General features: G+C 45.6%; 2 protein-coding genes across 6 annotated transcripts; one reads left to right on the top strand and one right to left on the bottom strand.

The window, feature by feature from the left end:
• Positions 1-28,134: 28,134 nt before the first annotated feature.
• Positions 28,135-68,340, bottom strand: CUNH6orf89 (chromosome unknown C6orf89 homolog). 5 transcript variants are annotated; one of them, XM_047101769.1, is made up of 9 exons: positions 68,239-68,283; positions 57,304-57,387; positions 52,386-52,593; positions 51,481-51,694; positions 36,121-36,275; positions 35,854-35,993; positions 34,556-34,685; positions 31,359-31,506; positions 28,135-28,314 (listed from the first exon to the last, which is right to left on the bottom strand). In XM_047101769.1, coding segments are annotated over exons 1-9 (1,176 nt in total). In that variant the 5' UTR covers positions 68,241-68,283; the 3' UTR covers positions 28,135-28,219. The 5 variants fall into 5 exon arrangements, with proteins under 5 accessions (XP_046957725.1, XP_046957726.1, XP_046957727.1 ...); XM_047101770.1 differs by having other exon boundaries at positions 31,383-31,506; positions 68,239-68,280; XM_047101771.1 differs by lacking the exon at positions 57,304-57,387 and having other exon boundaries at positions 68,239-68,340.
• Positions 68,341-70,395: 2,055 nt separating this feature from the next.
• PPIL1 (peptidylprolyl isomerase like 1) lies at positions 70,396-90,739 on the top strand. The gene is made up of 4 exons (XM_047102713.1): positions 70,396-70,681; positions 73,702-73,856; positions 89,621-89,689; positions 90,291-90,739. The coding sequence occupies exons 1-4, from the start codon at positions 70,626-70,628 to the stop codon at positions 90,509-90,511; spliced, it is 501 nt and encodes a 166-aa protein (XP_046958669.1). The 5' UTR covers positions 70,396-70,625; the 3' UTR covers positions 90,512-90,739.
• Positions 90,740-101,530: the final 10,791 nt, after the last annotated feature.

The following is a 101,530-nucleotide window of genomic DNA, read 5'->3' on the forward strand; positions in this document are numbered from 1 at the left end:
GCACACATGAAAATGGGCAAGAGTAAACTTTGTTATGTTATGCGTATTTTACCACAAACAAAACTTGGTATTTTATTTCATTTATTTATTTTTTTTTTAAACGTTTTTTATTTATTTTTTGAGACAGAGAGAGACAGAGCATGAACGGGGCAGGGGCAGAGAGAGAGGGAGACACAGAATCGGAAGCAGGCTCCAGGCTCTGAGCTGTCAGCCCAGAGCCCGACGCGGGGCTCGAACTCACAGACTGCGAGATCGTGACCTGAGCTGAAGTCGGACGCTTAACCGACTGAGCCACCCAGGCGCCCTATTTTTTAAAGTTTATTTATTTATTTTAAGAAAGAGAGTGTGAGTGCGTGTGAGGGGAAGGGGGAGAGAGAGAGAGAGAGAGAGAATCCTAAGCAGCACAGAGCCCAACATAGGGCTCAATCTCACAAACCTGTGAGATCATGATGTGACCCAAAATCAAGAGTCGAACGCTTAACTTAGGTGCCCCAAAACTTAGGAATTCTTAAACTGGTCCAAAGTAGGATGGATATTGAGTAGTGGTGGTGGTGGTGGGAGTAGTCTCAGCAGAAATAAAGGAAAATCATGTCTGGAGGGAGCTTTCACAACCCAGGCCACTTGGGTCATCCACGAGGGAAAACAAACCCCCGCTTTAGCGCACAATCAGAAATTATAAAACACACAGGGAACTGAGCTATGGTGAGCAGCAGCATACAACACAAATGGGAGGGTTTCTGTCCCTCAAATTTGAGATAATAGAACAGTCTGGAAGACTTTCAAATATCTATGTTTAAGATGATTAAGGAAATAAATAGGTTGCTGGAAAAAGGAGAAGCCAGGTTTAGGAAGTAGAGTGAAGCGTGAGAATTTGAAGAGTTGAGGAAAGTGGGTCAGTCTGTCGGGAGGAGGAGGGAGTGGAAGAGAGAAGGGTACGAATCACCAGATTCCACCACAGCCCAGCCTGAAAGGCAGCTCTCCCAGGGGGTTTAGCTGATAAAGCTGCGAGATGGTATCTTTCCTCTAGGGACAGGAGAATGTGGCAAGTCCCTGAAAGCTGCTTGGGCTTGAGATAGAAATAAGGGGACTTAGAAGAAAACTTCCCAGGGAGTAAAGTGCTGAAGACCCCGCCTGGGAGCGGCTGGGCAGAAGTGGGAAGGACACAGTTCTCAGACACTGCCTGGGTGGAAGCAGGCACCACACTCGGGCTGCCCTGTGTGACAGGGAAAAACAGCTTTGTAGTACAATGGGCAGCATTCGTTCACTCGTCATTCATTCATTCATTCACTCAACAAAGATTTGCAGCGTTTCCCCACTGGGCCAGGTGCTGAGCTGGGTGAGAAAGATAGACCCAGTCCCCACTGTCATGACGCAGGAGATGCACCAGGAAACATGGATAGTGTTGTGGGTAAGAGTGTGGGGCTTTCCAGGTCGGTGACCTTGGGCAAGCTATTTCCCTGCTTGTTAGCCTCAGTTTCCTCATCCGTAAATTGGGTTTAGAACAGAACCTACCCCATAGGATGGTTGTCAGCATTAAGTGAGTTAATACATGGGTAGGGCTTGGGATAGTGCCTCGCACATTCTAAGTGCTCATTGAGTTAGCCAATATGAATGTATCTATTATTATTATTATTTATTATTATTATTATTACAGGTGGGAGAATTAACAGGGCCTCAAGTTGTAGCAGGAAAAAAAATACAGCAGCCTAGCCTGCCTTTTCCCCTGAGCAGCTGCATGGGGAGGACACGGGGGCAGGGGCGCTGGTGTGAGTTGCGGGGGGGGGGGGGGCGAGGGGGACAGAAAAAGAGGAGCCTGATTTGCCGGAGAGGGGAGGTTGAGATGGGAACAAGGGCTGGGAGGCTGACCACGGCCAGTCTCAGTGTCTGGGGACAAGGGCGTGCCGCTCGAAAGGCCCATTCTGCAGGTGCACATTCCCAAGTGGTTCTCGGAGCCCCTGCCACGTGGGCGATCTCATTTATTCAGAGGACAGCTCTGAGGTGGGTCTCAAAATCACCGCACACAAGGAACCTTGATCAGAGAGATAATGTCCTTACAAGTGGGGGGCGGGACCAGAGCCTGGGACCTGCCGCTAGGGGGAGCTGGAGAGCGGGAGAGCAGGAGAGTCAGAGGCTGAGGGCCAGCAGCCAGGAGAGCAGAGTGGAAGACAGGAGGTGAAGTTCCAGGAAGTGGATAGGGAAGGAGAGGGGGTGGGAGAGGTGACAGAATCAGGCACGTGGAGGATTGGCTGCGGGGTACATCAGCTGTGTTTTTATCTATAAACCGTGATTGGGAGGAAATACGTATTTTCTTCATTGCTTTTAAGTTTTCATGAATATAAGAGGGAGGGAGCCAAAGCACAAGAGACTCTTAAAAACTGAGAACAAACTGAGGGTTGATGGGGGGGGTGGGAGGGAGGGGAGGGTGGGTGATGGGCATTGAGGAGGGCACCTGTTGGGATGAGCACTGGGTGGTGTATGGAACCCAATTCGACAATAAATTTCATATTTAATAAATAAATACATAAATAAATAAATAAATACCAGTTAGCTCTGTATGGCTAACTTGTGGACAGAATATCAAGCACTTTCTCAAGGGAATATTCGAAATACAAAGAATATTGTTCTAAGCGTCATTTAGACTTCTTTATGGAATTGATTGAGTTTCCACTGTTGTAAACTTGATGGAGGAAATCTTTCCCGGTAGGTGGCTAACACTTGTCCGGTATGTTTTAGAATTTTTTTTTTTTTAACGTTTATTTATTTATTTATTTTTATTATTTTTTTTTTAATGTTTATTTTTGAGACAGAGAGAGACAGAGCATGAATGGGGGAGGGTCAGAGAGAGAGGGAGACACAGAATCTGAAGCAGGCTCCAGGCTCTGAGCTGTCAGCACAGAGCCTGATGCGGGGCTCGAACCCACAAACCGTGAGATCATGACCTGAGCCGAAGTCGGACGCCCAACCGACCGAGCCACCCAGGTGCCCCAACGTTTCTTTATTGTTGAGACAGAGAGAGACAGAGCATGAACGGGGGAGGGTCACAGAGAGAGGGAGACACAGAATCCGAAACAGGCTCCAGGCTCTGAGCTGTCAGCACAGAGCCCGACACGGGGCTTGAACCCACAGACCGGGAGATCATGACCTGAGCCGAAGTCGGACGCTTAACCGACCGAGCCACCCAGGCGCCCCATTGTCTGGTATGTTTTAAAAGGAAGTCTATGTGTCTCCTGTCACCTGGGCTTATTATAGCAAAGAGAAAATAGTTGTGAGCTAACCTTTGGAAAACCTCTAGATTTCTATTTCTTTTCCAAGGAGTTTTCCGCTGTTTGTGAAAAGGAAAACTAAAGAGCCCAAGTCACTTATGTGTTTTAAATAAATAAATAAGTAAATAAAATAAATCAAAAAAATTTTTCATTAATGTAAATTTATACATATATTTATTTCTAAGTGGAAATGTATATAAATATATATTTATTATTATTTCTTTATTATTATGGGGTTATTATCCACACATATTTTAAATCAAGTTTCATTTCATAGAGCGGTGTCACTCCACCACGAAAAAGTTAAGCCAAAGAGGGGAAAAAATTCCACCTCTAGTATTTTCTTTTTATCTCTGAGCAGGTGATACTCAAAGTGTGGTCCATGGCCTGATGCCATGGCGCCAGATGTTTGTTACAGCTCATCAGCACAACACGTGCAGAAGACAAGAGTGAGCATTGAGAAGCTCCTACAGCAGTGTAGTTGTTCTATGCCTGTGGAATCTGTGATTTATTTTTTTTTTGAAGTTTATTTATTTTTGAGAACGAGACAGTGTAAGCCTGCGTGGGGGAGGGGCAGAGGGAGAGGGAGAGAGAGATTCCTAAGGGGAGCAGCGCGGAGCCCAGTGCAGGGCTTGAACACACGAACCATGAGAACATGACTCGAGCCTAAATCAAGAGTTGGACACTTAATGGACTGAGCCCCCTAGGCGCCCCTGGAATTTGTGATTTCAAAATCGGGGCTTGTGGGGCATGTGGGTGGCTCATTTGGTTAAGTGTCCAACCTTTGATCTTGGCTCAGGTCTTGATCACACGGTTGTGAGTTCAATCTCCTCTTTGGGCTCCATGTGTGAAGCCTATTTAAGAAAAAAGACAAAAACTAAACTAAAAATTGGGGCTTGTATTTTGTGTATCTTTTTTATGTCATTTTTCTTAAAAAAAATTTTATTTATTTATTTATTTATTTTGAGTCGGGGTGGAGAGAGAGGGAATCTCCAGCAAGGCTCCACAACGTCAGCGCAGAGCCCAACATGGGGCTCGATCTCACAAACCTTGAGATCATGATCTGAGCCAATATCGAGACTCAGGTGCTTCTCTGTCTGAGCCACCCTGGGGGCCCCCATTTCATTTTTCTAATTATTTTTATCTTGAAATACTCATAGACTCAAAGAGTCACAACAAGAACATAGAGTTCCATGAATCCTTTGCCTAGTTCCCCCAATGGTGACACCTTCTATAACTGTGGCACTATATCAAAGCCAGGAAGCTGATGTTAGTACAGTACAGTTAACTGAATTACAGACTTTAGTCAGATGTCACTTATCTGTGAATGTGTGTACGTGTCTGTGTGGGTAGTTCTGTGCAACTTGATCTCAGATCGTGTAGACCTCCCAACAACCAAGACAGAATTTAAAGCAACCCTCTCCTGCTACCCCTCTAAAGTCACACACTGCCACCTCTAACGCTGTCCCTGGCAACGGTCTCCATATGTCCCCATGGCTCTAGTTTTATCATTTTAAGAATTTGTAAGTGGAATCATATAGCAGGTAGCCTTTGGAGACTGACTTTTTCACTGAGCGTCAATGCCTTTGGGATCCATCCACATTGTTGCAAGTATCAATGGCTCGCTCCATCATATGGCTGAACAGTAGTCTGTGGTCTAGAAGTACATGGTTTAACTTTTCACTGGCTGAAAAACAGTTGAGTCGTTTCCATGTTTTGGTTATTATGAATAAGGCTGCTATGAGCATCGTGTACAGATTTTTGTGCGAACATGAGTTTTCGTTTCTTTGAGATAAACGCACAAGGCCGTGATCGCTGAGACTTATGGTAAGTACACATTTACTGTGACACTTGATTTCGACTCTCACAGTTGGTGAGATCAGGGCCTGCGTTGGGCTCTGTGCTGAGTGTGGAGCCTGCTTGGGATTCTCTCTCTCTCTCTCTGTCCCAACCCCACGACTCACTTTCTCTCACCTTCTCTCAAAATAAATAAATGTTAAAAAAAACTGGGGCACGTGGGTGGCTCGGTCGTTTAAGTGTCTGACTTCAGCTCAGGTCAGGATCTCGTGGTTAGTGAGTTCTTCTGTCCCCCCCCCCCCAAAAATAAATTTAAAAAAAATTAAAAAAATAAGTAAATGATTTAAAAAACCCTTTCACACTGTTCTCAAGCTGCAGTGTATGAGGGACCCAGCTCCTCACATCCTTGTCAGCATTTGTAGTTAACTCTATTTTTTATTTTAGCCACTGTTGTGAGTTGAACGTGCCCCCCCCCCCAAAAGATATGTTCAAGTCCTAACCCCCAGGAGGGGGTGAATGTGAATGTGAGCTTATCTGGAAATAAGGTCTTTGCAGATATAATCAAATTAAGGAGCAGTCATACAGGATTAGGGTGTGCCCTAAATCCAGTCACTGGTGTCCTTCCAAGAAGGCCATGCCAAGGCACAGACAACACAGGGAAGAAAGCCATGTGACAAAAGAGGCAGAGTGATACAGCTACAAGCCAGGGAACACAAGGATTGTTAGCAGCCCCAAAAGCCTGGAAAAGCAAGGAAGAATTCTTCCCTAGAGCCTTCAGAGGGAGCCCAGCCAACACTTTGATCTCAGACTTCTAGCCTCCAGAACTGTGAGGGAATACATTTCTGTTGTTTTCAGCCACCCGGTTTGTGGTGACTCGTTATGCAGCCCTAGGACACCCCTGCACCCATTCCAGCAGGTGCTGGTGAGCCCTCAGTGAGGATCTCATTTGCATTTCCTTTTTTTTTTTTAATTTTTAAAGTTTATTTATTTATTACTTGTGAGAGAGAGAGAGAGAGAGAGAGCACGAGTCGGGTAGGGGCAGAGAGCGGAAGAGAGAGAATCCCAAGCGGGCTCTGTGCTATCTGAGCAGAGCCCGACCCGAGGCTCGAAATTACAAACCGTAAGATCATGACCTGAGCTGAAACTAAGAGTCGGACTGAGCCACCCAGATGCCCCCTCATTTGCATTTCTTGGTGGATAATGATAGCGAACATGATTTTATGTGCTTCCTTGCCATCCTCTTTGGTAAAGGGTCTGTTCGTGTCCAATGCCCATTTCCAGCTTGGATTGGTTTGGGTTTTTTCACTGTTGGATTTTGAGAGTTTTTAAAAGTATCGGTCCTTTGATAGATGTGTGTTTGGCATTTGTTTTTATGGTATTTCTCCAAACTGTTGGTTCGTGGTGGACTGGAAATTTTACAAAAACAAACTGGTCCTTCACCTCGGATGGTTTGAGAAGCACAGCCTTGGTATGTTTCCCTTCTCTTTCCTTAAGGCAACAGCACACATACAGTGTTGCCTCCTGACGTTTTCCCCCAGATAATTTGCTGTAAAAAATTTCTCCAGCTTGCTCTGTATCTTTATGATTACCATTTTCAGTGTTTGCAAAATATGCTGGAGAAGGACCGTGCTGCAGCTTACCCAGTCAGGTGTCAAGGTGAGACCACTGGGGGACTCAGGGACAGCTGCAAGCGACTCACCTTTGGGCACGAGGCTTTTTCTTATTTATTTATCTTTATAAATAACTGTTTTGTTTTAATTTTTTAAATGTTCACTTATTTTTGAGAGAGAGAGAGTGACAGAGCGTGAGTTGGGGAGGGGCAGAGAGACACAGAGACAGAATCCAAAGGAGGCTCCAGGCTCCGAGCAGGCAGCACAGAGCCCGACATGGGGCTCGAACAGACGAGCCATGAGATCATGACCTGAGCTGAAGTCGGATGCTGAACTGACTTGAGCCACCCAGGCGCCTCTTTTTCTTAGATTTTGGATGTTATTTTTCAGTTCCCATTCTCACCAGCGTAGCTTGGCTTGCTCTTTTATTAGGATTCCGGGTGCTGGTTGCCACATTCCTTATCTGCATGAAAACAAAAGGTCCCTGGTGCTGAATGGAAATTCCCCTGGGAGCATGGCTTTCATAGTCCCAGCCGCCAGACGGTACAGCAAGAGCAGAACTTTACCTTCGTTTCATCCCAGTGGCTCCAAAGCAGGGGTAGCAGTCGGTGAGAAAGACACAGATCCTTTGAAAGGACAGACATGTGCCTCAAAGAGCATCAGGGAACCGTGTACTAAGGGTCAAAGCCAGCCTGCTCAAAATGCTGAAAATGGATGGTCCTGAATAAGGGGATCACAGAGAAGATGCCAGGCCTCCTTCCCTCACACCCAATCTGATTTATGCCCCTCCCCCTGCACCCCAGGCCACCCGCTCACCTGGAAACCGCCGTCCTGGTTTTTCAGACCCGTGTTTTGGGCAACTGCCAACACGCTATCTCCTTCCCTTCTCCTCCTTCTGGTCCTGAATCAAAGAGTCGCCCCTCTTCTGGTCTCCCTCATCTTGCTCCTCACTCTCTTCAGCCTGAAGCAAGGGATGTGACATCTGCAGCTTGTCACGAACCCCCGGGCAGATTCACCTGAGCCCCTCCAAGGCCCCTCTACCTAGTGCTGTTGGGAAGTGAACTGAGTCAGGAATGGCTCCATCCAAAGTCAAGTCTCTACTGCCATTATGGTGCTTTTGTGGGGGGGGCATGGGGGGCAGCTCTGGAAGCCAATTTCATCCCCCCATACTTTCCCAGCTTGTGGAATAACTTCCTGCCTTTGCCTCCCCTTACCCCCAAATCCTGGGCCCTCACACCTCCTTCCCGTCATTCTGCCACAAACTAAAAATGATACCTCTGTGTGGAAACCCTTAGCGTTCTTTCTTTCTGAAGCAGTTTCGAGGACCCTTCTCCTCAGTCTTCCCCCTAAGATGGTGGGGAGTGTGGGTGTCCCCGGGGAAGGGAGCCACCACGGGAGGGTCACCTGGCTCCTGGGAGCTGGTGGGTCTGAATTCCTGAGGGCACGGGCCTCATCACCTAGAACCCACAGTGTCTGCACCTCTAGGACTCTCTGGGAAGCCCACCTTCTTCATACGTTGAGTTACCTTTGTGATTCTGGGTCCTGCCTTCAGAAAGACAGGGCCCAGGAGGCACCTGGGTGGCTCACTTGGTTGAATGTCCGACTTTTGGTTTCAGCTCAGGTCATGATCTCGTGGCTTTTGGAATGGAGCCCACATCAGGTTCCACAATGACAGCACGGAGCCTGCTTGGGATTCTCTTTCCCTCTCTCTCTGCTACTCCCCTGCTTGCATGTGCTTTCTCTCTCTCTCTCAAAATAAATAAACAAACATAAAAAATGATAATAAATAAAAACAGACACTTGAATGACCGAATTCACTTAAAAATAATGGCAGGGGGCACCTGGGTGGCTCAGTCAGTTGGGCATCCGATGTCGGCTCAGGTCATGATCTCACAGCTTGTGGGTTCGAGCCCCGCATCAGGCTCTGTGCTGACAGCTCAGAGCCTGGAGCCTGTTTCGGATTCTGTGTCTCCCTCTCTCTCTGCCCTTCCCCCACTTGCACACGCATGCGCTCTCTCTCTCTCTCTCTCAAAAATAAACATTAAAAAAATAAGAATGGCAGTCTCAAAACTTGCCTCTACAGATAGGACTGATATGTTAAATATAGTGCCCGTCCCCGTGTGAGGACAGAAGCAGGTCGGAGCCACCCAGGCTCTAATCTTGTCATTCACTAGCTGGGAAAGTCATTTACCCCTCAAACCTCACTTCGTACGTACGTAAAATGAGATAACACGAACCTCAGAGAATTTCTGGGGAGATTCAACAAAATGAAGGCCAGGGCACCTGGGTGGCTCAGTCTGTTAAGCATCTGACTTCAGCTCAGGTCATGATCTCATGGTTTGTGAGCTCCAGCCCTGTTTTGGGTGACCCCGATTCTCTCTCTCTCTCTCTCTCTCTCTCTCTCTCTGCCTCTCACTCACTTGTACCCTCTGTCTCTCTCTCAAAAACAAATAATAAAACAAACAAACAAATAAATAAATAAAATGAAGGCCAAACACTTGGCACTTGGTAAACAGGAACTGTTTTGAATAGGTGGAAAGAGGCAGGAGTTTCCCAGGAGCTGAATGGGATCTGCTACTCTTCTGGTCTGAAGTTGCATGGCTCAGGGAATGGGGGCTGGGGGGCTCTGAGGAGAGGGCATCACCCCCAGGAGGGGACCACAGCGTATTACCCCAAAGAGGAAAGCTTAGCTGCCTAGTTGACACCGAATGTTAACCCGGCCCCAGCTTTTAGCAAGACCCACAGAGGCTTCCTCTCTGTGCCCCCCCCCCGCCACCCCCCCCCCCCCAAAAAACAAGCTCAGCCAATTCCCAAAGCTTGTGGCTGGGAGCCCTCGGCCTCAGCAGGGCTGGCGTCTGGCCCAGACCTCTCCTGGTCTGCTGGCTTCTTGGTGCAGAAAATTCCTGATGGAGCACAGCTGTCCCAGGCCTCCCCGGGACTCTAATGGGACATAAGTAGCCCTCTTTGATGCTGCTGACCTTTCTGTCCGTGTCTTCAGTCAACTAGGACCTGTCAGCTTAGGGTGACTTGGGCCCAGTTCTATGCTGAATTCCTTCTTGTGAATATGCATGCACCCTTAGCTTAAAACTTCCACTGTTCTGGATCCATAGTGCTTTGGGACACGTCCCCAGTGTCCTCCCAACTTTTGCAAGTAAAACCCTTCCTTTTCCCACTCTTCGGCTTGGTTGTGTCTCTGCGCTTGACACCCACCAAGAAGGGGACCCAACTTGGGGGACCGTATTTTGGATCCCCGGTTAGGACATAACCCTTTGGGGTCCTCCAGCTCTCAACAGGTGACAGACACGGTAGGCAGCTCACCGAGGTCATGCCGTCTGTGTTGCTGGGGAACCTGCGGGGAACGGCATAGGAGAATTTCTCTTGGCACCTAATTTGTTAGGTACCTGCAACTAGACTCACTGAATGGAGTCAGTGTCCACTCTGGACATCTTTTATTATTATTATTGTCATTATTATTGTTGTTGTTTATTTCTGAGAGAGAGACAGAGAGACAGAGCATGAGCAGGGGAGGGGCAGAGAGAGAGGGAGGCACAGAATTTGAAACAGCCTCCAGGCTGTGAGCTGCCAGCACAGAGCCCAACGCGGGGCTCCAACTCACGAACTGTGAGATCATGACCTGAGCTGAAGTCGGCCACTTAGCCGACCGAATCACCCAGGTGCCCCGAGTGTACACTTTTAAATTATCAACTGGGAGAGCTTACCTACCAGCTTTCTGGAGAAGGGAATTTTCAGTGTGCTAAGAGCAGCAAGTCTGTGTCTCCACTAACCCTTATGATAGACCTCTTGGCAGTTGGAGACAAATTCTTTGCAGAGATCCAAGGATATGGGGAACCAGACATCAATCCTGTCAGACCACCTGCTAGGGTGCCTCCTGGGTTACTGGAAGCCTTTTGGGTGTACCCAATGACAAAGAAAACTTGTGTTCTTTTGTAATACTGCTTGGCCTCTGTACCAACTAGGAGACCAGGAGAGGAAGCCAGAAAATGGCTTGTTAAATTATAATACCATACTTCAGTTAGACCTATTTTGTAAGGAGGAAGAGAGATGGGATGAGATCCGTTATGTACAAGGCGTTATGGCCCTCCACCAGAATAAGGGACTACAGAAGAAAGGTGGGTTTAAGCCTATCCAACTATCTAACCCAAAGGGTAAGACCATGCTCTTTTGGTGGGACCCCTGAAGACCGCATAGACTTCCCTTTGCCCCAAAGATCCTTTGCCCTGAAGTCCCCAGCCCTCAGCCCCATCTGCAACTCTGTCCCCTCCAGATCCTGAGTCTCTGCCAGATCCACCCTATCTCCTCTCCAGACCCATCTAAACTGCCCCCACCTTACTCAGATTAGGGAGACTAACAGCAGACTCCCTGTGTGCAGCCCCCCAAATACTATGCATGGTAACCCTTTTTTTTTTTTAAGTTTATTTATTTTTGAGAGACAGAGACAGCAGAGGAAGGATAGTGGAGGGGCAAAGAGAGAGGGAGAGAGAATCTGAAGCAGGCTCCGTGCTGATTTGGAGCTCAAACTCAGGAACCATGCGTGAGATCATGACCTGAGCTGAAACCAAGAGTCAGATGCTTAACTGACTGAGCCAACAAGGTGTCCCATCTACTGGAGGTTTATAATATGACTTCCCTAGGACCCATATCCCTAAATTGGGCCCATTCCTAGCCACTGCCTTAAACAGGTCAGGAGTCTAATCCCTGACTAAGAGGGACTTGGATTTTAAGTCCAAGCAACCCTATAACAGATGGGAATGGTCTTGGGCATACTATCTGTAGGGGCCTTTCCTGGTTTACTGAGATCCCAGAACTAGAAAAGTCAATCAAAAATATATCCATTCTTGGGGCACCTGGGTGGATCAGTCAGTTAAGTGTCTGACTCTTGGTATCTTGGTATCAGCTCAGGCCTTGATGTCAGGGTCGTGAGCTCAAGCCCCACATTGGGCTCTATGCCCAGTATGGAGCCTACTCAAAAAAAGAAAAATATATATGTATATAATGTTATATATATATATATATATATATATATATATATATATGAATATATATGAATATATATGAATATATATATGAATACATATATATATATATATATATATATTCAACAATCTTGGAAAGCAACAGTAGTGGCAATACAATATGAGGAAACTGCCCTCAATGCTCTGGCTGAGGTAGTATCAAAAAATAGGAGGGTCCTAAGTGTCCTAACGGCCAAGGCAGGGGGTCCCTGTGGTCTCCAGGAGATGAATGTGGTTTCTACATTAATACCTCTAACCAAGTTGAAGAAAGCCTAGAGGTCATAAAAATAACTATAGAAATATTAGGGAAAAAACTGGCCCTGGGGCTCAATCTTTTTTTTTTTTTTTTTTTTAATTTTTTTTTTTTCAACGTTTATTTATTTTTGGGACAGAGAGAGACAGAGCACGAACGGGGGAGGGGCAGAGAGAGAGGGAGACACAGAATCGGAAACATGCTCCAGGCTCTGAGCCATCAGCCCAGAGCCTGACGCGGGGCTCGAACTCCCGGACCGCGAGATCGTGACCTGGCTGAAGTCGGACGCTTAACCGACTGCGCCACCCAGGCGCCCCTGGGGCTCAATCTTTAACAGTCTACTTGGGGGATGGTTTTCATGGTTATGACCTTTGATGGGGCCCCTGTTAACACTTGCTCTACTCTTATTGTTTGGCCCATGCATCTTCAGACTCCTGGTAAACTTTGTCACAAATGCAGCTTGTTCTGTGACAGCAGTCCCCACCTTTAGGAAACACCTTTAAGGAGAACAAAACTTGTCTAGCTTTAAGGAGAGTTCCACTCTTCCAGCTGGGGAGACCACACACCCATTCTTGGCAGGAAGCAGCTACAGAAAAATGACCTTCAACCTATACCCCTCAAGAATGAGGAGTGATATATCGCAAGGGGGGATTTTGTAGGCAGATAGGATTAGGGGTCCCCAGAAAAAGAGACAAGACATCGCAAGAGAAGTCATTTTAGGCCCCCAGACATTTCAAAAAAAATTTTTTTAATGTTTATGAGAGAGAGAGAGAGAGAGAGAAAGCAAGCATAAGCAGGAGAGGGGCAGAGAGAGAGGGAGACACAGAATCTGAAGCAGGCTCCAGGCTCTGAGCTGTCAGCACAGAGCCCGATATGGGGCTCAAATTCATGAGCCATGAGATCATGACCGGAGCCGAAGTCTGGCTTTCAACCGGCTGAGCCACCCAGGTGCCCCGACAGTGTTTCTATAAACTTAAGAAAAGTGGTGGTAGAGAACACTGGCTGGGTTCTTCTACTCCTGCTCAGCTGTGGGCCTCAACTTCCTCCTGTATCCATGAAAAATGAGGGGGGTAGTCAAAGAATCTTCTGGATTTGGTCTAGCTCTGCCCTTGGTGATTTTGAAGATGGTTCTGCTTCTTTTTTTTTTTTTTTAAGCTTATTTATTTTGAGAGAGAGAGAGAGAACAAGCGAGCACATGAGTTGGGGAGGGGCAGAGAGAGAGGGAGACAGGAATCCTAGGCAGGTTCCACGCTGTCAGTGCACAGAGCTTGATGTGGAGCTCAAGCTCACAAACAGTGAGGTCATGACCTGAGCCAAAATCAAGAGTCGGATGCTCAACTGACTGAGCCACCCAGGAGCCCTTGAAGATGGCTCTTGAGGCTGGAGGAGTCTTGCCCACAGTGGAGGGGAGAACGTGCAGTATGTACCTGCTCTGTGCAGGGACAGAGCTGGGCACTTCACTCACATGGTCTCAGGTACCTTTATATTGACCCTCTGAAGATAAGATTAGCCACACTGAGCGATGAGGAAACCAAAACCAGGGAGGTTATTGGAACTTTCTAGTCACTGCAGTAGCAAGCCAAAACCGGGAGTCCTACTGAGGTCTCTGGCCCCTGAGTTCCCAGCCCTTCCACTCCAAGGGACAGCTTTCCGAGGGGCGAGGAAGCCCAGGGTATGTGCCTGGGTGGTTGGAAAGGAAGGGCTATTAATCTATTGGTTTTTAGATTAATGCTGTGTTTTCTTGTATATACTAGGTTTTCGTTAATTTAGTTTTCAGTACTTTCTTTTGGGGGGCGGTGGGAAATTAGTTGTTGTTTTTTTTTTTATTTTTTTTTAACGTTTATTTATTTTTGAGACAGAGAGAGACAGAGCATGAACGGGGAAGGGTCAGAGAGAGAGGGAGACACAGAATCTGAAACAGGCTCCAGGCTCCGAGCTGTCAGCACAGAGCCCAACGCGGGGCTCGAACTCACGGACCGCGAGATCAGACCTGAGCCGAAGTCGGCCGCTTAACCGACTGAGCCACCCAGGCACCCCAGTTTTTTTTTTTAAACAAGAAAATGGAATATGGTAGGTAGTTAAGAAAATATGAGTTCCTGACAGTCTCAGCTCTAGCTGGGGAGGAGAGTCCTCAGTTATGAAAGAGCAAAGATGGGGCTTTTGTAGCAAGTATTAAATAGGGTGTGTAAATCAATACTTTGTTAATACGATAAAATGTTGACATTTGTTAAATTTTAGCGGTGGGCACAGATGCTGTTGGAATGGAGAATGTATCCAGATGGTACGGAAGCAAACAACGGACCTGGCCAGAGCTGCGACATTAAGCACACAGGACATTGAAAAAAAAAATGGCATGGTAGTTACACAAATATATGCAAAACAAAAAACAAAAAAACCAGGAGAGGAACATGTGTATTTAACTGATGAAAACCAAGTCTAGAAGAAAATGTCACCCAAAGAACAGAAAAAAAAAAAAAAGCCCCAATAGCATTCTGAGCTATAGAAACATGAACACCATGCTTTCAAGAAAGTAAGCAAAGATAAACTGACAGGATGAGATAAGGGAACAAACACTTTGACAAAACTAGTGCATCAGACACTGGATATGGCTGGAGAAAAAATAAATTGATCTAGAGGGAAAGCTTGAGAGAATTATGGGAAATGAGAAAAAAAGACAAGTGTTAAACAGAGAGAACACTACAGTTATAAAAGATCAATACAATGACGGGCACCTGGGTGGCTCAGTCAGTTGTGTCTGACTCTTGATTTTGGCTCAGGTCATGATCTCATGGTTGTGGGATCAAGCCCTGTGTCAGGCTCTGTGAGACCATGCAGAGCCTGCTTAGGAGTCTCTGTCTCCTTCTCTGCCCCGTCTCTCCACTTGCTCTCACTCTCTCTCTCTCTCAAAAAAAAAAAAAAAAAAAAAAATCAAGACAATGAAACAAAGGAATAAACAGAGTCTGAAACAAAAACCCAACAAATGGGAAAGAAAAAGTATTCATAAAGAACATACAAGTTGTTAAGAGACTGGATCCGAAGAGTTCTCACCGCAAAGAGAAAAATTTTTTTTTCTTTTTACGGTATATACAGGAGATGATAGATATGAAATTAACCTACTGTGGCAAGGGTTTCACAATATCTGTAGATCAAACCATCATGCTGGACACCTTAAATTTCTACAGTGATGTATATCAATTAGCTCCCAAGAAGACTGGAAGGAAAAAAAATACACAGCATCTTCCCCCCAAAGAAGCATGGAACCGCTGCTCAAAAGAGCACACTTTGTTCCAGGGAACACTAACAGATAACAAGAAAGAATTTTTCAACCACACAGATTAAAAGGGGGCTCTTAGGCTGGTCTGTCTGGTCCCTACCAGCAGACAATGCTGCCACGTGACAACAGTGAAATGGCTCCAAAGTTCTGAATAAAGGACAGTGTGATGCAAGAATGTTTCACTCAGCCAAGTGGCATTCAAGTAGAAAAACCGCGGAAACATTCTCAAACACAGAAAGTGCAGCATTCATGAGCCATCCTTGAGGAACTTTATGATGAAATCTAGCCAATTAAGGGTTTGAAAACAATTCAGGAATGAAAAGGTGACAGTAAAAGTACACAAATTGGTGAGTCACAAATCAGCTTAAATATAAGATGAGGTCTAAGTAACTTTGAGAATTAAGTTTCCAGAGCAGAAGGCAATGCATAGATTTTGATAATGTCAGTATAGGTAAGATTAACACAAACTGAGAAGCTAAGAGATAAGGCGACAGAAAAAGCAAGCAGTTTGCTCATCTTCAGAGCCTTGAACCATGCCAGCTAAAAAGAAAGCCTTATTAAGAATAATTCTAGTTTAGGGGCACCTGGGTGGCTCAGTTGGTTAAGCAACCAACTCTTGGTTTCAGCTCAGGTCATGATCTCACAGTTTCATGAATTCGAGCCCCACGTTGGGCTCTGTGCTGGCAGCATGGAGCCTGCTTGGGATTCTCTCTCTCTGCTCCTTCCCCCCTTGCACTCTCTCAAATAAATAAAACTTTAAAAAAATGGCACAATGTCACTTAAAAAAAAAAAAGAAGAATTCTAGTTTATTTGTTTAGTGAGCTCTACACCCAATCTGGGGCTCAAACTCATAACCCTGAGATCAAGAGTTGCATGCTCAAGCAACTGAGCCATCCAGATGCCCCAGAATAATTCCAGTTCCTTTTATTTATTTATTTTTTTTTTATGTTTACTTATTTATTTTGAAAAAGAGAAAGAGCAGGGGAGGGGCAGAGAGACAGGGAGAGACAGAATCCCAAGCAGGCTCTGTGCTAACAGCATGGGGCTCAAACTCACGAACCCATGAGATCATGACCCAAGCCGATATTGAGAGCTGGATGCTTAACTGATTGAGTCACCCAGGCACCCCACAATTACAGTTTCTTAATGTTTCTTATGATCTTAACCTCAGAGTTCTTTTAGGGACTGAGTTCACACACACACACACACACACACACACACACACATACATATATACACATAAAACATATATATAGATATATAGATATAGATATGGGGTTTATTGTTGTTTGTTTTTGTTTTTGTTTTACAGGGAAGAAATGCCTATTTCAGTTTTTCTTCTGTTAGATTCACATGAAATTGCTCTCTTTTATTTTTTAAATAGCATGACTAATTCAATTTTAATAAAAGCATTTCTATCTCACCTAGCTATGCTAGAATACTGCTCACCTCATGTCATTAATTATCTCTGGGTGGAGATTTTCATAAGATCACCCACATTCTCTTCAATTCTTTATAAGAAGAATGCATCATTTTTACAAAAATAATAAAGTCTTTATTCTGGAATAAATAAGACTGGTGAAATATCTGTCTTCAACATGGTGTCTGGAGGCTTGTCAGTTTGATTTATTAGGAAAGCCTACAGGACATGTGTCATGTTGGAAGAATGTGCACAAGAAACTGGAATCCAGACTGAGCAAAAGAAAGGACATATCAAAATTCACAAATATTATCATGGGATAGGAATTATAGCTTCAAATTAACAGCAACCCAGATGCAACTTGATCTACAGATTCCACACAACCCCAATTAAAATTTCAGCAAGTTGTTTCGTGGATATCGGCAAATGATTCTAAAGGTGTTTTTTTTTTCTTTTTAAATACTTTTTAAAGTAACCTCAACACCCAACATGGGGCTTGAACCCACAACCCTGAGACCAAGAGTTGTGTGTTCCACCAACTGAGCCAGCCAGGCGCCTGAGATTCTAAAGTTTATATGGAGAGGCAAAGAACCCAGAATGGCCAACACAGTAATCGAGGAGAAGAACAAAGTCAGAGAACTGCCATCACCCGACTTCAAGACTTACTATAAAGTTGCAGGGATCAAAACAGTGTGGTATTGGCAAAAGAATAAGACAAAAGTGGGGTGTCTGGTGGCTCAGTTAAGTGTCCGACTCTTGGTTTTGACTCAGGTCATGATCTCACTGTTCGTGAATTCAAGACCCGCATGGGCTCTGTGCTCACAATGTGGAGCCTCCATGGGATTCTCTCTCTCCCTCTCTCTCTCTGCTCTTCCCGCACTGTCTCTCTGTCTCAAAATAAATAGATAAGCTTTAAAAAAATGAAAAAAAAAAGAATAAGACAAAAGATCGATAGAATACAACAGAGAGCCCAGAAAGAGACCCACATAAATACAAGCAACTGGTCATTGACAAGGGAACAAAGATAATACAGTAAAGTGAAGGTAATTTTTTCAACAAATGGTGCTATTAACATAACTGGATGTCCACATGCAGAAAGAAAGAAAGAAAGAAAGAAAGAAAGAAAGAAAGAAAGGGAAAGAAAGAAATCTAGACTCAGACTTACAGTCTTCATAAAATGCAAAACTATACAACTCCTAGAAGATAACATATGAGAAAATCTAGATGACCTAGGTTATGGTGAGGACCCTGGGTACAACACCCCAGAGGCATGATCCATGAAAGACACAATTGAGAAGCTAGATTTTATTAAAACATAAAACTTATGTAGTACGAAAGACAATGTCAAGAGAATGAGAAGACAAACCACTGAATGGGAAAAATATTTCTAAAAGATACGACTGATAAAGGACTGTTATCCAAAATATACCAAGAACTCTTAAAACTTAAGAACGAGAAAATGAACAACCTGATTACAAAATAGCCAAAGGCCCGAACAGACACCCCAGAGAAGAGGTTACACAGGTGAGAAGTAAGCATATGTCACAGAGAAATGCAAATTAAAACAACAATGAGATTTCACAACCCAACTAATAGAATGGCCAAAATCCAGGACATGGACAACACCAAAAGCTGGTGAGGGTGTGTTGTAATAGGAACTGTCATTCATTACTGGTGGGAAGGCAAAATGGTACAGTCATTTTGGAAACGTTTGGCAGTTTCTTACAAAACTAAACATTATTCTTGCCATATGATCCATCAGTCATGCTTCTTTGGGTATTTATCCAACAGAATTGAAAACTATGTTTATACAGGGGCACCTGGGTGGCTCAGTCAGTTAAACAACTGACTTCAGTTCAGGTCATGATCTCACAGTTTGTGGGTTTGAGCCCTGCATCAGGCTCTGTGCTGACAGCTCAGAGACTGGAGCCTGCTTCAGATTCTGTGTCTCCCTCTCTCTCTCTGCTTCTCCCCCATTCGTGCTGTGTGTGTGTGTCTCTCTCTCTCAAAAATAAATATTAAAAAAAAAAAAAGAAGCAGTGTCTAGGTGACTCAGTTGGTTAAGTGTCCGACTTTGGTTCAGGTCATGATCTTGTGGTTCATGAGTTTGAGCCCTGTGTCAGGCTGTGCTGACAGCTCAGAGCCTGGAGCCTGCTTCAGATTCTGTCTCCCTCTCTCTCTGCCCCTCCCCTGCTCGCACTCTGTCTCTTTCTCAAATATAAACATTTTTTTTAAAAATCAAAAAATGGGGCGCCTGGGTGGCGCAGTCGGTTAAGTATCCGACTTCAGCCAGGTCACGATCTCGCGGTCCGTGAGTTCGAGCCCCGCGTCAGGCTCTGGGCTGATGGCTCAGAGCCTGGAGCCTGTTTCCGATTCTGTGTCTCCCTCTCTCTCTGCCCCTCCCCCGTTCATGCTCTGTCTCTCTCTGTCCCAAAAATAAATAAAAAACGTTAAAAAAAAATAAATAGGGGCGCCTGGGTGGCGCAGTCGGTTAAGCATCCGACTTCAGACAGGTCACGATCTCGCGGTCCGTGAGTTCGAGCCCCGCGTCGGGCTCTGGGCTGATGGCTCGGAGCCTGGAGCCTGTTTCTGATTCTGTGTCTCCCTCTCTCTCTGCCCCTCCCGCGTTCATGCTCTGTCTCTCTCTGTCCCAAAAATAAATAAACGTTGAAAAAAAAAATTAAAAAAAAATAAAAAAAAATAAAAAATAAATAAATAAATAAAAATCAAAAAAGAAAAAAAAACTATGTCCGTGCAAAATGATGCACACAAGATGTTTATAGTAGCTTTATTCATAATTGCCAAAACTTGGAGGCAACCAAGATGTCTTTCAGTAGGTGAGTGGATAAATAGACAATGGTATACCCAGACCACAGATAAAGCACTAAAAAGAAATGAACTAGGGGTGCCTGGTTTGTTCAGTCAGTTAAGTGTCTGACTTCAGCTCAGGTAGTGATCTCGCAGTTCGTGGGTTCAAGCCCTGCATTGGGCTCTCTGCTGTCAGCACAGAGCCCAGTTCAGATCCTCTCTCCCCCTCTCTCTCTGCCCATCTCCACTTGTGCTGTCTGTTTCAAAATAAATAAACTTGGGGTGCCTGGGTGGCTCAGTCGGTTAAGCGTCCGACTTCGGCTCAGGTCATGATTTTGTGGTGAGTTTGAGCCCCGCGTCGGGCTCTGTGCTGACATCTCAGAGCCTGGAGCCTGTTTCAGATTCTGCGTCTCCCTCTCTCTCTGACCCTCCCTCGTTCATGCTCTGTCTCTGTCTCAAAAATAAATAAACGTTAAAAATTTTTTTTTGAAAAAAAAGATAAATAAAAATAAATAAACTTAAAAAAAAAGAGCTATCAAACCATGAAAAGACATGTAAGAAACTTAAATGCATATTTCTAAGTGAAAGAAATCAATTTGAAAACGTTGGGGTGCCTGGGTGGCTCAGTGGGTTGAGTCTGACGTCAGCTCAGGTCATGATCTCGCAGTTTGTGAGTGTGAGCCCCACACTGGGCTCTGTGCGGACAGCTCAGAGCCTGGAGCCTGCTTCGGATTCTGTTTCCCTCTCTCTCTGCCCCTCCCCCAGCTCGCGTGGTCTCTCTCTCAGAAATAAACAAACATTAAAAAAGAAAAGAAAAAGGCTGTCTGACATTCTGGAAAAGGCAAAACTATGGAGACAACTATCTGACATTCTGGAAAAGGCAAAACTATGGAGACAGCAAAAAGACCAGTGGTTGCCAGGAATTAGTTAGCAGGGAGGGAGGGATGAATAGGCAGAGCCTAGCGGATTTTTAGGGTGGTGAAACTATTCTGTATGATACTATAGTGGTGGAGACATGTTATTATACATTGGTCCAAACACACAGAGTGTGTAACACCAAGAGAACCCTAGTGTGACTATGGACTTCGGGGATGAGGGTGTCAATGTAGGTTTGATTCCATCAGTAGTGGGGGAGGTTGTGTTGGTGGGGTGGGGGGCGGTCAGAGGGTGTATGGGAACTCTTTCTGCTCAATTTTGTTGTGAACCTAAAAGTATTCTAAAAAAAATCAAGTTTTTTTAATAAAAATAAAAAAAAAAGAAAAGAAAAGAAAGAAAGAAGAAGAAAAACCAGCCTGGATGTTTCCAGGAATTACAGATGGTTCCATAGGGGCGAGGCACAGTAACTGAGGAGGGGAAGCAAAGGTCAGGAGTGGAATGTGCTGGAGGGGTTGGCCGGGACGTACCCTGTGGGTAATGGAGCATCACTGGGGAGTGCTGAGCAAGGGCGTATGGGGGCAGGTGCCGCAGCAAGGGCACTGTGGCAGCCCTGTGGGTGGTGAACTGAGACGGCAGAGTGTACCCAAGAAACAGGCAACCACTGGCAGAGTCTAGGCGTGGAGCGGCAAGGCTCTAAACCAGGACAGGACACGCAACAGGGAGGCAGAACTCTCCAGAGCTTGGTCCTGATCAGAAGCAGAGGCCGAGAGAAAAGACAGGAGCTCTCTGAGGCTGCCACAGTCGTTCTGGACACAGTGAACTAGAGGCACTTTGGGAGACAAACTGGGGGAATGAGCTTGCGACACTTGGGTTTACAAAACTAGGGCTCGGGCGAGAAGTGTGGGCGGGGAACGTAGGGTGGAGGTGACTCGGCCCTGGGTGGAAGGGAAGGCACAGAGCCGAGGCCTTGCAGGGAGAGGGCGGAGGGTTGGTAGGAGAGACCAAAGTTTCAGAGTCAGGTGGAAAAAAGGAAATTCTACAAAGGAGACAGAAGTGGAAAAGAGGAGGTTCAGGAAGGGAGTAGTGAGTCTCACAGAAGCCAAGGGAAGCAGACGTTCTCCACGAGTGTCAAGTGCTACAGGGAAAGAAGGACACTGAAACCTGGTGACTTTGTCACCTTTTCACATGAGATCAAGCCCTGGCCCCTTTCTTGTTGAACTCCAGCTTCCAAGTAGGCAAATGAATAGTACCGTGGAATGGGTTGAGATTCGAATTTTTGAAGAATATGCATTAGCCGGAGCAAAGAAGGATGAATGTTCTTGTTTTAAAACAAGTATTTTTGCTTTTAAAAAATCTTTTTTTATTTATTGAGAGAGAGAGGGAGAGGGAGAGAGCACGTGCGAGTGGGGGAGAGAGAGAATCCCAAGCAGGCTCCATGCTCAGGCACCCCAAAACAAGCGTTTCTAAAATGAACTCTAAGCTTCTTGACTTAGAATCCAAACAGTCATTAAACAGGACGACTTTATTACCATCGGTAAGAGAACAATGGAATAAACGGGGGCGTCCACACCTTGGAGCATCAACCATTAAATAGGAAGGCTTGGAGCTATACCAGGGGACTTCAACTCTGTGAGGTACTAAGAAAAGTGACAGACACGTGCCTGGAATACAGTCACATTTTAGATAAAGCAAGGACAAGAATCTTGATTCAGGATTATGATTAGAGAGCATGAAGGAAGCCATGGAAACACGCGCACGGTTGTGTATATATTACATAGACCTGATCAGGGAAGGGGGCGAGTCACGTGGGGGAGAGGAAAAAGTCTCTAGCAAGCAACCAAGGAAAGACAGGACACTAAGCAGTATATAGGAAACAGTTCTACTTATGCATTTATATAAAACTGTGTAGATAAAAAAGACATTACCAAAAAGAAATTACCACACCAAAATGACTTAACTCAAACCTGCACTGAGTGAACAGAGGGCTGAGAGTGGCCCTCATCAGTGGCAGCTGGCTCACGTGGGCCAGCAAGAGGCCTGGCTGTCCCCCTGTGAGGACCGAGGACATCCACAGGTGAGGCGACACTGTGATGACATCCGGCCCATGTGCAGCCGGCCGGGGAGACAGAAAAGGGCATGCGGGGTCTCATTTGAATTCTGGGCCAAGTGCAGGGATGTGGAGAAAAGAGGAGTCTCATAAAGCTGGGAGAGAATTTTAGGGAGGACCAAGGCCGGGGCGGCGGGGTGGGGGGAACAAGTGACCAGGCCCCTGGGGCCTGCCTCATGAGTAGGATGTGGCTAGAGGTCTCCTCAGTTATGGGACAAGAGAGAACCGGAAATTTAAGAATGACACCGAGTACAGAACAGTTTTTATCAACCGACATACACACTTTTAATTGCAAAAGTAAAAACTTTCATTACATAAAACTTCAATTTACATACATTCTTTACACGGTGGAAGTCGTACGAGTTTGCAGCACATTAAGTTACTGTCAACATTCTGCACTGGACGCATTTTAGAACAGCTCACACTATTCGGAGCACGTGTGCTTGGGACAGGTGTCCATCTGCCTCTGCCTGCTGGGACCTTCCCCGGTTCCCCGAAGATGCACGGCGGCTGTCCTGCCTACCTCCGCCCCCCATCTGGTCCCCCGGCCTCAGTGTCTGTTGCTGCCTCTTCCACGGGAGGGAGCGGGGAGAGAGACCACAGCTAGCTTCTGAGGGTGAAACTGTAGCAAGAAGTTTGGAGGGGAAGTTGCCTGTCATGAGACTAGGGGTTCCTGGGAATGCCATGTGTCTGTCTGATCCTGTCACTGATTCTTGTGCATAAGTGAGAATTTGTTCCGAAGAGGGCCAAAAGTGCCTCAAGGGGCTGGAATTTGAAGGCTGGGACACTGCTGGTCTTTGAGTAAAGGTGGCTTCACAGGATGACCTCACCTACCCCACAGAGGTGTTGTGAGGAAATGAGGGCAATCAAGCTTGGCACAGAGCTGAGGTCTGGACTCCCCGGATTCTGTCGGAAACTCTAGACTGGTTTCCCTTCTCTGCACAGGTGCTTGCAGCTGGGGCTCACGGTTGGATTCATGCCACCGACAGACGTGCTAAGTGCAAGAGAAACGGTCGGGTCAGCCCCAGGCCTCCACTAGGAGTTACATAACATTTCTTCTCTCCACTATTCTGAAAAGCTCTGGACATTTCCCAGTCTCCGGAGAGAGGAAGATGACAGATGTATTTAGCTCTAATGCTTAAATTATGCAGGGCAGGAAAACCAGACACTAAGGGACCTGGACATCAGACAAGCTGGCTGGAGGACCTCTCACCAAGGCCAGCACTGCGTCCAAGGGTGGGCCCGACTTGGGTGTGGCGCACAACAGGGAGAGCACCTGTCCATCTTCTTGGAGATGCTTTTGTGGAAGAAGTCGCTGGACATTGGGAGGCTGGGGGTGAGGAAGCCAGGGAGACGCACGCTGATGGCGACACAGCACACTCCCAGAGCCTCCTGTTTTTCCTTTGCTATGGGGCTATCTCTATAAGCACCGGCACTTTCCTAGCCTCCTGGCCCTGACGCCATCAGCTCTGTGCATAATATGAACAGCTCCAAACATGGAGAGAATCTCAGTCTAGAATGCCATCTAAAGCACATCTGTGGCATGGCCTTCCTTTGACCAATTTTAGTGTGTGATGGGTCACCGCTGAAAGTTAATAAGCAAAGAGTTGTGAACTCAGGAGAGTTTCTCCCCCATCACTAGGAGAGCTCAAAAGCCTAAAAGACCCCTCCGATTAATAACGGATTCTCAGGGCGCCTGGGTGGCTCAGTCGGTTAAGCGTCCGACTTCAGCTCAGGTCACGATCTCGCGGTCCGTGAGTTCGAGCCCCGCGTCGGGCTCTGGGCTGATGGCTCGGAGCCTGGAGCCTGCTTCCGATTCTGTGTCTCCCTCTCTCTCTGCCCCTCCCCCGTTCATGCTCTGTCTCTGTCTCAAAAATAAATAAATGTTAAAAAAAAAAATTAAAAAAAAAAACAAAAACGGATTCTCAAAAGGTAGCCAAGGTTGCCTCTCTCCATGCAACCAGACAGGCAGCTTTCTCTTTCCCCTATAACTTGGGCTTCTCCTGTGGGCAGGGATTAGATGAGAAGGGAACATGTGCTCTGGGGTTTTGAATGTTCATCGTGGAAGCCACTGGTTAAGAAGCAACTCATTCCCGACTATATTAGAATGACTGAGGCCGTCACCTGCAGCTAAGGAACTTTTGATTTTTATAAAAATAATTGTTCCTCCACAGAGGTCTATGCTGGAATTTGGAAGAAGGGAACAGAAACGAGAACTGAAAAACAAGTGAGGTAAACTCTAAGGGGACCCACAACTGGAATTGGGCAGAGTCCCTCTTCTGGTCACACATCTGGAAACATGTGGGGATGGGAAAATGGCTGGACACAGTTGTGTTCCAGCCACACTCACTCTTAAAGAGTTTTCAAACAGGGAGGGAAAAAGTGAAAGGATTTTTATAAAAGTCATCTGGTTAAATTCTCTCCTCTTCCATTTCTGTCCAAGACAGTTTTGAAAACAAACCCTGAAGAGTTCCCGGCTTGCTGACCCCCTCCCTCAGTCCTCCTCCCCAATGGGGGCACACCCGAGACAATTAAACCCACATCTTCATTCTTGGGCACCACACTGTGCTGAAGCAGGAAAATAATACACTGCAAAACCAACTACCTATTGGCCAGCAGTTAACTGGTCTAAGCCCTAGTTGTCTGCAGGACTGAGTAACGACTAAAGGAGATCACGTATATGGAGACACTCTTAGGATGGACTGGACAAATGTTACTCTTCTTTCTCTCAGAAAATGAGCCCAAATCTGCTCACTTCCTAGACTGTTTTGTTTTTCACCAAATAAGTAGATTCTGTTTTGTTTCGTTTTTTTGAAGATTTCATTTTTAAATAACCTCTACACCCAACGTGGGACTCAAACTTACAAACCCTGAGACCAAGAGTCTCACTCTCCACCGACCGAGCCAGCCAGGCACTCCCTAGATTTCTGTTTTCATAAACCGTATTATTTTACTTCCGCTCTTCCCTAAAACAAATTGGAGATAAGGGAAGAAGATAAGTTCTGCCTCTTTCTATAAGCCTGAACCAGTACAGCGTCTTGTCAATACTGGACTCCTCTGGACCTCAGGACATCTGGAGGTAAGTGCTTCAGACTGCTGCCAAATCAACCTTCCTCCCCACAGAGCTGATCTGGGGATCCAAGTCTCTACTCTGGGAACCTACAAGAAAGCGAACCTAACCCATGTGCGGAGGTCACCACCGTGTCACCTCTCAGTAACCACTCAACAAACTTGCGAGTCCCTGCGGTTTTGTACTTACTGTGGTGGTGGAGGTGGGGGGTTGGTTAGGTGGCCCCACCATGCCTCCCCACCCTTCTTCCTCATCTTGATGACCCTCTTTCGTGCACCGGGTCATGTGGAAGGACTTGAGCTGCTTCCGTGGGGGAGCTGGGGGTGGGGGTGGGCGAGCAGCACCCTCACACAAAGCCTTGGGGAGAGACGGACTGGCTGGCCACTGCGGGTCATTCCTGTAGGAAGCCGTTCCTGTACCCTGCTTATCAGAATTGCCTTGAGGATAAGGCCGATTACTTCTATGTATCCAGTAATTAAGAGCAGAAAACACTCTGTGGAAAATTTCCTAACAGAAATCTACCCTCAGTTCTGAACTGGGTAGACTTTAAGTAAAATGAGTCGGAAATGCATGAAAAGTCTCAGCTTATCTGCGGCTACACCATTTTTTGTGGAGCTTGACAGCTCAGGGGCTTGGGGGACTCCTCAGGGGACACTTCAGAAGAGCGACACATGCAAGAGCGACAAGAAGAAAACTTTTCCTAGTCTTTAAAGTTTTGAGTTGAAGTGGGTATTTTATGAACATTCGTGGTGTGAAGGGCAGGTGGGAAATGGGGAAGGAACACGGGGTGATTCAAAACGACAAAACAGAAATCTCAACCATCAAGATAGTTTCTTTTTCTACTAAGGAACCCTCTCTTTCGTTAACCCGAAGGGCCTAATTTAAGAAAACTCTGAAGAACTTGTTTACATATAAGCCTTCTCCGTGTGCAGCAGGGGTAAGGACACTGCAAAGGCTCTAAAAGCTTGCGCAAAGCTGGCCTTGAAATGATCCCTCTGATTTCAAACCTCTTAAATCATAACGGCTTAGCAGCATGAGTTTAATATGGACAAAAAATTTTGTTTTTCCCGCATTAACCCACACAAGGCGCGGACTTGTTTAAGAAAAAATTCCCTCAGGTACCATTTATCCTAGTTTCATTTAAGTCCGTGGAGGCAGAGTATTTCCACCCTGAGCTCCGTGAACCATGCTTCTCCTTTACAAGCTCACAAACCAGCCCCTCAGGGACTTGACGATCCCCACTGCTGCTCATGAGAGGTGCTGAGAGAGGGCCCAGGGACGTCCTTGGAGGTGCAGGGGTACGTCCAAGGATGAAGGGGACCCCGCAAGGAGTCACACATTCTGCCCTCACCACCGCCTGCCATTAACCCTGTCACGGCCACCTGAATTCATCTGATTTCTGCAATTCGGAACCAGGGGCTACAGTGTGGTTTTTTCCTTCAGCTGGGTGCTGGCATAGGGCCAGAGGCCAGGTATCTAGCAGCATCAATAAAAGAATAAAGGGGGGGGGGTAAAAAAAAGGAAGAAAACTATGTCCTCATTTACACCATTTGGTTAATACACACTAAAAGCACTTGGAGAAAACAATGAGCATAGTGAACCACCCAACTGAAAGAACATAGCTTTATACTGTTACAAATAATAAAAATACCTCACCTTGTTTCCCAAGTACAAAGAGAGAAATAATTTTGAGACAGAGGATCCCACAGTCGCACACCCAGCTGGCAAACACGTGGGGTCTGGAGCTCCTTCCCCAACCACATTACAACATCAGCTTGACACATCTGTAAAACATCTTCCCTGCGGAAAGTTGGACCCTAAAGATCAAACCCGGGGAGGTGCCCTCTCCCCAGGCCAGCGCTCTAACTCATCTCCTCTGAAGACACTTGGTAAAAGCGACCCAGCTGACAGAAGCGGTGCTGCCTCAGCAATAAAGGGCTCTGCCGAGGGAGGACCAGGAGTCCAGCTTCTGAGAAACCATCCAGATAGGCGAGCGGGAAGGGAAGGGAAGGGTGCTGGGGGTGGGGGTGTGGGGGAGGGGGGGGCCGGCATGAGAACCTGATGAGATGGAGGAAAGTATTACCTCGGCAATTACCATTTCAATTATAATCAGACTCCAACCTGACATCACTGAGACTCCAAGGGCCATGGACACTGGGAAGGCAGTGCATCTCTTGAGTGCAATGACATTACTTAATCTTGGTTCTAGATTCCATTCTGCTTGGGAAACTGCAACAGCTTCTTTAATTGACCATGGCTTTCCATAAAAGTATCGGGTGGTGTGGCCAGGAAGACAGGACAAGCAGGCCCACCTCGTAAGGGATGGCCCTGAAGTCAGGACCTGCTGGCTACCCTCTCTGTGGCCAGGGAGCCAGCAGAGGGGATCACACCACACAAGTAAGGGAAGGCATTAGCCCTGTTTCCTGTCTGAGGGGCAGCCTCAAGGCTGCGGTTCCAGAAGGTGTGGAAGAGCCCAGTCTCTCACAGACAGGTACTGGCAAAATCCCGGGGCCAAGCAGGCAGGCTGGAAGAGTCGGGAGGGCCAGGCTCTGGCCATTGCCTCCAGCATACAGCTGGCTCATACACGCATGCATAGGGCAGATAACTAAGTAACCTTAGAAAGTGGTTTCCTCGTTTCTGTTTTTATTTCTCCCCTTTCAATCTGGTCTTCGGACCTCAAAGTTGTTCCTCTGTACAGTTCTTGTTTCCTATAGTTCTGAGAGGGTGGTTCCATCACAGATGACCAAAGGCTGGACCCCTCTGGCTGTAACGTAGACCTTCCAGTGGGTGGCACCGGCATAGCCTTGAAGGGAAACAGCAACAGGAAAGCAGGTGAATGGCAGGGACTGGGCACACCTGTGGGCACGAACAAGGCAGGTCTGCCTGGCATAAATATGCCGTTATTGGTCCTCTCTGTAACCGGATGTCCAATGGGAGCCACTACGAACCCAAGTGTTTCATCACCACCACTCACCTGGCTAACTATGACTCACAACTCAGCAGATTTACAAAAGCAAGATGCTCTAGATGAGGCTGGTGCTGGGCATCAATTCTCAGACCCATCTCATCTTTCTTGGCAAGAAGATACGATGAGTTCTGAGGGAAGGAGGACCCCCCCATCCAAGTCTCCTAATGTTATCGGTCACATGGCCTCATTATAGAACATCCAGAATCTCTCAGACCAGCACTTCCTAAACTGTGTTCTGCAAATAGTAACATGCTGTTAGGATAGTCCAATGGGTTCCATGGTCAAGGAAGTTTGAGAAAGTTTGAGAAACACTAGGTTCCTCTAAGGCTTCTGGAGACTTCTGTACACTAATGTGCACTATGTAATCACAAGACAGGCAGTTCCCCAAATCAACTGATCCAACAGCCCTATTTGCCAAGGGCTTTTCTAAGGGGCTCCTGTTCCCATCCCTAGGGTCATCAGTGATCTGAAGAACTGTTTAGGAAACACTGACCCTACATTATTTGAGTGGAGTAGGAAGGTAGACTTAAAAGCTTTAAAAACTTGGAACACTTCAATAAACTCCTGATGGAAAATTATCTAGAGTGCGACATACCTTACCCATCATTAAATTGAGAGCACTGAATAGAATTTAACCTCTACTTAGTGACTCAAGAAAGGCCACTATGGGGGTGTGTGAGTGGCTCGGTCGGTTAAGCGTCCGACTTCGGCTCAGATCATGGTCTTGCGGTCTGTGAGTTTGAGCCCCGCATCTGTGCTTGCTTTGGATTCTGTGTCTCCCTCTCTCTCTGCCCCTCCCTCGCTCACACGGTCTCTTTTTCTCAAAAATAAACATTAAAAAAATTAAAAAAAAAAAAGAAAAAAAGAAAGGCCACTATGGGCAGTGACTCATCAACCACGGCAGGTGGATGATGAAGCATTCTTGAAAATGCTTCTCGTCACAGGTTTTCTGGTGATGTGTATTCCTGTCCCCTTCCTGTCTGCCTTCAGAGGACAATGCTTACTTCAGCAAAAACCGTAGAACCTACTTGTCACAGTGCCATTCTTTAGGGCCCCCCAAAATGCTAGAGCTGCCATCTGTCCTACAAGCACTGAATTATTCTCCTTTGCTGTCAGGGTCCGCTTCCTGTGCTCATCTTTAACTGTGGCAGCCGCAGCCACCGCTTCTATTTCTGCCACTGCTTCAGAAGCTCCCTGTCCTCCCCAGCCCGCCCTACCCCGTTCTTCTCCCAGACCTGCCCTCTCCCTCTTGTTGTAGTCAGTTCCCCATCCCTTCTCCACGTTGCTGTCCTGCGGCTGGCCTTTCATGCCCACAGGGCTCCTTTCCTTCTCATCAGCAAGCCGGCCAGTCACAGCCCGGCAGGTTATCATGCTCCGGATTTTCGGCTTTTCATTGCTATTCCTACCAGCCTTTGATGCTCAAAGCTTCTTTGATCACTGCCAGCCATCCATTTATTCCCCCTAATTCTTTAATTGGCATTCTAGAGGTTTGTGGGATCCAGGAACCTAAAATTTGGATAACTAAGGTGTTTCTGTAGTTGTCTGAACTGTCTGGCATTTGCAGAACATAAGACAGAGACTTTTTCAAGCATAACTATGCACTCTCAAGCCCAAATGCCATCCATACAGGCTTGTGCAATAGACATGCCTCATGGAAGGGTCACTCCGCTACAGGAAAATAGCTTCAAAAACAATTTCTACACAAAAATCCTCTTCTTTGCAGTAATTCCCAGGGGCCAGGCCAGCTGTGCTCCATTATCAGTTAACGCTTAATTTGTGCATGATTTTCATTTCTACATTGAAATAAGTTATGTAACACGGATTAAAGCCTGTCATGGTTTGCAGTCCATATCCTACTTCCAAATGGGTGAAAGGTTTCCAGGGACTGGGGTCTTCTAAAGAGGTAAAATTAAAAGAAATCAATTGGAAAACCAGTCTGGGCTCTGTCAGGGACCCTAGGCTTCCCCCTAGGCTTTGTGAGGCAGGAAAAACACAGAGGGCAATAGTGATACTTACTATCTGCTTCCGCCAAGAAAACTCTACTGTCAAACTGATTGCTACGGACAGCAGTTGATTCAAACTTGTTTCTTTGGAAAGGATTTTTAGAATATAATGCACAGAATAAGCCACAGTTGGGAAATCATGGAGCCAACGGTGAGTCATGACTGTGAGGCTATGACTTGGCAGTGGGACCCACACGGAAGGGAATATTTCCTCATGGGGTCATTGCCCTTACATACTGCTCGCACTGCGTTATTAGCAAAAGAGACACAGAGAGGGTTTCCTCAAATCTAGAATTGTACCTCCCCTGGCCTGCCCCTGGTGAAGGAGACACTTAAAGCTTGATGCTTTGCCTAGGTGATGGGAGGAACTTGGGATGGTCACCTCTCCTCTCTGGGTCTCAATCTCTCCTCATCTGTAAAATAAAGGATTGCTCTAAAGATTTGCTTCTTTTTTTTTTAATGTTTATTTTTGAGAGAGCACGAGTGGAGGAGGGGCAGAGAGAGAGGGAGACAGAGGGTCTGAAGGGGACTCTGCACTCTCGGCAGGGCTCGAACTCACGAACCGTGAGATCATGACGTGAGCTGCAGTTGGACGCTCAACCGACCGAGTCACCCAGGTGCCCTTAAACATTTTCTATAATGCCTTCTAACTTGAAGTTTCTAAGACCAATGGAACACATCGCACATTCTAAATATATATAAAACGAGGTCCTTCTCTGCTACATTTCCTTATTAGTTGTTCTACCGAGCATAAATACTGACTCTGTCCATAAAGGAATGCTCTTTTTGACTCTATTTAATTGAAGCTTTCTGAAGGCAATATTTAATTCTGAGCATATTTTCTGAGTTAAAAACTACAAAGATCCTGAAACTGACCTTGCTTCTGGGGGCCCCACCTACCAATATCCCCCGGCTCTAGCGGCATCGCCACGGACTGGCAGTGTCTTCGGCACTGGGAGGGAGGGATGAGCTGCAACATGGCCTCGCCGCTGCCAATGATAAATAGGTCATGCATTCTATGCATCTGGAGAGGAAAAAAAAAAAAAAAAAAAAAAAAAAAACAAGGAAGAAGAGGAAGGAAAAGGAAACAAAATAAAACCCAGTGGCACGGGAGATGAACGTACACAAATCTGTCTGTATATGGCTCTGAGTTTCATACCAGCTTAAGCAACAAAGAAAACAGAACCAATAACACAATTCGTGATTATGTCCGAAAGACAAAAACAAACTAGTTTCTCCTAAGCATGGCATCTCCTGATCTTGAGACCAGGGTGAAATCTCTTCTGTGGGTTCTCCTAAAGAGACATCCTCAACAAATAGCCCGAACGTAGATCTAGCACGAGCTTCGTAATTCATGACTACTTCTAGCCACAGCTCCAAAGTAGGCTAAAGGCAAATCATCTCAGTGCAATTTAACAGAAGTCTAGCAGAGGCCAACACATAGTGGTCTAAGTATACAATCTTCTGAGGGTCTGGTGTGAGCCAGATTTTTATTTTTTTTATTTTTCTAATATTTATTTATTTTTGAGAGAGACACAGAGTGTGAGTGGGGGAGGGGCAGAGACAGAAGGGGGACACAGAATCCGAAGCAGGCTCCAGGCCCCAAGCTGTCAGCACAGAGCCCGACGCGGGGCTCGAACTCATGAACCGTGAGACCATGACCTGAGGCGAAGTTGGACACTTAACCAACTGAGCCACCCAGGTACTCCAGCCGGATTTTTTTAGAGAAACAGACCGTCTGCATATCCTTTGGGCAATGTAGTATCATTTCTAGGATATTATTTCTTACTGCCAGAGTTTTGATGAGAATTGAACAGCAGGAAGTTCAAGTTCACTCTTTCGGGCAAGACCTAGGTGAGCAGATCTATCCTGCTACTGACTAAAAAGTAGTGACAGTAAGATTGGCCTCAGAGTTTGAATACCAAGGAGACAACTGGGCTATGCACGCCCACAGGTAACTACTGCACCGTGAGGGATACCACTGCCGCCAATAGGCATTAAGGGCAACCTGCTGTGTGCCAGGAACAGCTGCGAAGGTGGCGTTGGGGTAGGCAGGGAGTAGGGACAAAGGGAGAAGCTGACCTTGCTCAGGCTCCTCTTCCTACCTAGATGGTGAGAGAAAACCTTCAGGACCTCCCCTCCCTGTCCCTTCCAGGAACAGCCTTTCTGTGTCCGCATAGCGCAAGGGTCCGAAGTCTGACTCCCTGGGCCATGTCCTGATTTTTTCTTCACTACTTGGGCTTCCAGAGGTTTGGTTTTAGCTCCATCTTCTTGTGTCTCCAACCCTGGGCTCTCTGTTGCTCTCAGAGCAGGCCTTGGCCAAGACTCCATTTCCATGGCAACACTAGAGCCATTCAACTGCCACGGTCATGACAGAAAGAAGACTAACTAAGGAGGACTACTGGCTTGCAAATGACTGGCAGAAGCCCTGACATCTGCGGTCTTGAAGAAATTCCAGAAGACCAAAACCAAGTGGATGTATCTCTTTTTCATACAGGCCCGAGAGGGGGCAGAACCAGGTTCCTCCCCACCCAGGATGGGAAGAAATGGACACCAGGATGGAGCAGGCGAGCCCCGGGCAACACCGTGGACTGGGTGAGGTGGGTCTTGGAGCCCTTCACCTCTTTCCCCAGTGCCTCGCCTCTTACAATCAGACCCCACTTCTCATCTTCTATCCCAAGGTTGCCTCTGGGATCCCAGGCGCACAGACATGTGACTTTACCAGGGTCTAGGGGCCCAGGGATGTGGACAACAGGGCGGAGTAACAAGGCTGAAGAAAAAGGAGAGCCTGGGCCAGGGCGGGGAGCAGATGCTCTAAGAAACCAGACTCTCAGGATTTTTGCCTATTTGGACCACTCCCCTTCCCAAAACATGCTTGCGAACCACAAGATGACTCTGATAGGCGTCTGAGTAACTTAGTATTTACCCTGTTGGCGGGGTTCCTCGGAGTCCCTGTTAAGCAGACTGGTGAAATTAACTTCAGATTCAAGTGGGAAAACCAAGATAAAGATAAAAGCTTTCGCCCCAAATTGTATCATAATTATGAAGATGAAATCATACTGGGGCCCGGAGTTCTAGCTGGGGACAGCAGAATAAACGTCTTTAAAATCTGAGGCAAGATCCCAGCACCTCCACCCTACTGCTGGCAGACAGAAGTTCTCACTCCTAGACAAAATGATTGTTTTTATAGGCTTTGAAATTCCTTTAACACGATTCAGCAAATCTGGAGCCAAACAATAGTATTGGGAGGTTGAAAACACAACCCGGAGTTGGTAGGGGTCACAGTTTGGGAAATTTCATCCTTTTAATTCTTCCAAACCAATCCAAACTCAAAAACGGTCCTCAGGAATGAGACTCAACAAAAGGGCAATTCAGAGAAAAGTAAACAGACACAACTCAGAACGGCTTTTACCCAGTCCACTCGCCCCAGAGGGGTAAAAGTGGGCTCTGGGTACTTGGCCATGGACTGAGCAAGAAGTGTTGCCACCCAAACTAGTCTGCCTGCCTTGGGCACGTGCCCATCAACCCTTTTGTCCCCAAACCTCTCAAGCTTTCTGCTTAGCTAGTTCTCTACCCGAAGTTTCTTATTTGTTTATTTCTAGGGAAAGCCAACCTGGGAACTGGGTGGGTAGAGCCCTCCTATTAACTTCCTGTGTCCTTGGGCAAATCATTTACTCTCTCTGGGGCTCAGTGTCCCTAGCCACAAAATGAGTAAGTTGGGGTGTTCATTTATGGTTTGCCTGCTTTACACTTTGAGGTAGGGAACTCAGACTAACTGCATGCTTGGGTCCTTTCAAATTTTAGGATTCTACTTCCTAATGTAGAAAAGTAGCTTGCCCCCAAGTGTCTAGAGCAGGAAACAGATCTGCAAGGTAACTAGACTTTAAGCATGCCTTCATAACAGGGCAGGCCACACCAGGTCCCCTGGCAAGCAACAGGCAGAGAACTTCAGGTCATGTGGATGTCCCTTCAAGTCACCCTGAGTTGACACGTAGGGAAGGAAGGGATTATGACATCAGCCCAGGGGCTAAGTGAGGAAAAACCTCGACCCAAGTCCTCTCAAAATGTCCTACCTTACTACCCACAATAGGTTCCGGTTGAAGAAGGAAGCACTTTTTTATGGAGGCATCTTTTGGAAATGGCAGGTAGGTGAAAACAGGAAAAAGCTCACGTAAAATGTGTGATCTGTTTAGAGGTCTTCTCCTGTAAAAGTTTGGAAGAGACAGAAGTAATTCAGCTGGGCAAGCCGGCCTCTATCTCCATGACTAACAGAGCTAAGCACGGTGGGAAAACTGTGGGCGGTGGGTAACGAGGGAAAAATATCAGGACAATATCTTAAGTATCAGGTTCATGAGGAACAGTCATGCCAAATCAATTAACTGTGACATGCACAAGCACACACACAACTCCACAGCCACGATTTGTACGTGTGGGTGGGATGTTTATAAAATCCAGCTAAAACAACATATAGAGGAAGGAAATAAACGGTCCATTCATTCTATCTTGGAAAAGAGACTGAAGTAACAGGCCAGGCGGGAGAACAGAAGGGAGGAGGAACAGGCAAAAATCATGAACCTAAGGCGCTGTGGCATGTGGTGGGAAGCCTGACTAGTTAAAGTGAGTATTCAATCATGCAAATCAATGCATAAGTAAGAAATCAAATAAAGGTTTAAGAAAGACAAAAGCATTGAGAAATTATCTAACAAAAAGGTCCAAAAAAAGCCATTTTAATTCTCTTTTGGAATGGTTCTAGATGGAAACTGGCTTTCTTTTCTTCTAGACAGAAACCTTCATCCCAAAAAACAGACCATGTCTTCTATAGGACACAGGAAGAAATGGGAAGACAGACCTGCATTTCAATCCTGCCTGGATGACCTTAAGCAAGGTACATAACCTCTCTGATCCCCACTTTTCTGATCTGAAAATGACAATGATAATTCCTACTTCCTAGAGCTATTATGAGCATCACCAATGAGCAACAGGCACTAACCACCATGCCACACTGCCTGGCACAAACAAGGTGCCAGGAAATGAAGCTTCCCTTCCATTCTTCAGGCTTTCTCGTTAGCCCTCCGATGCTCAAGAGGCATTCTGCGTAAAAACATGCGCAGAGATAATCTGTGATGCTATTGGGCAATGTCAGTGTCCACTCGTGGCAACAGCCCTTCCAAGGCACCTCTTCGACTTCATCCTCTTTATCTCCCATCACTGGTTTTTCAACAGCGAGCTCCTGAGTATTGTCTGACTCGAAGAGGGTACTGGAGAGTGTTTACACAGTGCGGGGCATGGGAGGGTCTCAGGGGTACTGTTTGGACCTTCGGTCTGCCCCCTTGCCACCACACACAGACTAAGTGCCCTTTCCCGCACTCACCATGGATAAGGAAATGGGAGCCACCGCTCAGGAAGGCAGCGCCACCACTTGGTGAAAAGCCCTTCAGGGAAGCCCTCCGCCACCTCCGGGTACTGGCACAAAAAATGCTGAAGCTCCTCTGGCAGCAAGAGCTGGCCCGTCTTGACAAGGCGGACAAGAGCGAGACAAAATAACACAGAATTACTTATCAGGAATGTCACAGAGCTTGCTGCCTTCTGGGCATCGAACAGATCATCTGTCAGGGGGAGAAGCGCGTCCCTTGCTCACCTTGATCACCAGAGGATGGAGTCTTTCAAATTTCTTCGGGGTGTCTTCCAGGAGCATCACCTTGAGGGGTAATTTCTGGGCACAGCCACTGCAGTTGGCAGGGATGGGGTCCGACTCATTCTGCTCACAACTGTTTGCCCACCAAGAGTCAAAGTCTGCGACAGGAAGGGAAGTGGAGAAGGCAGATACAGGAAGAACACAGCGGGTAAATCTAGTAGCCTCAGCAGTGAAAGCAAAAAGGAGAGATATAACAGTAATTTTTAAAAGCTAATAATGATAAGCACTAGTGACCTCTGAAAAGATACATATGAAATAGGTAGCCTCTGAGGAAGGGGCAGAGGGCACAGAGGATGGGGTAGGAAGGAGAGGTTATGTTCTTTATAATCTTCTATACTTTACAGAAAATATTTTTTTAACACGTATATGTATCTCCTAAGTCAAAGCAGCAACGTCGACCAGTTGGTATATTCAGTGATGTGGGGCTGGAGAGGTAAATCTTCCACTGTTTTCTAACCCGTGACCCAAGCGTCTGAAAGTCTACAGCACTTGGGGGAGGGGCCGGCAAAGGTCCCATCATCAGTGATGAGCCTCACCGCATGTCTTCTCCAAGTGGAGGCCAGGATGACTCTGGGAAAGGGAGAGCAAGAAAAGGGTGCAGAGAGAAGGGATGGAGAGGAGATGGGACATTTCAGGGGCCCATCTGTGGAGCGAAGTGAGTTGCAGGTGCCCATCAGACAGTGCTCTGTCCCGGCTCAGAAGTGGGTAAGGGCTACTAACCATGGTTTCTATCCCTCCAAGGGCTGCAGGTTGGTCAGCAAGGGAAGAAGGGCCCACCAGCCCCTGATGTGAATGCTAGTTGCCTGCCCACCCCCTATCCCTGGCTGGTCCTCCTCTGAAGGGTTGACTCCCTCTCTACACATCCCTTCTCAGTTTCCCTCTCCTCCTCCTCCCTCCCTCTGACACTGTTCTGTTGATAGTGTTATTGCATTATTTCTTGTTTGTGTTCTGTTCCACTCTGGGTTTCATCTGTGTTCTTGGAGATTGTTCTTATGATAAACTCTAATTTGGATCCAAAATGCTTTCACCAGATGGTTTCTGATTAAAACCCAATGGAAACCGAATCGGGAGAAAGCCTAGAACAAAAGATAAACAGACCACCAAATGGGGCTGAAATGAAATCAATTCTCTGAACCAATAAACACACTTGGAAAATGACTCTTAACCAGAAAACATTTGCTGTGGCCGGCAGCAAGGGCTTTTTCCATGTTTTCTTAAGGCAGTAGTAGCGGGGCGGAGGAAATCCCCACCAGGGAAGGACTGTGTTTGTTCTCAGCACGTCTCCTGAGGACCCTCCAAACACCCTCCATATCCTGCAGACAGATCCTGTGTTCCTTGAGGAGGCTGTCACCTCCCCTCCTCACCTGCCTTAATTGTGGACAGACTGTCACAGCCAGGACACAATGCTGCACCCTTAAGCCTGCCAGGGGCCTCCAAGGACACCCGGGAACCCTTCAATGGCACCTGTTTTGGTGGCACACTGAGGCTGCAAAGTTATCCTTATTTTTCCTTCTGGAATATTTTCAAATGTTCCTGATTAGAGGTCAAATATGAATTCCTGCCTAAATACAAGAACTTTGGGTAATGGACATACAGTGAGGCATAAATAATCTAAACATGTTATAATTATACAGCATTTCAGTTTCCAAAATCCTCACGAGGGAGAGGGAAGGAAGGGGAAAGTGCCAGGCCCGGTGCTGGTCACCATCGCGTGCTGTATCATTTACCTGTTGCCGTAGAATTACTGAGGAGGCAGTGCTATTCTCCCTTTACAGATGAGCAAACAGAGAGTGACAGGAGACAGGCGCTAACCATGAGTTCCCAACTGGGGAAGAGCACAGAAGGGGCGGCGGGGGAAACGAGAAAAGTAGCTGCGGAGGAAGGCCGTGATTCGGGCTTCCAGGGCATGAAGCACATCTGACTCTGAGCAAAACAAGGAACCATCAAAGGCCTTGGGCAGGGGTTTCCTGATGCTTTAGGAAGATTATTCTGGATCGTGACTAGAGTGAGAAGAGAGAGGCTGGGAAGAGGACGACTGGGTTTTACTTTGTTTTTGTCTTTTTGGCGGTGGGTGGGGTGGCGGAACTTGTCCTGTGATGAGAGGTGAAATATAATGAGGTAAACTGAGGCAGCAAAGACAAAATCTATAGATCTAAGCAGCACTGCAAAGGGGCACCTGGGTGGCTCAGTCAGTTAAGCGTCTAACTTTAGCTCAGGTCATGATCTTGCGGTTTGTGAGTTCAAGCCCTGCGTCGGGCTCTGTGCTGACAGCTCAGAGCCTGGAGCCTGCTTTGGATTCTGTCTCCCTCTCTCTCTGTCCCTCACCTGCTCGCACTGTCTCTGTCTCTCTCAAGAATAAACGTTTTTATTAAAAATAAAATAAAATAAGATAAAATAAGATAAAATTAAATAAAAATAAAAATAAAATAAAATAAAATAAAATAAAATAAAATAAAAAATAAAAATAAAAATAAAAATAAAATATAAGCAGTGCTACAAGAATGCCTCTGCAGCTGAGACTGCCTGAATGCACCTCGTCTAAGAGAGCCCGGACACAGGAGACGCCAGACACCTGCAGATTCATTATGACATTTTTCTGCGGTCATGCGTCATATTCTGACGGAATCAGTTAGGTATGGCAATCTCCCCAGGAGATAAGAGTCATGTGTCAGGAGAAAGGGGGCATCTTCTCTCAATTTATAAAGGTGCCTCAAGAGCTAGCAGTGAGCAGTTCTGAACCTAAGAGCACAGACACATTATTTTAACTGTAACTTAGTTAATTTCAGTTTTATTCTGAACTTTAGATATTCTTGGGATTTCCAGGTAGAGATGCTTTCAGAAGCAGGTGGAAGAAGAAAACCCTGGGAAGGAAAATCAGGAAAGAAAAAGAAAGAATAGAGTACTAAAAAGTGGACCCAATAAGGTGGCAGAATATAAGACATTCACATCCAGGGGCGCCTGTGTGGCGCAGTCGGTTAAGCGTCCGACTTCAGCCAGGTCACGATCTCGCGGTCCGTGAGTTCGAGCCCCGCGTCAGGCTCTGGGCTGATGGCTCGGAGCCTGGAGCCTGTTTCCGATTCTGTGTCTCCCTCTCTCTCTGCCCCTCCCTCGTTCATGCTCTGTCTCTCTCTGTCCCAAAAATAAATAAACGTTGAAAAAAAAAAATAAGACATTCACGTCCAGACACAGGAACATCAATTACTTCTTACTCTCCTGGCCACAGTCATTTAAAAATTGGAACGGAAAATGGCCTCTTTCACAACCAGCAATAAATTTAACAAGAAGGGCATAACATAAGACCTGAATAAATAAACATATCATACCGCGATCTTGGGCAGGAAGGCTAAACACTACAAAGACGCCAAGTCTACCCAAAAGTATATTCAATAGAACTTGGATAGGTTCCCACCAGAGTTTGCTTCTGATGAAGGTAGGAGTAGGGTGAGGCTGTGACAATCTCATTCTGAAGTTCATCTACAAGAGTAAATGTATAAGAACAGGCAATAATCCATCCCCTGTCCCAAGTAACTCTGGAAATAATTTAAGGGCCAGAAGGCATTCTAGGTAATACAAATGAATTACAAAGTATGGTCACTGCTTAAAATCTATAGAGGACACCCCCCGCAGGCACAGATACCATTAAAGAATACATTAAGAGGGTGCCTGGGTGGCTCAGTCCGTTAAGCATCTGACTTCAGGTCAATCTCGCAGTCCGTGGGTTCAAGCCCCGCATCGGGCTCCATGCTGACAGTTCGGAGCCTGGAGCCTGCTTTGGATTCTGTGTCCACCTCTCTCTCTGCCCCTCCCCAGCTTACCCTCTGTCTCTGTCTCTCAAAAATGAATAAAATTAAAAAAAAAAACAATTAAAAAAAAAGAATACATTAAGAGCCTCATATGATACACCTCAGGCAGATGGTGGACCTGAGGACCCTCACCCCTCACTGCTCATGAGTCACTGGATGGCTCGAGCCTCTCTCCATGCTGGGCATAAAGAGGGCAAGACTGGAGGGAAAGAGCATTATTTTATTTCTCCATGTAGATAAAACATTAAAAAAAAAAAAAAAGGTGCCTGGGTGGCTCAGTCGGTTGAGCAACCGACTTTGGCTCAGGTCATGATCTCACAGTTTGTGAGTTCAAGCCCCGCGTCAGGCTCTGTGCGGACAGCTCGGAGCCTGGACCCTGCTTCAGATTCTGTGTGTCCTCCTCTCTCTGCCCCTCCCCCACTCATGCTCTGTCTCTGTCTCAGAAATAAACATTAAAAAAAATTAAAAAAAAAAAAACAGCTTTATTGAGGTTTAATTCCCAGACCATAAAATTCATTCAAAGTGTACAATTCATTGGCTTTTAGTATATTCACACAGTTGAATAACTATCACCATTATCTAATTATAATACATTTTTATTACCCTAAAAAGAAACCCCATGCCTATTAGTAGACACTTCCCATTCTAACCCCTCTGCCGCCAGCCCTAGGCAACTACTCATCTTTTAGTGTCCGTGCATTTGCATATCCTGATATCTCAAATAAATGGAATTGTACAATATAGGGTCTTTTTTGTCTGGCTTCTTTAATTTAGCATGATGTTTTCTGGGTTCATCCATGTTACAGTGCATATCAAATGTTCTTTCCTTTCTATTGTCAGGTAATATTCCATTACGTGGATATACTACATTTTGCTTATTCATTCATATGTTGCTGGACATTTCTACTTTGGGGCTACTACGGACAATGCTTCTATGAATATTTGCATACAAGTTTTTGTGTGGACATGTGTTTCCAATTCTTCTGTGTACACACCTAGGAGTGGAATTACTAGGTCACTTAATAACTCTGTGTTGAATTTTCCAAGGAACTGCCAAACTTTTCCAAAGCAGCTGCACTAGTTTACATTCCCATTATCTGCATATCTTTTTTTTGAAGAAATGTCTACTCAAATCTTTTGCCCATTTTCAATTGGCTTATTCGTCTAATATCGTACGGTAAGAGTTGTAGACAATAAAGTCTTGAATAAGAAAAAAATGAGGAACTTGCGACACTAAGTATAAAAACGTATAGCAGCATTCTATAAAGCTACTGTAATTCAGAAAGTACCGTCAATCCTCATTATTTACAGACTCTGATCTGTGAACCTGCCTACTCTCTGAAATTTATTTGTAACCCCAATCAATTCCTGTGGTGATGCAGAGGGGCGAACTCTAGCTGAGGTGGAAGGAGACAACACTCTACCTTTTTGCTTCACCTTCGAACTGTAAACGAGTGTCCTTTTGGCTACTTGGTGCCACGGTTTTTGCATTCTTATTGTGGTTTTGCAGTTCAGAATGGCTCCCAAGGATGCTGTGTGTTTGTGGGGACGGGGTATATGGGAACTCTCTGCACTTTCTTTTTTTTTTTTTTTTTTCAACGTTTATTTATTTTTGGGACAGAGAGAGACAGAGCATGAACGGGCGAGGGGCAGAGAGAGAGGGAGACACAGAATCGGAAACAGGCTCCAGGCTCTGAGCCATCAGCCCAGAGCCCGACGCGGGGCTCGAACTCACGGACCGCGAGATCGTGACCTGGCTGAAGTCGGACGCCCAACCGACTGCGCCACCCAGGCGCCCCATCTGCACTTTCTACTTAACTTTGCTATGAACCCAAAACTCAACAAATAGTTCACTAATTAAAAAATGGCCTCGGAGCACAGTGCTAAAGTACTCTCTAGCGCTCCTAAGTGCAAGCAGGCTGTGATGTGCCTTCCAGGGAAAATACATGTGTTGGGTAAGCTTTGTTTAGGCAGGAGTTATAGTGCTTGTTGACGTGAATTCAGTGTTAATGAATCAACAATATATATTAAATAAGGTATCTTTAAACAAAAATATACATGAAACAAAGTCAGGTATTCATCACTTGATGAAAATGTGCCCAGAGACTCTCAGGAACCTAACTCTGATTTTCCCTAGGGGCAATGGGTCAGTAATTAGTAATTACTAATTAGTAACTAGTGCAAACACTAATTCAGTGTCTGCAGGGACTTCATAAAACATAACTACAGAAAATAATGAGAATTGACTGTATCTTCTTATAAAGCAACAAAAAGTTTGCATAGACTTTATGAAACATAACTATTGCAAATAATAAGAACTATGTTCTTATAAAGTAACAGACAAAAAGTTTAATAACACAGAATAAAGAATGCAGTAACAAATCCGGCACAGACACACACACACACACACACACACACACACACACGTGAGAATATTTGATTTGTGATAAAGGTCAATTTCAATTCAGCGAAGAAAGGATGGATGCAATAAATGATGTTGGGACAATTCACAGTAATTCACAGAAAAATAAATATAAATGGTCTATAAAACATATGAAAAGATATCCAACTGCAATAATGGTAAAAAAAAAATACATCTTAAAATAAGACCATTCTTTAGTTTTCTAACTGGCAAAACAGTGACAATATCCAGTCCTGGTGAGCAACATATACTGTTAATGAAAGTTGGTATAAGTTTATGAAGACAATCTGGGTAGTATTTATTAAAATTGAAAATGCTCTTTAACCCAGCTATTCTAAGAATCTCTTACAGGAATAATAGTATATGTATATATGGGGGCACCTGGGTGGCTCAATCAGTTAAGCATCCAACTTCGGCTCAGGTCATGATCTCAGTTTGTGAGTTTGAGCCCTGCATCAGGCTCTCTGCTGTCAGCACAGAGCCTGCTTCAGATCCTCTGTCCTCCTCACTCTGCCTCTCCCCCATTTGCATGCACACTCTCAAAAGTAAATTATTTAAAAAAACTTTTTAAAGGTACGTATATATGAATGTCCCAGGTGCATTTTATAACAGCAAAAAACCCCAAAAAAACAAAAAACTAGAAATTTAAATTATGGAATAGTCACAGAATGGAATAGTATAAGATCCTGAAAAATGTGTATACTGGGTTGAATAGTATCCCTCTCAAATTCGAGTCTTTCTGGAACCTCAGAACGTGACCACAATTGAAAACAGAATCTTTGCAGATGTAACTAATTAAGATGAAGTCCTACTGAAGTAGAATGGGCCTTAAACCTAATCTAAATGGTATCCTTATGAGAAGATAAGAGGATACAAAAGACATATGGAGGAAAGATGGCCATGTAAAGATGGCCGCAGAGACTGGGGTTCTGCTATCATGGCCAGGGGATACCAAGGATTTCTGGCAATCACCAGAAGCAGGCAAAGAAGAATCTTCCCTAGAGGTAGTACAGTCTTACTGAGATCTTGATTTAGGGGAGAGAGGCAGAGGGAGAAAGAGAGAATCCTAAGTAGGCTCCAAGCCCAGCACAGAGCCCAACACAGGGCTTGATCCCGTAACCCTGGGATCATGACCTGAGCAGAAAACAAGAGCCAGATGCTCAACCGAGCTATCCAGGCACCCCAGATTTACTGTTGTTTTAAGCCACCCAACTTCTGGTAGTAGCTGGAAGTATTTACGCAAGCTACATAAGACATTTCTCTATGTGTGCGTGTGTACCCAAAAGTATATCTATCTGTACGGCCATGGAAAAACTCAGAAGGATGTATATCAAATTATTACCAGGGGTTGGTTTGGTGGAGGAGTTAAAGGGATCAAGAGAAATTTTACTTTATTAAAAGTGTATTTTTATTTTTTATTTATTTATTTTTTTAATTTTTTTTAACGTTTATTTATTTTTGAGACAAAGACAGAGCATGAATGGGGGAGGGGAAGTGCTCGCTTCGGCAGCACATATACTAAAAATTGAACAGGGGAGGGGAAGAGAGAGAGGGAGACACAGAAATCGGAAGCAGGCTCCAGGCTCTGAGCCATCAGCCCAGAGCCCGACGCGGGGCTCGAACTCACAGACCAGACCGTGAGATCGTGACCTGAGCTGAAGTCGGACGCTTAACCGACTGAGCCACCCAGGTGCCCCTAAAAGTGTACTTTTAAACATAAAAATCTTATACCTTTTTATTGTCTTTGTATGGGTTTTATGTATTTTTCAAATAGAAATGTCTTTGGAGGCCATGAAAACTTATGAAATGGAGGGTTCAGTCATCTTAAGAAGGCAGGCCTCTGGAGAGGTACTCTACAAGGAGCAGAGACACTGGCCAGGCTGGCGTCCAGCAAAGGAAGAGGGGGAAGTAATGAGGAAAAGGGATCAGTGGAATGGGGTAACTTATGCCATCCATCTGAATTAGGGGAGCCAATCTTCAAAAGGAAGAGCTACTTTTGATTTCTCTACAGCCCTGAGATCACCAAGGTGGATAAAGAAAGTGTTTATATTTTGGTGGGAAGGGACTGGGCAATCGCCAGGCAGTGAACTGTCTGGGTGTGTATGAGGTGTGTGGTTGGGGTGCTTCCTCCCCTTCCCATAAAATGCCCCAAAAAGGAGAAGTACCCAGACTTCCAACGTGGCCTCTATCTTTCCAGATAGGATGGCTTCACCTGATATGTTCGCTATACAATCGGCTGGAACCATGATAGCACAAAGTGAGCAAAATCCCATCCTGGAAAACAGCCAGCGGCACAGAGCAGACCATTCCATGCCACTCCAGGACAGAGCTCTTCTCCGGCCACCTTACCTGCTGCATGTGCCTTCTTTCCAGCCTTCCCTCTCTTTCTATCCACTCTTCCTGCAGCAGCAGACAAAAAGGCCCATGGAAGTTGGATGGTAACTTCCTAACTTTCTTTTAATGTCCAAGGTTTCTTTGCTCCAAAAAAACCTCCTTATAGGGGCGCCTGGGTGGCTCAGTCGGTTAAGCGGCTGACTTCGGCTCAGGTCATGATCTCGGCGGTCTGCAAGTTCGAGCCCCGCATCAGGCTCTGTGCTGACAGCTCAGAGCCTGGAGCCTGTTTCAGATTCTGTGTCTCCCTCTCTCTGACCCTCCCCTGTTCCTGCTCTGTCTCTCCCTGTCTCAAAAATAAATAAAAAACGTTAAAAAAAATTTTTTTAAATAAAAAAAACCTCCTTATAATAGCTATTTTAAATTTTAAAAAAGTGTGACAGAGAAGTGAAACCCCACATATTACACACATACACTGGAATATTACTCAGTTATAAAAAAGAATGAGATCTTGCCATTTGTAACAACATGGGTGGACCGAGAGGGTACTGTGGCTAAGTGAAATTAAGTCAGACAGACAAAGATGAATACTATATGATTTCATTTACATGTGGAATCAAAAAAAAAAAAAGGGGGCGCCTGGGTGGCTCAGTCGGTTGAGCGTGTGACTTCGGCTCAGGTCATGATCTCACGGTTCGTGAGTTCGAGCCCCGCGTCGGGCTCTGTGCTGACAGCTCAGAGCCTGGGGCCTGCTTCAGACTCTGTGTCTCGCTCTCTCTCTGCCCCTCCCCTGCTCATGCTCTGTCTCTCTCTGTCTCAAAAATAAATAAAAAAAACATTAAAAAATTTCTTTTAAAAACAGGCAGCAAGAGACTCAAAAAAACAGAGAACAAACTGATGGCTGCCAGAAGGAAGGGGGAGGAGAGGTATGGGCAAAATGGGTGAAGGGGGCTGAGATACAGAGTTCCAGTTATGGAATGAGTAAGTCATGAGGATGAAAGGTAAAGCATAGGGGATACAGTCAGTTGTACTGTATTAGCCTTGTACGGTGACAGATGGCAGCTACACTTGTGGTGAGCACAGCATAAAGTGCAGACTTGTCCAATAACTATGTTGTACACCTGAAACTAATGTAACATTGTAGATCAATTATACTTCAACTTAAAATTTTTTTCATGTTTATTTATTTTTTGAGAGAGAGACAGACAGCATGAGCAGGGGAGGGGCAGGGAAAGAGGGAAACACAGAATCTGAAGCAGGCTCCAGGCTCTGAGCCGTCAGCACAGATCCCGACGTGGGGTTCGAACCCGAGCCATGAGACCGTGACCCAAGCTGAAGTCGGATGCTTAACAGACTGAGTCACCCAGGTGCCCCTATACTTCTATTTTAAAAAATGGACTCTAGAGGCACCTGGGTGGCTCTGTCAGGGTACGACTCTTGATTTCAGCTCAAGTCATGATCTCGCGGTTCATGAGTTAGAGCCTTGCACTGGGGTCCATGCTGACAGTGCAGAGCCTGCTTGGAATTCTCTCTCTCTGCCCCACCCCTGCTCACACATGTGTGTTCTCTCTCAAATAAACTTAAATATTTAAATATATATATATATATGTGTATATATATATATATGTATATATATGTATGTATACATGTACGTGTGTGTGTATGTGTGTGTATGTGTATACACACACACACACACACACACACACACACACACACACACATATATTTAAGTGGACTCTAAACGTGAGACTTTAGGTTAGTCAACCCCCTTGCATATCAAGTTTCCTCATCTTTGGAAGGGACAGAAAAATGGTAACTACCTCTGTAATTGTTGTAAGGACTGAGAAAATACACAACATAGTACATGGCACAGTGCCTCCTACACAGTAAGTGCTTGACATATTTGTTATTATCACCTCAAATTTTATTTGCAAATAAAATAGTAGGGCATTTTCTGAGGTCCAAGCAGTTCATCTCTGGGCACTAGCCTAGACTCTGCTTTGGTCCTCAGTTCTAAGTCATTGAATGATCTACTCCTAAAACCACTTGATGTTGCTGGATCTACTCCAACCTTCCCTTGAAAGGTCATGGATATGTAAAGTTCCAATTATGCAGTACAGATACAGAGATACACTTTTCCATTGTATATGAGACTATCTCAGACCTCCTCAGCATCAAAAGGTGTCATAATTAAAAATTATAAATGCCTAGGGGCGCCTGGCTGGCTTAGTCGATAAAGCATGAGACTCTTGATCACAAGGCTGTGAGTTCAAGCCCTGTGTGGGATGTAGAGATTACTTAAAAATAAGATCTTTCAAAAAAAATTCTTCTTTAATGTTTATTTAGTTTTGAGAGCGAGAGATAGAAACAGAGTGTGAGCAGGGGAGGGACAGAGAGAGAGGGAGACACAGAATCGGAAGCAGGCTCCAGGCTCTGAGCTGTCAGCACACAGCCCGAAGCGGGGCTTGAACCCACGAACTGTGAGATCATGACCAAGCCAAAGTCAGACGCTCGATCGACTGAGCCACCCAGGTGCCCCAAAAATAAAACCTTAAAAAAAAAATTACTGATGTCCCAAGTAAACAAATTGGGCCTAACATGCAGGAGCCTGGCTTGGCTGAGGGCAAAGATAGCAGACAGTGAGTGTGGTGTGATGGAGAGAACACCATACTAGAATTAAGAAATAAAGGTTTGAGTGCCAGTGAGGCATTTTTAGCTGGGTGAACAAGTTACTTCACCTTTCCTGTCCTCAATTCCCTCTTTACAAAACAAGGCTATGTACTAGATCAGTGCTAAAGTTCCTCTTTAGCTCTAAGACTCAGTGATTCCATGGAAGGATGAAAGCCAAGAGGATGGCTGGTAGGATCAAAGTGGACATAAAGATATGAGGTCGGGACTGGGGGGGACTAAGAATGTGACTGTGAAGGAAAAACTATGGGTTAATCAGATAAAGGATTAAGTCAAACAAGTCACACATTACACATAAGGCTGTAGACTGGGAAGATGAGCTGGGCGGAATGCCTAGGAAAAGACTAGTTCAGGAAAATTCTAAAGGGCCAGGGCCCAGAGGATGGTTTATCTTTGGACATGCAATGCCAGCCAGAAAAACCTTGTTCTGGGCACCAGGGAGTGGAAAGGAGGCATCTGGTGAGCTGAGAGAGAGTACAGAACTCCCAAATCAAACTAAAAGCTAGATTCTGTGGGTATAGTGTATAGCGACACCCTACTCACAGCAGAAGCTAAGAGCTCAGACTGCGAGGATAGGATGGGTTTGAATCATGGTTCCATGACTTAGTAGCCTTAGGACCTCGGGCAAGTGACATAATGTCACTGTCCCTTGGTGTCTCCATCCTTAAAACGGGCATACAACCAGAACTTCCCTCACAGGGATAATGTAAAGATTAAATGAAGCAATATATGGAAAGCCCTTAGAGCGGGGCCTGGCATCTGGTAAGTACTAAATAAGTGTCAGCTTATTTATTTTCTGCTGCAGAGTGGGAGGCTGACGTGAGTCACTATGGAGTCCCTCCATTCTTCTCATCAAGAGAATTCAGGAGCAGGGTTTCCTACCCAAGGCTGAAACCTAGAAAAAGAACCCCACCTCTGCTGCCTCTTGTTCCCTGGGTGGAGTCAAGAGGAGAAACTACCAGAGGTCAGGTATTCACCATTGCTCCCAGTGCCCTCGGTCATTCCCAAGGGGCCACCGCAAGGAGTGTCAGATGTTCCAGGGGCCTTTGACAGGCCAGCCCTTAGGAAACAATATGCTTGAGGGCTTTCCTTTAGGGAGCTGAATCTGCCAGGCCATGTTCCCTCTACATTTACTTCAAAGGTACTGCTAAGTAATTCTAACTAAAAGGCAGTTGTTCATTGGTACCATGATATCAGGAAGGATAATTTTTTTTTTTCCTTTTCTAGCCCTCTTACAGGCCCAGCAGTTCCTATTTCTTGTACCTAATTCTCCTCCATATGTTTCTATTTATCCCTTATATTATTATGTATTCTTCAGTTTCCTTCCAAATGCTATGCAAAATGCTATTAGTTGTACATGCCCACAGCTTCCCAGAATGATCACACACAAGAATATACGGTGCATCAATATCCACACTGGTAAGTAAAAGCAGCACTTTAATAGTCAACAACATTAAAGAGCTAAAAACCACACCCTTCCAATGCTCTCTCTTTACAACTGAGCTCCAAGAATTCAGTTTCCACCTGCAAGGCAAAATACTCATTTGGAGTAAACCCAATAGTTAGGCTTATTGACAAGACACGAAGGTTTCTTGAATTATTAGACTCTGATTTTGAGAATGAGCAATAGTGGTCCATCAACTGTCACTTCCTAACTCAATAGCCTAAGGAAATTTCCCTTACAGGACAGGGAGAAACAGAGTAACTGCCATCAATTTGGTCCTAAAAACTGCTGACTTGATCTCTGTGTGCCAAAGGGCAGAAGATGCCTTTAAGGAGGCAGTGAGAGGAAGACAGGAAAGGAGGCTGATGCGTTGATGCGTGTGAGGAAGCAGCATCAGGCTGGCCTGACAAGTTTCTCTGGGTCTTTCCCCCATGTGCTCTGGACCTTTCTGACAGAGGAGTTGGAAACATCACTTTTTTTTTTTTTTTTTTTTTAAGCTTTGTTGATGACATTTCAAAAATACAAGGAAGTTATATCTGGAATTAAAATCTCTATACATATGAGCTAACTAAAAAAAAAAAAAAAAAAAAAAAACCAAAAAAACCCCACAATGTTACAATGTTCCCTTTACAGCTTTACAATGTTCCCTTCCTCTGATTTTAGCATAATTTTGAAAATCTTTCCATAATTTCCTCAAGTGTACAAAAATAGCTTTCAAAGGAGACTCAATACAAGGGATTTTTATGACTGATTAGATCTTGGCTTAAAGAGTGACATTATAGAGGTGCCCGGGTGGTTCAGTTGGTTAAGCGCCTGACTCTTGATTTGGGCTCAGGTCATGATCTCATGGTCGAGGGATGAAGCCCCATGTCAGGCTTTGCACTGGGCTTGGAGCTTGCTTAAGATTCTCTCTCTCTATCCGTCCCCAGCTTGAGCTCCCTTCCCTGCTCTCTCTCATACTCTCAAAAAAAAAAAAAAAAAAAAGTTAAAAAAGAGAAAAGAGTAACATTATAAAGTATAGCTTCCACTAGGAAATTTTTTATGAACACAACACTGAGAAGAAAGCATGCTTCCTAAACAGTTTAGATTCCAGTTATGTTGGAATCTAAAGGTTTCAGAACAGTTACACAAAAACTCCCATAATACACTTGTGAAATTAATTTCCATATTCCTTTATCTGGGCAAATAAGATGAATACCACCAAAATAATAAAATGCAGGGCACCTGGGTGGCTCAGCTGGTTAAGCACCTGACTCTTGACTTTGGCTCAGGTCATAATCTCACAGTTCATGAGTTTGAGCCCCACATCAGGCTCCGCACTCACAGCGTAGAGCCTGCTTGGGATTCTTTCTCTCCCCCTCTCTCTACGTCTCCTCAGCTCAAGCGCTCTCTCAAAATAAATAAACTTTAAAAAATAAAATAAAATAAAATGCCCTCTGTTCTTTCTCAAAAAGCAAATTTCAGGGGCACCTGGGTGGCTCAGTCAGTTAAACATCCAACTTCAGCTCAGGTCATGATCTCGAGGTTCATGGATTCAAGTCCCACATGGGGCTCTGTGCTGACAGCTCGGAGCCTGGAGCCTGCTTCAGATTCTGTGTCTCCCTCTCTCTCTGCCCCTCCCCCCCATTCGTACTCTGTCTCTCAAAAATAAACATTAAAAAAAAAAGGTAAATTTCAAGTCTTATCACACGTTACAATCTTCGCAAAAGGAAACTCCTCAAATGGTATGTCAGACCAGAAATTCCTGTGCTCCCACTGATACACTGTTACTAAATTTAAATGTTTCTTAAATTCAACTTATTGGCAAAACTGCCCACTTAGGAGCACTAAGCATACTGTGAGGCAGAGAAAACACTATACTGAAAGAGTAAGACAAAGTGGGACAAAAACCCAGCCCACCAGGCTAAGGACTATTCGAGGATCTGGTTAAAAGCAAGCTGGACTCAGATGTTTTCAATAAATCAATAGCTATTTATTAAAATATCTATTATGGATAGGGATCACAGGAGAGAAAAGGGTAGAATAAGACACATTGAAATTTTCCTTATAAACAAAAATACTCATCCCCACCATGTGTGCTTTGGAATCAGGGGGTTTGAATTTGGTTCCCCTAGGAGTGTTTTTCTGGCAAGTTTCTTAATCTCCCTGAGCCTCAGTTCCTCAATCTGCAAGACAGGGACAACAAAACAAAAACAAAAAAACAAAACCCAAAAAAACCCCTATCAAATAGAGTTTTAGTGGGGACTGAATTAAATAAGACAAAATTGAGGGGTGTCTGGGTGGCTCAGGTCGGCTGAGTGTCCGACTTCAGTGCAGGTCATGATCTCACAGTTTGTGAGTTCGAGCCCCGCGTTGGGCTCTGTGCTGACAGTTCAGAACCTGGAGCCTGCTTTAGATTCTCTGTCTTTCTGTGTCTGTCTGTCTGTCTGTCTCTCTCCCTCTCTCCCCCTCCCCCGCTCAAGCTCATTCTCTCTCTTTCAAAAATAAAAACAAAAAAAATTTTTTTAAAGACAAAAGTGGGAAAGTGTCTCTCATTAGATGTCAGTACATGTTATTTCCTTTCCCACCATACACTGTCAAGAACACCGTGTAAGTAGTAAAATGCAGGATTCTACCTGGAAAGGGTCTGTCTTCATCACCCCCATGCAGAGGAACTCCCTTATTTTCTGGCATATACTTCTTGGTAATGGGCAAGGACATCAGCCGAATGTGATGGATGAGTGAGCGCCAGGTGTGAGCTCCAGAAAGCACCGGTTCAGGTGGTAATGGGCTGAAAGGTTGAATCACAAAGTAGGCAGTGAGCAAGATTAATCCCAGGGTTACAAGGACCTATAAGGAAAGACAGGAAAAGGATTAATAATTGTCCCAGCAAACAAAATACTTTAATGCCAAGAAAAAAAAGAAAAAAAAACAAACCAAAACCCCCAGCCTCTTCCATTATTTTCACTGTGCCTTAGGAACTAATCCATTTTCATAAACAAGCCATTTACGTTCATTTTTTTTTAACCTTTTATGGTTTCATTTTTAAAATTTATTTTATTTATATTTTATTTTTTTAATATAATTTATCGCCAAATTGGCTACATTCACTCCTGAATGAAATACATTTAAAGTTTGAGAACTATGAGAACTGCAAGGCTCACCAACCTTCTTCTTCCTTTTGTTTTTTTCTTTTTTAAGTAGGCTCTATGCCCAGAGTGGGACCTGAACTCACTACCCGGAGATCAAGAGTTGCATGCTCCACCAACTGAGCCACTCAGCACCAGGCTTCTACGGGGCTATGTCCTCCATTAAAAAGTATACACAAATACAGTTTAATTATAAATATATAGCTTTCATCATGGATATTTAACAAAATGGGTCAAATTTCCTAGTAACTCATGGTAACAAGAGCAAAGGCCAACTTATTCATAGGAAAACTAAGGTTAGATGGTAGAAGCAGTCAACAGTAAAATTTAGGGAGAAAGCTGAAGAGTTTGTGCTCTGTTTAAGGAATCTCCAAGTCAAAACACGTTTTTACCTTATACACGGCTATAAGGAGAGGATACTGGGGTGGTCCCCTCTGAGGTTCATTCTTTTCCAGCAGCTGTCTGATAAATTTTTCAATTGCCTTCTCTGACATGCCACATTGATGGCCTGTCTGTCTCACCAAATCAACAGTCTCTGAAAGTTTGTCATAAATGCTGAGCTCATTGGCAGCAAGATCCATGTCTTCCAATACAAAATCCCTGAGAGAAAGTAAATGTAAAAAGAAAGATGGTTTCTTTAAAATACCTTCTTCCTCAAAGTTACTTCCTTTATTTTTTTTTAAATTTTTTAATGTTTTATTTATTTTTGAGAGAGAGAGAGAAGGAGCAAGCAAGCAAGCAGGTGAGGGGCAGAGAGAGAGGGAGACACAGAATCCGAAGCAGGCTCCAGACTCTGAGCCATCAGCACAGAGCCCAACGCGGGGCTCGAACTCACAAACTGTGAGATCGTGACCTGAGCTGAAGTCAGACACTTAACCAAAGCTGAGCCACTCAGGCACCCCTCAAAGTTACTTCACTTAGAACAGAGCTTCATGGGGAAGGACCAGCTTCCTGTTTTCCCCAATCCACTGCAAGCCAATGCTTTTGTAGAACATAACGAATGTCTAGATTAGGTCAAGTTAGTACTACACAGCTTTTAAGTGTTCCTTAATTGTGGGCTGGTAACACAGTTTACTGGTTTACAGACACTTTGAGGAGCGCTAGTCTACAGCACAATAAATCCCTAATGGGACTCTGAAACACTAGTGCCAACCAAAAGGATTATTGAAACCAATCACAGGAGGCCTGCTACTGGCAATTTACTTAAAAAGAAATGCAATATGGAGTGTTGTTGATCCATTATTTCTTTGCATTTGTATTAGATACACCTTTTAGCAACACAGGAGGAACTAAGCACTGCAAGATTTACTACGGGGAACGTACTGACACGTTTTGCTACTGGCAGAGCAAGAATTTCAGGCAACACAAAAACCACGGCACTGGGACTGTTCAGACCTTGCAGGCTAGAGTCCTCATACTTTTCTGCAAATACAGTTTTAGACAATAAAGAGCATTTTACTTGTATTTCATATACTTGAAAGACCTAAGATCTTTAACTAATTTCAAAATTCAATTTGTTCTCATAGTTACTTTAAAGCCAAACTGTTTCACAGCGGCCACAGAAGAAAAGGTAGAAACTAAAGTGGCAGAGTAGAATACTCTCTTGTAACATTTGTAACATGCAATCAAATCGTTCTTTTTAAAAAATGCTTGTGTTGTAAGACATCTTCTGTCACTTACCAAAGGAAAAACAGTGCTTGGGATTTATGCTCTTTTATTGGTCTCTTTTTCCCTTACATGTAGGAGTCGTCTTATTTCATATATGTCACGCCCAAAGTGCTTCTAACCCCAGAAAGCACTGACGTGGAACAACTCTTATTTTTTCAGTAAGGAGATGCTGCCACCTGTAGAGCCAAGGACAACGGTCTTGCAGCTCCTGCAGCTCCGTGGAGAAAAGCAAGCACCTCAGCCTATCTCCCCTTCCAGCAGCACCTCCTGATACTGACCGTTTGGTCCTCGGTAGGACTATTAACCCTTTAGTTCACTAGCTCTTAAGTGTGCCTCCACACTGGAGTCACCAGAATTTTTAATGAATGCTCATACCAGGGCCTCAACCCAAACCAATTAAATAAAACAGTATTGGATTTCCAATGGTGAATTAACAGGCAGGTAATCTAGACTGAGGAATTGGTTGGGGAGGGGCGGGAACCCCCACACGCTAAAAGCCTAAATCCCTTCCCCAAACTCTTTGCTCTTGCTCAGACTGTGTTTTTCCTAGGCCACATAGGCTTTCATTTCAAGGTTCAGATAAAAGGATGGTGTAAACTCAATTTAAAAATGTGTATTTTCAACAAATGGTGCTGGGACAACTAGATATCCACATGCAAAAGAATGAAGTAGGACCCTTCCTTCTACCATACACAAAAATTAACTCAACATGTATCAAACACATAAGAGCTAAAACTACAAACTCTTGGAAGAAAACACAGGGGAAAAAGTCTTCATGACCCTCCATTAGGCAATGGCTTCTGAGATACGGCGCCAAAAGAGCAGAAAAAGAAAAAATAAATTGGATATTAAAAATTAACAATTTTTGTGCTACAAATGGTAACTTTTAGGAAAGCGAAATGACAACCCATAGAATGGGGGAAAATATACGCAAACTCTATTTCTGATAAGAGTTCTAGTCCCACGTCGGGCTACGCACTGACAGTGCAGAGCCTGCTTGGGATTCTGTCTCTCCCTCTCTCTCTACCCCTCCCGTGCTCTCTCTCTCTCTTGCACTCTCAAAATAAATAAATGAACTTAAAAAAAAGTCAGATAATAAGTTGGGAGATATTGAGCATCTGGAACTCCTGTACACTGCTGGTGGGAATATAAAATGGTGCAGCTGCTTTGGAAAACAGCTGGACAGTTTCTCAAAAACTTTCTGTACAAAAATTTGTACATGGATATCCAAGCATTATTCATAATAGCTCAAAAATAAAGCGATCCAAATGTCCATGAACTACTAAATGGATGGATAAAATGTAGTATATCCATACAATAGAATATGATTGAATAAAAAGGAATAAAGTATGGATACCAACAACATAGGTGAACCTTGAAAACCTTAAGCTAAGTGGGAGACAGTCAAAAAAGATGACATGTTGTAAGACTGTATTAATAAAATGCAAAAAGTTAATAATAGAGGCAATCTATAGAGACAGGAAGTAGATTAATTAGTGGTTATGCAGACACAGAGTGGAGAAGAATGGGAACTGACTGTCGGTAGATCCAAGGGTTTCTTTCTGGAGTGACAGAAATGTTCAAAACTTAAATTGTGGTGATAGTTGCACAACTTTGTGAATGTACTAAAAAACCCTGAATTGTACATTTCAAACAGGTGGATTTTATGGCATATAAATTAAATTTCAGTAAAGATGTTTTTAAAATGTGTATTTATAGGACCTATAGCTCAGGGGTTAGAGCACTGGTCTTGTAAAATGTATATTTATAGAATTTGAACTTACCCCTGCTATGGCATTTATTAAACTATACTGTTATGATTTTGGCTAAGTCACTTGGTCTATTTCCTCACCTAAAAAAATAAAGGGACTGAACTAAGAGGTTTTCAAAGTCCCCTCTAGCTCTAAAATTTTAAGGGTATTGGAAGGCTTTGGGAAGTAGAAAAACTTCAATTCATTAGAAACTAAAGACTTCTGTCCAATTACATTCCTAAATGACCACTTCCAGTTGCGCCATCCTAAATGCAGGCACCGTGCTAAGCACACAAGAAACATGCTCTTAGTAAATCATCACAGCAATCCCAAAAGGTAGGTGTGATTTTTTTTATTAAGTTTTTAATTTTAATTCCAGTATAGTTAACATACAGTATTAATTTCAGGTATACAATATAGTGATTCAACAATTCTGTACATTACCCAGTGCTCATCATGGTAAGTGGACTCTTAATCCCCTTCACCTATTTCACCCATTCCCCCCACTTCCACCAACCTCCCCTTGGGCAACCACCAGTTTGTTCTCTATAGTTAAGAGTCTTTTTTTTTGGTTTGTCTCTTTGCTTTTTGTTTTGCCAAAAGGTAGATGTGATTAATCCCATTTCACAGATGTTGAAAGTAAGGCTCAGAAAGGTTCCATAACTTGCCAGGATGTGGAGTCAAGTGTGCCTGACTTCCAAGCTGATGCTTTTAACCTTTATGCATGCTGCCTCCCTTACCAAGTATTTTCCTATTCTGAGCTGGCAGTTTAGAAACCACAACACCATGCCCCTCGATTATCAGAAATGACTGGCTGAGAACTGGACAAGTGATCAACTACAACGATTCCTGGAAAAAGAATAAAGCGATAACTTATTACAACATTTTTCACATCTTGATTTTGTGACTAGTGATTCCAGAGATAGCATTTTTTCCTGTTGAAATTAACAAAGATATTCCAGGCAAGCAAGCAAGGATAATGTTTGTTCAAAAAAACTACAATAAATTACCCAACGACATCCAGTCAAAATCCACTAAAACTCATTAAAGGACTAGAAAAGAGAGCAGGGAGAATTCTGGAAAGGATTCCAGTAAAAAATTCTGAAAAGTATTGGAAGGTGGGGTACGTGTAGGTAATCCCTCTGGCAGAAGAGAACATCATATTGGTGGGCCTTTAGGAGAACCGTGAAGGGAACAGAAGTACAAGTGAGGTTCAAAAGAGAATCAACTATCACCATTTCTGATGACTACTTCACAACCTTTGTAAATCTCTGCCTACTTTCAGGACACATAAAAACCTCACCAAACCCCCAGTTTTTATTGTAAAAACAATAGTTTTTGGTTTTCTTTTTCTTTTTTTTTTGGTAATTCAAGTATACAATGGTATTATGATACTGACTATATTTTTGCAAGCTGTACATCCTTTCTCCTTGAGATTTTGACATATTTCCCAAGTTACTGGAAGGGTCTTTACCAATAACTTCATAAAGTTTCTAAGAGCACATGGGGATCTTCATAATAAGCCCTCTTTCTGGCTTTCGTTAGACAAGTGGTCCTCAACTGGGGGCAATTCTGGACAGGGACATTTGGAAAGTCTGGAGACATTTTGATGGTCACATTTGAGGGGTACTGGCATCTAGTAGATATGATGTCAATTAAACACACACAAAAAATCTTGTCCCTTTCGGTTGGGATTTCATACCAGCAAAGCAGCTCCCTTGCTGAGATGTGAAAGCCTTCAACACAAGGATTTGTATTAAAAACAAAAAACAAAACAAAACAAAACACCACACACACACAAAACAAAAAAAACCTCAAACACAAAGTCATGGCTTAGCATCAAGTATGAGGGCACTGACTGAAATCAGCTGAGCAAAGGCAATTCCTTTACCTCCAGAAAGAAAGAAGATCCAACTCTAGCAGGAATGAGCTTTGCCACAGAGGGAAGTTCCAAAGAGTGAGCTTGACTCTTAACCTGCAAGGGCACAGGCAGGGTCACTAGCAGAATTATAAAAATCAAGGTATCATGCACCACCCTAGACATCCTGAATTGCCAGAATCTCTGGGAGTGGGATCCTGGTGCAGAAGTATTCAAACTCTTCCCTGTTGAGAAAAGACACACTCCCAAATGGGAGACACTGCTCTGGAACAGCAGTTCAACTAGGGGTGATTCTGCTCCCCAGGGGACATTTGGCAATGTCTGAGGCATTTTTGATTGTCAAAACTGGAGGGGCACTACTGGCATCCAGTGGGTGAAGACTAAACATCCCACAACAAAGAACTGTCCCGTTCAAAATGTTAAGAGTGCTGAGGTTAAGAAATTCTGCTTTCAAGGGAGGCCAGGGTGGAGGTAAGGGGGGGGAGATAAGCCAGGAGGCTGTTCACTTCTGAAGGAGCATCTCAGGAATAGAAGGAAGCCACTGACAGCTCTGATGAGATGTTCTCCACAATTCCTTCTGTGTCTCAGTCTAGGAAAAAAACAGGACAGAGGCATAACCGATAGAATGACTCTAACAGAACTTACAATAAAAGTTTGTTTACTGCAGAAAACAGGTTAAGAGGTCCAACTACATGCGAACCTCTCCTTTGTCCTGTTTAATACAGAACTTCTTTATGGTTATAAATATGTCCTAAACACTGATTTGACAGTGAACACCTGGAGGTGCTCAGCTTTCCAAACTAAACAGCTGTGCCAGCTAGGCAAGTCTAAGATGCAAAATAGATGCATCTAGCTACACAAAAAGGGGTGGGCGCCTCGGGGGCTCAGAAGGTTGACTCTTGAATTTGGCTCAGGTCATGATCCCAGGGTCATGGGACTGAGCTCCCAGGTGCGGTCCGTGCTGAGCATGGAGCCTGCTAAAGATTTTCTCTCTCTCTCCCTCTGCCCCTCTCCCCTGCTTGCATGCTCTCTTTCTAGAATAAACTTTATTTCTACCTGCTCGTATCCTCATCTTTTCCAGTTTCTACCATTAAAAAAAAAAAAAAAATCCTTTCTCTCTAGAATTCCAGTGCTCGTGTTCTCCCTCCAGAGCCAAGTTCCTTAAAAAAAGAAAAGAAAAAAAAAAAAAAAAGGCATCACTTCACCTTCGTGTTTCTAAGGTCTCCATGTCTTTATTAACCACTCAAATCACATTTCTGCCCCCCTCACACCACTAATATAGCTCTCAGGTCACCAATGGCTCTCTACATGCCAAGTCAAAAGGACGTTTTCTCAATTACTACCTTAACTGACCTCTCCACAGAAGTTCCTGTTGCCAGCCATTTCCTCTCTCAAGTGCTCTCAAACCTTAGCATAATTCTCTTTTCTCAGAGACCATACCCCTGAATGCTGGTATTCATCACAGTTGTCCTTGATCTTCTCATTCCCTCCCTGGCTTTAACTACCAGCTATTAGTGATTTCCAAATCTCTTCTCCAGTGTAAAACCCTCCAGAACTCCAGACCCATCCATCTATCTATATACCAGACACTCTGGCAGAAATTCCCTTCTGCTCCCTATATGTAATGTGCCCATAAGTGCCTTATTATTCCTGCCCCCCCCCCCGCAACCCATTTCTCCTACTATATTCTGTTTTGTAATTAATGGAAACACCAGTTCTCCATATTTAAAACCCCTCCTTTTTCATCACCACTAATGAACCAATCACTAAATCCTCGATTCTACTCCCTGTATAGTTCCCACATTCATCATCTCCTTTTTAGCTCTACATTAATGGTAGTCAAGGCTCTCAACATCTGTCCCGTGGACCATCACAAAGATAAATTTAATCTCTATACTGCCAGTTCTCCTTCTCCTCTCTGATCCATCCTCAACTCGCCCCACAAATTATTTTTCTGAAACAAATCAGCTAATGTTACTTGTCTATTTAAAGCGACTTCCTTGAATCCCCATGTCCTGCTGTGGAACAATTTAGCAAGGTGGTTAAGAAGGCAAATGGACTTGGAAAAAGCTAAATACAAAACCTGATCTTCCACTACTGTATAGTCATGAGACAGTACTTAATCTAAGCCTCTGATTACGAGATGATGAATGTAAAACATTTGTCCCAATACCCAAATTTAAGACTTGGTAATTTTAATAAGACGAAGTTCAAATTACTTAGCTTCCCATTATGACCTGGTCACTGCCTACCTGTTCAGTCTCATTTCCTATTCCTTCCTCACGTTCTTCACTGCCATCCCATTTTACATCGTTTTGCTTTTGTACAGATAATTGTCTCTGCCTACCCTGGGGAAAAGCCCCCATGCTTTTCCAATCAGTGAACTCCTTATTCCAGCCTTGATGTTTGTCCTTTGAACCCTAAACACAACTCTGATCACTTTGTATTATATTTATTTCCATGTCTCCTCACACTAAATTGTTCCTTGTGTTAAAAAGAAAACCACAGGCCCAAAATGGTGTCACTTAGGTTAGGGTCCCAAGTCAGCAAACCAAGACTTAACATCTAAGCTAACTGCAGTTTCAAATCCCTTGGAAATGTGACTTTACCCAGCCAACATGGAATTTCCTGGTCAGTGCTAGAACATTTACTGATAAGCCCCATTCCCCCTTAGAATGACCTTGCCTAAAAAACTGGCAATGCCTAAAAAAAAAATCATTTCCTTTACTTCACTCTCTACCTTGAAAAACCTTTCCTTTCCTGTAGCCCTTTAGGAGCTCCTCTCTACTTGTCAGATGGGATGCTGCCTGATTCATGATTTACTTACAGCAATTAGATGTTCAAAATTTACTCGTTTGAATTTTTTGTTATTTAACACTTGAAAGCAGAGATAAGTGGAGAAAATATCAGAAGAAACTAACAACAGACATGGAAATTCACCTCAGAGTCATGGAACCTGATCAGTATCGTCTGAACAAATTTATACAAAGGAACTGGTCATTCTGTTCTCAAACTAATTTAACTAATGGTTGGTTTATTTTACCATTTATTCTTCTTATTTTTAAAAATACATCAACCTAAGGAGGGTTTAGGTGAGTAGATTAGGAACCTCTCATCTAGACAATCTCTGTGATGTTGCTAGGTAGCTTGTTGGAGGAACAGGGATTAAAACTGGATCTTGAAAATTGTTTTGGTTCAAAGCAGAAAGAGCCTAACATGGACACTCTTTGGTATGCAAGTTGGACTAAGTGAACTTTAGTCAAACTTCAACGTAGCAAAGTTGAATTTAGGTTAAAGGATGTTGTTCCTTAGAGAGAAATTGTGATAAACCCTGAACACACAATTTCATTAAGGGAGAAATGCCCATAGAGGATTCCACCATGGAAACAACCAAATGAGCAACCTGAAAAAGTCAGAATAGTTAAGCATCCGGGAGTAGTTTCTATTATCAAGCGATGACTAAATACTTTAAATATACTCGCGAATACTAAGGCTATACGAGCTCTTAAATAGGAAAACCTGTGACCAGCAAGGTTCGTGGTCTTAGGAACACTAGGCAGGAGATTTTTGTAGCAAATGGTGATTACAAACACCCCATTATCGGGTCAATAAATCAAGTCATATAACTTTCTGAAATCCTACATGCTGTTTATCGCATACAAGTCCACACTTTATTAGAAAAAGACGTTTCGAAGGGGGGCGGGGAATCAACTCAACATACTGAAAAATTAGGACTTTTGTCAAAAGGGCAGTGAAATCTAGACTTCGCTAGCACCGATGGTGTTCTGGACACTGCCGTGACACCTGCGAAACAAGCTCCAACAGGGCCGACCTCGCTTTGCTCGGCCCCGCGGAGCCAAGGAAAAGACGTCTTATGGGAGTCGACCCTGGGGGAGCTGCCGGCCGTGCTGTCAATCTGCAAAATCCCCAGAGGCTCAGAAAAGAGGTTTGCGCAAGGGCAAGAGGAAAAGGGCCGCGCGAGGGTGTCACGGACGGGAGCGGCGGTGAGGCTGTCACAGGGCGGCCTCCCCCCTCCCGGCCTCGGGCCCCAGTCACTCACAAGCGGGGCCCGCGCCCCCTCGGGCTCCTCCCGCCTCGGGGACTTCAGCCTCCGGGCGAGGAGGGTAAGCCGCCAACGTCCTACTTCCGGGCGCGCAACCCGGAAGCAACTCCCATGCCACAGGCGAGGCCGCGCGTGCTAGGGTGGCTCCTTCCTCACGCCTCGCGCTTGCGTCGGAAACAGAACCCGCGACTTGGCCACGCGCGAGCGCGCGAATTCCCGCGAGCTCTGGAGAGTGCGGTTTCCTGCTCCCCCTGGCGTCAGGTTCCTCCCTGCTCGTCCCTTTTCAGGCCTTACCAGGGTCTGTCCTCTTCCGCGCTCGCGCGGATTTAGCAGCTGAACTGATTCATCCAACGGCCTTTGATTGCCCCCCCCCCCCACTCCGTGCCAGGCAGCGTGTTAGGCATTAAGGAGTGGGAAGGACAGGTAATGGAGGGCAGGCCCTTACCTGTGGGAGCTTAGTTTTAATGAGAGAAAGACAACAAACATTTGGTTTCCAACTTTCCGGGCTAGCGGAGCAAGGACAGCAGGTGCAGAGCACGCGTTCTCCTCTTCAACCTCTGTCCCAGGGTAACCCCTGGCTTTATAAGGCATTTGCATTACAGGTTCTGCGCCCCCTGGTGGGGAGTGACGCCATGACAGTTCCAGCAGGAACCTTTGTAGGGTCAAAGTTCTCCTCCACAGGTAGGAGGCGTCTCCCCAAAGATGTGAGGCAACTTCCATTAGAGACCGCCTCCTGCATGGCTCAAGACCCTACTTAGAAAAAACTGTATCCTCGGTGACTCCTCAACCCCCGTCTCCTCCATTATGACCGTGTACTGGTGGTTTAATAAACCACTTTTTGCTTGGTACCTCCCTTCTGTCGTTATTCGAGCGCGGATCCTCCTATAAATCTTTCGAGGGGAATCCAAGAACCGAGACTTCCACTGACACCATGCAAGCGTCCCCCAGTAACATCTTTTGGTGCCTCGACTCCGATCGCCCAAGGTAAGAGTCCTCACCCCGCTGAGGCTAGAGGATCCCTATCTGATTTACTTTCTCGGAGGTCAGCTCTCACTCTGCAATTTGGCCACTACTGTTACTGTCTATAGTTCTTCCTCTCCTAAACCACTTCTGCCATCACTCTCACAAAGTCTGTGCCCCTCAAACCCCGAGGACGTGCTGTATATATGTGAAAGCCTCTCCATCTGCTGGGCCGGTCCATTTTCATACTCATTCAGTCTCCTGGATGATTCATCTAACCAGTAGTTCTCCCTCTGTGTTGTTGCCTCAAATCACACCTTCTTACGTGTTTCCCTCCCCTTCCCTTTCCGGAAAGATGGTCTCAATCAGCCTCTGATACTTAAATCCAAGGTGGGTACATGATAATCACAGTCTCCAGCGGGAGTTTATTTCTAAGAGGGTAAGGGCAAATCTTTGTGTCTATTCCAACTCCTCAAGTTAATACTTTTGAGAGGAAATCTACTCCTGAAAACATTGTTGCACTATATGCTAACTAATTTGGATGTAAATTAAAAAAACAAAAAAACAAAAAAAAGCCAAACTGAGAGGAGCCTGGGATGAAATCTGGAAATGGAACCACATAGATGTTGAAGGCTGGGGCATACATCCTGGCACTCAGGGACTCATTAGGGGTTATAAAATATACCAGATCCCTCCCTCATGGGCACCTCAATTTGGGGGAGGCAAGTAAAGAAAGGACAGGCTGCAATAATACTAATTTGGGCTGTTCGCCTCACCTGAGGGGACATCCTTGAAGGGTCGTTCTTCAAAGGAGGTAGAAAGGCCACCTCTCCTCTTGATACACAACATTCCAAGGGGACACTCTTGGAATACTGTGTCTACTTCTTCCCCTTCTCTTTGCTATTCCCTTACATATGGGAAACCCAATGGCAGTTCCCGGGGTTCACCACTGGGATGCATCCTCACTAACTGGGATAAGTTTGACCCCCAACCTTTAAAGAGGAAAAGGCTCATCTTTTTCTGCAATACAGCATGGCCCCAATATAAACTAAGAGATGGGGCAACAGGGCCCTACAATTGGACACTGGATTATAACACCATCTTAAACTAGACCTATTTTGTATAGACCAGACAAAGTGGTCTCAGTTCCCTTAGGTCCAAGCCTTTATGTTAAACAAACCTCAGGCTTTTCAAAACCTGCAAAATTCAGCTGTCCACTTTAGATTTCCTTACAGGCCTAAGTCCTAAGTCCCCTCCCCCACCACCAGAGGAGGCTTCCCCAAGCCCCACCAAATCCTACCATAGCCCAAAACGATGATCCATTGCCCCATATCCAAGACCACCAACACTGTCAAGTCCTAACAAGCCCCTTCCAATTCTGTGTCTCCTCCAGGAAATAGTTGAGCCAACCAGAACCACCATGTGGGTCCAAACTCCCTTCTTTATGAGTGATCTCCACCAAATCCAGAAGGACTTGGGAGATTTTTCCTAGGACCTTGACAGTTACATGTCAGGACTTCAGGGTTTTATACTAACTTCTGATTTGCCTGGAAGGACATAGTGCTCATTCTCAATCAGACTCTCTCCAAGGCAGACTGTTCCAATAACAGATCCTCATTGGAACTATGACACTGCACAAGGGCAATGGTCCCAAGACCATCTTATAATCTAACAAATGGAATGTCAAGATGCCAGTCAAAGCCAATTAATTATATAACAAGCTGGCTTTCATAAACCAGGAAAAGGAAGAAAACCCCACAACCTTTATGGAAAGACTAAGAGAGACTTCAGCTAAACATACTCTTGATCCCAGATGAGAGGCTGGTCTTACAGTTCTTAATGGTCGACTCATCACTCAGGCCACCCCAGATATTAGGAGGAAGCTCCAAAAATTATCCCTAGGGCCAGACATCCCAAGCTCTTAACTCCTTAAGGTGGTCAATTTTGTGTTCTATGGCCAGGACCAGGAGAAGGAAAAAAAAAAAAGGGAAAAGGAAAAATGTAAGGATCAGAGACAGGCTCAACTCCTGGTGGCCTTGCAATGCCAGCCATCACCCCAGGGTCGCCCCCTCAAAAGGGAGACACCAAAAGGAGCCTGCTACCATTGCAAAAAGGAGGGACACTGGAGAGATGTCTGTTCCTTAAGCTCCCTAATATGGCCTGTCCTAATGTCCTCAAACAGGACACTGAGAGACTGCCCAACTAATGGGACAACCAGGGGTTCAGCATCCCTTCAAGCTGTCACCACCATGGATTGAGGCAACCTATGGCACCAATGGGCTCCTCCACTCACTGTTTCCCTCATTGTGACAGAGCCCAGGGTGACCCCTTGACATGGCAGGTAGGACAATTTTCTCTTGGACATGGGAGCCACTGACTCTGTCTTAGCCTCCTTTACGGTAAGCTTTCCTTCAACTCCTGTCTGGTTATGGGAGTGAAGAGCCTACCAACAAAGCTAACCTAACATTCATACATTCTTGGGACTCAGTCAGTGCCTTTGAGAGGCTCTATGGGAAAAACAGGTCCTACTAAAGCCAGACCACTCAAACCCAACATCCCTGGTCCAACCAGGCGATAAGGTCCTAATTAAAACCTGGATAGATTGAGCTCCTGGATCCCAACAAACGCCTTTATGGAAGGGACTCTATACTGTTCTTTTATCCACCCCTACAACCATCAAGGTCCCAGGAATCTCCAGCTGGATCCATCTCTCCCGAGCCAAGCCTGCTGTGACCTCTAACAAAGAGGACAACCCTGATACCTCTGAGTATACCGGTGAGCCACTGGAAGACCTCAAACTGTTCTTCAAAAAGGGGCCATCTCAGATAAATCCTAAAATCCTCTATTCTGTTATGTCCAATACCTTAGTGTAGTCCTGCAGGGGGACCTCCAAGACTACACCCTTAAAGAAATCAATAGGTATGGTACCTCTTTGATCACAAGCCACTTCTGCCTCATGCTGCCCCATAGCCCCCCTCACTTAATACTGCTCAACGCTATCTCAACAACACCAATTCTAATTCCTCTTGTTGGATATGTGTGGGACCCCACTTAGCCATTGTAACTCCTGCACCTGCTTCATTGTGGGCCACCACCAATAACCCCATTAGTTTCACCTACACCCGTCTCTGGATACCAACATGGACCTCCCAGCCCCACATAAGTGCAAGAAACTTCCAAAGAAAAGTCATGGAACACAGCACAAAAATCCTAAATGCTCAGGGGCCCCTCCCAACACCTGCTATTTTGGGACTGTTATATACTCAACTTAAACTCTCTAATATGACCTTCCCAATCTGTGTTAGTACTAACCCAACATCTGGGACCCCAGTGGGTTTTATTCCCTTGTCTCCCTGCCTTTATAATTTCAACCTAACTTCGGCAGGTGAGTCATTCTTTTGGGAAAGTGTTTCTGATTGCTACTTTAACACTGTTAAGAGGAGATTTTGATAAGGATCCCAGAACATATGTTCCAGGAGTTTTTCCAACAGGGGACAAGGCTGTTAATAAGGTGTATCGAAGAAGAAGGAGGTTATCTGGGCTGACGGGTGGCTCTGACAATATTGAGACATGGAGGACCAAGGACGGGGGGTGATGGTGACCTTTGGGGGAAGGTTAAGAGTGGGTCTTTTAAGGGGCACCTAGGTGGCTCAGTTGATTAAGCATCTCACTTCTGCTCAAGTCATGATCTCATGGTTCCTGGGCTCAAGACCCACATCAGGCTCTGTGCTGACAGCTCAGAGCCTGGAGCCTGACTCGATTCTGTGTCTCCCTCTCTCTCTGCCCCTCCCCTGCTCACACACTCTCTCTCTCTCTCAAAAACAAACTTAAAAAAAAAAATTAAAAGAGTGGGTCTTTTAACAGTGTTAAAGTAGCAATGCAACTGTACAACATCTAGTCATGACCTCTTTGCCCACCTTCATATTGGTTTTGGTCCTCTTTAGGGCCACTGCTGGCCCTAGGGGAGCCCCTTCTGAAAGTGCCTTTATTTTCTATTCTAACCAAGGTTCACCTGCATCCTCAGAAGGGACTCTATTTTTGGAACTCAAGCATATGTGACCCTTCCAGATGGATGGAAGGGCACTTGTTCTTTGGCCTGGTTAGTTCCAGATGTATCCCTCATAGGAGTTACTCAAAGAGTTTCCCTCTCTATGGTAACTGAAACACCCATATCCAAGCAGGAGGTCCTTACACTCCTCTTGCTAAGGGCCCTCCAGGGGAGCAGCCTCAGGACTGGCCACAGGGATCACGAGGACTGTCCTTCTCAACTCTCTCAAGAATTAGGCAAATCCATTCAAGAAACTATGTAAGTCTTGGCAACCTTAGGCCACCAACTCAACTCACTGGCAGGTAGGACAATTTTCTTTTAGACACGGGAGCCACCTATTCTGTCTTAACCTCCTTTACAGGTAAGCTTTCCTTCAACTCCAGTCTGGTTGTCTTGGTGGTCACTCTCAGGGGTAGTCCTCCAAAATCGAAGGGCATTAGGTAGCTCACTTTAGCCCAGAGGGGCACATTAGTCCAAGAAGAATGTTGCTTTTATGTCCATCAGTCGGGTTATTCAACAAAGTATCAAAAGACTTCAAACGCAAGCCCATCGTCTCCTATCAGCAAGCACATCCACCATCTCCCTATCCTGGGGTCTTATGTCATGGATACTTCCCTTCATGGGACCTTTCCTTTGTGTGATCCTTTTGCCTTTTGAACCATGTCTTCTTAATCTTATAACTAAGTTCATCTCCTCTTGTGGTAGACAAGACCAGCTTCACCTCTTACTGCAACAAGTATATCAGCCCCTTTCGAGAAAACATCAAGACTACTATAGCCCCTGGACTGGAGTGGTCAAACCTTCTGAGACCAGGACACAAGCCCTACTCCAGCCTATAACCTCATACCACCTCCTCATGGCCCAGACAGGTATCAAAGAGTGAAACTCCAATGAAAACACTGCCCCTATTCAGTAGGAAGCAGCTACAGAAGCTTGACTTTGGCCCTCAACCTGAAAGATTTCAGAGCCCCAAGTCCTTGAAGGGGAAATAACAGAGTAGGCACTTGGTTAGCTATGAGCTGGAGGCAGGGAAGGCCATAAACAGGTTACATTTAGAGACCTGAGGGCAAAAGGTTCCCAACTTGCCAGGGCTCTAAGACCCAGAGCAGCAGGTACAAGGCTTGCGCTTCTCTCTAACTCTTCTGCCCCAGAGTAACCCTAGACTTCATTACAATGCATTTGTATTAGTTTGCCATCCCCGTTGGGAAACGGACATGACAGTTTCCCGAGACAGTTTCGACAGGAACCTTGCAGGGTCAAAGTTCCCCCTACCGGTAGGAGTGAAAAAACAACTGTAGCCTCGGGGCAGTCGCCAACTCCAGGCCTGCCCACTCCATCCTGAAAGTGTACTGCCCTTTAAAAAACTGCTTTGTGCTTGCTACCTTCCTTCTCACGGTCTTTATGCCAGTGCGGATCCTCGTGTAAATCTTTTGTGGGGAATGCAAGAACCGAGACTTCCACTGACACAAGGCAAGCTTCCACGGGTAACAATTAATAAAAGGTGTTTCGAAGGGGGGCCAGGAATCTACTCCATATACCAAAAAATGAAGAATGTTGTCAAAAGAGCAGTGAAATCTAGACTTCGCTAGCACCGATGGTGTTCTGGACACTGCCGTGACACCTGCGAAACAAGCTCCAACAGGGCCGACCTCGCTTTGCTCGGCCACGCGGAGCCAAGGAAAAGACGTCTTATGGGAGTCGACCCTGGGGGAGCTGCCGGCCGTGCTGTCAATCTGCGAAACCCCAGAGGCTCAGAAAAGAGGTTTGCGCAAGGGCAAGAGGAAAAGGGCCGCGCAAGGGTGTCACGGACGGGAGCGGCGGTGAGGCTGTCACAGGGCGGCCTCCCCCCTCCCGGCCTCGGGCCCCAGTCACTCACATGCGGGGCCCGCGCCCCCTCGGGCTCCTCCCGCCTCGGGGACTTCAGCCTCCGGGCGAGGAGGGTAAGCCGCCAACTTCCTGCTTCCGGGCGCGCAACCCGGAAGCAACTCCCACGCCACAGGCGAGGCCGCGCGTGCTAGGGTGGCTCCTTCCTCACGCCTCGCGCTTGCGTCGGAAACAGAACCCGCGACTTGGCCGCGCGCACGCGCGCGCGCGAAGTTTCGCGAGATCTGGAGAGTGCGGGTTCCTGCTCCCCCTGGCGTCAGGTTCTTCCTGCTCGGCCCACTTGAGTCTTTACCGGGGTCTGTCCTCTTCCGCGCTCGCGCGGATTAAGCAGCTGAACTGGTTCATCCAACAGCCTTTGATTGGGCCCCCCCTTACTCCGTGCCAGGCAGCGTGTTAGGCATTAAGGAGTGGGAAGGATAGGTAACGGAGGGCAGGCCCTTACCTCTGGGAGCTCTTAGTCTAAAAGAAAGACAAGCAAACAAATCATACAAATAAACACACAACCCACTCATATTTATTGGAGCTTACTCTGTGCGAGACATTGCCAAACCCTTTATGTTTGTGAAACCAATTCAACAACCCTATCATATAAATAGTCCCTATAGGGGCCAAAAGGCAGGCCACCCAAAGACGGACACTTTGGCATGATGATTATTTTGAATTAAAAGCAACCGGGGCGCCTGGGTGGCGCAGTCGGTTAAGCGTCTGACTCTTGATTTCAGCTTGTGAGATCAAGCCCCACATCCGGCTCAGCACTGATAGTGCAGAGCCTGATTGGGATTCTCTCTTCCCCTTCTCCCCTGGTGCACTCTCCCTTTCTCTCTCAAAATAAACTTAAAAAAAAAAATAGTGGGGCACCTGGGTGACTCCGTCGGTTAAGCGTCCAACTCTTGATTTCATGATCTCACAGTTCATGGGTTTGAGCCCCACATCAGGCTCTGTGCTGACAGTGTAAAATATTTTTTAAATATTTTAAAAAGTTTTAAAAAGAGTAGTTACTTCATATCAATTTTGAGAACAGTTTAAGTTTTGTTTTTGATTTTCAGAGGCATTAACAAGAAGTGGCCCAAGTTAAGTTTCGTTTATTTCACAGAACAAGCTAAATTAAGGTTTGCCTATATGACTAAACTGGTTTGCCTGCTCAGGAAATTTTCAAGTCTGGTCTCCATTTGTGTTTGATTTTAACAGTGTGAAAGTACACCATGTTCTTAGCTTGATGCCTGACATAAAGAACTCATTTAGCCATCGTTATTTTTTTTTAATTTTTTTAAAACTTTATTAACATTTATTTACTTTTGAGAGACAGAGCACAAGCGGGGGAGGGGCAGAGAGAGAGGGAGACACAGGATCCGAAGCAGGCTCCAGGCTCTGAGCTGTCAGTCAGCACAGAGCTCGACTTGGGGCTGGAACTTGTGAACCACGACATCATGACCTGAGTTGAAGTCTGACGTTTAACTGAGTCACCCAGGCGCCCTGTAGCCATCATTATTAACCAGTGTGCAAAGCATCTACAACATTTACTTACCCCATTTCTTTCTCCTCCTCCCTCCAAACCTTGCAGGGCCTCTACTTTGCTTCTCTTTGACCCTGAACAAACCTCCCTAACAACCTTCTATCCCATATATCCCAGCCAGTCACTCTAAGCCTTGCATTAGCCCTCATCTCTTTGATCTTCATTCTCATCTCTCTCCCTTTCCTTCTTTCTCATTTTCTTCCTGACCCTTTTCCTCTCTCTGTCCCAGACTCTTTGCTCTACTTTTTGGAGTCTTAAGGCTCAGGTTTGCTGTATAGCTAGAGACAAATGAACAAGTCATTTAACTGCTGGGTCTCGGTTTTCACATCTGAAAAATGGGAACAATAATATCTACTTTACAGGATTGCTCTGTGGAGTAGATAATAAAATGTAAGTGCTATGTAAATTGTACAGGGCCTTACAAAGGTCAGATACTGGCACCTCTCATTTCTATTCCCTTCCATTCTACTTCTCTCTTTCAAGTCCCAGCCCCTTTGTGGGACTAGAACTTCTGCCAACGGAAAATTAGGACATAACTCCAATCGGAGTGCAGATTTTCTGGTTCTTCCCACCTTCCCCGCCTAAACGAACCAATCAGAGCTACAGGAGAGTGTCGCACTCTTCACTTGGAGACCACCCCCTGCAATGGAGCTTGCGCTTTTCTCTGTCTCTGCAGCCGTTCTGTTTTCGCTTCACATACCAGCTTCTCCGCCTTGGAAGTGGGGTCCTTCTTCCTTGTCTCAACTCCCCAAATCTTGCCATAGCAAGGGTTGAACGGCGAGGACCGGAAGTGTGCGCAGCAGCGGCGGGTCCCCAGGCATCGACACCGGAAGTAGCAAGTGCTGCTGGCTTGAGCGCGCTGCGCTATGGCGGCGATCCCCCCAGACTCCTGGCAGCCGCCCAATGTGTACTTGGAGACCAGGTGAGAGGGGTCGGGCCTCGGGGGCTGGGCTGGCGGTGGCGACGCGGAGCCCCGGCTTTGCCGCGGGGCTGGGTTCCGGGTACGCTCCCCTGGGAGGCTGGCCTCCACGTGGAGAAGCGTAGAGCGGCGGCCGTAAGGGCAGCTTGAGCGCTGAGTGGGGACCGCCACCTCCCGCGTCCGAGCTCCACACTGGCTCTCCCTGAGACCTCAGCGACAGCGGCCTGGTTGCCTTCCTCCCACCCGGTGGTTCATTCATTCATTCAACTAGCGTGTGTTGAGGTTACAAGCCAGCGACGTTGGATCTGGAATCAGGTTAGAGGTGCCTATGGGGCGCCTGGGTGGCTCAGTCGGTTGAGTGTCGGACTTCGGCTCAGGTCATGATCTCACAGTTCTTGCGTTCGAGCCCCGCATCAGCCTCTGTGCTGACAGCGCAGAGCCTGTAACCTACTTCAGAATCTGTGTCTCCCTCTCTCTCTGCCCCTCCCCAGTTGTGCGTGTGTGCACTCTCTCTCAAAAATAAATAAACATTAAAAAAAAAAAAAGAGGTGCCTAAGACACACCCCGCTTTTGAATTTCAGAGTTGCGGTCATCTAGGTGGGGCTTGTTTATACAGCTGTTACAGTAACTACTAATGTTGTAAGCAGTTTAGTTGCATTAAACTATTAGAAAGGCACAGGAAGAGACACATTTCCCCCAGTATCAAAGAGTGCTATAACTGAGCACTAACTAGCGAGTGCCATGCCCCTGACATATAGCATCTCATATAGTGTAATCCATTTAATACCCACATGGGTATTATTCCACCTTCTCTCCAGTTTTAGCAGGAGAAATGCCAGAATTTACAGATGAAATGATTTGACCAGACTCATACAGCAAGTAAGTAGGGAAACCTCATTTGGAGCCTGGTCCGGCTGCCTCACATGCTAGGTTCTTTAGCTCCATTCATTCCACTGCCTCTTTGGAAAAAGTCCAAAGTGATCTTAAGAAAGTAGTACAAATAACCTAAGTAACTTCTTACTTCTACAACAGTGTAAAATTAAAGCATGGTAGCCTGACATTCAAGATTATTATTTTTTTCATCTGGCCTTTGCCTTCCCTCTCTGGCTGCATCTTCTGCCATTCCCACATCAGTAGCCAAGGACCAGTTACAGTTTTTCTATTTTCTGCTCTTGCTCGTGCTGTTTTCCCCCGGAGCACGGTTCTCAGATGCTGCTTTTGCTCCCTGGTCATCTTCCCCACCACCAAAATCCTACTTCAGGCCCCAACTTGAAAGCAATTTCTGAATTCACCTGTTCATGTTTTTTTAAGTTACAAAATAAATCAAAATTTAAATCCAAGCAGTGCAAAAGTATATAGAGTAAGTGAAAGCCACCTCTTCCTGTAAAAACAGTAAATAGTTTGTTGGATGACCTTCCACATCTTTCTCTGCGAACATCTAAACATCTCTTTTGTGTTGTTTCTTTTATCTTTTTGTTGTTGTTTTCTTATTTTGAAAGAAGGAGACAGCAAGTGAGGGAGGGACAGAGAGAGGGAGAGACAGAATCCCAAGCAGGCTCTGTGCTGTCAGCGCAGAGCCTGACGTGGGGCTTGAACTCACAGACTGTGAGATCATGACCTGAGCCAAGATCAGGAGTCAGAGGCTTAACCGACTGAGCCAGATGCCCGTCTCTTTTATGTTGTTTCTTAAAAACAAAATCATGTGATCATACTGTATATATGTTGTATATATGTTTTTTTCTGTAATTTGCTTCTGTTTCACTTGCTAATACAGCTGCCCATAGTGTGGATATTTTGTATTTTAGCCACTTCTTTGAAGGACACTTAAGTTGCCTCTTGTTTTTTGTTATGACAAATACTGGTGTGAATATCCTTCCACATACTGTGTCCTTTAGCAGCACGTTTGTGAGTTTTGTTATAGAATACTTAGAAGTTGAAATTGCTCTCAAAAGGTATGTTGATTTCATAACTGTATAGGTATTTCCTGATTGCCATTCCAAAAAGTTATTCCCTGTATTTAAAAAATATGCACCAGAATATAAGCTCCATGAGGGAAAAAACCGCCTAGAACCATGCCTTGCACAGAGTAGGTGTCGATCCCTGCTGAATTGTTAGTAGGGGATGAATTGCTGGTAGAAAGGCTTTTTTTAGAGAGCTATGTTCTAGCATATACCACATATATATATATATTTATAGAGTGCTTATGCTGTGCTTGGCACTGGCTATCCAGACTATACATAGTTGCCTCAATTTTCACATTCTTGGAGCTTAAGATCTAGGTGAGTGATGGAGTAGAGGAGAGGGGAAGGCACCTAAGTCTTTTACTTTTTTCCTGAGCAGTACCTGGGGGGCGGAGGGAGGTAGAGGGGAAGGGCTCATCCCATTTGATAGGTATAGAGATGTGAAGTAATCAGGTTTTGCATTTGTTGCACCCTGTCTTAAATACACACAAACTGTACCTTTTTTTCCCATTAAAATTTTTACGAATAGGTAATGTATTTACATGGTTCAAAAATACAAAAGTTTAAAAAAAAATACTCATTAAAAACCATCCTGTTTCCCATTTGTCAAGTTTCTACCCCTACCCAGAAACTTATGCATGTTTAAATAAATACAAATTCCTGATATAATAATACCTTCTTTTTAAAAAATGACAAATTAAGTATTAAGTGAAATTTTTTTCCAAATTGAGGGTTGGTTATACTGGTTTCCCATAATCAGTGACTTTTTTTTTTTTTTAATATATAAGGCTAGTTTGAATTTTTAGTTGTCCACAGTTATTTTGTTTACAAGAAGTACCAGAAGTTCCCTATGTGTTTTACTCAAAGAAGATACCTGTGTTTATATTATTTACATTGTGATGTTTTCCTTTGCTGAGCATGAGATCTGATGTTTATTACAATTTCATGACTTACATAAGTTTGAAAATAAAGAGTCCTGGATCAGTCCCATAATATTCCTGTTTGCTGTGACCTTGTTCTTGACTAGAACTCTACTGTCACCCCCCCCCCCCCCCCCCGCAGCATGGGAATCATTGTGCTGGAGTTGTACTGGAAGCATGCTCCAAAGACCTGTAAGAATTTTGCAGAGTTGGCACGTCGAGGTTACTACAATGGCACCAAATTCCACAGAATCATCAAAGACTTCATGATCCAGGGAGGTGACCCAACGGGGACAGGTATAGTTAAGCCGACGTTAGTTGTTTGTTTTTTTAATTTTAGAGCAAGCAGGGGAGAGGGGCAGAGGGAGAGAGAATCTTTTTTTTTTTTTTTAAATGTTTATTTAAAAAAAAATTTTTTTTTTCAACGTTTATTTATTTTTGGGACAGAGAGAGACAGAGCATGAACAGGGGAGGGGCAGAGAGAGAGGAAGACACAGAATCGGAAAGAGGCTCCAGGCTCCGAGCCATCAGCCCAGAGCCTGATGCGGGGCTCAAACTCACGGACCGTGAGATCGTGACCTGGCTGAAGTCGGACGCTTAACTGACTGCGCCACCCAGGCGCCCCAACGTTTATTTATTTTTGAGAGAGAGAAAGAGACAGAGTGTGAGCAGGGGAGGCTCAGAGACAGAGAGATACATAATCCAAAGCAGGCTCCAGGCCCCTAACTGTCAGCACAGAGCCTGACACGGGGCTTGAACTCACAAACCGTGCAATCATGACCTGAGCTAAAGGTGGATGCTCAACTGAGCCACCCAGGTGACCGAGAGAGATTCTTAAGTAGGCTCCATGCTCAGTGTGGAGCCCAGTGCGGGACTCGATCCCAAGACCCTGGGGGTCCTGTGACCCTCAGGGATCATGACCTGAGCTGAAATCAAGAGTCGGACACTCAACTGACTGAGTCACCCAGGCGCCCCAAGCCAACATTAGTTGAATTCAGTGAAATAGGGCAGGCTGAGAGAGGAGCATGTGTGGAGAGAAAAATCAAGAATTTGGTTTTGGTTTTAGACATTACATTTGAAATAGTTGTCAGGTCTTCATTTAGAGGTGTTGAATAAGTAAAGGGATAGGAGTATGGAGTTCATGGAGAGATCTGGGATGGAGGTATGAATTTGGGAGTTACTGTCATTTAGATGGGATTTATTAGTGAAATTGGTGCGTGCTAACGTGAGTTTCAAGGCCCCTTGCTTCTCAGTCTGCATTTTCTCTCTGCTAATTTCTGCTGCTGCTTTTTTTGCCTTTAAATAAGTTTGATAATCTTTGTGCCAGTCTTTTCTTAATCTTGTTCTTCTTTGTCATTTTCAGTTGTTCTCTATTTATCCTTTATAACCAGAGGTATTCAACGTTTTTAATGTATATGGACACATTTAAAAATACGGAAGATATAGGAAACTAGAAAAAAGAACACAAAGATCATTTATACATATACTTCTTAAAGATTTCTTTTTTCTTTTTTTAAGTTTATTTATTTATTTTGAGAGAGCACAGGAGAGGCAGAGAGAGATGGAGAGAGAATCCCAAGCAGGTTCCCCACTGTTAATGCAGAGCCTGATGTGGGGCTTGAACTCACGAACCATGAGATCAAGACTTGAACTGAAACCAAGAGTCAGATGCTTAACTGACAGAACCAGCCAGGTGCCCCCTTCCTAAAGATTTCTAGCCACTATTAATTATTCTCACAATATCCACTTCTCAGAAACAATTGATGTTAACTGTTGGTGGACATTATTCTAGAAATCTTTCTTTTCAGATACCTAGTTAAAAGGATGGATGAGGGGCGCCTGGGTGGCTCAGTCGGTTGGGCGTCCGACTTCGGCTCACGTCATGATCTCACGGTCCGTGAGTTCGAGCCCCGTGTTGGGCTCTGTGCTGACAGCTCAGAGCCTGGAGCCTGCTTCAGAATCTGTGTCTCCCTCTCTCTCTGACCCTCCCCCGTTCATGCTCTGTCTCTCTCTCTCTCAAAAATAAATAAATATTAAAAAATAAATAAATAAATTAAAAAAAAATAAAAGGATGGATGAATGGATAGATCACTAGCTAAATAGAGATGATTTCAAGACAATAGACTATGTCATGCATGTTATTGTTTTTAAAACAAAAAAACATTTAATTTTGTATATACCTAACAAAAAAATTGATTTCCTGTTATGAAAGGTGAGGCAGTCAGTACTTAAATTTTTACCCATTCCTGTTGTTTAGAAAAAAACTCAGTTTTGCCTGCATTCTGTGATGGGAAAAACCTAGTTCTTTCCTCCTGTGTTTTTCTCCTGCATGTCTCCCTTACTGCTAACACAGATCACTTCACTTCTGACACAAATGTATTTAGGTTTATCACCCCCACCCCCGACAAGCAATTCTATGACACCAAGTGAGTGTCGTAGATTAACTCAGTTCCAGCATTATCTACCCAGAGATAGCATCAGATCCCACAGGTTAAGGCCCAGTCCCCACAAGATTGCCCCTCTTCCCCTGGCCCCCCTTTAGTCACAAGCCTAGATTCTAATAACCCCCTCCTTGGGGTCCCTTAATTTGCCAGAGCAGCTCACAGAACTCATGGAGACGTTTACCGGTTTATTAAAGGACATGATGAAGGATACAGATGAACAGCCAGATGAAGAGATGGACAGGGTGAGGTCTGGGAGGGTCCCCAGGGCAGGAGCTTCTGTTCCTGTGGAATTAGGGTACGTCACCATCCGGGGATGTGTTTGCCCACCTGGAATCTCTCTGAACCCTATAGTATTGGGATTTTCTGGAGGCTTCTTCATGTAGACATGACCAATCGTTATCTCCACTTCAGCCCCTCTCCCTTCTCTGAAGAAGCAGGGGTAGGGGGATGGGAGGCTGAAAATTCCATGCTTCTTTCTAGTCATGGCTTGGTCTTTCTGGGGACCAGTCGCCATCCAGGAGTCCACCTGCCTCATAGAACAAAAGATGCTCCTAATGCTCTTATCACTTAGGAATTTCAAAGGGTTTTAAAAGCCCAATTTCAAGGACAGGCCAAAGACCAAATGTTAGAACAAGAGCTGCCCCTAGTATTCTTATCATGTAGGAAATTACAGGAGTTTTAGGAGCTGTGTGCCTGGAACTGGGGACAGAGATATATACACATCTATATCTCTTCTGTTACCTCACACCTACACTCCTCCCTCCCTTGCTCTCAATTTTTGTCATTAGTTTTATTTTTCATCAGGGCACATTTTCCATTCTGTGCCTGATTCCCTCAGCTACAGTATGGGTTCTACATTTCAGAGGGTTCAGTGTTTACCACTAGGCTTTTCTGTTCACAAGGGCTGGAGGGCAGAATTTCCTGCTGAGTGGTTTGTATTGCAGGCGCTGGAGGGTGCTACATTTTTTTAAACTCCATCATGTTAGAATTTGAAAAAGACCATGACTGGGTATTCTGTTCTTGGGCCATGCTCATTCCCTCAGATTTTTTTAGACAGGTCTGTTCTGTTGACTTCTGGTTGTAAACATGGCTTTGGAGAATATGGAGGCCAGATTTACTCCTTCCTTCAGCTCTGGAGAAGTGTTTTGATTTGTATTTGTGAATATTTTCTCTGTCACTTGCTCTGATTTCCTAGTTCGGGAAACTAGTTATTTGTTTTATGACCTTTGCTTTTCACATATGTTACATTACTTTTATTTTTAAATTTTTATATGTTTATTTAGTTATTAAGAATCTTTTTTTTTTTTTAATGTTTATTCATTTTTGAGAGGGGGAGATAGGGAGGGGGACAGAGGATCCAAAGCAGCCTCTGTGCTGACAGCAGTGAGCCCAGTGTGGGGCTCAAACTCAGGAACTGTGAGATCAGGACCTGAACTGAAGTCGGATGCTCAACCGAATAGGCCACCCAGGGTCCCCTATTTATTTTGAGAGAGAGAGAGCGTGAGCACATGGGAGCATGTGTGCAGGGGAGGGGCAGAGAGAGGGAGAGAGAGAATCTCAAGCAGGCTCCACACTTAGCACGGAGCCAGAAGCGAGGCTCAATCCCATGACTGTGAGATTATGACCTGAGCCGAAATCAAGAGTCAGATCCTTAACCGATTGAGCCACCCAGGCGCCCCTATTAGATTTCTTCTGAGTGTGTGAGATGATGTCTGTTTTGTCTTGCATCCACTGAGATAATCTTAGACCTTTACTCTGTGCCTTATTCAACTGTGGTCATGTCTGTTCTGTCCTTTACTGCTCTGATTGATTTACTAGCACTGTATTGGTGTTATTGGGCTCTCAATCTGTTTCCGTAGCTCTGCAGTCATTTCACTTATTTTGTTGATTTATTATCTTGTCTTTGAGCTTTTGTTTTATTGGATTCTTACTTCTATTGAAGCATTGTAGCTTGAGACAGCTGCAGAGAAGCCCTTGGACTATGTTTTCTCCCAGACTGAGTTCCTGAGGTGTTTTTTCTCTCTTTTTTTTTTAAAAATTTTTTTTTAAGTGTTGGGGCGCCTGGGTGGCGCAGTCGGTTAAGCGTCTGACTTCAGCCAGGTCACGATCTCGCGGTCCGTGAGTTCGAGCCCCGCGTCAGGCTCTGGGCTGATGGCTCAGAGCCTGGAGCCCGTTTCCGATTCTGTGTCTCCCTCTCTCTCTGCCCCTCCCCCGTTCATGCTCTGTCTCTCTCTGTCCCAAAAATAAATAAACGTTGAAAAAAAAAAAATTTTTTTAAAAAAAAAAAATTTTTTTTTAAGTGTTTATTTAATTTTTGAGAGAGAGAGCGTGTGAATGGGGGAGAGGCAGAGAGAGGGAGACACAGAATCTGAAGCAGACTCCAGGCTTCGAGCTGTCAGTATAGAGCCCGACACGGGGCTCGAACTCACAAACTGTGAGATCATGACCTGAGCCGAAGTCTGACGCCCAACCGACTGAGCCACCCAGGTGCCCCACGAGGTGTTTTTTCTCTTACAACCCTTCCTTTCTTTCTCTCCTTCCATTTGTTGTAATACGTTTGCATAGTTTCTGTGCCACTTCTTTTCATCTTATCTATGCTTAATGTATGTCGGCACTGATGCTGTTTGTACCTTTTATTTGTTCAGATACAGTACAAGTGGATCCTCTTTGTCATTGTCCTTCCCATTCCAGATACTAGGTTGCTTTCTCTCCATTCTATTCTGGTCTGATGAGGTGGTGGGAGAGCTAATGCTGAGTGAGCACCTTACGTGAGGGCCAGCCTCTGTTCTGTTTCCCCAGCCTCTAGTAAAGTCCTCTCCCTGGAGACCTCTCTCCCAACCCTGGACTCTGGGTAGTCCCCTGAGAACAGCTGTAGTGGAGGAGAAGGATCCTCCTACCCTTTTTCATTCATAGCTGGGTCTCCATAACAGGAGAGATTGATAGAAAAGCATACAGATTTGTTTGTTCTAAGTTTTGATGACACCGGAGCCTTGATAAAGAATTGAAGACCCATGGGCTCGGTTGAGTGTTTGGCTAGATTATTTCGGCTCAGGTCATGACCTCAGGGTCATGGGATTGAGCCCTACATTGGGTTCCATGCTGAACATGGAGCCTGCTTAAGATTCTCTCTCTCCCGGGGAGCCTGAGTGGCTCAGTCAGTTAAGCTTCCGACTTCGGCTCAGGTCGTGATCTCACGGTTCATGGGTTCGAACCCCGCATCGGGCTATGTGCTAACAGCTCAGCTCCTGGAGCCTGCTTCAGATTCTGTGTCTCCCTCTCTCTCTGCCTTTCCCCTGTTCATGCTCTCTGTCTGTCTCTCAAAAATAAATAAATGTAAAAAAAAAAAAAAAAAAAAAGATTCTCTCCCTCCTTCTCCAACTCCCTCCCTCCCTTTGCCCCTCTTCCCTGCTTGTGCTCGCTCTCACTTTCTCTAAAAAAAAAAAAAAAAAAAGACCTGAAGAAATGGTTATACTTGAGTGTTTTTGTGCTAGGTTTGACAGTGTTGTGCTAGGGTGGTTTCATTGTTTGAGTGTTCTGTGCTAGAGTGGAAACTTGTGAGAAAACATGCTAGGACGAAAAGGGTCTGAACTGAATGTAGTAAACATCAAGACTTGTTCATTCAGCTTCCTCTTGGGGTCCTTCTGTCTTAGAAATGAGATGTTCTTGGGGCGCCTGGGTGGCGCAGTCGGTTGGGCGTCCGACTTCAGCCAGGTCACGATCTCGCGGTCCGTGAGTTCGAGCCCTGCGTCAGGCTCTGGGCTGATGGCTCAGAGCCTGGAGCCTGTTTCCGATTCTGTGTCTCCCTCTCTCTCTGCCCCTCCCCCGTTCATGCTCTGTCTCTCTCTGTCCCAAAAATAAATAAACGTTGGAAAAAAAAAAATTAAAAAAAGAAATGGGATGTTCTTTTCCCCAGGTATAGTGAGGGCACCTTTCACATGAGGGTCTTAGGACCTACTCCAAGGGAATGTCACAGTGTCCTTCTTGTACCTGATGTTTCTCAGATTCCTTCAATTTGAAATATTCAGTGTGCCCAAGTGCCATATTTTGCGGTAGCTTGTCCTGAACCCCAGCATGGCCCAGTGCCCCCCCGCTCCCCCAAGGTGGCCATGGCTGGTGGCCTGCCATGCCGCTGCTGAGCCCCTGTGGTATGCACAGGCTTCTGTCTTCAGGGACTTCTCTTCAGTTTTTTCAGGGTTGCTCACCCACTTTTTCTGTTGGCTTCTCAAAATTGGAGGCTATTTGTAAGAATTCTCTGGGTTCCACACTCTCTTTCCTGCTTACTACTTTTAGGGAGTGCAGGCAGAAGAATCTCTCTTTCCTTGGCTTCCTCTTCTCAGCATTTTTGTACTAAGTTTCTTTCCTTTTTCTTTGGTTGATGCTGGTGAATTTGGGGCTTGGAAAAAAGTGGAATTTTTTTGTCTGTTTCATCAGGTATGGAGGGAGTCTAAGCCTGCCTCACTCCTCTTTCTTTATCTGAAAGTGTCCTGTCAGCACTTTGATGTACTTTCCTGTCTTCTTCCTCTCTCTCGTTATGAGATAAAATTTTAATTCATAATGCCAGTGAACTGAGAGAGTCCATGATAAATGTACAAGAATTGGAAATGACTCAGATGTGAGTTGTTCATGTCAGAGCTTCCCTATATTTCTGTAATTGCTTTGCAATCCTTCATAATGTGACATTTCCATGATGCAATTTTAATGAAATGGAATCACTCAAAAGATTTCCAAGTAATTGCATCCAGCCTCAACTGTAATGAATGATTGAGCTCGTAGGTCTGTGGTAGAAGGCAAACAAGGTTAGGCCCTCCTGGGTCACTAATATGAACTGCTAGCTGATTAGGCGACATGTTTTTTGCTAAATGTCTCAGGTGAACAGCATGACGCATCCTGGGCTCTTCAGCAAGTCGATGTACTATTTCTGTCCCTCCCTGTCCCTTGGTCTGGCTACTCTGGAACTAACTATTCTTTCCACAGTCTTTCTTAAGCACCTTTGCCAGGTGTTTTCTCAATTCAGATACCTTTGAATTCCTGCTGCGTTTATTTATTTATTAAGTTTTATTCATTTATTTTGAGAGAGAGAGCAGAAGTTGGGGAGGGGCAGGGAGAGAGGGAGAGAGAGAATCCCAAGCAAGCTCTGCGTCGTCAGTGCAGAGTCCGATGCGGGGCTCGAACCCACGATCGGTGAGATCATGGCCTGAGCTGAACTCAAGAGTCGGACGTTTAACCCAGCGAGCCACCCCGGCACCCCACTTGCATCATTTTAAACTATTTTTCCTCTTTAAAATTTCTCTTGTTGTAATAACTATGCCGGCTTTTTCCTTAGCTGTCTTTTTTATCTGCTTCTACTAACTTCTTCCCTTCCTCTCCTCCCTGTAAGACGTGGCATCCTGTCAGGCTCTTCCTCTTGCTCTTCACGCTCTGCAGTTAGCCTCGCCGTGCTCACCAGCTGGCGTGATCGGGTGATTAATTGCATGCTGATTACGCTGCACATCGCCCTCCCTCTGACTCCTCGTCTCCTCTTGGTAGCCCCAGGAACACCTGAAATTTAACTGTGGAACGGCCAGCTCATCGTTAATTGTATTCATTCGGTGAAAATCTGCTCAGAGTCTGCTGGGTATCCTGTGCTGTTCCAAGTCCTGTGAAGAGACTTAGGCAGTAGAAGCCGAGGCATTTTCTTTTACTTAACAGCTCTCCCTCCTCTGCCAGGAAGACAAGATGGTTCTTACAACAAACAACAATAGAGGCGTGCCTGGGCGGCTCTGTCGGTTAACTGTCTGACTTTTGATTTTGGCTCAGGTCGTGATTCCAGGGTCGTGGGATAAAGCCTTGTGTTGGGCTCTGCGTTGAGCATGGAACCTGCTTAGGATTCTCTCTCTCCCTCTGCCCTTCCATCTGCTCTCATTCTCTCTCTCAATCTTAAAAAAGAAAAGAAAAGAAAAGAAACAACTATAAGGTAATATAATATGCAAATTTATGGTGGTACACTCTGGGTTATATATATGACATAGGTTGGAATAATTCATAATAAGAGAAAAAGTACAGTGGAGTGGAATTAGCATGGATGGAGGCATATTGTGAGGTGGGCCTTGAAGGAAATGTAGACTTTTAACTCTTAGGAGGACAGGGAAAGGCATTCTAGATTTAGGAAGAAGAATGAGTAGAGTAGAGGCACAAGTGACAGAGACGTGTTGAGTGTGAAGGAGAGCGCAGCACCCTAGATGTTGTGTCTCACATGCTGGACCGGCCACCTCTCCATGTCCAGGACGAATATGTACAATGTGATCTCTGAGGTCCTTGAACTGCATGTTTAGGGGACACTTAAGGAGCTGTTAGGGACAGAGTGCACAGAGTAGTTAGAGCATGGTGGATAAGATCAGACCGGTTCATGGAGACTCCCAGACAGGAGTTCAGATTTGATCTAATATTATTCTGGAACTATTTTGGGACTCTTGAGTCTGGGATAAGAAAAATAAGTGAGGAAATTTAACTCAGCCATGGTAGATGGCAAGGTCTTGGTGTGTGGGGTGAACAGGGTCGTAGAGCCTGGTGGGCTTGGGGTTGAATCTTGGCTTCACTTGAACTTACTAAATGTAGACAAGTTGTATAAGCTCGTTGAGTCGTCTTATCTATACATGCAGAGTGTGGTTGTGTTCACCTCATGGAGTTGTTGTGAGTCGTAAATGAGCCGATGTTTGTAAAATGGTGAGTACAGTCTTGACCCAAAATAGGAGCTTTAAAAAATGTTATTCTTTACTTTGATTGTTAACTTACTTAACAAACATCTTTTGGACATCCTGCCATATTCCAGGCATGTTCTACGAGCTGGGGATACAATAGTAAATTAAGGAAGCCCTGGTGAAGTTCTCATTCTAGTGGGAGAGACAGTGAACAACATAATACACTATCACTATCATGACAAATGATGTGCAGAAAATGCTGTAGTAAGGGGGTAGAGCAGGAATTCTCAGCCTTGGCACTGTTGACATTTGGGGCTGGATAATTCTTTGCTTAGAGGACTGTCTGTGCATTGTAGGCTCTTCAGCTGCATCTCTGACCTCTCCCTGCTAGAAGCTAGTAGACCCTTCAGTGTGACAACCAAAAATGTCTCTACACATTGTCTGATGTCCCTAACGGGCAAATTCACCCTCAGTTGAGAACCACAGGAGTCACGGAGGTGTTATTTTGGATAGCGGGATTAGGGAAGATCTCATTGGTAAGGTGCATTTGAGCAGAGCTCTGAATGAAGTGAAGTAGTGAGCCTGAGACTGTCAGGGGCAGGGACACCACAGAGGGAATAGCGATCAGAGGCCTTAGACCAGAGGATGCTTGGCAAGAAATAGCACAGACCAAGTGGCTAGGGCAGGTGAGTGGGGGGAAGAGTGACAGAAGATGACTTTGGAAGGTAGCAGGACACCAGGTCATGGAGTCTCATAGTGGTGAAGACTTTGGATTTTGTCCTAAGCGTGATGAAATGTCACCAGAGGATTTGGAGCAGAGGACTGCCATGATGAGGCTTGTTTTAAAAGGGTCCCCCTGACTTCCATGTGGAGAACCAGCTGGCTTGGAAAAGAGGAGACAAGGCTAGAAGCAAGGAGACCAATTGGAAGCTTGTGACGTTTATCAAAGCTAGAGTTTTTTGTATTTGGCCTAGGGTGATAGTGGTTCTGTCGGTTCTGATCCTCTGGGAAGCAGATGCTAAGACAGAGTTAGACATTCAAGAGCTTGATTGGAGTAACGCCTGTGAAAGTTAAAGGGGCAAGAGAGCAGTGGTTGGAAGGGGAGGTCTTCACACATCAGTGCAGGTCTAACATGTAAAAGGACAGGGGGCAGAGGAGAAGGAGCCAGTAGAGGAAGGGGAGGAGCCACCACCAGTAAGGTGGGATTTTTAGAAGGGTGACATCAACTGTCAGATGCTGCTCACGGAGCAGGCAAGGTGAGGCCTGAGGATTGGCCATTGGATTTAATGACGTGATGGTCACTGATGACCTTGGCAAGAGCCATTGTAATGGAGCGGTCAGGGCAAAAGTCTGATTGGAGCGCATTTAGAGGCAGGAGAGGAAACCAAGACACCAAGTGTTGTCAGCTTTTTTGGGGAGTTTTTCTGTGAAGGGGCGCAGAGGAATAGGGATACTTGGAGTGTTGTGTTTAATTTTTAAGACCTTTTTTTTTTTCATTTTTTCTTTTTCTTTTTTTTTTTTTTTTTTGCTGATAGGCCTGGTCTACTAGAAAGAAAAAAATAGTACAGCAGAGGGAGGAATTGTAGTTGCAAAGTTCCATAACGGTGAATGGGCTCAATTAGGTACATGGTGGTGGGATAGTCACAAGAACGGTTTATTAATGAGGGAAGAAGGAAGGGAAATGGGTGGAGATGTGGGAAGGGGAGTGGATTTGGTGGTGAGAGCACGTGAAAGTTCTCTGCCTTTTTTGTCATTGAAATAAGCAGAGTTACACTCAGAGCAAGGAGCAGTGAGGGAGTGGTGGAGGTTTGCCGATTGAGGAACTGCAAAAACCCATGCAGTCTGACTCCTAAGGTGAAGTATTAATCACTACCTACAGTTGCCTCTCACAGAAAATGCCCAGGTTATCTCCGTTAAAGATAGCTCAGGGGCGCCTGGGTGGCTCAGTCAGTTAAGCGTCCAACTTTGGCTCAGGTCATGATCTCACAGTCTGTGAGTTCGAGCCCCGCATCGGGCTCTGTGCTGACAGCTCAGAGCCTGGAGCCTGCTTCGGATTCTATGTCTCCCTCTCTCTCTGCCCCTCCCCTGCTCGTGCTCTGTCTCTCTGTGTCTCAAAATAAATAAAAACATTAAAAAAAAAAAAAGATAGCTCATCATTGCTGATAATACAGTGTTTGCTCCATGCTTTACACTGCGTGGTTTCTGTGCACGATCTTACTTAGTTCCTGTAACAGTCCTACGAGACAGAAGTACGACAGAAGTACTTCTACTATTCCATTTTTCGGACAAGGAAACTGAGGCTTTGAGAGGGTAAATATCTTCCTTAAGGCTACATGGCCAGTTGGTGGTGGAGTTGGAATGGAAATCTGGATCTCTCTGGCCCCAGAGGCAAGTGAGAAAGACAGGACTCCTAAGACCCTCAAAGCTTCTTGGAGAGATGTAGCATTCTTTCCCACGTTAGATCTGGTATCTGGCATTTGCCCTGGTAATCCAACAGCAGCAGCTCCACCTGTTAGTTCCCTCTTCCAAAGACTCTGTTACTAACAGCGATTGTATCAATTTGGAATGCTTTTGGCTGCACATAACAGAAAACTCAACTGCACCGGCTTAAACAAAGAGAGCTTTTGTTTTTCTCGCATAAGAAAATGTCTGAAGGTAAGCAGTTGTAGGCCTTGGTTCAGCTGCCCAACAGAGTTGTCAGGGACCCAAGCTTACTATATCTTTCCATTCCATCATTGTTAGTGTGTTGGCCTTGGATCTCAGACTTGTCTTATGGCTGCAATATGGCTGCTGCTGCTCCTGACATCACCTCTGCTTTCAAAAAAGGGAGATGGGGAAAGAGCTATGGGTGAAAGACAAAGGAGCATGTTTTTCCCTTTTTATCAGGAAAGTTCTAGCTTTCCCAGAAACTCTACTCAGCAGGCTTCTGTTTGTATCAGTAAGTCCGAACCAGATCACCTGACTACCCCTAGCTGCAAAAGGCACTGGTCAGTACCTGCCTCTCTTGTTCCTGAGGTTGAAGTAGGCCATGTAGAAGGGGTTAGAGAAAGAGTTAGAAATGCTCAGAGAACAGCTAACCTGCTGTTAGATGCTCTCTTGCCAGAAAAGAGGTTTTGATGGGTTCGGTCAGTCGCCTCCTGGTGTCAGGTGCCCCAGGCAGAGCTTTCACGTAGGTCTCTTCATGGGTCCCTGGCTCACCTGTACTGCTTTGGGACTGGTCCCAAAAGGGGCTGTGGCATGGGAGCGATGGGGTAAGTAGCACCAAGTATGGTCATCTTTGAAACCACCGTGTCTTAGATGCCGCTCCAGTTCATCGTGGGAGTTTTCTGCCAGGCAGTGAGCAAGAAGAGACATCGGAGGGGTCTTGGGGAGAAGGAAATATTTTTTTAAAGCAGAAGATCATAAAGAAGAAGATTGAGGGATTTCAACTGCAAAAAATTCTGTGCAGCAGAAGACCCCATTAAAAGAGTGATAAAATTTCATCCACCGGAAGAAAGTATTTGCAAAAGCATTAATTGACCAAGGATTAGTATCCAAAATATTAATCCTAATAATATACAAATTATATATATATGAATTATATATATTATATATATGAATTATATACGTATTTTTATATATATGAATGTCAAACCACTTAGTAGATAAGTGGCTGTTCACAGAGGAGGAGAGCTAAGTAGCCAGTAAACGTGGCGTTATGCACACCTTCAAGGAAATGCAGATTAAAGCCCAAGAGATCAGACACCTCTCAGACTGAGGAATGTTAGGAAGTCTGGCTGAAGCACCTAGAGCAGTAAGAGTGAGCACTGTGGGTGGGAGTGCACATTGGGGCCACTTCTGGCAAGCTGTTGGAAGAAATCTGGTGATGGGGAAATACTCAAACCGTGACCCTGCCTGCCCATGAGGTGTTGTCCCTAAGAGCTCCCGCACTTGTCTGAGAGAGGCGTAAGAATGATTACTGTAGCATGGTTTACAACAGCAGAAACAGGAGAAGGATCCCAGACACCCATCGACAGGAGGAAAGGTAAGATTGGTGTTACAATCGCACAGTTGGAACGAATACTACAGAGAGCCGCATGGAACAAAATGGATAAATATGGCGAACAAAGAAAAGCTAATTGCAGAAGAATACATAGAGTATAATACCATTTATATAAACCGAAAAACATGCACAGCAGCAATGCATTTTTTTAGGGTGCGTACTTAGGTAGTAAAAAGGAAAAAGCACGGAAGGGACAGACTCCTGGCCAGTATAATGGCTACCTGAGAGGAAAACGTGATTCTTTGAAGTAGTTGTTAGCTGGCGGGGAGGTGGGTGCGGAGGGCAGGGAGTGTGTGCATGGTGTCTTTGACTGGATTGACCACACTCTTCCTGAGCGAGGGTGCAGTTGTTTGTCTCATTATTCCTTGTCTCTTTTGTACATCTGAGATATTAAATACCTTGAATAAATGTTGAAGAGAAGGGACAGAAGAGTAAAAGAACGTCCAGAATACAGAGTTTACAAAACAGATCAGTGCCTGTCGCCATTGTATCTGTACTAGACTCGGCACACAGCAAAGTTTTGACTGCAAAGCTTCCAACTTGTCAGCTTTATAAGTGATTGTTGGCATCTGGGTACTACCCTGCTCTGCACTGGAAAACTCTTTAATCGTGGCTGTCCCCCTACCGTCTCTCCCCAATTCACATGCCCAAAGGAATGTTTTGATTGGAATTCTTTGTCTTTCTGACATTTTGTTGCAAACCCTACTGGGTTGAATTAGATTATGAAAAGATAACATATTGTGTGTAAATGGTGTTGTAGAGCCCCACACTAGTTGCAACTGGTCAGACTATGCCTGGTGAGTACAGAGGGGCCTCCTCCGTGCTCTTTCCTCTCCTCTCCTTCTAATGACTTAACCCCCCGGCTTCATCTGTGACTCTTGACTGGCCCATCCCTTAACCCTCTTGTTCTTGGTGCCATTTATGTGATGGCTTTCGGTTCCTAGAGGGCAGGGGCCCTGAGGTTTCATCCTGGAAGCCCCTGGCTTGCAGGGATCCCACTTCCAAGGCCCAGCCTGCGACGAACAGCCCGCTACTGAACTTCGCCCTCCGTTTGCTCACTCAAGCCCTGGATTTAGGGCTTGACCACAGTTTGCGCCCATGGCCCTCTCTTTCATAGTCAGCCCTAGCACTAACCACCCCCTCTGCCCCCAGCCTCAGGTAGGAACCTTGACTCTGTAGTCTGAGATAATATATTGGTTACATGATTGCTCTTGAGAAGTAAACTGACAGGTTGGAATTTTTGGAACAAATTTTTATTTTATTTTATTTTATTTTATTTTATTTTATTTTATTTTATTTTATTTTATTTTTTTTTTTTTAATTTTTTTTTTTCAACATTCATTTATTTTTGAGACAGAGAGAGACAGAGCATGAACAGGGGAGGGGCAGAGAGCGAGGGAGACACAGAATCAGAAGCAGGCTCCAGGCTCTGAGCCATCAGCCCAGAGCCCGACACGGGGCTTGAACTCACGGACCGTGAGACTGACCTGAGCTGAAGTCGGACGCTTAACCGACTGAGCCACCCAGGCGCCCCAGAACAAATTTTTATAAAGTTTGGTATTTGGGTACTTTTCCAGAAGCATAGGTAGCCTGGGCCGGGTGGGAGGTTTCCCTGAGTCTGTTAGGATTCACCCCCATTCTTCTTTGCGTGAGAAGTGTTTTCTTCCAGCACCGGGGGCTATGACAGGCTCTCTGTGGTGGAACATTCTAAGTACTGCAAGGGATTTTCACCATGGAAACACCTTAGCTGGCCCCTGGGGCCTGGGAGGAACACGGTGCGTTAACATCCTACTTTCATAGCAGGCTGTAAGAGGAGGTGAGCTCCCTGTGTCTGGGCTGTTTTCTGGCTGCCAGGCAAGCAGAGTAAGCTGATGAACCCAATGTTCACTTTGTTCCAGGCTGTTCTGTCTTCGTTGGTCAGCTTGGAAAAACCAGAGTAATTCAGCAAGTCATATTTTTTTGCTAAATAGTTGATTAGGCGAGTTGCCTCCTATTTAGACATTTTTTTTTTCCTTTGGGAACACCATATTTATTGTATCATTTTGCTCTAAGAACAGAACCTGGGTGCCAGCGCCACACTCTCGTGGACATAATATAAATGGCGGAAGGTGGCGATGTTGCTAGCAAAGCGTTCCTAATCTCACGTCTCTTCATAATCTCCTTAGTGATGCACGACCTCTCCTCTCCACGGACTCTGCCTGCTGTGATATTCCTTTCTGCCACATTGCCACTTTCCACTCTGTTTTCCTTAAGCTGGATATCTTTGACTTAAATGAATGTTACTTTCCTTCATCTAGGTTCAGGACGGCGAGTAGCTCTTTAATAAAGTCTTGTGCCGTCTCTGGTCCATTAAACATGGCTGCCTACGGTTCTGAGTTGGTAGGCCACAGAGGCCCGTCGAAGCTCAGCAGGGAGGAATGTTGGTTGATCAGCAATGTCTGTGATGGGCACCGGGTTCAGGCTTGGGGCGCTCCTGGCTAAAATACTCATAAAAAAGTTAAAAATGAAGAAATCTCTTAATCCATCAAATTACAAATGGTAGTTAAACTGTAGATAGTTAGATTATAGGGGACTTTAATGTCCTATTGATAATGTTCTATGCTTTCTGCATATTTGACAGTGAACACGTATTACTTTAATAACCAGGAAAAAACACTCTTGGTGTTATTTTGAAAAGAAACCTCTTACCTGAACGAAACCAGTGATCCGAATGTGCTGTGTCTGTGCTTGATCCTGCTGCTGGGCTACGTAGTTGCAATATACTTAGCAGGGGCCAGGTGTGCTCACTGCTCTTTCCTTTTGTATACTCTGAAGAATCTTTTGACCCTGAACCAGAATTCTTGCCGTGAGGTAGAGCGTGGGACTAGCTGACTGGCTTCTTGTCTTCTAATCTGGCAGGTCGAGGTGGTGCATCTATCTATGGCAAGCAGTTTGAAGATGAACTTCATCCAGACTTGAAATTCACGGGTAAGTAAAGAGTCTGGCCGGACTGGGTAGGAGGAGGGAGAGGACTTTAAAAGCTTGCCCTTGGCTGTGATCCAGGGCGCATGCCTGACACCGTGGCATGGTGCCATGCCGCTGCCCAGCTACGGCGCCACAAAGAGCCGTGGTGGATTAGAGAAGATGACGCCTCTCTCAGGGTCCTGAGCAATTCAGAGTGCTGGCCTGAGTGTTCTAGCCTCTAATTGTTGAATGTTGCTGTCATAAACTGGGAGTTATATTTATATACTATGTGTCTGTAGTTCTGCACTATAACTAAAGTCTGCTTTCCTCAGAGAAGGAGGAGACCTTGCTGGGATTTGGAGGGGAATCAGGAACATGGCCCAGCAGTTGGTGGGGATCATCATGGATAGAGAAGCTGGGGAGTAGGTGAAGACCAGGAAGATGAGGTTGTTGGGGTAGTGCAGTGATGGCCTTTGGTGCAAAGGCGGAGAGCCTGCCCTGAGGGCAAGATTGTTTGGGTCACGTGGTTGAGGACAGAGGCCAGAACAAAGTCTGGGATGGTGTAACACGCTCCAGGCTGGAGCTTTGGGGGTTATTCATACTCTTTCTTCCTTTTTCCCACCAGGGGCCGGAATTCTCGCAATGGCCAATGCAGGGCCAGACACCAACGGCAGCCAATTTTTTGTGACCCTAGCCCCTACCCAGTGGCTTGATGGCAAACACACCATTTTCGGCCGTGTGTGCCAGGGTATAGGAATGGTGAATCGAGTAGGAATGGTGGAAACGAACTCCCAGGACCGCCCTGTGGATGATGTGAAGATCATTAAGGCATACCCTTCTGGGTAGGCTTGCTGCTTTCTTGGGCACACTCAGGTCCTCTGAGATGGCCTCAGTGAACCAGCTTCCAGATGACCTAGAATGACACATACTTAAACTTCATTTTGGCCTTGCAAATCACAGAGCTAAGGAGACCTAGGGTCTTGGGTGAGTTAGAGATGGAAGTATATTTTTATTTTCTTTTATTTAAATAATTTTTCTAAATTTTATTTTAGAGAGAGAGCACGCTCACAAGTGCGGGAGAGGGGCAGAGGGAAAGACAGAGAATCCCAGGCAAGGTCCACACTCAGCGCAGAGCCCAACGTAGGGCTCGATACAATGAACCTGGGATTGTGACCTGAGCCAAAATCAAGATTTGGACGCTCAACCACTGAGCCACCCGGGCGCCCCGGAAGTATATTTTAATAGGATGCTTCTTTTCTCTTCCCCCGGTGCCTCTGTTGACAGAGCATTCACAGAAATGCTCATAAGTAGTCATTCACGGGGAACTGCCTATTGCAAATGAGCCCCTCCTTGGTTGTGTCTGTTCTGATACACTTGGAACAAAATGCAGCCGGCTCTGTCATTTCGTGGTGCCTAACCAAACTTCTTCCTGCAGAGATTTATATTCTGGCCTACACCGCAGTCTTCGGTGGCTGACAGCCACAGAATTCAAAACCAAGTAGTGTCTATCAGCCTTCTTAACTCCATGCACACCCTATTTCAGTCTCCTACATTTGTTCTTCCAGGGAATGTATGCATCTCTATATATATTTTCCCTCTCAAAACCAGAACATCAACACTGCTGTTTCTGACACTTAGACATCCCACGCAAAGCCACGTTGGATTTTTGCCAAATGAAAAATGCATCCAACAATCAAGTTTCTAAGAAGGTGTCAAGTGGGGAATGATAATGTGTAATAATCGAGAAAGGAATTTATTAAAAGCAAACCGAAACACTGACCATTTTCTCCCCAGGAAGGAGTAGAACTCTGTAGTGAGCATAAGGGTAGACTATGAATTCTCCTTAAAAAGCAGTATTGTCATGAAGGAGAGGCACCACTTAAGTTTTTTTAAACCTAGGACTAGAGAAACTGGATAAGGGATTTTATATGTTTTTTCAGTCTTTCTGATTTTTTTTAATGGGGGGTGGTAACAGAAAGGAAGTTGCCATCTATGTAATACATAGAAACTTCCAAAATAAAGTGCCACTGATGGTTGAAATTGCTTCTGGGCTCTGATTTTAAAGACTGTATGAAGTTTTAACAGCCATTTTAACCTGTGAACCATCTCAAGTAGGATTGTAGGGCTCATCTTCAAGATTTCACATTTTAGGTTTGTGGGCCTCCAGTGGACTTCTATTCAAGAGCAGGGCGGACTTTAAAAAGGCAGTAAGTATCTAAGAAAGAATTTAAGTGATATCCACTGGCATTTCTGAGTGAGAGGGAATTGTGTAGATTAGCCAGGTGGATGTGCTGAGAGACCTACAGCATCTCTTGAACTTGTGGGAAACCCACCTTTATGTTGTTACGGACCCAGAGGTGGTATGTAGTGTGGCTTCCTTAAATTGGCAGCTCCTTGATTGAAGAGGGGATTATAGCTTTAATCTTCTTCCTTGTCATTCCATAAATTTTGGAAATGATGGGTTACTTTAGGGAATGACCAAAAAGTTGTATTCCTCAAGCCTTCCCTACCTTCAGCCTCTTTCTCCATGCTTCTCTTTCTTTCCTCTCAACAACAAAAAAGCAAAACCCAACAACAAACTATGTAAATGACTTTATTAACTTTTTCAGATATGGTGTTGGGCAAAGTACTGTTCTAGACTCTGGGGAAGTAGAAACTTCTTTTGGCCTGAACTGGGCAGACATCATTGGACGCACCTCTAAGAGCAAAGAATAAGACATCCATCCACTTACCTCCCGAATTATAATCCTGAGAATGCCCGTTTTCACCCAGGTCGTGGGAGTGATGGAAATGTACCATCACTGCTCAGAGAAGGAAAGAAGGGCCTGAGTACAGTGCGCTTGGCATGCTTTACCATATAAGAATAACCGGGAGCCTGCTAGAAAGCAAGTCGGGATTCAGCATCTGTCCAGAGAGTCTGTATTTCTATCCAGCTCCCAGGAGATGGTGACTGCTGGTCCAGACATCACACTTTGAGTAGTGACATCCCAGAGGTCACGTTTGTCCAACCTGACAGTGGGGGCGGGGGAGATTTTCCTAAGCATGGGACAGTCTGCACCATAACCTGACCTGCCTCCCCGACCAGTGGTGGCCTTGGAAGAGTGAAGAGATTCAAAGCACAGGATGAGCTTTAACTGCTTCTGGCTTTGGCTGCTGAGATTAAGCTTTTAGAAACAGTGCCCTTCTGCCTTTTATTCCCACTTTACTGCACCGGACATCAGACCATGGTGTGTGGCAGTGAGTCCCCGTGTGGTCACCAGCGTGGGTAAGATATGGTATAGGTTGTAGACATCACAGAAAATGCAGGGGAGAGGTCATCAGCAAATACGACATTGAAGAAAAAGGGCTCTGAAACCAGACTGCTGTTCAGATCCCAGCTTCGCCATTTTGCAGTGGTGCGAAGGACAAGTTCTCTAAGTTCTCTGTGCCTTAGTTTCCTCCACCATAAAATGAGGATAATAGCCCTGGCCTCATAGGGTTGTGAAGATTTAAATGAGCTAGAACAGGTCATCTGAAAAAGCACCAGCATTTAGAAAACAGCTACAGTTATTACCAGTGGCCCTCAAAGCCACCACACCCCTCTCCTACCTCTTCATCCCTGTGTTATCTTGTACAGCTTCTCCCTCCCACTGGGCTAGCCTCAGAGAAAAGGTTTTGTCTTATTCCCCGCTGGGAGCCCCCTCAGCACCTTATGCAATTCTTTGAAGTTATTGCTAAATGAATCAAATTTAGAATTGTTCTCTGTCAGGGAAAGATTAAGATCCATCCGCTGAAATAGCTTCACCGCATCTCCAAACCCAGATTTTAGCTGGTATGGCAGCAAAACCTTTCCACTAAGCCCTCTGGAAGTCCTCAGCTTGATTTATTTTTGGATTGTGTCTCCAGAATATGTCAAAATAGCTTTCCCCGCATAAGGGAAATGATTCCTACCCCCAGATCCTCGAGCCAATCTGAGACGTCACTGTGGCCCCTTCTGGCACCACATTCTTGCAACGTGTGGAGGAGGAAACATTGAAAAGCACATTTGTTTGAGTGGTGGAGTTTACTGCCTACAAAGTGCTTTGTGGCCTCAGAGCCTTGTTGCCTATAGGAGTAGGTTACTTACTCTAGGTAAATACCAGGATAGGGATTTTCCAGCAACATTCTTTTGCAGATAAGAGAGAAGCAAAGTGCAGGGGAAGAGAACATGTCAGGGTCTCACTAGAAGGTTGGCTTGGTCTGATTTTAGAAATCAGACTTTGTTCTTTGTTCTTCCAAATGGGTAATTCATGATCCCTAACTGCATCTGAAACCACAGGTAGCCAGTTGGGGCAAAGTTTGTGGACAGAGAGATATGAAGCTTTTGTGTGACCTTTGGCGAAGCCCTTTACCTCCGGAAGTTGGTTTCCTTATTCATCAAGCGAAGATTAGAAGTAGTCCCCTGTTAGCCCCAAATTTCTGAATCTAGGTCATTCTGAGAAGATACCTTTGGTTGCCAAGTTTCCATTTAGCATGCTGTTTTGGAAGTTCGCCACTAGAGGCCGCTGTGAATACAGTTTAGCCTTGCTTCGGAAGGAAAGGCCTAGCCATGCCTTTCGCAATTTTACTAAGCCAGGCCTGCCACCCCTTGGATGTGGTAAACCAGCAACTATTCAGACTGCAAGAGGCCAGAATTGAGATGTCAGCCTGGCACTAAGTCTATCTGTTGGTACATGCCGACCAACCCTCTTTCCTGTCTACTGGACTAGATGGAAGAGAAACGCACTGTGCATGGTAAGATTGGCTGAGCCCTTGTGACCACAGGGCCCGGTTCTATAGCATGCCTCATTAAAAAGAGCTAGTTCCCTCTAATATTCAGCTTTACTGTTGAATTCACTCATTTAACAAGTAATCCTTGTACCATTTTTTTTTTTAATTTTCTTTTTTTAGTGAATATTCATTTTTGAGAGAGACAGAGCGCAAGCAGGGGAGGGCCAGAGAGAGGGAGACACAGAATTCGAAGCAGGCTCCAGGCTTTGAGCTGTCAGCACAGAGCCCGACACCAGGCTCAAACTCATGAACCGTGAGATCATGGCCTGAGCCAAAGTTGGACATTTAACCAACTGAGCCACCCAGGCGCTCCCTGGTACCCCTTTTATGCCCAGTAACAGCAGATATTTTCAAAGAATCAGAAAGTCAACCAGAAGGAAGCTTGAAATGAAGTTACCATTGCCCTTGTTCCATGCTCTGTGGAATTTTCTTATTTGTATTTTTCTCCTAATTCCCCAAATCAGCCTCTAAGGTTGCAAACTGGAGACCAAAGGTAAGTAGCACAAAGCCTTGTCCAGAGTCAATGAATGGATAGGATACCCGGTCCAGGGTTGCATGGCTAGTAAAAGGCCAGGGCTCGGACTTGAACTTGGGAACTTCCGATCCCAAGTTCAGCCCATTTATCTCCACTTTTGGCATACAGGGGAGGAAGATGACCAACAGATAAAGAGAATGATCTAGTGGCAGGGTAGGGGTTGGATCCTGAATCTCTCGCTGGCCTGACCAATCTGCTGCTGCGTCCTAGGGTGTCCCCAAGCGGGGCTGGCTGGGAGGCTCCGGGCTTAGCTGTCTCGAAGCTCCTTCCCAGCAGCCTGAACCAGGCCTGTGGAGGCACAGCAGGAGGGAAGGGGGGGGGGAGGGAACACAAATGACCCTAATCAGTGTGTTTATTGGATCATAACTGTATTAGCCTCACAACTCAGCGAATCTCACAGAAATCACTTTCCTCTCCGTGAGGATTTAGCCACAGTTCCATTAAAAGCTGCTGGCCCACGTGTACCTGTGAGGAAGCTCTTGTACAGCAGAAGCAGCGGGGGAGGAAGGAGAGGCAATATTTCTACTTCCTCATTACGCTGACAGGGAAAATGGCCATTTCACATTCACTGTATAAGAAAAGCCCCCAAAGGGAAGGGAATCCAAGGTTCACATTGTCTTTTTGGCAACATTCAGCTCTAAGAAGATGTTCTCTTTGTGCCTCCCTTTTTGAAAGCATTTGTGATGCTGTTTAAGATAAAACAAGAGTCGGGAAGGAACTTGTGTTTGGGGAACATACCAGGTGCCAGATGCTTTACACGTGTTATTCCCTTGAAACTCTCTGAAGGCCTGTGAACGAGGCCTCGTGATGTCCCATTCACAGGTGCATCCATTTCATGGGTGAAGGCTCCACTCAGTTGGCTGGGCCTTGGTGGGGCTGAGCTTCAAGCTGGGGGTCTGTGCTCTCCCTCTGCCATACCCCAGACTCCCATAGTGACAGCATTTACCTCTGTTCCCTCCTTGCACTCACAAAAATATAGAGACTGGTTTTCACGCAGGCCACTGTGTGACCGTGGCAGCTTCCTTCCCCAAGCCTCCGTCTGTGGAACGAGGGGCCCAGACTAAACCCGCTCTGGTCTAAACTCTGGATGATTTGATGAAGGTATTTTTCTCGCCCAGTAGCTCCCAGCACGTCCTTATCTAATTAGAATCTCAAACCAAACTTGGGGGGATGGTGGTATGGGTATTATTCCCATTTTTAAAGCTAGGGCTACTTGAGAAGCAGAAATGCAGTGAGGGGTTCAAGGTCACAGCATGAATGGAGAACCCGGCACTCTGCCTCCAGCCCCCAGGCACGCACGCAGGCTGTCAGCAGCAGCTCTGGGAGCCTGACATCTGAGCCTCACCCTGGCTCCTGATAGAATTATCAGCGAACTGGGGAACACATACTTCCCGTAATCAGGGCAACTTTTCTTAGCCAGGGGTGGAGGAAGCAAGATGTGAAGTGTGTCTGATGAGCTGCTCTTCCAGTGCAGGGCCTAGAGTGAATAAAACCCAGGGAAATCATGGCAGACAGCTGGAGATTCAAGCAGGCGAGCTCCAGGGGCAGGGCCACTGGGACTTTAGCTCCTGCACAAAGCCAGTCTCATGGCATTTTGTGCACGTTTCAGTCTTCAGCAGCCAGGCAGGCAAACGCGGGCAGCTTGGCATGAAAATTAATTTAGACCTTAAAAGAAGTGTTTCATCTTCAGTGGCTTTTCAGGCTGCCCCAATACAGGTGCAGCAAAGGGAGATGTGAGGGAGCAGTGGTGACAGAGGACCTGAGGGCTTGGGTGAAACCACAGCCTTGTACCCAATGGCCTCAGGTAGGGAGGGGCAGAGAGTCCTGAGGCCGAGGCAGACCCTCACAGCAGCTCGGACGGGGGAGAAAGGAGAGGGGTTTCTGGGAATAGAATCAGCTGAGGCCAGCCAGGTAAAAATCCAGCTATTCTGACCCTCACCCAGGCCTGAGCCTGCCAACCGGGAATGTGACAAGCGTGTTGGTGGGAGGCTGGGCCTTCAGGGAGGGACATCGTGTGCTTTTCAGCTTGTGAAGAAATGTGAGGATTCACTCTCCATTTCCCAAGATGCTCAAACAAGAGGAAATCGGCTTACATCAAGTGGAGACAGTTCAAGAGGCCCAGGAGCAGACTGGCTGGCTGGTCATAATGTATTCAAATGCAATTAAGTCCAGTGAAAAGAAGGAGGGAGGCTGAGGCCCGGGAAGGGCCACACTGTGGAGGACCAAGGTCAAGGCCTTCAGGGCACGTCCCCTGCTAGTGGGGAGACGAGAAAAAAAATCTACCTAAGAGAACAGTTTTGGAGGTTCAGTGGAAGGACAGGTTGGAAGGACCTTGGCTTTTATTGTGGAAGGCCCAGAGACGGCACATTTGTGTTTCTCCATCAACAGAAAGTCAAAGGGACCCATGTCTTACCTGAAGGAGCCGAGGTGAGAGCAGATCCCTGAGACTCCTCCTAACCAGAGCTCCTGTTAATTTTTTTTTATCTCTAGTTTCTGTTTATTGGCAGAACAGCCTTGGGCAAATCTCTTCCCCTCTCAAGGACTCAGTTCCAGATCTGTAAAGTCTGGGTAAGTTGAATTATCTTTAAAGTAAGCAGCAGTGAGCTTTCTTTTTTTTTTTTTTTTTTAATTTTTTTCAACGTTTTTTATTTATTTTTGGGACAGAGAGAGACAGAGCATGAACGGGGGAGGGGCAGAGAGAGAGGGAGACACAGAATCGGAAACAGGCTCCAGGCTCCGAGCCATCAGCCCAGAGCCCGACGCGGGGCTCGAACTCACGGACCGCGAGATCGTGACCTGGCTGAAGTCGGACGCTTAACCGACTGCGCCACCCAGGCGCCCCAGCAGTGAGCTTTCTAATATGGCAACTAACAATACCAAGTTTAGGGGCGCCTGGGGGGCTCAGTCGGTTAAGGGTCTCACTTCGGCTCAGATCATGATCTCTTGGTTTGTGGGTTCGGGCCCCGCATCGGGCTCTGCACTGGTGGTGTGGAGCCTGCTTGGGATTCTGTCTCCCTCTCCCTCTGCCCCTCCCCCACTGTGCTTGCTCGCGCGCTCTCTCTCTCTCTCTCTCTCTCAAAATAAATAAACTTAAAAACAAAAATAATGCCAAGCTAAATACTGTATTAAATATGGGGGCATTGGTGACAGACAGTGATATCTACCCTGGACAAAGTGAGAAGTGGAAGGGTCAAGGCCCCGAGCATAGATCATATGGTACAGACCAGTGAGGGGCTGGAGACCTGGGCTATGCTGGCGGACATTGAGGTTCCTGGTTGAGGCCCTGAGTGAGGACTAGAAGGAGGCAGCTTGGTGTTGGGCAAAGGGGCTTTGGATCCACACAGTCCTGGGTTTGTATCCTATGGTCGTTTACCTGTGTGAGCTCAGACAAGTTAGGGTACTGAACTACTTCAGACCTCGGTTTCCTTATCTGTAAAATGGAGCAGATGATGCCCATTATTCTACAGATTTCTAGAACGTTCATTCAAAGTGATTGCTCCAACCCCACTGGACAAGCTTTTGAGGAGACAGGGTCTCCCTTATCTCTATATCCCTGGTAACCAACTAGCCTAGCTCGTTTGGGCAGCTAGTTTGGCACGGGGGCTTATTTGCCAAATGGGACAGTAGCATCATGGAATTAGTGTGAGGGTTAAATATGTGACAGATGTTAAATTCTCACCAGGACGCCTATTACATGGCAGGTTCTCTGTAAAAAAACAAATATATAAATTCCTTCCCTTCTCTGTGCTACTACTGGCCAAGGGGCCCAGAGATTCTCGAACTGACGGTTGTCAAACAGTTTAACAACTGGATTCATCATAGATGCTCGATAAATGTTCGCTGGACAGAAGGCAAGATGTGCATGGTGGGGAAGACCCAGGCCCTGTTTGGGACTTCTTGGTGGAAGTCCAGGGTCCTCATGAATGAGTCGATGTTTCAGAGGGAAGGGGCAGACTTTTCCTTTAGTCATTTGACTGACTGAGCCCCTGCAATGTGCCAGGCACGGTCTTAGCGGTGGGAAGTCCTTGCCTGCATAAAACTTACATCCTGGTGGGAAGCAGACAAGGATAATGCTATAAGGGAAAATAAAGAGGACCGGGGGACGAGAGTGATGAGGCACTGTGTTAGGTAGTGTGGCCAGGAAAGCTTCCATGCAGAGGGGGCATTTGGGCAGATGCCTGGCAGACTGGGCTGAGGGAACAGCAGGTAGAAAGGTCCTGAGACAGGAGTCGCAGGGCCAATGAGGAGGTCGGGGTGGCTGGCATGGGGTCAGTGAGGGGAAGAGAAAGATGGGATGAAGTCAGAGAGGTCACGGGGGTGGGGCCCACAGCCTTGTAAGTCCTTTCACCACAGAGTGAGATGGGAGCCAGTGGGGGGAGCTCCAGCAGAGTGCTGCAACTTGACTTTGGTTTCCGGTGCCTCTGTGAAGATTCTGGTCGCCAAACTGTAAGGGCTGGGAGGCTCCCCTCACTTGGAAAATCATGAGTGGCTGGAAGGAAGAAGAGAGCAGGAGAAGTGAGAGAGGAAGCTAGTGCCCACTGGGCCGCCACAGACCCCAGGGCAGGGAAGCGTGGGAGGAGTGGATCCTAGGGCAAGAGAGGCTGCTGGGCTGGCAGCGGGAGGGCCTGGGGCTTCTCTTTGCCCATGGACCCAGTTAGCTGGCGCTATGATCTGGGGAGAAGTGGGAGGGAGGGGCGGTGTGGGGTTCTGGTTGGGATAGTAGGGCACCCGGCTGGAAGACTGTCACCCTCTAGGAGGAAAGGGGACGAGAGGTGTGGAGAGCTCTGTGTCCGGCTTTAGCGTCCTCCTCTACTCCGGCAGAGCATGGCTTCTCCCCACACCTCCCAGGCAGGTCCTCACTGCTCTTGGGTACCTGACCTTGCTGTTACTGGTGGAGTTTCTTATCAAGGGAAGAGTTCAGGTGACCTTGAATGCAGCGTTCGCCCTCCCTACGCTTCTTAGTGAAAGAAGGGGTTTAACTAGATGGTCTCCAACCAAGCCCCTTCTAGCATTTCTATTGATGGATGGAATCAGACACTACATCTCTCCCACCTCCTTACTGCCATGTGGTTTCAGGTTTCTGCCATGCCCTCTATCTTTCCTTTTCTCTCCAGGGCTGCCATGTGTGGTGGTGGAGGGTGTTCACTGCACAAGGACACCCAGCCAAGGGAGTAAGTAGAGGCTCAGACCCGCCCATGTCCTGCTTAACAAGCCATGTGCCCTGTCTGGCTCAGGGTTTCATTTACCCGGAGTAAAGAACACATTTTTCTAGTCTGTCCCTGTCCCATGCAGAGTCCTTCTTCTGCTCTTCTGGGTCCCTGTTCTCCGACCATCACCAGTCTCCACCAGGGCAAATCTGAGGGCGGCATTTACACGAAGTGTACTGAGAGGGTGGACAGCAGCTGCCTCCCCTGTGAGGAACTGTGCCTCCTAAACCCCGTGGTGCTTTTCCTCTCCTTATCAATGCTGCGAGTTGCCTCTCGAAATTGCTCTGCCGTCATTAACACCGCGGATTAGGTCAGACGAGCGCGTGTGTGCAGTCTTAGATGGCAAAGGCAAAGCGCTGATGCTGATTATTCTAGATCTTCTGGGCATGGCCCATTCCGTGCTCACAGTTCTTAATCAGAGGGACGCGCGTTGGTTACGCGGCCGGGTGGGCCAGGGCCATGGCTGGTTCTGATGTGGCTGCCAGGCCCAGACAACACGTCTGCAGCACCTGCCGGCCTGCTGGCATCACAAGTGACCTCAGTAGAAGAAATGGCCCATCGGATGGCATGCCTGCTGGCTGCTTTTGAACCATCAGCAATTCATTTGAGCAAGGACTTTGAGCATTTTGCCCTGGGCCTGAACACCAAGTTTTGTGTTCTGGGGCTCACTCTGTTGGCCATGTGGCTGAGGGGTATCTTCCAGACCACCACTCCTGAAGTGCTCCCTTCTGAAAAGCTTCTGGAGGAGGAGGAGGAGGTCAAGACCTGTGGCCTTGCATCATGGCCCCCCACCTCCTGGCCTCCTGTTCTACCTCCACCACCTTCACCCTAGGCTCCAGCCACACTGCGGTCTCCCTCCGGCCCTTGATCACGCTGGTTCCCTGCCAGGAGTGCCCACTTAGCCTTGTCCTGCAGGCAGAAGCTCGTCATCTGTAGCAGCTGCTGTCCCGGCGATGCCCTGACCTTTACCACTTCAGTATGTTCCAGTCCCACATCCGGATGCCAGCACCTGCGTTTCTTTGCCTGGAGCTTTCTCTGGCCTCTGGAACCTGCATGTGCCACTCTGTGCTGGGCAGAGGCCAGAAGTGCCAGGGAATTCCCCCTCTCCCCCCAAACAGGAACCCCCAGCCACTGACAAAAGTTGGTGTATACACACCCCTGCTCTCTCACCCCTGCGGCGGGCTAATTCCAAGGCGTGTTCTGCCAGAGCTCTTCAGTGCGAATGAGCCCTAGCTGCCCAGTGATAACCGGCTTGAGAAACCACCCAGGATTGCCCACTTACCTGTCTTACTTCCGAACTCCCCACAGCGTTTTCCTTCGTCTCCCAAATAAACT

This window comes from Lynx rufus, unplaced genomic scaffold (genome assembly GCF_022079265.1).
Source record: "Lynx rufus isolate CCGP_SWC_20201006 ecotype Redwood Valley unplaced genomic scaffold, mLynRuf1.p SCAF_6, whole genome shotgun sequence".
In the NCBI taxonomy this organism is placed as follows: domain Eukaryota; kingdom Metazoa; phylum Chordata; class Mammalia; order Carnivora; family Felidae; genus Lynx; species Lynx rufus.

Excerpts from the sequence above, each read along its gene's own strand:
- CUNH6orf89 (XM_047101769.1), bottom strand. Across the intron at positions 51,695-52,385 it reads TCCTTATAGCCGTGTATAAG|GTCCTTGTAACCCTGGGATT; the intron begins GTAAAAACGTGT and ends CTTTCCTTATAG. Across the intron at positions 31,507-34,555 it reads AACCTATTGTGGGTAGTAAG|ATGCATAGAATGCATGACCT; the intron begins GTAGGACATTTT and ends TTTCCTCTCCAG.
- PPIL1 (XM_047102713.1), top strand. The coding sequence starts at position 70,626 with ATGGCGGCGATCCCCCCAGACTCCTGGCAGCCGCCCAATGTGTACTTG. Across the intron at positions 70,682-73,701 it reads AATGTGTACTTGGAGACCAG|CATGGGAATCATTGTGCTGG; the intron begins GTGAGAGGGGTC and ends CCCCCCCCGCAG. Across the intron at positions 89,690-90,290 it reads TCCAGACTTGAAATTCACGG|GGGCCGGAATTCTCGCAATG; the intron begins GTAAGTAAAGAG and ends TTTTCCCACCAG.